The sequence below is a fragment of the Podarcis vaucheri genome, assembly GCF_965113315.1.
Source record: "Podarcis vaucheri genome assembly, chromosome: 15".
NCBI classification, from domain to species: domain Eukaryota; kingdom Metazoa; phylum Chordata; class Lepidosauria; order Squamata; family Lacertidae; genus Podarcis; species Podarcis vaucheri.
The window spans coordinates 18,119,437-18,241,332 of NC_138753.1; the positions used below are offsets into that span (position 1 = coordinate 18,119,437).

A 121,896-nucleotide genomic window follows, 5' to 3' on the forward strand; every position below is an offset into this window, starting at 1 on the left:
AATTGAATAAAATCATATAATATGTTGCTTTGCTTTTACTATGACGATGAACAGGTGAAGACATACAACATGAGTTGGGGCTGAGATTTAGGAGAAACCATGAGGTTTGATGTTTGCAAATACGGTTGAGAAACAGGAATTAAAAAATAATAATTCATCAAGTATGTGTAGGGAGGAAAAGGTGTGGGTAACCTAACAAAGGGGAGGGATTTCAAATGTGTACATCGGGTAACCCCACCCACTTCTGCAGTTGGCAAGATCTATAACCAATCTAGATTGGAAGCAACATGTTAAAGATGACCGTGAATTATTCTGGATTCAGGGGAAACTACATTTTGTCTCCTTTATCCTTGCCCATCCTGGCTAATAAAAACAAGACAGGAAGGGGAAGGGCTGGGCGATGAGCTCTGCAGGGTGGTAAATGCTTCCCTCTGTGAGGGAGCCTTCCCAGACACACTGAAAGAAGCAGTCATTAAACCGCTTCTTTAAAAAACATCTTTAGACCCAGCCAATATGGCCAACTATCGCCCAGTCTCAAATCATCCATTCTTGGGCAAGGTGATTGAGCGGGTGGTTGATAAACAACTCCAAGCACGCCTGGAGGATGCAGACCATTTGGATCCCTTCCAACAGGGATTCAGACTTCATCATGGGACTGAAACTGCCTTGGTCACGTTGGTCAATGATCTCCAGCAGGCTAGGGACAAAGGTAAAAGCTGTTTCCTAGTTCTGCTGGATCTCTCAGTGGCCTTAACGTCCTTCTGGACTGTCTAGGGGAGCTGGGAGCTGGGGAAACTGTTATACTGTATAGTGGTTCCGCTCCTTCCTCCAGGGCCATGTCCAGAAAGTGGTGTTGGGGGATGAGTGTTCAGACCCCTAGGCTCTCACCTGTGGGGTGCCTCAGGGTTCTGTCCTCTCCCCCGTGCTTTTTAACATCTACATGAAGCTGCTGGGAGAGATCATCAGGGGGTTTGGGCTGGGTGTTCATCAGTATGCGGATGATACCCAGCTCTACCTCTCTTTCAAATCAGAACCAGTGAAGGCAGTGAAGGTCCTGTGTGAGTACCTGGAGGCAGTTGGAGGTTGGATAGCGGCTAACGGATTGAGGCTGAATCCTGACAAGACAGAAGTACTGTTTGGGGGAGATAGGGGGCAAGTGGGTGTGCGGGACTCCCTGGTCCTGAATGGGATAACTGTGCCTCTGAAGGATCAGGTGCGCAGCCTGGGAGTCATTTTGGACTCAGCTGTCTATGGAGGCATAGGTCGATTCTGTGTCCAGGGCAGCTGTCTACCAGCTCCATGTGGTATGCAGGCTGAGACCCTACCTGCCCGTGGACTGTCTCGCCAGAGTGGTGCATGCTCTAGTTATCTCCATCTTGGACTACTGCAACATGCTCTACGTGGGGCTACCTTTGAAGGTGACCCAGAAACTACAAATAATCCAGAATGCAGCAGCTAGACTGGTGACTGGGAGTGGCCGCCAAGACCACATAACACTGGTCTTGAAAGACCTACATTGGCTCCCAGTATGTTTCCGAGCACAACTCAAAGTGCTGGGTCCTCGGCCCAGTGTACCTGAAGCAGCGTCTGGACCCCCATCATTCAACCAGGACACTGAGGTACACCGCCAAGAGGCTTCTGGCGGTTCCCTCACTGCAAGAAGCGAAGTTACAGGGAACTAGGCAGAGGGCCGTCACGGTAGTGGTGTCCCGCCCTGTGGAACGCCCTCCCATCAGATGTCAAAGAAATAAACAACTATATGACATTTAGAAGACATCTGAAGGCACCCTGTTTAGGTAAGTTTTTAATGATTGATGTTTTAATGTATTTTTAATCTTTTGTTGGAAGCCACCCAGAGTGGCTGGGGAAACCCAGCCAGATGGGCGGGGTAGAAATATATTATTATTATTATTATTATTATTATTAGGTTGGTGTGCTGACAGCCTTATAAAATTGTTTTGGAAACAGATACGTGCTGCAATGGAGGGGAGGACAGAAGAAAGTTAGAACATTTTTATTGAATTGTACAAGGAGTACAATAATTATTTATTGAGACACCATTTCTTACATCATGGGTGCTGCAAAATGGCGTTGTGCAAAAGGCTGTAATCAGATACTAATCCTATTGATTGCAGAATGGGAATCAAAACAGTGTGATTAGGCCATTACAGAACCTGCAGGAGGGGAGAGTGTTCTTGTTTTCAAATCCTGCTTTCAGGTTTCCCACAGGTACCTGGTTGGCCACTGTGAGAGCAGGATGCTGGACTAGACTGGCCAGCAGCCTGATATAATGTAGCTCAACTTATGTTCTTAAGTCCCACCACCCCTGATCACTAGCTATTCTGGCTGGGGTTTGTGGGAGCTGCATTTGACTATTGTGCCATATTTCCAAATTTTAAAAGGAGCAAGGCCTTCCTCAGTGTTGCCGTCAAAACAACACCACAGAAATGGCATGAGAGGCGAGCACTAAGAGGCGTCCATTTGAAAGCATCTCCTACCGCTACTGTGAGCTACAACCTCAACATGCACCTGGGTTTCGAAGTGCGCTACCAGCAACTGCTGGCACTGAACTGAGGTTAATTCGTTAGTTAATTAATTTATCTAAGTACCTGACAACACTGTGCTTGGAAAGAGTCAACGGGTGGCGTGTCTGAAGTCTTATCTGCCATGTGGAGCCAGCATTTCCCCAAATGCAAACCCTAGATTTGTTGAACCAGTCTCTAAGGATGGCTTTGGTATGAGCTATCTCTGTACAGGGTATCTCCTGAGCAAATTTGTCCCCTGTGATTCCTAATCTGCTACCATCCCTAACAGGCACCTCCCACACTCCCCCCCCCCCCTGCACAGAACAGCCTCAATACCTACACAGTCAAATGGGGAGATGATGGTTTGCTCAGCATGGCAGCAGCCTGAATTTCTTGAGAGCTTCAAGTGAGCCCTGGTGTGTGTGTGTGTGTGTGTGTGTGTGTGTGTGTGTGTGTGTGTGTGTGTAATCACATTCTGCATTGTTTTCAGCATGCAAACATACATATCAAATGATTGGGTGCTTGGAAATTGTAATATAGAATGTCACCCGCTCAGCTTACTGTCATTGGTGCAGATGCAATATGAGGCACCCTCTGCCCACCAAAGCGAAGAAGGTCTTCTGTTTGTAGGTTGTACAGTGTACATATGTGTGGTGACTAGATTCTAGCTGCAAAGAAGAAACCAGGCACTGGTGGAGGAGGATGAGCAAACAGAATGACTGAATGGATGGGGAGCAACAAGAGAAAACTGGAAAAGGCCCTAAACTGATGCAATCAGCAGCTACTACAGTCACCCGGAGGCTCCTTGCTACATGGAGCCTTGTTTGTGGGTTCTTGTGTGAACTGAAACATAAAATTGGAAGGAAACTAATGGGCCTTCGAGTTCAACCCATTGCCTCTAGGCAGGATGATCTAATAGCCCCATAACCCATCCCAGTCTCTCCTGTCCTTGAAACTCTTCTGAGCCTTCTTTTCTATCACTGAACTGATTTTATCTTAATCCCACCCCCTTTTGCTTCTTAATTTACTTCCTTTTTAACATTCATGCCTGTTTTGCTCCTACTGAATTTTTCTTCTCCCTGAAAATGTCAGGGTGGCAAATATTTTGGGGGGAACGGTGAAAGAAAAGAGGATTTTAATTTAATTTATTTATTTGCAATTAAACGAATGGATGCATACTTTAAAAGGAACATGACTATTTTTTTATGCACCATGTTCTTTCGGCGCCTCCTATACTACCAAGAATCCATGTTGCGCATCACAGAGCAGGGCCGTTTAGTGCATGCCTGTAAAACTGCTTCCCAAGTCTTCAAGAAGTTTGTTAAATTTGCTCCTGGCATTGATGTTAAAAAATACATAGTATCCAGGGCATGTGCATCTGATTACTCTCCTGAATGCTCTCCCATGGTCACAAGACTAGAAAAGCACGTGCAAAATGTAAATGTGCATTTATTTATTTATTTATTTATTTATTTAATAAATTTTATACACTGCTTTATTGTAAAAAACAACAACCCCAAAAACCTCAAAACAGCTTAGAAAAAAAGATAAAAAAATAAAATGATCAATAAAAAAATCAATGGCAATAATTTTAAACATCCAAGAAGTTAAAATAACAATAAAGTAAGAGCAGATTAAAACTGACATCAACTTTCTAAACATCTGGGTAGGCTTGTCTAAACAAGAATGATTTTAGCAGGCATTAAAAAGAGGGCACTGAAGGCATCTGCTTGATGTTAATAGGCAGGGACTTCCAATGTGTGGGTGCCACCACACTTTAAGATAAGAGTTATTGGAAATGCGGAACAAGTATTTTAGCATGGCTCATAGGAATGCCTTCACTTTTCCTTTTCTTACTGGATTTTTGTTGTTTTAGCTTATTACCTGCAGTACCTAGTTTGCACAGGAATCCTAAACAGCTCCTCCTCTTATTTTGACCAGAAGCCTCTAGCTGCCTGTAACAGCAGCTGGTTTTAAGAGGCACTATCAGCGGCCGCAGATCCCTGTTCCTCCACCTAGAATGCATCTCCTGCTCATTCATTCACCCTCAGCTTATGGAGGCATTTTTATTGCAGGATCAGAGTGAAACAGGAAAGTCTCACAGCCCTGTTTACTGTATTTGTTTGTTTAGCATGACAGTCTGCAAAGAACAGGTCCGACAGGTTCATTTTTCAAGGGACTGGCAAACTATAATTGGCTTGAGGAGACAATAGAGAAAGGGGCAAGATGGAAGCATGGCTTTCCAGGGGGGACATACGTGATTATTTCAATGTTCAAAGCATCATGAATGCACTCTTCTTAAAACACACACACGCAATTCATTGAGCCACCTTTAGAGCATGAATCCTGGGTCATGTGAATCGACCCTCAGTGTTTCTTATCACTCCACTAGATAACGATTGTTGTTGTTGTTTAGTCATTTAGTCGTGTCTGATTATTCGTGACCCCATGGACCAGAGCACGCCAGGCACTCGTGTCTTCCACTGCCTCCCTCAGTTTGGTCAAACTCATGCTGGTAGCTTCGAGGACACTGTCCAACCATCTCGTCCTCTGTCGTCCCCTTCTCTTTGTGCCCTTCATCTTTTCCAACATCAGGGTCTTTTCCAGGGATTCTTCTCTTCTCATGAGGTGGCCAAAGTATTGGAGCCTCAGCTTCAGGATCTGTCCTTCCAGTGAGCACTCAGGGCTGATTTCCTTAAGAATGGATAGGTTTGATCTTTTTGCAGTCCATGGGACTCTCAAGAGTCTCCTCCAGCACCATGCCTGTTGTCTTTGTCCTTGACCTCTGTCTGGATCATTTCCATCAGGCTTAGGATGGGGGAGCCCTGCCTGACTCCAGCTACAGGTGCTGCTCACAGTACCTAGAAACCATCAAACTGGAGTCTTAAGAACCTCCTCATTTCCAGTTTCTGATGCTGAATTGGCCATTGGAAAGATCCCCTGCTAGATTTCTTTTTTAAAATAGGGCTTTCTATTCCATGGTGGTCTTTGCCTGAAAACAATAGACCCATTTTTGGTCTGTCTGCGTTCATCTGTGACCGCTTGGAGAGTGGTAGTTTGTTCCTTTTCAACTTGTGAATTCCAGAAAAGAGATCACGGTTTTTATATTTTTCTGTCGAGGTATTTTTCCATAGAGAATGACAGGCGTGTGCAAGAAGTCTGTGTGACCGTTACAATCACTACCTTGAACCATCATCATGTTGTTATCTTGCGTGTCTCCTAAATCCGCAGTAATTTGGCTGACTTGTTTGTATAAAATGTTATTTTGTCCAGAGCAACAGTAATTAAAAACATAAAAAAATTAAAAACAAAAAGTGAAGAAGAAGAAGAAGAAGAAGAAGAAGAAGAAGAAGAAGAAGAAGAAGAGCCCTGCTAGATCAGCCCATCTAGTCTACTTACAGTGGATGGACGCGGGTGGCACTGTGGTCTAAACCACTGAGCCTCTTGGGTTTGCCAATCAGAAGGTTGGCAGTTCAAATCCCTACGAAGGGATGAGCTCCTGTTGCTTTGTCCCAGCTCCTGCCAACCTAGCAATTCAAGAGCACACCAGTGCAAGTAGATAAATAGGTACCGCTGCAGCGAGACGGTAAATGGCGTTTCTGTGCGCTCTGGTTTCCGTCACGGTGTTCTGTTGCACCAGAAACGGTTTAGTCATGCTGGCCACATGACCCGGAAAGCTGTCTGTGGACAAACCTTGGCCTGAAAGCGAGATGAGCGCCGCAACCCCATAGTTGCCTTTGACTGGATTTAACTGTCCAGGGGTCCTTTACCTTAACCTACCTTACTTACAGTGGACACTCCAGTGGGAAACCCACAAGCAGAATCTGAGTGCATTAGTGCTTTACCCATGTGTGATTCCCATCAACTGCCATATTGCCTCAAAAGTGGAGGTAGAGCACAGCCAGCGTGGTTTGTGGCCATTGGTTGCCTTCTCTTCCATGACTTTGCCTAATCCTCTTTTTAAGCCTTCTTGCTTCAGGACAGCATTTAATCTGAGAGAGGATGCATTTGCATTGCTTCCTTGTATTTCCATTGTTAGCCCTTAGTATGAATAAGCCACGGATTGACGAAGCTTTGTGCAACATATATGAGGTGTTTTGATTAGCTTATTAATATTTGTATTATTATTTGCAGATGAAAGGTCTCAAAGTGACTTACAACATAATGAAACACAAAAACAGCTAAAATCAGTTTTTAAAAATAACAACAGCAGCAATAATAAATTTGACAAAACTTCCGAAAGTGCTCATCCAGTAATACTATGAAAAAGACAAATCTTAGCACACACCCTATTTAAAGATGACCAGCACCTAAGAGGCCAGATTCATACTAAGGTGTGGCCCAAAATTAGCAACCAAAAAGTCTGGGATAACATGGAGGTCTTTTCCTGGTGCCTAGAAGCTTATAATGATGGCGCCAGATTTGCTACACATTCCACAAATGCAGTACCACCACTAAAGAGGCTCAACTACCCTCTGGTAGACATTGTTAATAGCTGCTACTATTTTAGTTGTTTCTCCAAGTGGATGGTACAGCCCACTGCAAGGTGGTGGAATTACTTGTTGGATAGGTTTGATCTTCTTGCAGTCCATGGGACTCTCAAGAGTCTCCTCCAGCACCATAATTCAAAAGCATCAATTCTTCGGCGATCAGCCTTCTTTATGGTCCAGCTCTCACTTCCATACATCACTACTGGGAAAACCATAGCTTTAACTATACAGACCTTTGTTGGCAAGGTAATGTCTCTGCTTTTTAAGATGCTGTTTTGGTTTGTCATTGCTTTTCTCCCAAGAAGCAGGCGTCTTTTAATTTCTTGAGTGCTGTCACCATCTGCAATGATCAGGGAGCCCAGAAAAGTAAAATCTCTCACTGCCTCCATTTCTTCCCCTTCTATTTGCCAGGAGGTGATGGGACCAGTGGCCGTGATCTTAGTTTTTTTGATGTTGAGCTTCAGACCATATTTTGGGCTCTCCTCTTTCACCCTCATTAAGAGGTTCTTTAATTCATCCTCACTTTCTGTCATCAAGGTTGTGTCATCTGCATATCTGAGGTTTTTGATATTTCTTCCGGCAATCTTAATTCCGGCTTGGGATTCATCCAGCCCAGCCTTTCGCATGATGAATTCTGCATATAAGTTAAATAAGCAGGGAGACAATATACAGCCTTTTCTTATTCCTTTCCCAATTTTGAACCAAACAGTTGTTCCATATCCAGTTCTAACTGTAGCTTCTTGTCCCACATAGAGATTTCTGGGGCTTGAATAACTCAGAGAAGCTATGAGCTATGCTGTGCAGGGCCACCCAAGACGGACAGGTCATAGTGGAGAGTTTTGACTAAACATAATCCACCTGGAGCAGGAACCAGCAAGCCACTCCAGTATCCCTGCCAAGAAAACTCCATGGACAAAAACAACAGGGATTACTTACAGGGGCAGATAGAGGCAAAGGCATGCCAGCGTATGTGTGCGGGAAGTGTAAATGACTATCAGACTTTAAAAAGCTGATATCCCTGGAACAAGTTCATCTTTTTCTTTTTGAATTAATTAAACTAAATATTTCTAATTGGATGTTGAATAAATGTGCAATTAATTGCTGCTGTTTTGAATTCTGTTGCATTATTTTCGTTCTTAGTGGTTCGTGCAAACAACTATTCCAAATAATGCTTTTTGCAGGGCAGGGAGTACTGGGGATGAGTTTATGGAACCAAGGGGACAATGACCTGAAAAAGTTTGGGAACCACTGCTCTATTTTATTATGACAACTTTTCTGATGTTGTGGATCTCTTTGAGTATTGGTTACCATGAGAAAGCAACATTACAGATCAACTGGTGGTGATAAATTTACCTTGGGAACAGGCCAGAAAACAGGAACCGTCCTTGGAAAATAGGACAATTGGAGCACATATATTAGCACTCACTTAATCGCCCTGTATTGTAATCCCTTCGCATGTAAAAATAGATTTGTTATTTTCTCCCATCAGCTGAAAGGGGTGTCTGAGCAGTGCTCCCCTCAGGTCTTGACAGATCATCTCCTTGTATGCAAAGTGCCCAACAATTTATTAACAGTTTCCATCATGATTCCTCCCCCCCTTGCTGTCGTGACTGCTAACGAAGCAACTGATTTCCAGCCAGGGTAATTAATTTAAGTAGCAGAAGTGGATCCAGCCTGACTTCTCCTCCGTTTACATGATGTCAGCAGAAACTAAGCCAAGCCAGACATAACAACGACTTGATAGCCAAATCCAATACAAATCAGATGTACCTAGGGCCATGTTCTCCTCCCATCCACACTGCCCTGGAATAACCTCACCAGCTCTGCCAAAGGAGCTGCTGGTTGTTCTGATGAGACTGAGAGGAGAAGAGGTGCTTGGCAGGTTTTTCCTTCACACGACATTTGCGGGAAGATGCTGATGGACTGCGATTTCAACTAGAACATGAATGCATTGATAACATGTTGAGAAGGAAACTGTGCATCTTTTGTTTGTGTGTAAGAGCACAGTTGGGACATGGGTGGCGCTGTGGGTTAAACCACAGAGCCTACGACTTCCTGATCAGAAGGTCGGCGGTTCGAATCCCCATGACAGGGTGAGCTCCCGTTGCTCGGTCCCTGCTCCTGCCAACCTAGCAGTTCGAAAGCACATCAAAGTGCAAATAGATAAATAGGTACCGCTCTGGCGGGAAGGTAAACGGCGTTTCCATGTGCTGCTCTGGTTCACCAGAAGTGGCTTGGTCATGCGGGCCACATGACCTGGAAGCTGTATGCCGTCTCCCTCGGCCAATAAAGCGAGATGAGCGCAGCAACCCCAGAGTTGTCCACGACTGGACCTAATGTTCAGGGGCCCCTTTACATTTACCTTAAGAGCACAGTTAGAGGAGGAGATACTTGAGAGTCTTAGGGTTGTGTCCAGAGCAACGCCATGGAACTCATTCTGCAGGCAAGGATTTCTGCTTGTGCAATGCAACTTCTCCCTCTCCTCCCACCCGGCTAAATCTGTTCTGGGGGATCCTCCAATCCTCCGGAGAAGATTGGGAGAGGTTGTAGGGCATCAGTGTGTGAGAAGATCCATTGCACAAGCGGAAATCCTTGTGTGGGCAGGATGGATCCTGCCCTTTGGGTTGCATCCACTGCTTATCCTACTCTGAGTATGGAAGTGAGTGAGTGGACATTGGTTTACTTTGAGGAGGTTTTAGGTGGGTACAACCTATTGAATAATGGAATTAGACTTCATTTAGTCCAGCACTAGAGTGTTGGCTGTCCAATCTCTGCAGGAAGACTGCCAGTGTAGAACAGTCTACCCAACCCTCTTGGTTATTGGCTCCATTCCCAAACTGCTCTTAATATCAATCTAGCGCAGACCCACAACATTAATTTAAGGTGCATTCAATGCACATCTCAAGCACATGGCTTCCCTCAAAGAATCCCAGGAACTGTAATTTGACCAGGGTGCTGGGAATTGTAGATCTGGGAGGGAGAAACTTCGGTTCCCAGGACCCTTTGGGCAAGTCACATACTTTAAATGTGTGCTTGATATGCTTTAAGTCTATGTGCTTATTATTGTTGTTATTATTATTCATTATTAAATTTATTTATATCCTGCCTTCTTCCCAAACCAGGGTTCAAGGCAGCTTACACAAATCAAAACAACACTGATAAAACACAGGAGGAGATATATATACTAGGTTCCAGTAACAAGAAGCCGAAAGCACCAGCCTGAAGATGACGAGTGAGACCTCGTCGAAACGTCGCCCAGACACCCCGACTCTTACACGGGAAGACACCCGAAGACACCAAAACCTGCATATATATATATATATATATATATATATATATATATATATATATATATATATAATGTGTGTGTGTGTGTGTTTGTGTGTGTGAACTAAAACAATATATAAACAGATCTGTAAAAATATAGATAGTAGGAACAGCACAGCACCTTTTAAAAACCCTTTTCATTAAATAAAAGTAAGTTCCCAAAGGCTTGTTGGAATAAAACAGCCTTTGCCTGCAGGCAGAAGGACAAGGAGGGAGCCAATCTAGCTTCTCTAGGGAGAGCTAAAGTCTGGGAGCAGCCACCAAGAAGGCCCTGGTGTGTTGTGTGCTTTTAGGAACATAGAAAGCTCCCGTTTACAGAGTCAGACCCTCAGTCCATCTAGCTCACTACTGTCTACACTGACTGGAAGAATCTCTCCACAGTTTGGGACTTGAGCCCAGGACCTTCTGAATGCAAAGCAGATGCTCCATTGTCGAGCTGCATGCCTGGGCTACAGTTTTTAAGCGCAAGGCATATGGTTAATTGTTGAGCAAGTGCGGAGAGTTAAAATTGAGATGTGGAAATATGGAAATACTGGCGAGAGGCAGGACTGAGATTTGGACATGCTTCAAGGTTCAGACTATGGGAAGCCGTAAAATTAATAATTACAATTTGGAAGATAATTTGACCTCTTTTTTATTTTATTTTTTATTTTTATTGGATTATGATTTGATATGTTAATTAGATGTCTTTTATTGGAAAATTAATAAAAACAATTGTAATGGGTATGAGTTACTCGTGCGTAAACTGGTGCCTTTCTTGGTTAATTTGCCTTGTTAAAACTTTCTGACTGCACAGCCTCTCCTCATGGTGGCTGCCTCAGTCACTGGCAGAATCCATCAGTGGGCGTTTCTTGAACCTCTTCCTACAAAAAAGTTGTTTGACACCCAGTCTCCTCCTCCTATCACTGCGCGGGAGTCTTCTGCGCAGGGAAGGCGTGGGTAGCGGAGGACCTGGGCTCTCCTCACTGATGTCCAGTGAAGAGTCCTGGAGCCCTCTCTCCACTTCCCCCGTCTGCCCCCCTTTATCCCCGGTGTTGCGCTGATTGGCTTCCCCCTCTACTGAGCTGTTTCTCCCCCTGCTGCTGGGTCCTTCGCCAGCATAATCTGGGAGCCTCGCTTCGCCTCTCGCTCCGATGTCAGTTCCCTGACAACAATCTAACAAAAATAATAATAATTGCTGAGCAAGTGCAAACCTTCGTTAGAAGCCGTGGCATGCAGTCAGTGGACTAGGGGTACTAGGCTAGTCCCCTAAATGTTCCCGGTAAATTAGAGTATTAAAGTATTTAAGCCTACCACCTCCGTCCCAAAGCCTGGGAAGCCTCTGCCCAGCTTAGGGAGGGAGGCACGATGCTCACATGCATCACACATACACTGTTACACCCCCCCCCAATTGCCCTTGCAAGCTGGTGCCTCTGGCCCTAGCTGTTCTCCTACAAAACATTTCACCACATGCCACTGGTTAGAAGCTGACATTTTCCTTGGAGGTGCAAGCTTTTGCTTATCGCTTTAGCATTTCCCTTCCTTCCTTAACAGAGAGTGAATGCCACAAAGCTAAGCAACAGCTCTTCTCTCTACAAAAGGTAGGAGCCAACAGCCACTGTTTGCCTGCCCTACAAAATTCTTCCCCTCTCCCCATCAATGCCTTTTCTTTTAATTGCTGGAGAAATGCCACAGCACACTTTGAGAAACACTTGAAAATCTTTAAAACATGACATAGCGTTTTTGGAATGCAACCATTGAGCTGGCTGCCCTCTGGGCCCTTCAGATGTTTTCTCTTCTCAATCCTTTGGTGTAAAAATAAAAGGCACAGAAAATAAAGAACAAACTTATTTGTTTCTGCTCTCCTTTCACTGTCCTTTCCCCCCATCTCTCTCCTTGAGATGCCTCTGTAGTCACAAGAACAAGTGATGTCTGTCAAAACAGGTTCATCGTCTTGGAGAAATGGAAAAAGAGGACAAAAGTGTGATGGGGTGATAAAAGCAGAATAATCCACAAGAACCCCAAACAGTGATGGCGACCATCTCAACCTTTAGGAAGTCAGGCCTTTGGTCCAACTAGCTCAATATTGTCTACACTGACCAGCAGCTGAGTGATCTCTCCCAGCCCTGGGAATTCATTCTGCAACCTTCTGCAGGCAAAGCGGATGCTCTCCCACTGAGCCATGACTGTTCCCTTTTAATCATTCCTATCCCCCTCATGGATCACTGCCTTGCCGTGGCGAAGGGGCTTGACTAACTCAGAGAAGCTATGAACTACGCCGAGCAGGGCACCCTAGATGACAGGTCACATCTTGCAGGACTCACAGCTGGCTGGCTTTCAGGTAACCCAAGGAGCAGCTGCAGCACACGGGCCCCACATTGGGGGTAGGAGAAAAGTTCATCCAGTTTGTATCTTAATGTGAAGCTACCTAGCTTCACCTTCTCAATGCAAACACACAAACTGAAGCACAGCTGTCCTTCGGAAATCTACATTTCCCTTTAGAAAAATGGAGTGGTCTGTGACAAAGACATGATTAGAACTTTCCCAGGTGCTCAAGGGAAAATAGAGAGTCATAGAAATGGACATGGTTTTCTGTTCATCCTTGTACATGTCTCAGTGCACACATGCACAAACCGATTAGTCATTGATTAATGTGCATTACTCATGGGAACCCAAGGAAATGAATACACCTTCTCACAGATCTCCTCAGCCCACAAAGTGTCCTTCATTTAAATCTAAATAAAGCAATTATTCCCCGGTGATTTAATACCGCAGAAATACTTAGCCCATTAAACGTCAGTTAGGTAAGACACTTTCCCATCCTGGTTACAAAAGAGTTAGTCATCGATAGGTGTAGAGAAATAATCATTTGTGGTCGGATTTAGAAAGGAGCATCTGCCAAACAAAGGCTTTCCTTCTTCTTAGTCCTATTTGTGCATAAATTGATGGGGAGCCGCAAGCCAGCAGGGTGACAGCCGCTGTCGTAAGTGCAAAGAGAATCTCACGGAACTGGAAGCACACGGGGAGGGAGTGGATTAAAGGTCTCAGCAAAGGCACTCAAGAGTTTCTGCAGATGAGAAGAGCAACGTGGATCCATGCAGGCAAAACAAGAGAAAGCTCACTGTAGCGTGACACTTAGCCTCCAGTGGAGGATGTGCAGATTGCAAGTTAAGTGCAAGAATATTTCTTGGCTGCATGCAGCTGGTAGCTTCACAAGGCACAGCTACATCAGTGGTGGCTGGTGCCCATTGGGGATGGGTATGGTGGGAAGAAGGGAGACCCACAGCAGGGGGCGCCAGAGCCAATGACCAGACGGAGCCAACAAATTCTAGTTTTGCCCAGTGATCCTCCCTGCTGGGTTCTACAAGGGCAACCACAAGACTAAGGAGGAGGAGGTGGAGGAGGGACTGGGTGAGGGCAGGCTGGGATTGGTGGGGCAGTGCCCCTTTGCCCTAATGGACCAATGTCCACTGCTCAGGAATAAGTCCTACTGAATTCAAGGGGACTTACTCCCAGGTAAGCGAGGTTAGGTTTGCAGCCTAGGGGTTGTCTCAATTCCCAGTACTACCCAGAGCAGACACATTGCTATGAATAGACATGGCAAACTTACGTCCATTAATTTGCATGGGTCGACTCTAAGTCAAAGTTAGTTGGCTACAACCCCTGAGATCTGATATTAGTCTAGGAGGTGAAGACCAAGTCTGTTCATCTTAGAATTCACAAAGATTGGACTCAGCCAACACCCTTTGCTGCTGTTTTTAATGTAAGCGGGTCTCCTATGCTCTGTTTTCCTCAATAATGTAATGCATGGCGTGCGGTTACCCTTCAAGATGACTTGGAAGCTTTGATTGGCACACAGTGTCGCTGTCAGAATAGTCACTAGTTCACAAGAGCATAAGAAGAACCTTCAGCTGGATCAGGCGAAAGACCCACCTAGTCCAGTGTTCTGCTCTCACAGTGGCCAACCAGATACCTGTGGGAAGTCAGTGAGTGGAATCTGACCACAAGAGCATCTTGTGGGAATTCAGAGGTGTAATGCCTCTGACAGCGGAGCTAGAGCATAACCCATTATGGTGTAGCCAGATGGGATCATAGAAACCAATTCTGAAAGAGCTACATTGCCTACCCATTTGCTTTCAAGCCCAGTTCAGGGCGCTGGGGCTTCCCTCTTAAGACCTAATGCCTGAAGCAGCTCCTGCTGGGGAGGGGGACATCTCTGGCCCTCCAGAAGCTGTTCAACTACAACTCACAGAATTGTAGAGTTGGAAGGGACCATGAGGGTCATCTAGTCCAACCCCCTGCAATGCACAAATCTTTTTGCCCAATGTGAGACTTGAACTCACAATCCTGAGATTAAGAGTCTCATGCTCTACTAACTGAGCTATCCTTGATCACAGGCCATGCTGGCTGGGACTGATGGGAGTAGGAGTCCTTGGAACTTCTGGAGGGCCCAAGTTTCCAAATCCCTGCTGCTGCAGGGGAGCGTAAACAATGATACTGTAAAAAGTGTTTATTTATTACAGGCATAGGCAAACTCGGCCCTCCAGATGTTTTGGGACTACAACTCCCATCATCCCTAGCTAACAGGACCAGTGGTCAGGGATGATGGGGAATTGTAGTCCCAAAACATCTGGAGGACCGAGTTTGCCTATGCCTGATTTATTACATAGCGCAGAAGTTAAGCCCTAGCAGTGGCGTAGCGTGGGGGGTGCAGGGGGGGCCAGCCGCACCGGGCGCAACATCGGGGGGGGCGCTCGCACTCTCAGCTCTCTGCCCCTACCTGGCTCACTCACTCTCTCTCACTGCAGTGCTGGCTGTGCGAATCCGATCCGAGCCGCCGGGTCGCCACCCACTGTGGAGGGGGGGTGTGCCAGGCGTGCGGTGCGGAGAGAGAGCGAGGGACTATCTGGGGGAGGGACAGTGCAGCGGCCGCCCAGCGCAGCGCTGAACGCGGGAGAGAACCACAGCAGACCAACCCAGGCAGCAGCAAGAAGAAGCTGGCAGCGGCGGCAGGTTAGGGGTTAGGGGGCGCAAATTACTTGCCTTGCCCCGGGTGCTGACAACCCACGCTACGCCACTGAGCCCTAGTGCCTTAACTTGCAATTGCTGTGCTTTCTGATACATAAGTGGATTTTGATGCAGCCTGACTCCTTTCTTAAACTGATTGCTTTTAAGCTTTGGAATACAGAATCAGCCAAAGCAGTTAAATTAATTTGGTCTGGCCGGAATGCACATGGTGCTGCATAAGCACCCAATAGAATCATTTAGAGTCAGTGGTTCCCATTCAGACTAGCACAGAGACAGCCAGAGGTGTTCAGATTGCTTGGAACACATTTCATCCATTTGCTAAACTTTAACATTTGACCCGATGTGGAAAGTGCTCTGACTCTCACTCATGATTGTTGAAAGCTCTGGTTTATTCTTATGATCACAAATCCAAGTTCGGGTTAAAACCCAGAGCACAAACAATGATACAGACAAGGTACCGTTTCTCCAATATAAGTATTGCAACCAATCAATTGAACTCTTACACAAATGACACTTAGGAAAAAGTTGGCCACCTGTTCGGTGATTTATGGGAGTTTGCCTAATAAATAGGGCATTACAAATCTTCTGAATGCCATGGCAAACTAGTCAGAAGAGGGTAAATTGCATGACAACTCAAGTCAAAGTAGAAATTACAGTATAAAAGTTCACGTGTCTGGGTTTCTTTTCTTTTTTTTTTTTGCAAGTAAATTTTTATTCAGAATTTGTAAAAGAAAAAAGAAAAAAGGACAAACAAATACAAAAATAAACATTTTAACATAAATTATTCATCCTATTTTCATGCTATACAAAAAGTAAACGTACAATCATACAAAAAAATAATATAAACATTAGGCTCTACTTAGCCTTTGACTTCCCTTCACCCTTTTGGTAAGTATCAAATAAATCCCGGGTTGCGTAATTAGTTTATTAAAGTTTATAATTATTAGCTGATAAAGTTTTTCTAATACCGCCAGTTCCTCCTATATATCCGTTCCAATATATTTCCAAAATTTACTCCAATTTTTTTGAAATTTCTGGTCGTCTTGGTCTCGTATTCTGCCTGTTAATCTATCTAGCTCGGCATAGTTAATCATTTTGACCTGCCAGTCACTTACGTTAGGTATAGTTTCTGTTTTCCAGTTTTGTGCCAGCATAATTCTTGCGGCCGTGGTGGCATAGAGAAATATTTGTTTATCTTCATTTTTTATTTCCTTACCCATAATTCCCAGCAAAAAGGCCTCAGGTCTTTTGGGAAAAGTATATTTAAAAACTTTTTTAAGTTCATTATAAATTGCTTCCCAAAAAACCTTCACCTTGTTGCATTGCCACCACATATGGTAGAGGTCTCCCTCCACTTCACCACATTTCCAGCATGTCTTATTTTCTGATCTATAGATTTTAGCCAATTTTGCCGGCGTAAGATACCATCTATAGAGCATTTTCCAAACATTTTCTCTTAAACTCGTACAGGCCGTAAATTTAATATCTCTATTCCACAATTTCAACCACTTTTCAAACTCGATGTTATAGCCGAAGTCAATTGCCCATTTAATCATTGCCTCTTTGACTTCCTCGTTTTTTGTATGCCATTCCAGTAATATGTCATATAATTTAGACAATGTTTTGTTTTTACCTTCTATTATTTCTATATTGAATTTTGATTTCTTGTCCTCAAAGCCCATTTTTCTTTTGTCTTGCTTTAACATATCATTCACCTGATGATATTGTAGCCAACCGGTGAATTGATCCTTTATTTCCTCATACGGTTTAAGTTTAAGCCCTTGTTCTGATTTTCTTACCAAATCTTCGTAAGTGGCTGTCTTCCCTTCCATGTTGGTTTTTTTTATTGTTAAGACCTCTACCGGTGAGATCCACCATGGTGTTTTTCTTTCAAGAAGGTTCTTATTTCTTTCCCAGACCTGATATATTGGTCCCCTGAAAATATGATTTAAGAAAGCCCTGTGGACTTTCACCTTCTCATACCAGAGATATGCGTGCCACCCGTACCAATTATTGAAACCTTCTAAATCCAATAGGTCTCTGTTCTCCAGTTTTATCCAATCTTTTAGCCAAAGTAGGCACGCTGCTTCATAATATAGGCTCAAATCTGGGAGAGCAAAACCTCCTCTTTCCTTTTTATCAGTTAATATTTTCATTTTAATCCTTGGTCTTTTCCCCTGCCAGATGAATTTCATCAGGGTTCTCTGCCATTCTTTACATTGTTTTAAACCTTTAATAACTGGAAGAGTTTGAAATAAAAACAACATCCTCGGCAAAACATTCATTTTAACCACTGCTATCCTCCCTAAAAAGGAAAATTTCATCCTCCCCCATATTTCCAGATCTTTCTTTATTTTTTTTCCATGTAACACGTGTCTGGGTTTCAAGGACTCCCACCTTACATTTGGAAATGTATTTTCCTGAAGTCCGGCTATTAGTAAAACATTAAATCTTGGAAGTATGAGTGCTTTAGAAACTTGTATATTTTAAACAGAAACAAGATAGGAAAGTGAAGTGCCATAACAGGGCAGAATGCCACAGATCATGGGGGGCAATATGTAGATTTTTTTTCTATCAAGATCATACAATTGTTAGATCAAAACTTTGACTCAACTTTGTTGTTGCTTAGTGCTTGTGTGGATGTGTTTCTTTTTTCTTCCTTTTCCCTCTTTCTCCTTTTCTTATTATTCTGTTCTCTTTAGATATTAGCTTTGTTTGGCTTTTATTGTATTATATGTTGAAAACATTTAATAAAATTGAGTTTAAAAACAGTAACAACTTTGACCCAACTTTGTTGTTGGGTCAGGCATTAAAGGGGATTCAAACGAAACGCCAAATGAAGGATTTTTATGTACAAATTTCACGGAGCCATTTACTAGAATAGGACTCTGTTAATGTCAGGTGTACAAAGCTAGATACAGACAAAGAAAAACGAAGGTGTAACCGAGATTTTAGTCTGTGCTTTAAATGCCTTTCCATCTGCAACCAACTGGAATGTTCAAAAAGAGAGTCAGTTCCTACTCTTTGATGAGCAAAGAATGCCTGAACTCCCCCTGAACCAAAGCAGGGTCTCAGCCGGCTAATTCGCTGTCAGATACTTGATTTCCTGAGGATTTGCTGGTTTATTTTCTTGTATCACCTCCTGTTCAAGGAGACACTTGCAGGTGTTTTAAGCTTCCCATAGCCGAGGCTCACTGGTTTCCTATTGTCATCAGTCCTCCCTTCGGAGTGAAATTAAAGAACCAGAAAAACAGGAAGCTTTGTGGCAGCTATTAATGAAACTGTATATTTGGAAAAGATTCTGAAAGCTGCTTTTCTTAGATCCATCAGCAAATGGCAGTTTGCAATGCCAACCCTTTACTGTTAAAGAATTCCAGTGGTGAAGAATGTTTTCATTCATGCCAAGAGAGTTTGTGTTGGGAGCTCCTACAGCCCAAGAAAATGCGCCTTTAATCAGATGGGTTGCATTCAATGCTACTCCTACTTAAAGTAGACCCATTAAAATTAGACTTTAAAAAAATCTTTATTTGTGTCAGCCACAAACCACAGCAAAGGAATCAAATACAATAAAGTACAGTCAGATATAACTAAGTGGTTGGCTTTACAAAATACAGTCTAAGAATTTGCGCCTATACAAATGAAAGAGTTAATGACTGCCCTTGACCACAAATAAAGCATATGAGCGAATGAACCAAAGCTGCTCGTGCCCATTAACTTCAATGGGTCTACTCTGAATAAAACTAGCGTTGAATGCCACCCCATGTGTTTGGTACCACCTAGCTTGACATTTGAGGCAGGCATTGCAAATAATGATATTTGTATTTCCAAGGAGAGACAAGAAGGCCTTCTTAAACGAGCAATGCAAAGAAATAGAGGAAAGCAACAGAATGGGAAGAACCAGAGATCTGTTCAAGAAAATCGGAAATATGAAAGGAACATTTCGTACAAAGATTACCATAATAAAGGACAAAAGTGGCAAAGATCTAACTGAAGCAGAAGACATCAAGAAGAGGTGGCAAGAATACACAGAGGAATTATACCAGAAAGATATGGATGTCTCGTACACCCCAGGTAGTGTGGTTGCTGACCTTGAGCCAGACATCCTGGAGAGTGAAGTCAAATGGGCCTTAGAAAGCACTGCAAATAACAAGGCCAGTGGAAGTGATGGTATTCCAGCTGAACTGTTTAAAATTTTAAAAGATGATGCTGTTAAGGTGCTACACTCAATATGCCAGCAAGTTTGGAAAACTCAGCAGTGGCCAGAGGATTGGAGAAGACCAGTCTACATTCCAATCCCAAAGAAAGGCAGTGCCAAAGAATGCTCCAACTACCGCACAATTTCACTCATTTCACATGCTAGCAAGGTTATGCTTAAAATTCTACAAGGAAGGCTCAAGCAGTATGTGGACCGAGAACTCCCAGAAGTGCAAGCTGGATTTAGAAGAGGCAGAGGAACCAGAGACCAAATTGCAAACATGCGCTGGATTATGGAGAAAGCCAGAGAGTTCCAGAAAGACATCTACTTCTGCTTCATTGACTATGCAAAAGCCTTTGACTGTGTTGACCACAGCAAACTATGGCAAGTTCTTAAAGAAATGGGAGTGCCTGATCACCTCATCTGTCTCCTGCGAAATCTCTATGTGGGACAAGAAGCTACAGTTAGAACTGGATATGGAACAACTGATTGGTTCCAAATTGGGAAAGGAGTACGGCAAGGCTGTATATTGTCTCCCTGCTTATTTAACTTATATGCAGAATTCATCATGCGAAAGGCTGGGCTGGATGAATCCCAAGCCGGAATTAAGATTGCCGGAAGAAATATCAACAACCTCAGATATGCAGATGACACAACCTTGATGGCAGAAAGTGAAGAGGAATTAAAGAACCTTTTAATGAGGGTGAAAGAGGAGAGCGCAAAATATGGTCTGAAGCTCAACATAAAAAAACCGAAGATCATGGCCACTGGGCCCATCACCTCCTGGCAAATAGATGGGGAAGAAATGGAGGCAGTGAGAGATTTTACTTTCTTGGGCTCCATGATCACTGCAGATGGTGACAGCAGTCACGAAATTAAAAGACGCCTGCTCCTTGGGAGAAAGGCGATGGCAAACCTAGACAACATCTTAAAAAGCAGAGACATCACCTTGCCAACAAAGGTCCGTATAGTAAAAGCCATGGTTTTCCCAGTAGTGATGTATGGAAGTGAGAGCTGGACCATAAAGAAGGCTGATCGCCGAAGAATTGATGCTTTTGAATTATGGTGCTGGAGGAGACTCTTGAGAGTCCCATGGACTGCAAGAAGATCAAACCTCTCCATTCTGAAGGAAATCAGCCCTGAGTGCTCACTGGAAGGACAGATCGTGAAGCTGAGGCTCCAATACTTTGGCCACCTCATGAGAAGAGAGGACTCCCTGGAAAAGACCCTGATGTTGGGAAAGATGGAGGGCACAAGGAGAAGGGGACGACAGAGAATGAGATGGTTGGATGGTGTTCTTGAAGCTACTAGCATGAGTTTGATCAAACTGCGGGAGGCAGTGGAGGACAGAAGTGCCTGGCGTGCTCTGGTCCATGGGGTCACGAAGAGTCGGACACGACTAAACGACTAAACAACAACAACAACATTTCCAAGCGAGGGGATGCAAATTTTGGTAACAACCCATGTCACTGGAAAGGCATTATGGAGGGGCAGGTGCCCTGGCTGGGGAAGAGGCTTTAGCAAGCAGATGCTTCTTTTAACATGGGAATCGTTTCTCAACCTCAGCCCCCATCTGCAATACTGATCCAACTCACAAGTTTGTTGTAAAGATTAATAAGGTAGTCTCTCTCTCTCTCTCTCTCTCTCTCTCTCTCTCTCTCCTCTGCTGTATTATACCCAGGGTGTGAAATCCCCATTTAGTCTGCAATTCTACACCCACGTAAATGGGAGTGAGCCCCACTGAACTCAGAGAGGCTCCCTTTTCAGTAGACATGTACAGGCTTGGATAGAAAATAAGAAAACATACATGCATTTCTGCAAAAATCAGTCCTAGGTTGGTGAACAAACTCAGGATGAAATCAGATGTGAAGCAGGAGATCTGTTGACAGGATAGATCCCTGTGTAGCAGCTTTTGATGGCAGGCTGATTCAGATTGGAGACATGGCTTGCAGGAGAGGATTTTAACTCTCTCTCTCAATTTTCCCAATCTGGATCAGCCTTCTGTAGCTGTTGTTTACCCTGCAGGGGGGAAACAGACCCATTATCTAATCTTTTAATTTGCTTGTTATCCCATCTTTTAACAAGAGCATTGTTGTTTGATTCTGACTAGACTTCATAGTTTTTCTCTGCCCAGATGTGCAGAGCTGTTAAATGCAAAAAATATTTTTATTTTTTTTACATTTTAACAATGTTCTCTCTCTCTCTCTCTCTCTCTCTCTCTGTCTGACTGACTGTCTGTCTGTCTTTTAAGGAAAATGAGTTGGGTTCCACCTAAGATAGCAGGAACCTAAGGAAGCTTGCGGCTCCTAACATAAACCGTGCAGATTGAGTTATAAATTAAACGGTGACACCTCATGTATAAAAGTAATTTTAAAGCACAGAATATATTAAGTCATTCGCATTCTCCACAGTTAATTCATCTGTCATCGGGTGACTCATAAACTATTTGACTCCATGACAGCTCCGAAGGAGAGCAAGCCAGGAAGTTTTCCTGCAGGTGTGCATCTGGGCGGAAGGGAAAGAAGTTTTGTACGTGCATCAAGGCGGGGTGAAGACGATGGCGGGGAGGGGAGGCTGCATGGAACTGTCAAGAGCCCTGTAAGGGAGGGGGAAACTCGGGGGGGAGAACAATCCAATTTTCTTTGCATTTAATAATTTGCACTTCTCAAGCAGCAAACATACATCTATGCAGAAGGGAGTGAGAGAACACCTTCTCTCCCTGTCCAACGGTCCAACCATTAGGTAGGCTGAAGCAGCTGCTTCAGGCAGCACCGACCTGGATTGGCAGAAGTTTCCCCACCATCCCTCCTAAACTTTGCCTGCTGCTTTCAGGTTAAAGGTAAAGGGACCCCTGACCATTAGATCCAGTCGTGGCCGACTCTGGGGTTGTGGTGCTCATCTCGCTTTATTGGCCGAGGGAGCCGGCGTACAGCTTCCGGATCATGTGGCCAGTATGACTAAGCCACTTCTGGCGAACCAAAGCAGCGCACGGAAACGCCGTTTACCTTCCCACTGGAGCGGTACCTATTTATCTACTTGCACTGGTGCGCTTTTGAACTGCTAGGTTGGCAGGAGCAGGGACCGAGCAACGGGAGCTCACCCCGTTGCGGGGATTCAAACCACCGACCTTCTGATCGGCAAGTCCTAGGCTCTGTGGTTTAGACCACAGCGCCACCTGCGTCCCTCTGCTTTCAGGTACAGTGAGGGAAACTACCTTACCACTGGTACTGAAGGAAGATTTAATGGCACAGCTGGTCAGATTCTTTCCATGGAATATCAGAACATTAGAAGAGCCTGCTGGATCAGTCCAATGACCCATCTACAGGAGTGGACCTTGGGGTCTCAAATGTCAACGGTGCCCTGTGCGACGCCAAAATTTGGTGCCCCTCCGCCTCTCGCGCTCCATTCTAAATCATAGTTGTGGCATCTCCTGCGGTGCTCCCAAGGCTCTGCATTCAGTGTGACCAAATTGGTTGCGCTCTCCTAAATCTGCCTCTACCATCTAGGTCAGCACCCTATTCTCACAGCGGTGGTGTAGCGTGGGAGGCACAAAATTGCTAGGGGCACAAAATTTCAACACCCTCAGTATAGCCCTACCTCACAGGGTTGTTGTGAGGAGCCTCATACAGTATGGATGAAGGGTGGGACATGGATGTAATTTGCGACTCAGCACTTTTTGTCCTCACGCCGAATCGCTGTCGCATGTTGTCACACAGACAAGTCTAATTGGCAAGGCGGCACTCTGGCATCCTTCTTATCACTGGATCTCTGATTGGGCTGGGATCACTCAAGGACGGAGGACAACGCAGCGGTGGAGAGGGGAAAGAATGAGTGCGAGTAATGCTGGGGTTGAGAGGAACAATGAAGAGGTGTAAGGAAACGTTTTAAACCAGCCATCCCCAACCTTTGGCCCTCCAGATGTTTTGGACTACAGTTCCCATCATCCCTGACCACTGGTCCTGTTAGCTAGGGATCATGGGAGTTGTAGGCCAAAACATCTGGAGGGCCGAAGGTTGGGGGTGCCTGTTTTAAACCTTAAAATTATCCTTCCTCCTCCCCGCAAATTTTATTTATTTATTATATTTATATCCCACCGTTTCCTCCAAGGAGCTCAACGTGGCATATGCGGTTCTCTCCCTCCTCATCTAATGTCCACAACAATCCTGTGAGGGAGGCAGCAACTGGCCCAAGGTCACTCAGTGAGCCCCGTGGCTGAATGGGGATTTGAACCCCTGGTTTCTCCCAGATCCTAGTCCTTATTTAATCCCCACAATCCTCTGAGGCAGGTTAGTCTAAGAGAGGCAGTGACTGGGCCTAGTGAGCTTCATGGCTGAGAAGGGATTTGAACCTTGATCTCTCCCAGGTCTTAACAGCCTGATGCTCTAACCACTACAACCAGTGTGGTTCTCAGTTTGTCAAATCTCTTTAACTGTCACAGGCACATCATACCAGGCCAGTCTTCCTCCATTCCTCCTGCAACATTTTCCTCTCTTTTTTCTGCAATGTGTCAACAGCCCACCATGATTTACTGCTCATTCTGCGTGCCCCCCGCATCCCTTCCTCCTGACTTTCCATTTTAAGATACTCAGCTATCATCAGTTCTTGGGGGCCTTTTTTTTCCGACCGCAGAACTCAAGTGCTTTGACCCTTCCAGGGCTCATTAAGCAACAGATGAAACTCTGTACGAGCAAATTGCCCAAGAGGCAGCTCAGGGCCTGGCAGCCCCCATTACCAGGGAAATATTTCAAAGCCGGCCTGGCTCTTGGGTTTAAAAGAGGCATTGCTTTGGCTCAAGTAACCCAGCTGTTCTGTTCCGAGATAAAGACAAAAGACCTCCAGTCGGGAGAGGAGCACACAAGGGATCGCTTGTGTGGCTCATCTCCTGGGCTACAAAGTCGGGCTCATTATCCAGACAACACGCCCCTTCTGAGTCTACTCATTTGTTTACTGCTCATAAAGATGGTGTTGTGGGGGAAAGCACAGCCTTGTTTGCCTTACGTATATTTGAGGTATTTCAGTGGAAGTGATTCGTAAGTGAAAATAACAGCAATCCCAATCATACTTTCTTACTCAGTTGCGTTATCATGTTACAAGCCTGCAGTTTTGCATGTGTTCCCTTCACTCGCCAGCATCCCATCACAGAAGAGCATGACCTGGAAGCAGAACTCAGGACAGAGCCGTGTGGTTCCCGGAGTGGGCAGCACCTGGGAAAGTGCTAAGAGGCAGTGATGTAGCTTGGGGGCACAGGGGCAGTTGCCCCAGGTGGAAAATTGCTGGGGGCAAAAAATTTCAACACCTGGTGCTGCCTCAAGACAGATGTATGCTTCCGTTGCTGGGCTCCTTTGAAAACAGCTTCTCCAAATGTTGAAATATACATTTATTAAGCAACCAGAAGCCTTTCTACTTGGAATAATAGGTTTGGAATTGCCCAAGGAAGATGTCAGATTGTTTTTGTACGCCACAACTGCTGCTAGAATTTTGCTGGCCAAAAATTGGAAATCACAAGAAGTACCAGAAGAAGTGGAGCAATGGCAGATGAAGATGATGGATTTTTCAGAGCTAGCTGACCTGACCGGAAGAGTCCGCGACCAGAAGAAGGAGAAGTATCAAGAGGAATGGAAGAAATTCAAAGATTAGTTAGTTAAATATGTTAAGATAAATTAAATAGAATTACTTGCGAGTATCAGATTGGCCTAGGATTTAATTATGTGATGTTGTAGAATACTATGGATAAAAGTTAAAATAATAAGAAAGAAAGAGGTTAATGGATCAGGTAAATTTTATGAGAAATTAGTTTTGGAAAACTGCTACAATGGTTTATATGGAAACTCAGCCAGGGGGACTCGAGGAAGTCACCCAACAATGATAACAAAAGTGGAATTTTTACAGTTTGGATATATGTTTGTTTGTTTGCTTGTTTTTTGATGTTTTTTATTTATGTTTGTTATAAATTGTGGGGGGGGGGGAGAGAAAAGAAAAGAAAATAGCTTCTCCATGCAAACCAGGAAGCGACCTCTCCGGACAACAGAATGACTCTTCTTTTCTTATCTCTGCAGCTGAGATCTCCTGGGTGACACAGACGCCTTTAGGCAGTTGAGTGGTCTGTCCATTTCCCTCCCCCCACCCACCCCTCTGAGCAGCCCTGGGCACCAGCAACCCACGCTGTGCCACTGCTAAGAGGCAAGGGGGACGCTGACTATGAGACTTTGAAAAGCTGGTATCACTGGATCAAATCCATCCATTTTGCTGAATTAATTAATCTAAACAGTTTAAATTGGACTTGGAATAAATGTGCAATTAATTGTTACTGTTTTGAATTTTGCTGTGTTATCTTCTTTAGTGGGTCGTGCAAACCGAATAATGAATAATGCTTTGTATAGGGTAGGGGCACTGGGGATGAGTTTGTGGAACCAAGGGGCGGTGGCCGGAAAAGGTTTGGGAACCACTGGGATGGAGCAGAAAAGAGCTGATCTTCCCAGGGCCACCCCCAAGGGCACCCCAGCATTTTCTCCCATGTCTTCCTGGTTAGTGACACCCAGTCTTGTTGGTGACACCCAGGTTGGGCATGTTACAGGAGATCCAGATGGCTCCTTCTCTTTGTTAATTCAGGCATCAACTAAAACCAACCTCAACACTCTTCAGATACACTTTTCAGTAAGGGTGTTCTTGGATAATTGAATATCACTTACGTCTGCTTTTACAAGAGATAGACAAATCTGTCCATTTTGGTTTCTGCGTTTCTCATTTTTCCAGCTTTAGAGTTCACCACATTACGGACGTTAGTTTGGGATTTATTTGTTTTTTTTTTAATGTGCTCTTGAAAATTCGTTCAATTTTTTAGTGCAGATTTCCTCAGATACGCATTTTCTCTTAATATGCATATTTTTTTTTTGTTTTGTTTTAGAAAAAGCTTTTTATTGAATTTTCGTTACATACAAAAACATATAGGCAGGGGGGAAACAAGGAGGTGACAAAGAAAAAGGAAAGGCAATACAGAGTTGCAGAATGAAATAACAAGAGCAAACCAGCACACCAAATTACAACCCTGAATATCAGGAAGTATTTAAGTACTCCTACAAGAATGAATAATAAGAAGCCAGAGGGTAACATACACATTGCCGTATTTCCCTAAATAAGATGCGTTTTTGGTGCGTTATTTTTACTACTACATGCATTGATATATGGTACATTCTTTCCCCTAATATAACTTTTTTTGTACATGTCATTTCATTGGAGAACTGCATTGCAAAAGTCAGAGGTGCAACTCTGAAGGAAGTGCGTTTCAGGTATTGTTTCAGGAAGTGTGAATGGGGGAGGGAAGTATTTAAATGCAAACTTAGCTGAATTTCTCCCCTGTCCATAGTTATTTCAGCTGCTGGTTTGATTAGTGTGTGTTGTTCACTGTTTCTTAGGATGGTTGTTAAGCTGCCTTGGGTCTGGATATAAATATTTCCATCAGCCAAGTTAACCCATGTCTAACTATCTACTGCCTAATTAAGTTAAATGCATTTTTTTAATTAGGCAATATATATACATATATATATATCTGTTGCCTAATTAAGATATATACCTTTTTGGAGACATGTGTTCACCATGACTCTGAAAAAGGAGGCTCCTAGAGGTGTTAACCTTGCTATGGTTACAGAGAACATGCATGATGAGTCAAGACAATGTGTGCCTCCTAGAATTCAGAAGAGCTGGAATCATATACTTTATGTAATAGAAGCAATACAATGGAAAGGCAGAGGAAACAGCTAGGATTTTATTGATAGCCAATTCATAGACACAACTCTGAGGTAACTTACAACCTCCTGGCTCAACCCATCTTTCCAAGGATCCAATATGTGTCTTATGCAGTGCTGTTTTTCTATAAAAAAAATAATAATGTGCTGGAACTCACCATGAACACCTCCCTTGTTCTCTTATAATGGCAATGGTGCCCACCTGAGAGGTGCTAGAATGGAGTTCCAATAAGTTCTAGCTGAAAAAAAGCCCTAGTCTTGTGTCAGTAAGATGTCAAAAATTCCTAAGACCAGTCATTATACATACAGTGAATAAGAAATACATCTTCTTACACAAATGTTCCACCTTTCTTCCATCATGGAGCCCAAGGTGACATCTATAAGTGGTTCTCAGGAGAGATTCCATTCAGACACTGATTTCCCACTTAAATTCAGCTGTTGAAAAAAATAAATAATAACCCACCAGCAATGCTGGTGAAAACAAAGTCCTAGGCTCAGAATGTTCTGAGAGGCCCTCTGTTCTTTAATTCTACTTATATGTACTTTGCACATGGCTCTGGTTGGTAGATCCTGGGGTTCTAGCAGAATACAAAAGAGATCCAACAAGCCTAAAATCCGCCTGCTCCTGCTTTAGGTCCAGATGAAAATCCTCCATGGAAGAAGTCTCCCCATAGCCACTTCATGGTGCATTGCCACATTGGACAGAAGTCCCATCTCACCCATAATGTTGTTCAACACAGAGATGATTTCGTCTTGCACATCGGAACTTCAGAAAAATGGCATCAGTATTTATCCTGCCACAAACATACGGTTGATGCAGTGAGTGGCTTTATGACCTCTGTAGTTGCCTCAACACTTTCTGCACACTTCTTCTCAAGAACTGTGCATGGTGGGGCTTTTTCCCTACACAGAGATTCTCACGTGAACAGGAAAATTGGATCCATGTCCTCTTCTTTCCCCAGTCGCTGTGCCCTAAAAGTGTATTCTGTGAGTGTACAGGTACATCTGGTGGCTGAATGATGTACTGCAGATAAAATACCTTGTCCATATAGCACATCATCTCCAAAGTCAACATGGTGCCTTCAATATGTTGTGGGACTCCAACTCTCATCATCCAAGACTGTTGGCTGAGCTGGTTGGTGCTTGGACCCCAACAACAGCTAGGCATTGGCTACTCCTGGTCTAAAGCTCCCAGAAACACAGGAAGTTCCTGAACAGATCCTGGTTGCAAAGAAGGTGGATTTATCTATTTGCTTGGAAACAACATTTATTCCAAGATCTGCAAGGGTCTTCCATATCTCGATTTGGATTTGAGTACATATATGTGCAGAGGTCTATGCTCAGACATTCAACTCATTTGGTTTGGAGCTCTCACCAGCAGAACTAGTCAAAAAACCATAAAGTTCCAATGCTAAACTACAGGTTAGGCCTCTACAGTTCCATTGGTCAGAAATAATCACAAGACATGCCCAAATGTAGTTACCCATGGGGAGAGCACCCCAGATTCCCTTCCAGCCTAGTTGGATAAAATATTGGGGGGAGGCAGGCAATGCCCATCAACTTTGAGGGGGCTGGCCCCTCTCAAATATTTTATTAGGACTTGGCTCCTAAGGCTGGCTTAAGGCATTCTGCAGCCTGAGGTGAAGGACAAGATAGCACCCCCATTTCAGATACAGAAGCTGATTGGATCAGTAGCTGAATTTTATTTTGACACTGTGACAGCATCATCCTGAGAGCAGCAGGCTAGCTTAGGGGGCCATGGGAAGGCTCTCTTATAACACCTTGCCACCGCTCTCATGCCACTTGTCTTGGCCTATCAGTGTCCTGGATTCTACTACAGCTGGGATTGTTTATTTAGTCGAGGGAATAGTACCACACCCTTCAATACAATTCCCAGGGCACCTCACAAAATTTAGAAAGACAATAAAATGAATTTAAAGCAGGCAAATATACTAGAAACAGAACACAAGCTCCTGTTTCCTCTCTGAAGAGGACGACGGAAGCTGCTACGTTCAGAGCTGCAGGAAATGTTTAGCGTGCTTCTACAAGAAGCATGGCAGGTGTACATTGCAGCATGGGAAACCACCTGAGTTGGAGAGTCTTGCTCTGTGCATTCCTGAGCATCATGGTGGCTCCAGCCCAGGGCAGTTCTGTCCTTCAGGATCACAGACAGATGTAGTTGCCCCTAAATCCTACCAACTTGCCCACTCTGCCATTTATACTGGGATGTGCGCATCCATGTTCCAAGGTGACCGCACCCATGTGCACCACTGCCAGGAGACTCTCCAAACATTTCAAAATGCCCCCCCCCAAAAAAACTAATTCACTTCCATTTAAAGCGAAACAAACAAACACAGGATGTATCTAAGGAGTTTCAACTTTGCAAATATGTAGATGTCTCCAAGTTGCCATCAGCGTGTTGCAGCAGACAGGCCAAGCCAAGAGGAAATTCTTTGGCAGTGACATCAATTCAGCACTAACTAATGTAATGAGATTTGATTGAAGGGCTCTTTGATAAGCAGAGCAACTGAACTGTGTTGGGAAAACAAGCAATCAACGCTCTTAATGCGAAAGCGAGGCTTCTTCATCCCTCACAGGATTCTTCTCTTCTTCATTCAGCCAATGGGCAGGTGTCATGTTTGGACCCAAATAGCCAAAATAATGACATCATCATCACTATTATTATTTGTGCATAGCACCATCACTGTATTGTCCTCCAACATTTCTCCGATGAAAATAGGGATATCCTTTCCAATAATTGTTGTTTAGTCGTTTAGTTGTGTCTGACTCTTCGTGACGCCATGGACCAGAGCATGCCAGGCACTTCTGTCTTCCACTGCCTCCCGCAGTTTGGTCAAACTCATGTTGGTAGCTTCAAGAACACTGTTGAACCATCTCGTCCTCTGTCGTCCCCTTCTCCTTGTGCCCTCCATCTTTCTCAGCATCAGGGTCTTTTCCAGGGAGTCTTCTATTCTCATGAGGTGGCCAAAGTATTGGAGCCTCAGCTTCAGGATCTGTCCTTCCAATGAGCACTCAGGGCTGATTTCCTTCAGAATGGATAGGTTTGATCTTCTTGCAGTCCATGGGACTCTCAAGAGTCTCTTCCAGCACCATAATTCAATAATAATAATAATAATAATAATAATAATAATAATACCCTGCCCGTCTGATTGGCTTTCCCCAGCCACTCTGGGTGGCTTCCAACACATATAAAAACATGATGAAACATTAAACATTTTAAAACTTCCCTATACAGGGCTGCCTTCAGATGTCTTCTAAAGGTTGCATAGTGACTTATCTCCTTGGCGTTGGGGGTCACATATCTCCATACCCTCCAACATTTCTCGGATGCAAATAGGAACATCCTAAGGAAAAGCAGGACATTCTGGGATCAACTCAGAAACTGGGACAGCTTCTGTAAATCCAGGACTGTCCCTGGAAAACAGGGAAACTTGGTGGGTCTGGTGTATATGAAGTATCACAAGCAGGAGAGGTGGGGGGAGAGGATAGGTCAAAAGAGCTCAGTTTTGACAGTGGAGACAGAGCAAAGGGAGAGATAGCTAGCCAGGAACCTGGGAAGTGGCTTTATACAAAGTCAGAGCCATTGGGCGATCTAGCTGTGCACAGAGATTGAGACTGGGACCTTCTGGAGGCAAAGCAGGTGTCCTCCCACTCAGCCCTTTCAAGGAACAGATGTGAGCAAACTTCAGCTTGGTTTAAGTTGGGGATGAGAGCTGAGGGATCAGGAGTCAAGCAAACAATCAAATATTTGTTTTCAGAATAAGGACCCTTTGGACCCCGTTGTATGTCTTTTTTGCTACAGGCAGAGCCTCATCAGTTCCATCAGTCTCAATGGTTTCTAGAGAAAGGGCCAAGGTGAGCTCTATCCAACCCTTCCCCATCTTTGCAGATCTGTGGTTGGATTGCACTGTAAATCTCTGCCTCTTGAAATGGAGATAACACGGTGTCAGTTGCCATGATGTCTATTTGTCAAATTAAATTAAAGTCTCCAGAATAAATAGCATTTCCCCTCTCTCTCTCTCTTTCTCATCCCTCCGGTCATGGGCGCTTCATGAATTCATACATGCCAGAACATTATTATTTATGAGTATCCTTCTTTCTGGGGAAGTTATTTGCTTAAAAAGTGCACATCTCATATCCCAGGCTGCCGAGCCCCAGGCCTTGATCAAGTCTGGCTTCATCCTCTCCCATGAACGAAAGCCAGTTGCTCCTGATTCTCCTCCTTCCTGGCCCAACATCCTGTTCCTAGCCTCTTCCTTTCCTCCTCTGGTCTCTGCTAAGTATTTCCTTCGTTTGATTACCCATAGGCATACATTCTTAAAAATGTATGAATGAGTGAATGAGTGAATGAGTGAATGAATGAATCTTTATTTGCATCAGCCACCAGCCATAGCAATAAAACATGGGATAAAGGTAAAATCTTAATTTTATAAAATACATTTTGGGGATCTGGATCAATAGTCAACTAATGGATCTTATTCTAAATGCCCCAGTTAAAAACCTTGCAGCTTCTGCTGTCACCTGTTCATCTTGATCTGCCAAGAGAAAGGACACTGTGACCCTCTTAAAAATGTCATTTTTACAATGCCATTATTTCAATGGGTGTAGGACGTGGAGGTGGGGATTGGTGGGGCAATTTGATTCAGTTTACATTTAAAGGCAAACCCACTTTGAAATTTGCACTTCCCTGAATTTTGCCATGCAAGTCTCCAGCCGAGTGATACCTACAAAACTGTGTGCACTAGGGCAAAGTTTGCACCCACTGGGGGATGTAGCATACCGTACATAAATGCATTACATTAGGAGAAATAGCTTTCCCCAAAAAATGTGTATATTGGACAAAAATGTGCCTGTTAGGAGAAATTTGCACTAAAATGCTGATGAATGAGGATTTTTTTTAAATTCGCAAATTCAACGTCTGGCAAAGGCTGGGGGGGTTCAGTTGTTTAGTCTATTGACGTTGGCTTAATCCTATTTTTAGGTGCTCCAGTTGATTGGAAGGAATTCTAGTGGTCTTGTTGTTGCATATTATGTGAATTTGTGGGTGTGTCTTTGTGTTGCTTTCCACTCTGGTATCTGCTCAGATCAATAAAATGAAGATTTTAGTGAGAGGGCTGTGGCGAGAACCTTCTTCCTCAGTATCTAGATTTCAATGTAAAATGATTTTTTTTAACGGACGAACTTTTAGCTAAATTAGTTCCCCCACCTCCATCGTGGGCTCAGGTTGTATGTATGTGTAAATAAACCCTATATCCTGAAGACACCACAATTTCCTCTGTCTCTCATTCTGAGGAAACCAGAGATTGGTACCACTCAGAGACTGGGATAGCATGCGACAATATAGTAGAAGAGGATGTTTTGTTTTGTTTTCTGTCTGCACTTTTTATTATTATTCAGCAACTTATAATTTTTTTCACAAATGAAAAAATAAACGAAGAAAACAAACCCCAAAATAAGAGAAAAAACCCAAAGCCTTCAACATTTGTTCTTGGCTGACCGAATCCACTTCCCGTGAGAGTCCCCTTTCACAGCTCTTCCCTAATCCTCTAGAAATCGCCTGCTCTCTCTCTCTACAGCTGTCGATTCTCCCTGATAAAACTAGTTGTTCAATTATTCTTGGCAGAGATATCACGGCCAGCCTCAAAGGGCTCCAAGCCCCAGAACTCGGCCAACTTCAATCGCGCCAGACCCATGACAAGGCGGCCTGTTGGGACTCAGGCCTGTTTGAAGCCTGCTCTGTCCATCTCGGGCTGGGCACTCTGCCGTGTGGGATGGGCGGCATTGGCGGGAGGGGGGTGGGTGGGAGAGGAAGAAAGGAAATGCCGTGGTAGCACGGCGAGAATGCTTGTGTGATAAGATAATTACAAATGAAAGAGAGATTAGCAGAGGCTGTCGGGACAAATGCTTCCAAAATGGTTTCTGAGGCGCTGGCGGTTTGTTCTAACAGGGAGAGTCAGCTGCAGCTGCCATCTCCATGGTGACCCCGGGCAACAAAGGCCCCGCCGGGATCCCCGCAGGAAAATGGAAGGCTAGTCGGGGGTGGGGGGGAGAAGAGATGACAGACTGGGCCAGACCTGCGTCACACAAATGGACTGGTAATTAACACATTTTCCCCCCTTCCCCACACTTGTCTCTCTCCAGCCTCTGCCCACCCAACGGGGCTTTTTCGGAAACATTAAAACCCAACTAATAAATGGCTTACAGCTGCTGAAAGACGAGCCCTGTCTGGCTGAGACTCCGGCGGTCACCTGCTTCCCACCCTCCACCCCTCGCCGACACCCTCCATTGATCTTCCAAGGGGTCCTGCCTGAACTTTTTCCTAGACGGAGACCAGCATTTCAACATGGCACAGAAATCCACAAATGGCCCCAGATTCCAGGCAAGCACACCACGGCCCAGAGCCCAGACAGCACAGCCGCTGGGCTTAGCAACAGGGCAACCAAACTCCGGCCACAGCTTCGCTAATAGCTCACCTGCGTTCTATGAGCCATGTTTCACCTGGGCTGTTTGCATGGCACCTGGTACCCTGGATAAGGTCACTCATTTAGCAGCATGTCAAAAGCTGGTCTTCCAAGTGCCCCTATATTCCAGGGACAGTCCGAGATTTACAGAAGCCATCCTGGTTTCTGATTGGATCCTGGAATGTTGTGCTTTTCCTTAGGAGGTCCCTATTTTCATCGGAGAAATGTCAGAAGGTATGGAGGGAGTTATGCGACCCCCGAGCCAAGGAGATAAGTAACTGTACAACCTTTAGAAGATGTCTGAAGGCAGCCCTGCATAGGGAAATTTTTAGATGTTTCATGTTTTGTTATGTTTTTACATATGTCAGAAGCTGCCCAGTTTGGCTGGGGCAACCCAGTCAGATGGGTGGGGTATCAATAAATATATATATATATATATATTATTAATATTGAATAAAGGTAAAGGGACCCCTGACCATTAGGTCCAGTCGTGGCCAACTCTGGGGTTGCAGCACTCATCTCACTTTACTGGCCAAGGGAGCCAGCGTACAGCTTCCGGGTCATGTGGCCAGCATGACTAAGCCGCTTCTGGCGAACCAGAGCAGCGAATGGAAACGCTGTTTACCTTCCCGCTGGAGCGGTACCTATTTATCTATGTGCACTTTGATGTGCTTTCGAACTGCTAGGTGGGCAGGAGCAGGGACCGAGCAACGGGAGCTCACCCCGTCGCGGGGATTCAAACCGCCGACCTTCTGATCAGCAAGTCCTAGGCTCTGTGGTTTAGACTACAGCGCCACCCGCATCCCTTATTATTGAATAGAACGTCCCTATTTTCATCAGAGAAAAGTTGCAGGGTTTGTCGTAGCTCAGTGATGGAGGATGTGCCTTGCAAGGCCCCATGTTCCAACCCTAGTATCCCAGGTAGGGCAGGAGAAGCATCCTGCCTAAGAACCTCAAGAGCCGCAGCTGGCCAATATAGACTATACTGAGCTAGATGAGGGGCTATGTGTTGTGTGAAGAAAGTGAGCAGGGAGCAGTTTTCCTCCCTCCCTCCCAATATGAGAATTCGGGGACAGTCAATAAAGTTGAATGACTAGAAGAATCAAGGCAGACAAAAGGAAGTACTTCACCATGCAGTGCATTAGTTAAGCTATGGGATTTGCTTCCACAAGGTGCAGCCAAGGCCACCAACTCAAATGCTTTTTGAAAAGAGGATTAAAGAAATTCATGGAGAATAAAGCTATCAGTGGCTACTAGCCAGGGGGATGATGCTCTACCTCCACTGCCAGAGACAGTACACCTCTGAAGACCAGCTCCTCCTGGGCATCCCAAGCTGGGAGAGTGCTGTTGAACATAGGAGAAGCATGTTGCATCAGGCTGATGGCCCATCTCCTCCAGCATTCCATTCTCGTATGGCCAACCAGATGCCCTCTCCTCCATGAATTTTCTAATGCTCTTTTGAAGCCATCTAGGTTGTTGGGCGTCACAGTCTCTTGAGGGAGCGAGTTCCATAGTTTAACTATGCGCTGCATGAAGAAGGGCGTTCTTTTATCTGTCCTGGATTTCCCAACACTGAGCTTTGTTAGATGCCCATCAGTTCTAATGTATTGAGAAAGGGAGAAAAGCTTATCTCCATGCCATGCATAATTTCATAAACCTCTACCATGTTGCCTGTCGCTCGCCTTTTCCCTAAACAAAGAGGTCCCAGATGCTGCAATCCTCCTTCATAGAGGAGTTGCTCTGTCCTCTTGACTGGGATAGCTCAGTCAGTAGAGTCTGAGACTCTCACTGTTGTGGGATCGAGAGAGCCCAACGTTGGGCAAAAGATTCCTTCATTGCAGGGGGTTGAACTAGATGGCCCTCAAAGTGCCTTCAAACTCTTCAGTTCTATGGTTTCGATTGCCCTTGGTTGTTGTGCTCAAGTCTTGCTTCCCGTGTAGGCATCTGATGGGCCACTGTGAGTCAGGATGCTGGGCCAGATGCTTCATTAGAGTCCTTCTGATGCAGCTCAGGGTCCTCCTTACATTCTCAATGTGGATTTCAAGGCAACTCTTCTCCATGACTTTATGACCTTGAACCCTTCCTCCATTCATCAACTCAGAAGACGTATGGATGTTAACACATTCCATGTTTGTCTGAGGAAGACCCAGCAGGAGCAAAGCCAGCGATCTGGTTTCCTTCTCCTCTTGCTGAGCTCCGTGCTCAAACGGCCCATTTCTTGTGGGGAGGAGGGGGGGACTCTCTTGATTCAGAGGCTCCTTTTTTCCAACAGGTTCTGCATCTCTCTGTGTGTTTGTAACATCAACAGCCGCCCAGCCAAGCTTGTGGCATTTGCCGATGGGGAAAACAGGCTGAGATCGGGATGTTGTGCCTTGACGCCATGGGGCTGAGCGTTGCAGATTGTTCCACCTGGCGAGGCGAGCGGCTGAATGGGACTTCAACTCTCAGTGACCTCCTGGGAGCACAAGCAGATCCAAAGCCACCCCCTTTCTCCCTTGTTGTAATGCAAAGTGGAGAGTGATATTCCTTCATTTGTCGCAGGCCTGTATAAATTGCCGCTTTCCTCGCCAGATCTACATGCAGGCCTGACCCTCAAGGACCATCGAGGGGGGGGGAATATAGATGCTTTCTAGAGGCTTTTGAACAGCAGAGATGGCATTAAGTGGAGGACTCCCCCCTCCCATGCCCAAGCTGCCTAAGGGATATACAGACCCAGCTCCCATTAAAATTAATAGTCCAGATCTTCCCCTTAATGTTCTAAAAGGTTTTCCTCCTTTCAACTGGTCTTCAGTGAGAACATTATAGCAGATAAATAGAAACTCTTTCCTCTGCATCGGAAGAGGTAAAATTCAGCTCCTATTAAAATCAAAAGAGCAACCCGCAATTTGGGGACTGTGGGTTTAGAACAAAGGCACACGGCAATTTCAACCCTGATTTCGCACACGGCCCAGGCAAACCAAAAAAACACACACAAAAGCAACACAAATGTGCACACCAACCTCTGCCAAGCTGGCTGGGACTGGGACTGGTGGAAATTGTAGTCCATAACTTCTGGAGGGCATTAGGTTGATGAAGGCTGAAACAACCTTTGCTCATATTATTATCTTAGCTCTTTCGCTCCTACATATACACAGATGGGGTGATCAGATATTGGTGGTTGGACTGTAAGCAAAGGCATTAAAACAGTGTGGCTGCCAGATGTCCACAGCTGCTAAATATAACTACTAGGGATGTAAGAAGGCACATTTCCCCACTCCATTTCCTGTACTCTTTGCATGCAGCACTGTTTGCATTCCACTGCAGGCCAACTTCCACCCAAAATGAAATTTTTGCTGGGGCAAAATTATGTAACTTACGTAAGTAACATAAATCACTTTGTTGTTGCATTGTTCCACCCTGTTCATGTCTGTGCAAAGGAAATGCAGTGCAAATGAGGGGTGGGTGTAATAAAGCATGTATGGCTTGCAGGTGAAAGCAGCAACAGTACCGAATGCGGATTGCATTCCCCGGATTGATTTCCAACATCACCCAATTACCGCTCCCCTTTCCAATTCTGTCAGCATTCTCCAACGTCCCTGACAAACACATATTGCAGACTGAAGGAGACTCAAATAATGTCCCTCTTCCTTGTCTTCGAAGATAGATGGTTCCAGGGATGCAGCCACCAACGCCATTCCGATCAGTTTTCTTGATGATAAGATTAACCTTATGGATGATGCCACAGGGTGGGGGTGGGGACCTTTAGAAGAGAGAATTGCACAGAAAGCCCTCCTGCCATTTATTTTCACAGGGCAATCCATCACCAAGAGCCCTTCCCATGCTGCCTCTGCTCTGAGCTCTGGCTAGAACAAAACTTCCTTTCTCTCCATGCCACCTGCACAAACGGGGTCCTGACCCAAACAAGCTGGAACTCTTCCTCGTCATGTCATCGCCGGCCTCTGCATTTTTACAGCGTGCAGTTGGTTGCCTGAAATCTGGCCGCTTTCTTGGCATCGGGGCAAGAAGTCTGCATAGTTCAGCATCACATTCTCCTCATGTGTGGACCCCAAATGCACAAAACGGCTCGTGGGAGTCAAAAGCTGAGAAGGGAGCTCTCTCTACAGTTGATGGACAAACCCCACAGGTCTGGCTATGCCTGCAAAACAAACTCGGTAGGGGCGCATGTCATGGAGAAGGTGGATAGATTTAGGAAAGATTTTCTCCCTCTCTAGAAGTCATGGGCATCCAATGAAGCCGAATGCTGGAATATGCAGGGCAGACAAAAAAGGAAAGGCACTCACTTTCACAAGAGGCAGTGATGGCTATCAACTGGAATGGCTTTTAAAGAGGGTAAGGCAAATTCATGGAGGATAAGGTTATGGATGGCTATGTTTTGCCTCCACAGTTGAAAGTGCAGTGGTACCTCTAATTACGGGCTTGATCCGTTCCGGGGTGCCGTTCGCACCCCGAAAAGTCCACAGCTAGAGTGCTGCTTCTGCGCACATGCACGGTGCAATAGAGCGCTTCTACACATGTGTGAGGTGTGCAGAGCGCTTCTGCGCATGCGTGCATAGTGAAACCTGGAAGAATACACTTCCAGGTTTGCTGCGTTCATATCCTGAAAAAACGCAACCAGAGACTGACGTAACAAGAAGTACAACTGTACTAATACTTCTGAATACCATTAATTTAAGTCAGCAGTGTGGGGAGGGCTCTTGTGCTGGGGGGTCCTGCTTTTGAGGGATCTGAGTGGCCACTGTGAGAAGAGGATGCTGGACTGAATGGGCCACTGACCTGATCCAGAAGGCTTCTTCTTATGCTCTTAATCAGGATGTGTGCTCAGTTCAACTGGAAGCCACACCATATTCCAACATTAAACAGTTTCCTGAGAAAGAGGAGTGCAGTAACAGAAAAGCCCATCTTTGTGGTGGCAAAGTTTGGGGAGTGCATTTCTGGCCTTAAGGACTTTCGGGAAGCCCCTTTGAAATCAGCCTCTTGGCATGATTTGCCTCTCTTCCTCTCAACAGCATCTCATCACCTACTGCCTGAGGATATATAAACCATTCACCCATAGCTTTAAAAACTGACATCTTCCTGTACTGCACATTCAGGGAGCCTGTGAATTTCAAGCTGGGCTGTGGAGGGATGATTTGGCTCAGAAAATGGAATTAAAGATGGATTACGTGAGAAGGAGAAATGAGCAGGCAAGTTACTGCCTTGTTTTTTCCCTGGAGTAGGTTTTGCCTCACCATACTGACATTTAAAGCACTCTTCTACTGCTTCAACAGACATAGCATTCCCCACAGCATCCTAGGAAATGCAGTTCGTTCAGGGTGCTATGCAATATTATGAGACCCCATTCCTCCCCCTCCCCCCACCCCAAGCTATGACGCTTAGAATTCCCTGAGAAGAGGGATGGATGGTTAAACCACTCTGAGAATTGTAGCTCCATGAGGAGAATAGGGGTCTCTGCACAAACTACATTTCCCAGGATGCTTTGGGGAGGAACCATGACTGTTTAAAGTGGTATCATGATACTCTAACATGCTGCACAGGAAAATTGAGATACATGTCTTTCAGGGCCGGGAACCAACATAGGACATCCTGGGATTCACAATGGTTTCTGTAATTCCAGGATGTCCCACTTAAAACAGGACAGTTGAAAGGTATGTGTCATAAAGGTATGTGTTTAAAGGTATGATGTGAATGTCACCTAGTTGTGCAGCCTAGGACTTACGGAGGTGCTGATCCTGATCTGAGTACCTCTTTTAACACTGTGCCCCCCCCCCCGCTTTTGCAGTAGTAGTGTGGAGCAAAAGAGCCTTAAGTTTAAGGTGACTATGTGTGCCCCATCTGTACCATACATCCAACGACTCACCATAGGCATAGACATTCAAAGAATGACCTGCCGTCTCTTATCTCTCATTAGTTTAGCCTGCTGCACCCAATCACAACCGACCCATTGCTTTGAACAGTAAACATTGTTCCCTGTGGGTGAAAATGTGGCAGGGGGGTTGCTGGGGGGCAATGCTGACTGGGAAAATGCCAAGAAGGGAAATCTTGACGTGTCCCTATCCTCAGTGCTGCTTCTATGCTCGTGAACTCACCTGCCGAGACTGCGTATTTGCATCCCAGTGCCGCATCTGCTAACCACAATCCTGCCTCCCACATTTCTAAACCACAGCGCCTAGGCTTGCCAATTGCAATTCGAATCCCTGCAATGGGGTGAGCTCCCGTTGCTCCCTGCTCCTGCCAACCTAGCAGTTTGAAACACTTCAAAGTGCAAGTAGATAAATAGGTACCACTCCGGCGGGAAGGTAAACGGCGTTTCCGTGCGCTACTCTGGTTCGCCAGAAGCAGCTTAGTCATGCTGGCCACATGACCCAGAAGCTGTACGCTGGCTCCCTTGGCTAATAAAGCAAGACGAGCGCCGCAACCCCAGAGTTGTCCATGACTGGACCTAACAGTCAGGTGTCCCTTTACCTTTTTATTCCATATCCTCTAGCGAAAATAGAAACATCCTAAGGAATGAAGACCATCCCAGAATCAAATCAGAAATTGGGATGGCTTCTGCAGATCCAGGACTGTCTACCTGGAAAACACGAGTAGTTGAAGGGTCTGTAATGCTGTATTTTGCATAATTTTGTATCACACACACACACACGAAAAAAGGTTAGACCTCCCATTAATTTCCACCTCCAACCTCCGTCTCACCCTCCTCTCTTCCATCATCCAGCATTGGGTTCTGAGCAGCTGTTTCCGAGCGGCGCAGATTGTGCTTGAAGTGATACGTCAAAACACCATTAGCAAGGCCTGCCTGCTCTTCTCAGCCTCCCTGCTCTCCCAGCCAGGACAGTCTGGCGCTGAGACACCCGGCCTGGTGCTTTGAAGAGCCCAGTTTGTGCTGCACTCAGACAGCTGGGCCTTGCCAGAAACTGCCCTGCCCTCCCTCCCGAACCTTGGGGCTAAACTGGCGTTTTAAAATAGAGCTCTGCTCAATGACAGGGGTGACAACTGCGCAATTATTTCCAACACTTGTTTACCGACTTGCTTGGGAAGTTGAACTATCTGGTGCAAGCAAATGCAGTGGAGCGTTGACACGGCTGGCAAGAAGAAACTATCTGAAGAACGATCTGAAGAAGTGTGCACGCACACCAGCGCTTATACCTAAAACTACTCAGTTGGTCTCTAAGGGGCTACTTTTTCAATTCTTCTGGGAGGATTCTTTTAAAGACTTCCTTAGATTATATAACTTTTTTGAAGACTCGATTTTTTAAAGAGAGTTCTTATGTTTTTAAGAAGAGTCTTTTTAACTATCTTTTTAAAGAATCATTTTAATTTACTTTGACTATGGCAGACCTACTTGAATCAAGTAGAAACTATGTATTCATTGTTTTATTAATTATTATTTTTTAAGTATCTGTATACTGCTGTGTCGGGGACGCGGGTGGCGCTGTGGGTTAAAGCCTCAGCGCCTAGGGCTTGCCGATCGAAAGGTCGGCAGTTCGAATCCCCGCGGCGGGGTGCGCTCCCGTCGTTCGGTCCCAGCGCCTGCCAACCTAGCAGTTCGAAAGCACCCCCAGGTGCAAGTAGATAAATAGGTACCGCTTACCAGCGGGAAGGTAAACGGCGTTCCGTGTGCTGCGCTGGCTCACCAGATGCAGCTTGTCACGCTGGCCATGTGACCCGGAAGTGTCTGCGGACAGCGCTGGCCCCCGGCCAATAGATGTGAGATGGGCGCACAAACCCCAGAATCTGTCAAGACTGGCCCGTTCGGGCAAGGGTACCTTTACCTTTACCTTTATACTGCTGTGTCTCACAATTTACAGCGATTTACAGCCATGAGAACCATACAATAAAAAGCCATGCAAAGTATATATATATATATATATATATAAAGACATCAGTTAACCATGGTGGAAGGGTGTATTCTTAATTGCCTGGAATAGAGGTTTTTCGGCAGGCATTTAAAAGTTTGCCTTGAAGGCACCTGCTGAATCTCAAGTGGCAGAGAGTTCCATAAAGGCTTGGTGTTTTTTGTTTTTCGTTTGTCAAATGAGCCTCGCCGACTTGGGAAATGACTGACGGCATCCCAGAAAATGATCTCAGTGATCAAGCTGGAATAGAAGGGTTTGGGCAATCCCTGACCTCAGTTGTTCAGGGCTTTGTAAATTAATGCAAGGACCTTGAACCTGGCTCGGGAATCAGGGGCTGGCTACTGCAAAGGCCATCTCTTTCTGTTGGATGCCTCTTCCACTTTTTCAGGTTAATCTGCCTTTAGACACAATTAAAACATCTAAAAACAAAAATGCTCCCACTTATGAACACAGCACTCAAACTCTTGGCTCAATCGCTGCCAAAGTTTTCATTCCAAAATTTACCTATGAGATTGAATTACCCTATTCAAGCCCACTGGACCACACTGATCGGCAGACCTGATGCTGCCTAAACCTCTCCCATGTTCATCTTTGGTTGGTTCATGCCAACCCAGATCGGGAATTGGGGGGACCTGTGGCCCTCGTTGCTGGATCCAGCTCCCATCCAGCAGGGAAGGAGCTGCCCCCTTGGCTCAGCAGCATTGCTGCCAAGTACCAGGGAAGAGAATGGGCAGGGATGGGGCAGAGGGAGCACTAGGTTGAATCTGCCAGTGCATTGCCCGAACCTCACAGCTGCAGACCCAAAGTGCCACCCCCCTCCCCCATGGATTAGATAGATAGATAGTCAGGTATGATGAGAGTTGTAGACAAGCAGCTGTCAAGCACAGTTTCCCCATGGATTAGATTGATAGAGAAATAGATATAGATTGATAGATGATAGATAGATAGATAGATAGATAGATAGATAGATAGATAGATGATAGATAGATAGATAGATAGATAGATGATAGATAGATAGATAGATAGATAGATAGATAGATAGATAGATAGATGATAGATAGATAGATGATAGATAGATAGATGATAGATAGATAGATAGATGATAGATAGATAGATAGATAGATAGATAGATAGATAGATAGATAGATAGATAGATAGATAGATAGATGATAGATAGATAGATAATAGAAATAGACAGACAGACAGACAGATAGATAGATGATAGATAGATGACATGTAGATAACCTACATGTTGCTGTTGTTGTTGTTTAGTCGTTTAGTCGTGTCCGACTCTTCCTGACCCCATGGACCAGAGCACGCCAGACACTCCTGTCTTCCACTGCCTCCCTCAGTTTGGTCAAACTCATGCTGGTAGCTTCGAGAGCACTATCCAACCATCTCATCCTCTGTCGTCCCCTTCTCCTTGTGCCCTCCATCTTTCCCAACATCAGGGTCTTTTCCAGGGAGTCTTTTCTTCTCATGAGGTGGCCAAAGTATTGGAGCCTCAGCTTCACGATCTGACCTTCCAGTGAGCTCACTCAGGGCTGATTTCCTTCAGAATGGAGAGGTTTGATCTTCTTGCAGTCCATGGGACTCTCAAGAGTCTCCTCCTGCACCATAATTCAAAAGCATCAATTCTTCGGCGATCAGCCTTCTTGATGGTCCAGCTCTCACTTCCATACATCACTACAATAACCTATATAGGAAGCCTGACATCAAGACTTGAGCACAACAACCAAGGCCAATCAAAACCATAGAATTGTAAAGTTGGAGGGGACCACGAGGGCCATTGGGAATCTTTTGCCCAATCTGGGGCTCGAACCCACAACCCTGAGATTAAGAGTCTCAAGTGAGCTGTCCCAGTTCAACAGACAGGAGTTACATTCTTCCCTCTTTCCCTACTGTTGAGACTTTCCCAAGGCACAGCATTTGACCAGGTTTCATTTTCTTTGGAAAGAAGCCACGGGAGACTGTTGCATTTTATATACAAATATACAGGCTGAGCACAGGTAGAGGACCAATACACTCCAACAGCAATATGTGCATTTCTGTGCACATCGATTAGTTGGAAAACTGCATCGTAACATTCAAAGGTAACTGCAAATTTCGGAAGATTTCGCTTCATCTATTGCTTCGAAGAGTGCTAATTAGGTAACTTTGTCGTCCACCACCCCCCCAGGTTGCTTTCCAGAAGAAAGTCCTTGAATCTCTTCCCTTGCCACATTCAAAAATGGACTGGAGTAGCTCCTTTCAGCTCCTCTGGGGGTTTTCTGAAGGCATTTGTGAATTCAAAGCCCCCTCTAGTGTTAATCTCAATACCAGCAATTGCATATTTGCAAATTTCTTAGGGAAAATGAGCATGAGGGTTTGGTGCTGTTGCTTATATTGTGAGTGGCATCAAAAGAATCGTTTTACGTTTTTTGTATCTGTATGGTTATGATGTTGCTTTTACGGTGAAGGGTTCGTACATAAATAAATAAATACTAGAACTATATCATTGTTTTCTGCCCTTTCAAATATGTCACAATAACTTTCTAGGTTCATATCCTGCCCTCTCTATCTCATCACAACCCTGTTTCATGTGTTCTGTTTCACAGTGTTCTCAGTAAATCACAAGACAGAACCTCATCTGACACTGTACTGCTCCAAAGCATAACAGTAATGGTCCATTACTCAACAAAGCTTTTGTTTCCCAATCTAACTTCAGCGATTGCAATAGTATTTGCAAAGTTTCCACACAAGCAGCAGATCCCAGATTCTCATCAACCATTTCGTCAATGAGATGCCTTTGAATTTCAGTTTGTAACTCATTGCAATTCTAGCACCTGCTAATTAATTGCTGTGGCTTACAATAAATACACAAATGTTTTGTCAAACGCAAGAGTTCTTCCGGAGTTGGTAGCAACAGCGACACTAGTGGAAAGAATTCCAGTGCTCTTTATCAGGCTTGAATACAGACTAAAAAGCAGTGAAACAATCTTTAAGCAGAATAATATAGCATAAGGTGTTGGTGGAATGGAAAAAGTATAAAATGAGAATTCCTGGATGCTAAGATCTAGGTTTGTGGCAACTATTCTTTGGTGAGAGAACCCCAGCAGAGATTTAAAATCACAAAACTTGCAGCAAAGTAAAGCATGGAAATACAGACCGTTAGTCCTTTAAAATTGCTCTTTCAAGTTCCTTCCAAAGCTCCCCTCTTTCCCCCAAAGGCCACATGTTTGGTAAGTTAAAAATTGGTTTACTTACAAGCTCTTCAAAGGTCAGGTTCATGTGTCTCTCCATACATCAGTCAGAAAGCACAGGCTGTAAAACTTGACTTAGTTACAGTGGGACAAAGATCAAATCAAGAGAGTGCCGTGCCTGGTGTGTTGGCCTGATGACCGCCCAAGAGAGACCTATGGAGGCCATGAAGTCTCGAGGTGGCCCAAGAGCAGGCTCTGTGCAGATATTGAAGTCACCCTCTGGGATTTTATTCTTTTTAAAAAATCAGGCTCACATGACCTACTTTGTTTTTCACTAGAACCCTGAGATCCACGAACCAGACCCTGGTGTGAAAGATGTACACTTAGGGTTGAAGAATTCCGAGCCAGGGAAATTTGGTTGGCGTACCAGAGCTGAGCTGAGCTCATCATAGTCCTTCCACACACAAAATCCGCTCCTGGCAACACCTAAGCCATTCACCTGCACCAGCTTCCTTCTTGTTACTAGTACTAATTTGGTATGTGTGTGCAATTTTGTTGTTATTATCATAAAACCCAGAGATCTGTCACATCGACCTTCTGCCTCTCCCATGCTCCAGTTTCTGCTTTTGAAAAGCATTGCTATTTTAATGTGATGAACACGACTCAAAAGGTTCTCTGAGTGCAAAAAATAAATAAATACAAAACCAAAAGAGGGCAGCAGAGCCTCAGTAAAGACATAGATTGCTGTACCACGCAGTACATTGAAAGCGCATGACATCTCCTCCGTGCAGTCCTAGGAACTCTAGTTTCCCCTTTCACAGAGCTACAATTCCGAGCACCATCAAGAAATGACCTGTTCCTGGGATTCTTTGGGGAAAGTCATGGGCTTTGAATGTATGGGTTGAGTGCAGCTGTAGAGAATGTGGCGCAATACAGGATACTTCTTCAGTCTTGGTCTTCATCTTAGCTGAACACACCAGTCCATCTCTCTCTGTGTGTCTTCCTCCTGGTCTGTTCCTCCTCCTTCCACACCATTAATCTTTCTCCTGAAAAAGACTGCAGTGGTTCTCTCCAACACAATCTACAGTTGGAGGGGCCTCATCAGAGAAGGGTTCCCAACCAAGAAAGAAAGAAAGAAAGAAAGAAAGAAAAAGCCCTATCTATTTATGTTTCAGGCCAGCCCCACTGAATATAAGGCAGGGTTGCTCATTTTATAAGCCCAGAACAAGTGGCTGTTTATTGAGAAACAGACTAACACACAAATACACTGGGAAATGGAAGGAACCGCAAAACCAAAGTGTGGGGTTTTAGTTCCAACCCATAATAACCCATGCCACTTTAAACAGGCATGGCTTCCACAAAAGAATCCTGGAAACTAGTTTGTTATGGGCAATGGGAAGCCCTTCCTTCCCACAGAGATACAATTCTCTGTGTTCCCTGGAAAGAGAGGTTGATAAACTACTCTGTAAATTGTAGCTCTATGAGGGGGAACAGGGGTCTCCTAACAACCCTGAACTACACTTCCCAATGTAGATTCTTTGGGGGAAGTCATGACTGTGTAAAGTGGTAAAAAGAGACTGTTTTAAATATACCTTGCAGATGGGGGCCTTGTTTTATTTAAACAACTTGCAGTTTTCCTGGCTAAAACAACCTGCAATTTTTCTTGAAAGGGAAACCGAATCTGATTCTTTCATGATTATAAGCCCAGATACTCTCTATGATTCCAGTTAATAAGGGAGTGTGTGGGAATAAATGGCTGCATCACCATTGTTCACACCCAGCTTTTGAGCTCACCAGAAGCAGCCACCAGGATGCAAAATTATGCACTAGGTCAGGGACAGAGAACCTGTGTCCTCCTCAGGTGCTGTTGGACTCCTATTAGTCCCAGCCAGCAGGCCCAATGGTGAGTGATGATGGGGGTTTATTTATTTACTTACTTCATAACATTTGGACACGGTTTGATCGTTCATTTTTTTAAAAAAGAGAACTCTCAAAGTGGTTTACAAAAGGATAAAATTACAAAGAAACAAATTACAGTCAGACTTTAAAACATACAGAAGTTAAAATGCAAAAATGGATTAAAATTACCACAGCTTTCAAACAGTATTGTTTATTTATTATTATTATTATTATTATTATTATTATTATTATTATTATTAATTACTTATAACCCGCCCATCTGGCCGGGTCTTCCCAGCCACACCGGGCAGCTCCCAACAGAATATTAAAAACATGATAAAACATCAAACATTAAAAACTTCCCTAAACAGGGCTGCCTACCCAAAGCATCTGGGTAGGCTTGTCTAAACAAGAACGCTTTTAGCTAGTGCCAAAAAGAGTACTTTGAAGGCAGCTGCCTGATATCAAGAGGCAATGAGTTCCAAAGTGTAGGTGCCGACACACTGAATGACCAAGTTCTTACCAATGTGGAAAGAGGATTATGTGGCACCTGCAGCTGTGGCCATTCCACTGATCCAAGTAGTCGAGTGGGCACAGGTGGGATGAGGAGATCTCGTAGGTTAACCTAGTTCCCAAATTGCTAAAGGCTTTTTATACTAATGGGAATAACCTTGATGTTGGTCCGGTAGCAAATCGGCACAAACAGCGCAGACCACTGAGCTCTAGTGTCAGCAATTGCGCTGCAGCGTTCTGTACCAACTGCCGCTCAAGTGAGAGGGAAGCCCCCCCCCATACAGCACACAACAGCAATCCAGTCTTGAGATAACCAACGTATGAACTACTGCGGCAAGGTTTTTCGTGGTCCAGGAATGGCTGCAGCTGTAGAATCAGCTGCAGTTGATAAAAGGCACTTTTGGCAACTGAGACTCCAGTGACAGAGCTGCACCAAGAAGCCCCTGCAAATTGCGAACCTGCTCCTTCAGGGGGTGTGAAACCCCATCCGGGGTAGGCAACTGACCAATTTCTTGGACGTGGGAGCTACTGACCCACAGCGGCTCCATCTTAGCAGTATTCAAGCTCAGTGTCCTATACAGTGGTACCTCGGGTTGAGTACTTAATTTGTTCCGGAGGTCTGTTCTTAACCTGAAACTGTTCTTAACCTGAAGCACCACTTTAGCTAATGGGGCCTCCCACTGCTGGAGCATGATTTCTGTTCTCATCCTGAAGCAAAGTTCTTAACCCGAGGTACTATTTCTGGGTTAGCGGAGTCTGTAACCTGAAGCGTATGTAACCTGAAGCGTATGTAACCCAAGTTACCACTGTACTGGCTTGGATGAAGAGGAGGGGTGGGAGGCACCAGGTGGGGAAACTCCCCAAGCAGAAGAAGGCTCAGAGCCAGGGGATTGGTGGTGGGACAGCAATGAGTGGTCAGAGAGAGAAGAGGGAACAGAGTGGGAGGAGAAAGAGAGCAGTTCAGAATTGGAGGCAGAAGTGGGAGCTGGACAAAAGGGGGAGCAAGAGGCAGAAATGAGTCAGGCAGCTGAAGAAGCCAATGGGTCTCCCCCTCTTGCGGCAACCAGCTCCCCTCCCCCTAGTCTCCCAGGAACAAGAGAGGTATGAAGATGGCAGAGCAAAGGAAGGCAAGGTGACACAGCCTTAGGCTGCTATGGAAGGAACCAGGAGATGAACCTTAGACAGTGGTGGGAAGGTAAAGGTACCCCTGACTATTAGGTCCAGTCGTGACCGACTCTGGGGTTGTGGCACTCATCTCGCTTTAGTGGCCGAGGGAGCCGGCATACAGCTTCTGGGTCATGTGTCCAGCAGGACTAAGCCGCTTCTGGCGAACCAGAGCAGCACACGGAAACACCGTTTACCTTCCTGCCAGAGTGGTACCTATTTATCTATTTGCACTTTGATCTGCTTTCAAACTGCTAGGTTGGCAGGAGCAGGGACTGAGCAACGGGAGCTCACCCCATTGCAGGGATTCGAACCGCCAACCTTCTGATCGGCAAGTCCTGGGCTCTGTGGTTTAACCCACAGCACCACCCACATCCTGGTGGGAAGGTGGAGACCTTCAATTCTCACAACTGCCTCATTGGGACAAAACCTACTGGGAAGATTTGCTGTGATCACTAGGCCTGAGCTGTTTGGGTTTCTTTGAATAAAGACTTAACTCTGGCTCTGGACACTTAGCAGGTTTTTCCTCCTCCTAACCTTCCTACCGAACTCTTACCTTCCTACTGGTTCCTCCACTTCAAAGCAAGATGTTTTGCAAGACGGGATAATATGATTCAGAACCAGCCCTGCCCACACACAGGTCCCCTGCCTCCCTCTGGATTATCGTGAAGATTAATAATGGCCATTGCCAACTAACAACAGAATCCCTCAATCTGCTGCTTGACAAAACTTTAATTAAATGCACACGCGCTCACACAACTACCTCTACCGCATCCTTCTCTGCAGGAGGAAAATGCCATTAGCAATGCAGGATCGCTGCCAAAAAAGCAGAAGAATGTTACAACCGGAAGCAGAGATTTCCCTGTGGTTGGGATACCAGGCAGTCGTTTGAATCAGAGCAATTAATTGGGCTCCTGGGTTTATTATCTGCATCATCTGATGGCACTGAAGCGAATGCAGGCAACCATTTGCCAAGTGGGGGCAGGAACTTCCAGCAACGGGGGTTGCTAATTGGGATTGAGGGACCCTATCACAACCACCACTGTGGGGTGGCTAGGGAGGGAATCCCTGTTCTTATTGGTAACTACCAGGAGAGGATGGCGAATACAGCATGATTATTATTATTGCTGCTGCTGCTGCTCTTCCTGTTATTCCACTATTCTGAAAAATCACTCAAAAACACACACAGGGACATATTCTCATCTGGGAGAAGGAAAACAGCAGCTTGATGCAGCTCAGAGAGGGATGGAAATTACAGGAGGAAGGGCAGGTGAGAACCTTATTGGAGCCATTCCTGTTTTCCAGGACTATGACATGTTGCATAGTGTGTAAAATGTTAGAGGAAGCCATCTAAACAACAACAAAAATGTTGGGATGACTGTGCCTGGAATGTGCCTGTAGTCTCCTGGGAAGTTGACCACTTGGTTTCCAGAAGGCATATCCAATTACAAATGTGTGCCGACTGGTTTAAATGATGTACAGGGTGGAGAGCTCAGCAGGGCAGCCTCCTCCCTGCCCTGCTCCTCCCCTTGCCTGCTGTGATTTACTCCTACGCAGACCTGCTTGCCACAGCTCACACTTGAGAGCCTGAATTTGGCAGGATCTGCTGGGGCCTAAGCAAAAGAAGCACCCACCACACCAGTAAGTACCACACTGTGCCCTCCTGAAAGGGACGCTTTTGATTATGCACATATATCCTTATGGAGCAAGTATTTCTGAAACAGAATCCTGTAGAGAAAAGTAGGGGAATGCGTAAGGAGGACTGAGGTGATCGGGTTTTTTCCTGGAAAAAGAAGTGCTGGAACTCACCATGAACACCTCCCTTGTTCAGTGGCGTAGTGTGGGGGGTGCAGGGGGGCCCAGCCGCACCGGGCACAACATCTGGGGGTTAGGGGGCGCACATCCACGGGTTAGGGGGCGCAAATTACCTGCCTTGCCCCGGGTGCTGACAACCCACGCTATGCCACTGCCCTTGTTCTCTTATACAGTAGTACCTTGGGTTAAGATCTTAATTTGTTCCAGAGGTCTGTTCTTAACCTGAAACTGTTCTTAACCTGAGGTACCACTTTAGCTAATGGGGCCTCCTGCTGCCACCACACCGCCGCTGTGTGATTTCTGTTCTCATCCTGAAGCAAAGTTCTTAACCCTAGGTACTATTTCTGGGTTAGCAGTGTCTGCAACCTGAAGTGTCTGCAACCTGAAGCGTCTGTAACCGAAGGTACCACTTTAATGGCAATGGCACCCACCTGAGAAGTGCTGGAACTGGGTTCCGGCAAGTTCCAGCTGAAAAAATGGGGTTCTGTGGGAGACCCAGGTTCAAAACCACCAGCAGTTTTATGCACAAGCTCAGGAAGCTTCAACTTGCAGCCTCTAAATACAAAATGAATGACTAAATTTAAAGTTTTGCATAACTCGATAAAAGAAACAGAAAACAACCGTCAAGGGTTGCCCCAAGCAGAGCGTCCTGCAGTAGTCCAGTTGGAACATAATGTTACAGAGACTAAATCGGACATTATTATTCTGATGTGGAAGAAATAGTTACTTTATTATTTCTATTTTTGTTGTTCTTTCCTTTAGAATAAATGTTTTTCGGTGCTGCTATGGGGGATCTTTAGCTTGGCATAGCTTGGGATCTCAGTGTGTCTTAATCCAGCCCTGTTCAAACCCTACTCAGCCGTGAAGCCCACTAGACCAGTCTATCTCCCTCTCCCTCTCTAGGAGGGAGACCATTGCATGCCACCTTGAGCTCCTGGGAGGAAACTAGTGGGACCTGCAATAGAACGTTGCAGCATGGAATGATAGAAGTTTATAAAATTATGCATGATTTGGAGAAAGTGGCTAGAGAAGTTTTCCTCCCTCTCTCAAACACTGTGTTGTTGTTGTTGTTGTTGTTGTTGTTGTTGTTGTTGTTGTTGTTAGACCCACCAACTTTAAAATGCCATAGATTAACAACCAAACGCCTAGTTGAAAAGGAATGTATTCCTGGCACCTAAAGATATGCAATGAAGGTGCTTGGGCAAGCCTCCCTGGGGAGAGCATTCCACAATCGAGCTGCAATTATTCATGCTCATCAACCTGAATAGGTCTACTCTGATTAGGACTATCATTGGCTGGGCTTTTGACTCTACAGCTCACTGGTGATAAAGACTGAAGACGTTAAATGAGTTTTTCAAAGCTCTGGCAAAGCTACATGCAGCCTGGCTAAGGAATTGGTCCACCAAATTAATTGCCATGTTGGAAAGGAAGTTTGCCGTTCTCCTTGCACAACAGGGTTGTTTTCTTCCTGTTGGGAAATGTGTTGTAGACTCCCTATGCACTTCAAAACCATGGCAATTTTCCTTCAGCACAGCCTTCATACTTTGCCAAATTTTGTTGATGCTATGTGTTAGAGAGCTTTCATGTGTATAAATTGGCTTAGCGTTTTGGGTGTATGAAAGCAGAGGAGGTGACGTTTCAGGGCAGGCAAGCAAATTTATGCAGGGAAGGAACAAGGTTCTTTCAGAAAGGGTTAAAGCCTCCCCAGTCCCTTGAGTGGGGCTGAGCAGATGGAAAACATGCAGACCTTGCTGTGGAAGTAGTTATCCACCTGGCAGGAAGGCAGATATATACAGTTAGGCTTAAATTGCAGAGAGAAGCAGAGTGAAAGATGGTGTTGCAATTATGCTTATAGTAACTGCAGTTCAAACAAAAATGAAATTAAAGCTCAAAGCATAAAATTCAGGGTACGAAATTGCAGGTTTCCAGAGACAAATGGTCTCTGGAAAAACACCAAATGTGCCTTACGTTTGCCTCTGCATCTATATTGTTTTGAGTTTGTGGGTGCAAGACCTCTCTAATCCCTGGATCCAGTAAATGTGGGAATTTAAGCTGGGTGCCAGACTTAGATTCAGCAGGTGTTAAAAGCTAATCAAGCCAGGCTAGCTTCTTGGTGAGGCGAAAGGAGACCAAGGGAAGGGGCTTTGTGGGAGACAAATCTCTCAGCTCGCAGACAGTGAGAATGAATGAAGGCAGTGTTGAGAGTTAGGAGTTCTGTGGCCAAGAAGCAAGGTATCAAGCAGAAAAGCCAGAGAGGTAGAGAAATGGTGCGTCTCTGCTTGAATCCAAAGCTGTGGCTATGGGAGAAACAAGACCCTTTTGGGGTGTTGATACTGCGAATCCCTCCATCATAAGCTTAGCTTGTACATATGTGTCAATAATAATAATAATAATAATAATAATAATTTTTTATTTATACCCCGCCCTCCCCAGCCAAGGCCGGGCTCAGAGCGGCTTACAAGCAATAATAAAAACAAGATGAGTGATTACAACTTAAAAACAAAAATAAAATACAACATTAAAATAATGGAACATTAAAATATTAAAATGAAGCCTCATTGCAGGAGAAGGAAAAGAAAAAAGAAAAAGGGGGGCGGAGGGAATCAAATTGGCTCCAATCCAAAGGCCAGGCGGAACAACTCTGTCTTACAGGCCCTGCGGAAAGAAATCAGATCCTGCAGGGCCCTGGTCTCATGAGACAGAGCGTTCCACCAAGTTGGGGCCAGTGCTGAAAAGGCCCTGGCTCTGGTTGAAGCCAATCTAACTTCCTTAGGGCCCGGGACCACTAGGGTGTTGCTATTTATGGACCTTGAGGCTCTCCGTGGGGCATACCAGGCGAGGCGGTCCCGTAGGTACGAGGGTCCTAGGCCGTGAAGGGCTTTAAAGGTCAAAAGCAGCACCTTAAATCTGACCCTGTACTCCACCGGGAGCCAGTGCAGCTTGAAAAGCACTGGATGAATATGCTCCCATGGCAGAGACCCCGTGAGGAGCCCGCTGCAGCATTCTGTACCCGCTGGAGTTTCTGGGACAGCTTCAAGGGCAGCCCCGCGAAGAGCGAATTACAGTAGTCAAGCCTGGAGATGACTGTCGCGTGGATCACTGTGGCCAGGTCGGGGCGGGAAAGGTAAGGGACCAACTGCTTGATGCGGCGAAGGTGGAGAAATGTCACCTTGGCTGTTGCTGTGACTTGCGCCTCCATGGAAAGGGAGGCGTCAAGGATTACACCTAAACTCTTAACGGAAGGCAATGGCACTAATTGGGCCCCCGCAAGAGAAGGGAGTTGGTCCCTCATCTCCATGCTATCCCGACCTAGCCATAGGACCTCTGTCTTCGAAGGATTTAGTTTCAATCGGCTCCCACGAAACCATCCAGCCACAGCTTCCAAGCATCTGGTCAGTGTGTAAGGGGCCGAGTTGGTGTGGCCATCCATCAGCAGATAGAGCTGAGTGTCATCAGCATATTGATGACAGCCCAGCCCAAAGCTCCGGATAATCTGGGCAAGGGGGCGCATAAAGATGTTAAAAAGCATTGGGGAGAGAATTGCGCCCTGCGGCACTCCACACATCAAGGAGTGGCGTGACGACATTTCCCCCCCTAGTGCCACCCTCTGTCCCCGACCAGAGATAAAAGAGCACAACCAGTTACGGGCTATGCCCTGTATCCCCACGTCTGCAAGGCGATGGTCCAGAAGATCATGATCGACCATGTCAAAGGCTGCTGACAAATCCAAAAGGATCAGCAGTCCTGACCCGCCTCGATAAACCATATATGCTAAAGACACCACAGTCTCCCCTGTGCCTCATTCCCAAAAGGAAACATGAGTGTTGGGGAAGCACCTGGAACTCCTGGAGACTTGTACCACTTGAAGATTGGGGTGGTGTGCAAGTAAGTGTGTGTGTTTATTATAAGGACAATACAAAAAGAAAAGCAGGAACGTATTTCTTTTCCATCATCTCATTATATGTAAGAGGAGTGTACAACAGCATATAAACAATGAAAAGTGAAAAACCATTAAAATGGGACAAATTAATCATTAGAATGCTGGCTAATCAGCATAGGCCTATCGGCATTTTTAAAAGTCTCCCAAAAGTGCCTGAAAATCCAAAGGGAGGATATCTAGTATGTAACATTCTTCAGAGTTCCAAATTTAATGCGCTGGTGTTGGTAACCGACAGCTTCCGTTCTCCCGACATTTCCCTGTTGATTTCTGCATAATATTTGAACCGTCACATGACATAAGAGCCACTTCCATAAATATAGCAGAATATAGCACAAATAAAGCACCCATTTCTGTGTTATTTGCAGACAGACTTTTCCCCCTGGAAACAAATCTTCTTCTTTGGCGATCACTCGTAGCTGAGTAAGATTGTCTTCCATAAACACGGTTTTAACAATGAGTCCATAAGTGACTGTGGAGGCCAATTCTGGATCCACACGTCCTTCCACAGTGGGGACATTGGTTTCCGGGCAGGAGTTGATCACAGTATGGATTTGCCAAGCATGCCTTCCTCTTAGCACATTTCTCCCTTGCATCCTGAGTTCGAGTGTCTTCAAAGCCCATGACACCTTTGGTAAAGGCACTCAAGTTGAGCTATATTCCACTATATTTACAGAAGTGGCTTTTACAGTGTGTGGAAGCTCAAATATGGAAACTGACAGTTAGGGAAATGGAATAAACGGTCGTATGAATGCAGCTGAAGTCAGCATTGTGACCTCATTGTGTCACTGAGTCAGATGTGAGCCAGCCACAGCACTCTTGATGCCGTTCGCTTCCCCCCTTCTGGGTCTCTGCATTCACTGTGGTCCAGAAATAAGGACATAGAACCATAGAACTGTAGAGTTGGAAGGGACCACAAGGGTTATCTAGTCCAAACCCCTGCAATGCAGGAATCTTTTGCCCAACGTGGGAATTGAACCCACAACCCTGAGATTAAGAATCTCATGCTCAACCGACTGTGCTGTTTCATTGGGCAGAGGAATGGTTTCACAACCACATAGCACATGCAGTCACTGACATTCTCTGTGGGTTTCCTCTTCTTGTTTTGAAGGGTCAAGCGCAACGATGCCCAGCTTTATTGGCAGTGCTCTTCGCGGGAACTTCTTCCTGATGCTTGGCCTGTGGTGGTCCATCAAATACCCCATAAAGTACATTCTTCTAAAGCTGGATTCAGGCAACCCACACAGCCATTGGATCCAATCTATGGATATTATCGAAGGAACAATGAAAGCTTTCTTTGCTCTAGGAGGTACTATACTCCACCGTCATCTTCCTTCTGCAAGAGAGATGATGTACCATTATGAATCATCTTTTTTATATCTATGTCTCGGCACTGGCAGACAAACGTGGGGGCGGGGGGGGGGAGCAACACGCACCAGCCCCACCCCCGCCTGTTCACCAATCTGGGTGCCGGAGCATGTCGCTCCACCACTGTGTCTGGGGAAAATTTACAGTCCTACCAGTGTGGTGTAGTGGTTAAGAGCGGTAGACTTGTAATCTGGGGAACCAGGTTCGCGTCTCCACTCCTCCACATGCAGCTGCTGGGTGACCTTGGGCTAATCACACTTCTCTGAAGTCTCTCAGCCTCACTCACCTCACAGAGTGTTTGTTGTGGGGGAGGAAGGGAAAGGAGAATGTTAGCCGCTTTGAGACTCCTTCGGGTAGTGATAAAGCCGGATATCAAATCCATACTACTACTACTACTACTACTACTACTCTCCTTCTTCTTCTTCTTCTTCTTCTTCTTCTTCTTCTTCTTCTTCTTCTATAGAAACGACTGGAAATAAGTTTGAAAACAGTACAAAATGATCCCTTAAGGGCAGAGACCTTTTCATCTTCTTGGAAAGGCTAGTTGCAACAAAAAATGACTTCAGTTGTTTTCGGAGAGTGCAGATATGCACTTTCAATGGGAATGCTGTCCTACAAAGCAGGGGCAGCCACACTGAAAGCCCTGCTTTGCACTGGGGAGCAAAGCTTCTGATACTTTAGGGACTTTGTAGAATTGTAGAGTTGGAAGGGACCCCAAGGATCATCTAGTCTAACCCCCTGCAGTGCAGGAATCACAGCTAAAGAGTCTCTGACAGATGGCCACCCAGACACTGTTTAAAAGCCTCCAGTGAAGAAGAAACTGTCCTATAGAATGCAGCAACCTAATGGGTATATAAGGTCTCTCAAGGAACCTGGTCCTGAGCTGCTCAGGGCCTTATATGTTGACACCAAAACCTTGGGTTTGGGCCCGTGGCAGAATGGTAGGCAGTGCAAATACTGCAAACACGGTGCTACATGCTGGTGGCAATTTGCTTCCAAAGCAACCTGGCCGCTACCTTTTTGTTTGTTTGTTTGGATTTGATATCCTGCTTTATCACTACCTGAAGGAGTCTCAAAGCGGCTAACATTCTCCTTTCCCTTCCTCCCCCACAACAAACACTCTGTGAGGTGAGTGGGGCTGAGAGACTTCAGAGAAGTGTGACTAGCCCAAGGTCACCCAGCAGCTGCATGTGGAGGAGCGGAGATGCGAACCCAGTTCACCAGATTACAAGTCTGCCGCTCTTAACCACTACACCACACTGGCTACCTTCTGTGCCAGCCTTCCGACTGCAAGCCAGAGAGCAGAGCCTCAGAGGCTGATCTTAATGCTGGCGACTTTTTGGACAACCTGACCACACACCGTTTAGGGCATCGGGGGCAAGACCAGCACTTTTAATGGAGGCCAGAACTGAAATGGCAACCAATATAACTGGCACAGAGTAAGTGTAGTGGGTTCTTCTGCCCATGTTTGCAGACTAGCCACAAGTGTCCTGCTGGGCACATTCTGCACCAACTGCCGTTTCCAAACCAAGGGCAGCCCCATACGGTAGCCTGGATGTAACAGAAGCATGTGGTATTTGGTCGGCTTTCTCTAGGCAGGGCCACAAATCTCAAATCAGCCCGAGCTGGAGTTGCCAAAGGCCCATCTAGTCCAGCATCCTGTTGTCACAGCGGCCAACCAGATTCCTGTAGGAATCCTGAAAGCAAGACGTGGGCACAACAGCACCCTCCCCACCTGCAATTCTCAGCGGTGGATATTCAGATTGCCTCCCATGGCGGAGACAGAGCATAGACATTGTGGCCTTGGAAAGACCACTCAGCTGAATAACTGCCTCACATTAAACAGTTGGAAAACAGAGCTGCTGAGTTTGTGTGTAGGTAAAAAAAAGAAGTCATGCCATTGAAATAGCAAGTTTTAGTGTGAAAATCAGCAAACATGTGGCTCATCCTTAGCCTGTGCGTAACTCAGGCATCCCCAAACTCGGCCCTCCAGATGTTTTGGGACTACAATTCCCATCATCCCTGACCACTGGTCCTGTTAGCTAGGGATGATGGGAGTTGTAGTCCCAAAACATCTGGAGGGCTGAGTTTGGGGGTGCCTGTCGTAACTTGTAAAGAACCCCAGTGAGGCACATTATTACTTGCTAAGCCAGTAAGAGTTTTAGGTCAGGAGGCTTCCTAAATACTTGCATTTACTGCTCTTTCTGCTGTGTGCTCTGTTTTCTTCCTTTCCACCCTATCATGTACACCTGCCTTCAAATTTTGCCCAGTCCTTTGCTCTGCTAAGGAAGCAAAATGACTTGTGTCCTGCCTTACAGGAATATTGGCTGAGCAGCTGGTCCCGGGCGGACCCCACCTTTCTCTCTACGACAGCGAGACCCAAGACTGGGTCCAGCTGATGAGCTGGCAGCACATGACCATGTACCTCTTCTATGGCTTTTCTGGAGTGGCGGATGTCCTCGTCCATACGTCGCTCAAGTTGCCGGTGGGGCTGGATCGCCTCCTGTTGGCTCTGGCTTTGTTTGCAGAAGGTGAGCAATGAACAGAGGCTAATGGTCTGAAGCATTAAGATAGACAAGTCAAAAGGGTCGTGATGAGAAATGGCAGCTGCCCCCAACTAAAGACAATCAGGGATTGTTCTCCAAGCTTTGGAGCGTTGGGGCAGGGTAAACACAAGACATTCTGCTAGCTAGGAGGCAGTGATTGCCAACAACCTAGATGGATTTAAAATTCAGGCAGGGGAAGGCTATGAATGGCTATTAGCCAGGATGGCTGTGCTCTGCCTCGGTGGTCAAAGGCAATTATGCTTTGAAATAACAGTTTCTGGAAGCCCAGTGCTCTTCTGAAATAAAAAGTTCTGACTAGGCATCTGAAACTCAGTAAAGATGGTGTCTGCCTAACTTCTTGTGGCAGGGAGTTCCATGGAGTCGGGCCCACGAAACTGAAGGCACGGCTCATGGTTGCTATGAGCTGTGCTTCTGCAAACCACAGTTTCCCCAACGCCTGCTGATACCTCTTCTCCTGCAGGAGGGTGATGCCATTTGGACTACGTAAGAAATGGCACTCCCACCCTGAGCACCAGAGCACAAAAGCCTGTGGGCTATGACCATTGTGATTTATTGACGAGTAACCGTCTTTTGTACACATAATTAGGGACATGGGGGGGAAGGCTTTATTCCTCCTTCTTTTTAGCATGCGCTGAAGTGTGGAGCGGTAATTCTAATGTTTGCTAGCCATTATAAGCGCAGAATCATGGGGCGTTTAAGTACTTGAGGCTTAGCAAGACTGTATTATGTGATCTTGAATACACATGCAGATCACCTAATCGCAGCAAATAGGCAACTGGAGAATTGGCGAGTAGTTTATTTACATAAAATGGCCACTAGGGGGCAATTACGGTTTATGGAAGAGGCTAGTTTATTTTCCATTATAGTTTCCTACCCCAGCTTTAAAAAAAATATTTTGAATGTACCCTGATGTATTAATTTAGCAATAACCAGACACACAAAGCTGCCTTATACTGAGTCACACTGTTGTGTTTATCTAGACCAGTACTGTCTGCTCTTAGCAGCACCTTTCCAACACTTTTCAGGGGGTATTTCTCCCCACTTCCCCCGCAATCAGCCCAGCTGCTCCACATCTTTTTATAATTTAAGGGTCCAGGAACCAGACAAGATCTCTTCTGCATGCAAAGCTGGTGATCCCTCATTGCATAGGGTCCCACCTTCAGGGACTGCTTTTTTCCAAAGGCTGTCGAAACAAAAAGCCTCCTGTGTTGCAGATGAACTCCACCTTAATCAGCTGCTATCGAATGAAAATGTTAGCAGGGTGCTTTTAAGGGACGAAATCTGTTCAGCTCGCAATGTGATGTGAACCTACCTCTTTTGTACTTCCTGAATCCGTATGTGAACCACAACACAGCTATTATTCGTCTTTCACACTTCTGTGAAGCACCAGAACCCTCTCCCTTATTGTGATTTCCAGCAACTGCTTCTGACTGTGGAGACCAAGCACAGCCACCATGAAGAATAGCCACTGATAGTCCTCGCCTCCATTAATTTGTGCAATCCTATTTGAAAGCCAAGTTGGTGGACATCACTGCCTACCAAGCAAATGAGTTGCATGCTTTAACTATGCTCTGTGTGAAGAGATTGCTTTCTTTTATCTGCCCCGAATCTTCCAGCATTCAACTTCGCTAGACATGCCCTAGTCCTACTGTTAAAGGTAAAGGGACCCCTGACCATTTAGGTCCAGTCGTGGCCGACTCTGGGGTTGCGGCGCTCATCTCGCTTTACTGGCTGAGGGAGCCAGTGTACAGCTTCCGGGTCATGTGGCCAGCATGACTAAGCTGCTTCTGGCAAACCAGAGCAGCGCATGGAAATGCTGTTTACCTTTCTGCCAGAGCGGTACCTATTTATCTACTTGCACTTTGACGTGCTTTCGAACTGCTAGGTTGGCAGGAGCAGGGACTGAGCAACAGGAGCTCACCCCGTCGTGGGGATTCAAACCGCCAACCTTCTGATCGGCAAGTCCTCGGCTCTGTGGTTTAACCCATAGCGCCACCTGCGTCCCTCTTAGTTGTACTGTTAGGAGGGAGAAAAAGGTTTCTCTGCCACCTTTCTCCATGCCATGAATAATTTTACAAATTTTTCATCATGTTGCCTCTTCCTTGCCTTTTCTCTAAACTAGTAAGCCCCCAATCGCTTTGAGAATTATGCAAAGCACACATCAACAAGTAAAGTGACCGCCCTACTACAGCTGTTTGGTGCTAGAGACACCATGATTCACAAATGCCCACATTCTGCAGCCAAGATCATCTCAAAGCTCAAAGAGCTGCAGTGCAATGAGCAATGCTCATTGAGTAAAAACGCCACCTCCGTTTAGAGTGCAGCAACCTCAGAATATATGGAATGAGCAGCTTGGGAGGCATGATCAAAATATATTCCACTGCCAGCCAGGGACAAAATGGGCCAAAGCTTGAAATGGCCTTTGACTGCCCACACATAGAAAGCAGAGGGAAACACCTGCTTAACATGCAGGCAGGCTCCCCAAAGCATATTGATTTAAGAATCCTTGAAGGTCCAATTTTGCTAATGCTCTTGAGTAATCGTCCCCTGTGGTTTGGATTCTGGCAGGCTTCCTGTTCTATTTCCATGACTACAAGGACGCCGCGTTGACGGAACATCTCTATCATCTCATGAGCATCGCTGTGTTTGGAGCTGCCCTCTGTGCCTCGCTGGAGGTCTTCCAACGAGATCACATCCTCCTGGAGCTCTTCAGGGCCAGCCTCTTCATCCTCCAAGGATCCTGGTTCTGGCAGGTTAGTAGCAGGGAGAGTGGCTGGGGGGTGGGGTTGCTGTTGCCTGTGCTTCAGATTTAATGTCCAGGTCTGTGAAATGTTTAAATCAATAACCCCCCCCCCCAACATGTGCTGGAGTGCAAGTGTGTGCGAAGAGAAAGGTGTTGCCGTGAGAAATGCACTGGAATAATAAAAGGTGGCTGTAAGCCAGTGGCACCATCAGGGCAGGACCTTAGGGCAGAAGTCCAGGGACCTACTCAGCAAAATGACCAGGAGGGGCCCCAGTTGCAGCAAGGCAGGCTTATCACATTTTGAAGTCAGTGAAGTGGTACACATTGCCATCTAAAAAGAGCAGGGAGGAGACTATTTACCCCATTCTTTTAAAGCCCTATGGGAGAACTTTAAATTAAGAGTCATGGATTCTTCCCCAAAGCATTCTGGAAGCTGTGTTAAGAGTGCTGGGTGTTGTCTCCTATTTCTCTCCTTTAAAAAAAATGGAGGGGAAGTCTTGACTGTTTAAAGTAGTATCATCACAGAGCTTTGGAGGTTTGGTGTGAATGCAACCTAAGATTAGCTAACAGCACCACTTCTGTGAAGCAAAGTACCTTTCTGAGTTTAAGGGTTCATTTGCAAACTGGAGAAACATTCTTGGGCACCACACACAACACCCAATTTAACTGGCTGCAACAAAACGCTTCATTTGAATTTCAGCAAAGATGGGGAAGAAGAGGGGGTTCTGAGGGTACCAGGCCTCTGTTGGGCACCTGTACACCAGTGGGTGCTATCCTGGCAAGTCCTATATTATACTCCTGTAGCTTTGAATGATACGACATCTCTCTTTGCAACCCTCAGATTGGCTTTGTTCTGTATCCACCATGGGGAGTTCCAGGTTGGAAACAAGAGGAGCATGGAAACAAGAACTTCCTGACCATGTGCTTCTTTTGGCACTATGCCATTGGCCTTCTTGTGATGGCAGCCAATGGTTTCATCAGTCAGCGGTAAGTGGTGCTCATTAGGTAGGCAGTGGGTGGACCCAAAATGATCCAGTGGACTGCTTCATGTGGGAACAGGTAGCCATGGTTGGCTAGTGGTAGTCCAAGGATGGACATTACTTATGTCTTGGCCGTGTTCAATCTTTTCTACTTAGGACAGGGATGAGCAATCTGTGGGCCCTCCAGGTGTTGCTGGAATATATTAGTGGCCCATCATCCCTGACCATTAGTCACGCTGGCAGGGGCTGGCAGGAGTTGGGAGTCCCCAACAACATCTAGAGGGCACATATCCTCTAGCCTCAAACAGCAGTGTAAAAAGTTGTGGGAAGAGGCGAGAAACAAGTAACTTCTCTCCTTTTGTCACTCCTTAAACATACTCCCTCCTCACTTCAGGCCTGTGATAGCCAATAGTAAGGTCAAAAAAGGTAAAGGACCCCTGGACGGTTAAGTCCAGTCAAAGGTGACTATGGGGTTGTGGCACTCACCTCGCTTTCAGGCCGAAGGAGCCGGAGTTTGTCCACAGACAGCTTTCCGGTTCACATGGCCAGCATGACTAAATCGCTTCTGGCGCAATGGGACACCATGACAGAAACCAGAGTGCATGGAAACATCGTTTACCTTCCTGCCGCAGTGGTACCTATTTATCTACTTGCACTGGCGTGCTTTCGAACTGCTAAGTTGGCAGGAGCTGGGACAGAGCAATGGGAGCTCACCCTGTCACAGGGATTCAAGTTGCCGACCTTCTAATCAGCAAGCCCAAGAGGCTCAGTGGTTTAGACCACAGCATCACCCATAACTGATCTCATACCAATACTGATGTGTCATGCACATCAAGCCAGTGCATTGCTCCACACTGACAATGTATGTGACACATTGTTCCTGTAGCAGTTTGAAAAGGAGTAACATCCATTCTTTGACACAGTGTGTGGCTCAAAAATACGCCCCCCGCCTGCCATTACTGTATTTTAAAAATCCTTCCTTCTTATCCACCCTTCTTCACACTCTCTGAGAAACTCACGTCAATATAAAACAGTTCAATATTTTTTAAAAAGCTGTTGTAAAAACTTAACGGAATAACTACCAAGAACAATTAAAAAATGGATCAGGTGGTAGGCAGAGAAATGCAGACAAAGGAACCCTGTGGAGTAACAGCAGCCAGACGTCAAGCAATGCTCAACAGCTGGCGTCATGACTGCACAGTGTGCCAGCCTGTGTGGCTTGACCATTGCTTTGCAACCTCCATGGGAACAGGGCGTGAGGTCAACAATTATGCTGCTGTCAATTCCTTAGCACTTGCTGAAATGGGTTTTGTTTCTCCCCGTTGCATATATCAATATATTTGGGGGTTTGCATTTCTGCAGCTGCAGTAACGGACGTGGAGTAAACTATGGAAACGTCGAAGTGGAGCTGGATGTGGAGCTGGACTTGGCATGTTGTCTATGGAGGAAAAACCGAACCCCGGATCCTGTCCTCCTACCAGAGAACATCTCAGATGAAAAATGAAGGGTCTCATTTTCCCCTATTCTTCAAGATTTTTTTTAAAAAAACTGTGAAGTTTCTAGTTCCCATCTGACATAAAGGGTGCTCTTTATATTAAAAACAAACATAGTAGTCAACGGCAAAAGGGGAGAAGCTGTATCCTCTTATATAAGTGTTCAAAGCCTTCAGCTGCAAGCACACTCACCTCAGCAACTTCCCAAAAAATTATATACAAGGGCCAAAGTGTGCACTGGAAAATGTCCTGCTAATGAACTTTGTGGCTTTTTTTTAAAAAAATACATCAAATCTGATGACCTTTTGAGGACTTTGTGTTTACACTGCATGGGACATGCAATTTGTAATTAGATTTGGTTGTAAGCAATGGGTTGGATGTCAAGCTGCCCAGTTAAATGAGTGGCAAAACCCTTTAGGCATGATCATTATAAAAACCACTCTGGGGTCCATTAGAGCTACAGCCACATCTGTAATGCAAGTTGGCCAGATCGTGGTTCTGACTGGTACATTTGGTATTGTATTGAAATTTCTGCATGCAGTTTAATTCATCTATATGCATATGTGTACATATGTGTATTGCCAATAAAGGGTGGTTTTCTGCAGAGACTTTTCAAGGGAGCAATCTATATGGCGTCTATTGAACACTGATACCTCATTCACCTTCCACACAAGTAATGGAAACATAACAGTGTGATATATACAGCTCCCTGGAACATCAACATAACCAAGTATCTTCTAGGCCGCATCGGCACTATTCATTTAAAGCAGTATCATGACATTTTAAACTGTTGTAGCTTCCCCCAAAGGATACAGGAAGTTTAAGGGTGGGTGCAGAGCTATAATTTTCAGAGTGGTTTTGTTGTAGGAATTTATGTATAGGTTTGGGGGGGGGGGTTGCCCCTCCAGCAGATATCATGCACATGCAGCCCACTACCAAAATCAGCACAATCACTTTTGTGACTTTTGTGATTTGTCCCCACAAAACACTTCATCACAGTTTCTTCCTATCTATTCAAAGGGCCTCTGCTTCACAATACCAAATGTAACAATTCACTGATAAATTTATCTATGTACTGGCTCACTGGGGAAACTTCAGAAATTCATATAGACATGCAGCCCCTCTGCCTGAGTGATAATCCTTGGCATCCTGATACCTGAGTGCCAGACAGGTAGCCATTCCAGAAATAACAAACCCAGAAAAAGACAAAAGGGTGTGATTAACTTGGCTGGGAAACAGGGAAATGTAAATGTCTCTTTTGTTTCACTTGATAGATGTTTGGTGGAGGGCTAGGGGAGCATTGGGGCAGGGTCCAGGATGCTCAGCACCAGACCTCCCCTCTCATGATGTAATGATGATGTATTAGTGATGTAGTTTAGGGGGGTGTAACATGGGGATTAACAGCTAATAAAAGTTTGGGTTCTCTTTTGTACGGGCCTTCTATCTTGTTTCACCTTGTGGCAGGTGGGAGTCCTGTCGCAACAGTCTTCAATAAAGACCAACCCTACTGGCTGCTGTTTTGCTCTGGTATTCTTGGCTGGTGTCCTTGTTTTTTGTCCAAGGGAGCCTTCAGATTTCTCCGTTAACAGCTTAAAAATCAAGCCCTTTCCCCAGGGAATTCTAGGAACTGTAGCTCGGGGGGGGGATAGGGGGGGTCTCCCAACACTTCTCAGCACGCTGAACAAGCAAGCGAGGGCAAGGAGCAAAAACGGGAGCTGCATCAATCCTTCCCAGGTCCTGCTGCTAGTGAAAATGTGGGCTGGAATGAGAGAAACCACAAGCACAGGTTCAAGCACAATGGTTAGTCCAAGTATGGCTTCATTCCTGGTGGTGAAGTAGCAGAGGGAGAAGTGACATATGGTCCACAATATTTGCTCCAAGCACTTGCACACTTGCTTGGCCACACCTAGCCACAGTTCAGCTTGCAAACCAGGCCTCTGTGTGTAAGTGCAAGCATAGAATCTCCATAACAACTTTGGCAGAACCACATAGAAATCCACAGACAAATAGCTTCACTATTAATTTCACAGGACTTCCAGAGGTACAACATCCTTCTCTTTGGATAACTGAGTTTATTTGGGGACATTTTAGTCTTGTTATGGTTTTGGGTAAGCTTGTGGTTACATTCTTTGGATCCACATTTGAACACAGTGTTTTCAGGTATGTTTAATCTATCCTAATCCCCTGGATAATAATACAGTTTAGTTGCGCACGCAGCTTTGGCATTCAGTTCAAATTTGTCTCTTGGGCATCTACAGCATTAATCAAACTCCCCCAGAATTGCAGTTAAAGATGCTTAATCTTGGGTGTTTCCAACTGCTCTGTGACATTCCACTGCTCACAGGAAAGAATAACCCAAGATCAAAAATGCCAGGATGACTCAATGGGTCTTGGTGGCCTCTTGTCACTTTTTTATCCCTTACCAAGCATTAAATTTTGTATTTCTGATTGGTCTAGCAAAGTACAGTGCCTTCTGGGAGCAAATCAATTCACAACAGAGCAGCTGCAACTTGGCAACACAGCCATTACAATAAGCCCAACAACTTCGGCACTGCCATTGCTCTGTAAGGTAATGTTAATGAAAAGCTAGTGAAGGCCAAGGCAAAGAGCCTCCTCACTTAGTAGCAAGAGACTCTCAAGAGTCCTTGAGGTTTATAGCAAACCCAATTTAAAGCTATGGGTTACATTTACAACTTCCCAGAGCTCCGGCTAGAAAATATGGGAGACCACCAGGCGCCTTTATGGATAGACACAGGAACCGATCTGGAAGTTAAAGTGTTTATTGATGTGATTCCAACTTTTTACATTCCCCACAGACCACACTAAGGAGTTTGCAGGTTAAGTAAATCTGTGCATAGTGGGAAGAGACATGGCAAGGGATGGAGGGGGAAAGAAAGGTCACAGAAAATAGAAAATAAAATAATACACCACAGGTTACCAGAACCTCCAGAATTTTAAAAAAAGCTGTGAGCATTAACACCAACTATACAAGCATTACAAAGACATGGTGGTGAACGGATCAGTGTCCGTGACGCTTCACAAATTCCCTTCCCTTCTCCATCACTCGGACATTATCCCCTCTACCCTCCCTAACCCCACCCATAATGGAGAGCAAAGTGGCAATAATTCATGGGCTCCCCCAAATGCCTGGGCTATTTGCAACTGTATCAGGTGTCTCCCATTAGGAAGACACCCCAGTGTCGACTCCAGCTTCCTTGGGAAGACACAGCAGCCTCCTTAATCTGTAACGGTCATGATTAACCCTGAAAAGAGTGGGCCTGGGGTACATTAACAAAGAAGGGGTCTCTTACAATAGTGGCTGCTAAGGGAGGCTGGCTTAGGCTGCAGGGAAAGGATTTGAAGTCGAACGTTGCAGGCTTCCAATTCTACAAGGACCAGGTTCAGAAAAGTGGACAAAGTGTGCAGTCCCAATCTGCACAAACCAGGTCCCAATATTTCACTAAGGCAGAAGCATTTCCTCTCCTTACCTCTATAAGATCTAGGATTTTTGAAAACCAAGCCACACAGCAGCAGAAGAAGATGTGCACAGGTCACTGGAATCTGAGAATTTATATAAGGTTTCCATTATTGTGAATTTGCTTCCCTGGTTATTTATTTGTCTCCCAAAGACCCTAAACCCCAATATTTCAATTTTTTGGTGACTTTGGTGAAAACTTTATTTTAAAAAAGGAATACTGCTTTTATATATATATGTGTATATATAAAAGCTAGAATGACCAAAGAGCCACAAATGTCTTGTTTATACAATGCGGTTGGTACATGACCTTGAATATACAAGTGGTGTATCAGAAATAAAACAACATTTCTCATTTATACAGAGAGTTTGTTATCAGACAATACGACAGCACTGGGATTTTCTCTCATTAGATTAAGTTTCTTTAAAAAAGAAAAAAAACTACATCTCAAATATCTGCAATAGATCCATTTTCCCATTTAAGGTTTATATATCATATATTGTTATATTATCATTTCCTCACCCATTTAAAAGAATGGAATTTGCAACTCTACAGTAGTAATTAAGTCTTAAATGATCCAGGAGTTCTGAATGTAATATGAAGTCCTCTTCAAGCAAAAGTTGGTCAACAGCTGATCCAAAATACTGGACCATTTTTGGCCCTTCCTACCCTGATCCTTTGCTGGTCAGGGCTGCGGTGGTTTCAACAACTTTTAAATCTGCATCTGCTCCAAGTATTTGTAAGTAGGATTCTCATATCCATGGTTTTGCATCTTATTCAGATGCCGCTCCTCTGGCGTCAGCATCGGGTCAACCTTCAAAGAAGAGAACCAACAGTTAGCGAGCGAAGAGGAGGCATGAAAGCATCTTGGGCTAAAGGCATTTGTGGGGCCTGCTCCCTGGATAGAATTTAAGGGTATTAATCTCTTAAAACTGAGGTCTTCGTTGCAAGAGATTCAACTTCCATCATCTCCCTAAAAAAAGAAGCCTCAAGTCCCGTCTGAATGCTCTTTCACACATGCCTTATTGCACATGATCAAGCCAATAGCTAAAATGACAGTGATTTCCAGTCACTGCTCTGAACCTGATGATTTGTATGTTCTGTGCATGTGTGAACTGAGAGGATAATAGAAGTTCTCTCTCTCTCTTTTTAAAGCTATACCTTCAGTGAACCGCTTTGAACCACATAAGGCCACTGACTGCCAAACGCTCAAATCAGCAGAGAGCAACTGCTGCCACCCCATTCCCCCAACCAGCAAGCCAATCCAATCCCCCCTCTCTCAGAGGCGATGAATCTCGAGGCCCCTCTCACCTCTACGATCCCATGGCTGATGGTTCCATACTGCCTCTTCCTCAGCATCACCAAGCTGATGACGATGACTGTGGCTATGGCAACAGCAATCACCAGGAGACCAATGAGAGCGCTGCTGCTGAAGCTGAAGTCGTCACGGAGCGCGTTGTCGTTTTCCTGGACAGGAAGAAAGTGATGTGGAGGGGCTGAGAGCTGGAAATGAACATGACTAAACTAGCTTGGGAGGCACCTTCCTTTGACCAACTGCCACAGCAAGCATGAGATGTGCCTGGTCATGGTCTCACCCTGATCCCTCTCACTGTGATCTGGCTGGCGGGGGGCACCTTGCAAAACACCTTCTCAGATATGTGACACACACGGGACCTCTTCTGCTTACGTGTCTCCTATGTGGCCAATAACAAAACGTTTCTTCCGGGAAACTCTGGGCCTACTGCTCTTTGCAACGCTCATGGCATATTCAGAACTAGAAGAGGTATACACAGTGCTACTTAACACCCAGGTCAGGGCATGAAGTCCCCTAACAGCAAGCCTGGGGTGGTGGCTATATACATACCGGCTCATCCACCAGTCCACCGACTCGCTCAGGATTGAAAATCATTTCCTTCACATCAAGGGTTTCATCAATTACCTGAAAACAGTCATGAAGGAATTTTACACAAGGAGCTAATGACAGAAAGGAGGGATACTGGGCAGGGGTGTGCATAAAAAAATCACCTTGGGTTTGCAAAAAGGAGCAGCTTCTAAACTAAACAAATAGCTAGCAAAACTCTGCTAAGTCATTACACCCGTCTCTCTGGCTCAGGTTTCATGTGCTTAGCAAAACCCCAATAGCTTCCAGGGCTAAAAAGGTAGGGCTTTTGGAAAACCAGCAAAAGAAGGCATCAAACACACAAAAGCAAGAGAAAGGGATCTGGCCCACTAACTATGGTGGCTATGCACCACATATTCAGTGTAAAGGCGGTGCACATACATACAATTACATAAACCTCCACTCAAGCAGGAATCCTGGCTAATCAGGCCTCCTGTTCCCAAATAGAAGTCCCTACGTGTGTGCATTTGTGTGCATGCAGGGCTCCTTCACACTAAATATGCATGGCTGCCAGGGAAGCCCAGCAAGATGCTGGTACAGCAGCCAGCAAGATGTAGGAAGGTTCAAGTGACTATCTCTATCTATCTATCTATGATCTATCTATCTATCTATCTCTATCTTGTTAGGTTATATTTGAAACTTTCCCTGGTGGTGAAGAATGCTTGTGACACAACACAGATGTCAGCTGGCTACATTTTAGTAGAATAAGCCTGGTTTGTGTTCCATCAACCAGATAAAGTAATTTGCCTCCGAACAAGCTCCTATTTACAGTTTTCAACAAGGATGCAGACAGGAGGTGCAAACACAGAGTACATCTCAGCATCAGCTCTAAACACTACAGCCTGCTACACTTGACAGAAGATGCTGCCACTCAAAATAGATGACAAATCTGTCGGTGGAGCCTGTGCCAGAGCACCAAAGGGTTCTGTTCCGCCTCCCACATCCATAAAGCTGTCCAGGGCGAGGATGCTAGCTCTGCTTCCCTCACACTCCTACCCTTCTGTCTCTGACACATGCGGGAAGCCTGCGGGAGCTGCAAGTCAGTAATCTGCGCCTCCCCTGCACCATATGGAATGAGTCTAGTGACTATCAAGCAAGCAGCGGGCGACGTGAAAGCAAGCCACATCTCAGGCTCCGTGTTTTCTGCAAAAAATAAAAATAAAAATGCAAAAGGACGTACCACATTCTCGTCCAGCTTGTTCTTGCTGTTGATTACTTTCTCTTCTGCCCCAATCAGTCCATCCAGGTCAGCCATGCCAGATCCTGTGCAGAAGAAACAAAGGAGGGATCAGATAATGGAAAAGGCCATTTTGTCCTGTCTGTATGGCACCCGGTCTGTATGGCACACTATGATTCCTAGCTTCTCGTATATATACATATTATTAGATTTCCTTATTATGCACTTGTTAGGACACCCAAGTGTTATGCTAGCAAGACAAACAATGAGAGGGGGGGAGGGGCTGGCAAATGGGGGAAACATGATGGAAGTTTTTTCAGAAGGTTCAAGCACACACCCATTCTACAGTCAGCTAGTATGATATGGCACAAAGCAATGGGAGTCCAGGGGAGATGTCTCAAGAGGCTGCTATAAATGCCCCATGAAACCAGGATGTGAGCCAGCATGCAAGAGATATTCTTGCCACAGCAAAGTCAGCACTGTCCCTTTGGAAAGCCTGCACATCAGCAACTAACTAGAGAACGAGCCTCAAAGTCATTCCAAACAGCTCACCCACTGAGCAAACTTAATGAGTTCCTGTCCTGTATCTGGCACAAGTCCAGAATCAATTTCAAGGGAGGAGCAAATGAAGTTCCAAATATCAGTCAGCCTGTTCCCAATGAAACACTGCATGTGATAATGGAGGAGGATATCAACAAGCCCGCTCTGCATTCCCATTAAGACCTGAGCTTTCATACATTGATCGGGAGGAATAGCAGAAGAGACTGATGCAACAGTCAAACCACTCAAGTCACAAAGAGCATCTGAAATCTGAATATTGCAAAATGTCGGCAGGCATTATGGATTTGCAGAAGGATCCAAGGTAGCCACTGGATTCCCGAGATGCTCCACATATCCAAATTTTGCTTCGTATGGTGCAAAGGAAATACAACATACAGCAGTTAAACACTTCATAACTGATTGCACGTCTTGCCCTACCATTTGTTGTGCTCAGGGACGAGTTCATGTATTCTGTTAGCAAGGTTCTTTGAGGGCACGTGAATGATTAATTGTGTTTTGGGGCATCTGTCACATTGACTTTCTTTTGTTTTTACTGCCTGAAAATGCCAAATAGTGGTGCAGTCACATTTTGCCTAGAGCATGTGGGCAAGTTAGACATTGTATAGGATGCCGACACCAAAGGAAGTCTAAAAACAGCAAGCAGAAAGAGACGAAGCATTGTGGTGGGGGACTGATCCTGCATCAAGGGTGCCAAGTAAACTGACCCAGCTCCCTTTGTGCCTATGAAATGAAAGCTGATCTATTCCATCTGCTGGTGACACGTTAGCTCATTTTAAAAGGCAAACACCTTCGTGGTTCAAGTACAGTAAGCCTACAAACTTACATGGGGGTTACATTCTGGGAAGCGCACCTAAAGCCAAAGTCACGTATAGTGAAAACACATTGGGTTAAATGGTGGGTGGGGTTGTTTTCCCCCCTTTCCAATTTTTGGTCTTTTTAGCTATGCACATAAAACTGAATGTGCACAAGTTAAGTGTGTGTAAGTTGCAGGGTCACTGTATTCTGCTCACCAGGCAGGCATAGGACAATAGGCACACTGAGGTACGCTCAAACAAGGAAGCCAAAACATCTGGGCTAACTGTTGTGATGTACTTCACAAAGTGAATGTAAGCCATGTTAGCTTCCAAACCAATATATAAATATAGTACACAGCTATATTCGTGTCACATAATACATTGTCAATTTGCAGACGTGATCAAGAAGTTTGCAGGTTTATCTGGGCCTTATGAATGTTTGGCGTTAATGTCACACCACTGATTAATATAAAATTATTTTCCAAAAACAGTATCGTTGTTGACATTTCTATCCCCCCTTTCCTCCAAGGAACTCAAAGTGGCATGCATAATTCTCTGCCCCATTTATGGCTGAGCAAGGATTTACACTGTGTGACCTTTTCAAGTGAACTACTTATGTACATTTATTTAAAGAGATGCTAAAGGACTTCAAATTACATTGTGGACATGCACGTGCCTTGTTCTGTCTCTATTGTCTATATGCATCCATTTTATATTTACATTTGCCATCTATTTCTACTAGGACCTCACCAACACCTTTAGGAACATTTTCTTGAAACTGAGAATATTAGTTTTTAAGGAAACAGTGCAAATATTAAAACCCATTTATTTAAAGCTGGAGTACATGTGAGGGGATATCCATATCAGAATTAATTTTTTTCTTTTTCTTTTGCATAAGCACTGAATTGGTTGTATTTAAACCAAAGTGCTCTATTTGGTCAAAGAACCCAGCTCACCTGTTCCACTAAAAGCAATCCATGACAAGGTGTCTGATTTTACTGCCTCTGCCTAAGTTGCTCAGGAAATGCCATTTCAGATTCCAATCATGCTCTAGGAAGTCCACCTTGCTCACTAAGCCTGGTAGCTTTTTTTGTGTGAAAGTCAATCATTGATATTTTCTAAAGACTTTCAGCCTAACCATTCCAGGTTAGTCAACCACAGGCCTTTATAGGCCTTTCTCTGGCACTTCCAGTTCTCAGGAGCCAGCACAGCAAAGGCTTCGGGCAGGGAATTCAGCAGCTAAGACAGGTACCATTAGATAGTTCTGCACCATTTAACAGCCTTAAGTGGAATAGTTGTTGGAGGAAAAGCTCTTTATATCTCGCGTACATCTCTGGGTAAAAAGCAGCTCTAGCTGGCAGGCACTGTGCTAAAAAAAACCCCAACAAAACAGGAATGGAAGGCAGGAACAAATGCACCACAGTTCACAGCTGCCTCAACTCAGCTGAGAATGGACTGCAAAATGTTCTGTTTCCTCTTGGTTTGGGTCAGCCGTGTTTACCTAGCGAAGTGAAGCTCACTCCAGGGCAGTTATGAAGACAGAACAAATCAGTTTCAATGGACAAGAGCTTCAATTGTATTCCGGGTTTGGAGGTGGCGATGGTCTGGATGTGGGCCAATAAATTGAGGCTGGATTCAGGTAAAACAGAGGTGTTATGTTTGCAAGGAAATGGCTTCCTCCGTACATGGTTGCTGCCCACAAGGAGGAGCAGGTGCATAGCCTGCAAGAACTCCTCAATCCATCATTTGTTGCTGGAGGCTCGGGTGGCCTTGTTGGACAGGAGAGTCTATTTCTAGCTCCAGTTGATACACCAGCTCCAGCTCTTTCTGCACAGGAATGACTTGGCCACTGGATTCCATGCTCTGGTGACCTCCAGATTAGACTATTACAATACATTTTATGTGGGACTGCCCTTGAAGCTGGTCTGCAGCAGAACACCGGTGCTAGCTAAGGCAGCTCTCAGAATTAGCATAACCCTTTTCCTGAAGCAGCTGCACCGGTTGCTTATTCATGTTGAAACTTGATTCAAGAAGCATGAGACTTGCTAAGATTTTTCTAGTAGCTTCAGAGTCAGTAATTATAAAACAAAGCCTGATGCACTATAGAAAAGAGTAAAGAGTGTCAGTCCTTAATACCACCATGAGGTGCTGAAATGGAACACAGCCCACACTGAGAAGAGGACAACCTCTAAATAGTTCTTGCACCTTTTGTTCAAAAAGAAGCTTTTGCTACAAAGCAGGACTTGGAACGTAAGTCAGTAAAAATAAACACACCAGAAGAGAAACTGAGGAAAGGATCCTGCACATGAGTCTCCAACCCCAATGAAAGAAGGCTTATGGAATTTGCAGCTGTGTGCATTTTGGCAAATATGCCTTGTCCATTGGAAACACTGTGGGTCAACACGCCTTGCAAGGTATTTCATACGGAATAGCAGTGTTCTGTCTTTCTGTACAGAGTAGGACATATTTTAACTTGTAGAATTCCAAAAGATCTGCCCAACTCAAGCTTTGTCATTCCATATAATGTTTATGATGAAGAACAGATGGGAAAGGGCAATTAAAATAAAAGTGATATTTCACCCAAGTAGCTCTAAAAACAAACTGATTAGCATTCACAACACTATGCTACTACCAATGCTAGAGAACACCAAACTCTCATATCTAAAGCCAGTATTACAAAGTTACCAACACTGTATGTATGCCATTTACCATGTTTGGAACAATAGCCAACTAATCAGAGGCAGCCAAACTGACTCGTTCTGCAGAGGGGGTGGCTACTTTAATCTCTGAAGCTTTATATCAGCAGGAGGGAGGGAGGTGGAAGTTGATGTTATGAAACTAAAAGCAAAAGCTATCAGAACACACTGGAAAGGCAGGGGGCATGACAGAAGGCGTTTTGAGGGATCAGCTTAGAACCAACCTTTTTTCACTGGATGGTACAAATCCGGCTGAGAATCTATAGCAGGCGGGAAAACACAAGAACAAAAAAAAATAATAGCAGAGAAAGGAGATTAAGAGGAGAGAAAAGAAAAAGGCTTGTGTACGATTTCTAACTCAGATCCTGAGCAACATTTAGATTAGCGATTAATAGCAAGTTCTAGCTTCTTTTGTTTTATTCCAGCTTTTGAACAGCAGAAAGCAAGCAACAGGTGCAATGAAACTGAGCTTGGGCTAAGGGCCCTATGAAAGAAAATGGGAATTAATTCACAGCCAAGCTTCAAAATAAAATAAGCATCCGGGGAAGAAAGCAAAGCTAGATCATTATTGCATTGTCATGTGCTCAAATTAAAATCAGAATACTAAACTTAAAAAGGAATATAGAATTGGAGGCGCCTCAACATGACAACGTCTGACACAATTAGAAACCAGTTGCCTACTTGCTCTTTTGTCAGGAGCTACTTTTAAAGCAGCTCTGGCAAGAAAAATATCCAGAATAAAAGTGAGGACAAGTATCTTAACCTGGGTAGCTGATCTATGGCGTCAGCTCAGGCCAGATACAGCAGCACTTTCACAATTCTACATACCTTCATTTTCCAGTGAGGCTGGGAAAGTTTTCACCTGGAATGGACGGAAGGGCTTGCCATCAAAAAGGGGAGACTCTTCACTCTCTTCAGAGCTCACATGGACGTCCACGGGAGATTCGGAGATGGAAGATGTAAACTGGTCCATGTCAGCCCGCTGCTCTTGAAGGAGCTCATCTGTAAGCAGTAGTTGCTCAGTTAGAAAGTGTTGTCCTATGAAGATGTTTCCAAGAAACTCAACACAACCTCTTGGATTCGAGTCAGGATTATTTTTATTCGTCTATGGAGGAAATAATTTGCTAGATACTCGGGGTGGAACTTTTCACAAGTATATACTTGGTTTGTACTGCTATTTTGTTGTTGTTGTTGTTGTTGATCTCTGGTGCCAAAATGCTTTGGTGCTTTTGGCGAACTAGTTTAGGGATCGTAAAAAGAGGTCAAAGGTACTAACCAATCTCACTTTGGATTTCTTCTGCCACATAAGGTACCTTGTAGAGCAGGGACAGACTTTGGTTCATTCTCTCTTCAATCACATGGAGATGCGTCATCACCTACCAAGAGAGAGGGCAGAGTTCACAAAGAGTATCAATTCTATTTTTACTTAAACAAGTCTGCTCTAGAGATAAAGAGTTTTAGAATCCTCACATTTGCTGCCACTGGCTACTAGCCATGATGGCTATATTCCACCTGCACTGTCAGAGGCAGCTTCTGGGATTCACAAGCGGGGAGAGTGCTCTTGCACTCAAATCCTGCATTTGGGCTCCAGAAGTATCTGGTTTACTGCATTCTGCATGGTAGATGTTTTAGTTTACTGTATTCTGCTGGACTAGGTAGGCCTTTGTCCTGACCCAGGAGGGCTGTTCTATTCTTTACATAGAAAGATACAAAGCTAGTGTTCATCGCCACATACTGTGGCTGAAGAACCCATAAGATAACTATGCGCTGTTAGGTCACCTTAACTGGGCAACTCAGGCATTGGGTTTCACCCTAATACAGGATGTAAGAAAACTGTTGTTGTTGCTGCTAAAGCAATGGTGAGGAAAAGGAAAAGGAGAACAATAGCAGGTTCTCTACAGTGAGAAAAGACCCAGTTTCCCTGCAATTTAAGCCATAATCCTGAGAACCTCAGAAGTTTGTCCAGTTGGGTGCCTGGCAAGGGAAGACTCCTTCCAGACCCATCAATAATTTATATTAAGTAGCAGAAGAAAAATCTGCATGAATCTATGTATAGCTCTATATAGATCAGAAGGGTCATGCTTATGCTTCCAATACAACTAGCATAAAAGAATACTCCCCCATGGTACATTACCCTAAGCAACAGCTTTCTCAGGAGAGGTTACGTAGCTTAACAGCACTTTGTTCAAAGCAGAGGCAGTAACATTCTCTTACAATGCTGGCCTTTGTTCAGGGAGGCTTGCCTGGACAAAATGGCCGGGTGTGGCTTCATATCTACAACCCAGGTTCCTGTTTCTGTACACAGGCACAACCTTTCCCACTGGCTTCTTGAATTTATGGCTACCATGTATTTGACCTGCAGAGGGTGCTGCACATTAATGGCTTCCACGGAGCTGATATGGAATGCATTAATATGGATAACCAAGCTGGAACACTAATGAACTGCTTCTTATGGTCTGAAGTGTATCTGACTTTTAAAGAGAAGAAGGAAAGCAATTTAATTTTCCACGTGGCAGTCTGTCAATCTCCTGGATCGATCGAGGAGCTTGATGTGAATCCAAAATGTAAGGAATCAAAAGGGATCACCCATGTCCCTTGCATGTCAATTGGTCAGCGACACAGCCTGCCCATCGTGGCCTAAGCCTCCAGTTTACAAGCAGGGACACTGCTCAATCAAGTGAGCTGGCTGTGTGAAGACAAGACTCCATCCCCTGGAAAGACAAGTTTGCATGACACAAAAGGTATCCGAGTAGGATGGGCCAAAACTAAAGAACCGGGAAACATTTGTCAGTCAAATGACTAAAGGGAAAACATTCAGAAAACTCCCCAGCACTGGAGACTACAAATGTGAATACACTTAGATCTGCAGCATGGATTTCAGCATTACCAAACTAAGCAATCTAAGCAAATGGGAAAGCATTTTCCACTGCTGCTGGGTGAAATTGGGTTCATGCTCCAGTCCTGCTTCTCAAGCAGACAATGTAAGTTACTGAATTCAACGCAAAATAACCACTTATCACCTTTGGCAGTTCTTTTCTTTGAAAGAACATCACTTGGCAGAGCTCAGAAGCAGCGCTGTCTAGCAGGAAGGCACCCATCTTACAGAAAACTGGCTTCCAGCTCTGCTAGTGACCTTGGCAAGGCCTTCTAATGCCTTCCCTTTTTTCCTTCTCACCCTCTCAGTCACAAAGACGACAATCCTGGCTATGAAACAAAATTTAAAACAGGAATGCAAAATTGCTCAGAGAGGTAGCTTGGTGGAAAATGCATGAGAGAGTTGTTACAATTTCCTTTCCCCATATTGAAAAGAATGAGGAAAATTTGCTCCTCAAAAACAAAGCCTTGGGTAAGTGATCAAATGCTTCTATGCTTTGCCTCAAGACTCATGCTATACTTCTGCTAAGAAGGGGAGAAGGTTTTGGCAAGTAGTAAAAGCAAAAGATGCATGAGAAATCCAAGAAAGTTATTACAGTCAACAAGCCAGCAGGACAAGCGCAGAGTCAGTATGGGCACAACAAAATAAATGATGCATCAGGGATGGGTGCTGTCAGTTCAAGAAGTGGCCATGTTTCATATATGTTCCAGCTGGCACCCAAAAGTAACCCCCGCCCCCAGCTGTGTAACTCTGGTTAATGTAAATAGGCACTATTTTTGTTTAACAGGCACATCCCATGTTAATACCAAAAATGCACAGAAGGACTATGGTTCATTGTGATGTCCAAACCAGCTCAAAGTCTGCACATTTCGGCAGAAGAGATAAACTGCAACACCAAGCTAGGAGTGGGTCTTAAAACGTGGGACAAAATGTTTCCCAGAGATTATTCTGTACCTGCGATTTCATCTGCGCTGCCTTTTCTGGATCAACAGCCAAAACGTGCTGGTAATGGCGGATCGTGTGCAGGCGGTCTTTGTTCTCTGCCCGGACGTAACGCTTCAGGGCTTGCAGGATACGGTGAGGCTGTAGGAAGTTAAACCAAACTGGTGAGCCAATAGAGAATGGAAGACTGTCCAGTGATTTCAACTGTGCCCCTTAAGGTCCAAAAATATTGTGATATAGCAAGCATAAGACACATGAGCTGCTGCAGCAGCACAGGCAAGAAGCTGGAGCTAGGCCAGGCAAAACATATCTGGACAGGATTCAGATTTATAGGAAAATTCAGCAGCCATTATACTAATGCTATACACCCAGAATGCCTACCTTACAGCTGCTCAATCAATTATTGCCTCTTTTCCCACCCACCCACCCTTTTCTTCCACTAGCTGTCAATGTTTGCACTTCTTCCAGACACTCCTGGCCTTCCCTTTAATGCGTGTACTTGAAACATCCCAAGGGGAACGTACCCGCGGAGAATCGGTCTGCAGAGCAACTAGGTAATTTTCCAGGGCAATGCGACGGCGGTCATCCAGCATGGCTTCCACACGAGCGAGATGAGTCTCCACCAGCTGCTGCTTCTCACTGGCTGCTTCCTTCTCTAGAGATTTAGCCATTGCCTGGAATCGCTGCAGAAGGAAAATGGTGCAGTTAACAGGTGGCAAAGAGATTATTTGCTGCTATTCTGATTAGCTACTTTCAGATGCATTTAGTCAGACAGCACCTGAAAGACGCCTGGGAGACAGACCTATATCATGGTAGGTGTATTCTGCAGCTGGAGTAGCAGTCTTTGCAACTTAGTCCAAAACTGGTTTGGAACAGAAAATGCAAAAAAAAAACACCTTGCAGTCAGTGGATAATCTAACACTGCAGTCACTCTCAGGATACAGAGTTGAATAACTATTTTAGCACTGGTGACCATTTGCCTATTCAGTAACAGCAAACAGGTTGAGGGCTTGCCAAAAGCCTGCCAATGGCTCAATTCAAATGTAGTCCAAAGCCAAACCATGGCTTAGTGCAAATGTACAGCCTCTCAGAGAGGAGGTGGTGGTCACAACATTGGAGAAGCAGAACAGCCACTTTCTCCTCTCCAGGAACCCATGCATTTATGCTAAGGCGCTGTTTTCAAGACCCTGTCTCTACCAGCTAGTAAGGAGAAGAAAGATGGGGTAGGCCAGAAAATCCATCCGAGTATCACTACTTGGCAGCCCTGCTGACCTTGAGGTCCATATTTTGTTAAATTGGAAATATTAATTTATGTTGCTGTAAGTTTGTTTGTTTGCCTTATAACTGAATTGCTTAGTTGCTTATTTGTCCTGTTTATATGATTTTGTAATTTTTGTATATTCTTCCTCTCTGTTTATTTTTATTAATGTGTTCTCTGCTCTGGGATTGAAAACATTCAATGAAGAGTGGGCCATAAATACTGTAAATAAATAATGTCTGAACTGAGGGTCCAGCACCTTAACTACTTCCTAAGGTTCCAAACCTCAACATTACAATCCTCCAGGATGAAGTGATTGAGCAGTTTAATTTTAGAAGAATAGGAGGCTGGTGGTTTTTTGCTAGTAGCTTGCATGAAACTTTGCATTTATATAAGGCTAAATTAGAAAAAAAGGCATTTTGTTATTTTCTGCCATGAAGAGAAAAGAAATTTGCTTATGCCACTGCAAATCAATTTAAAGGCAATAAAGGCAAACACAATTTTAAAAACATAATAGAAGAAAATCAATTTGGAATTGCTCATTTGCAAACCATTCTGTTCTCTACATGTTTCTCGGCTGGTATGAACCAACTTCCAGGACACAACTAACGAAAAGCCACAGCAGATTTTATTCTCAAAACTATTTTACCAGGAAGGTGGTTTCCTCATCCTCATGGGTTTTCACCAGTTTTGAACAAATAAGATCTGTGGGTTCTTCAAATGGGCCACATCTGAGCACTCTCAGCTGAAGCAAACATGGCTGGTTTTCTACAGTTCTATTTTCACAAGCCACCAACATGCTCAGTGGTTGATTTCATCTTCTCCTACCAGCCAGAAGAGCAGTGGGTACTAAGGAGCACTGAATCCAAGAATGGAAAAATAACCCCATGAATGAGAAACAAGACATCCCTAGGTCAACAGCTGGATGGCAAAAACAGTTTAAGTTAGTGGTCTTATTCTGACTGTTGAGAAACTGTAAAAGCCATCCATCCATTCATGCTCTGGGAGAGAACAACCCACTTCACTCTAATAGTTTACCTGCATGAGAGTTTGCCTTTCGGCCTTCGGGAGATTCTTAGCCTGGCGCTCTGCTTCTTCCCATTCCTTCTTCACCTAAACAGGTCAGAAAGAGACACAAATTTGGTCCGTAAGGGCAAGCGTGGCTGATCCATATGTAACACACCAAGTTCATTTAGGTTATTTAATACACCACTCAATACAATTTCCACAGCTGTTTCCAATATAAACATATTTTTAAAAACAAAAACAAAAATACCAAAAACTATTTGTTAAAGGTTTAACAGAAAGCTGCAGAGAAAAAATCCTGTTGTGGAAAGACGATTCTAATTTAGGCTCTCAAGGGAGCAATTTGGCTTGGAGGGTTTATTGCTTTTACTATCCAAAAAGATAACTTAAAAAAATAATACTTGGCCCAACTAAAAAGCAAAAGCCTGAAGTCGATGGCTTGGAGACAGCTGGCTAACCACAACGAGGTTGCAGAGTTGAATTTGTAGAACAAGGGCAGCCCTGCTACAGTTTAAGAGGAGGCTCACCCGATCCATGCGGTTGTGATGTCGAACCTCTAGCTGTTCTTTTGCTTTCTGGAAACGGGCATGCTCATTGTCGTCAGCTGGTGTTTCAAAGTAGACATCCACATCATCAGTAGGCACAGGAGTAGGAGGAACTGGGGAGATGACAGAAGACAGGACCCGTTGTGTCAATGGCCCTGGATCAGTCAGCTGTTGCTGTAACTAAGGGTGCCAGGGCAGGGGGAACATGCTGCCAGTGGTTCCCCTCTCAGAAACAGGCTTTAACAATCCCTTCCAGAACTCCTTTCTCGCTTCTATCAATTGCCAATTTTCTACAGCACCTCACATGGTATTACAGGAAGACAAGTAACATATCTCTAAAACCACCCCATTCTCCAACAGTGGGCAAGTATTATGCAGGATCAGTAACCAAACCATTGCTTAGAATGCTGCTTTTAATCTCGCAAGAGGTTTATGCAAGGCTGCATACATTTGTTGCTCAGTGAAACTACCCACAGATCGTTAGTGCAGAAATGTCCAGATTTTTCAGATATTCAGTCCCCAAGGAGAGATTTACACACTTCAAACTTCATTTGCCCCCAATAGCTTTATCAGGTGATATGGCATATCTCTCTCTCTCTCTCTCTCTCTCTCTCACACACACAGAGAGAGAGAGAGAGAGAGAGAGAGAGAGCGCGCGCTATGCAGCACAAAGAGGCACAGTAAAAACATTGACTTGTGCAGCAAATTGGACATCTTTCCAAAGTGGAAAGGATAAGACTAGACCATATTTTTGCCATTAGGACTTTCCTAACTGTTGTTCATCCTACAGTACAGTGGTACCTCGGGATGCGAACGGGATCCGTTCCGGAGCCCCGTTCGCATCCCGAAGTGAACGTAACCCGTGTCCGCGCGGGTCACATTTCGGCGCTTCTGCGCATGACGTCATTTTGACGGTCTGCGAATGCGTGCGTGGCGAAACCTGGAAGTAATGCACTCCATCGCTTCTGTGTCACCGCAGAGCGCAACCCAAATTTGCCTAACCTGAAGCGTATTCATCCCGAGGTATGACTATATTATATTTAAGTGACAGGTTGTTGTTTATGCCTTTTCCAGCTTATCGCTGGGGCATGGTCTGCATCCTGACCCATTCTGAAGCAAAGAGCAATTAGTGTTAGGAATCATCAAACCATCTAGGACCAGGATATCTGAAGGACTGCTGTCTCTCATATAAACCTGCTTCTGTGCAGAGATCAATAGTCCTGCTCCTGGAACCCATGCTATCTGAACCAATACTGTGACCAGGGACAGGGCTTTTTCCTGTTGTCACAACCAATGCTTGCATTCCAGAGTTTGAATTCTGATACCCCCCCCCCCAGATGACAAACAGAATTATATCTACTTGGGCTTCTATCTTCTTCCTCCAGAAGCATTTTAAAAATATTGTTCTTGTTCAATTATTTGGTTAGCTACCTTGCATACATTTGGTAAAAAGATGGGGTACTAATGTTTTAAGGAAATAAAAATATACTTTAAGTAAATGAGAGCCATCACTCAATATCTATGCAAGAATGAGTTCATCACAAATCCTGGTCACCTGGATCAATCCATTTTGAAGTCAATAAATCTCATATCAAATTGAACTGCTTTCAGGCAGGAAGATTTTGTTCACATAACTGCACATTTCATCCAATACCTTGTATAAAGCCCTGAGCGGGAGTCGCAATACAGCACTCAAACCCACAACATTTTTAGTTCAGCATGGTAAGCATTAAGTGAAACAGTGGCAAGACAGCACACATTGCACATGTAAAAAGGCATTCTCTCTCTCTGCAGATGGAAGCCAAGACTGGATGTGTCGCATACTGTTTAGTGTTTCTGAATCAGGCTTTGATATGGAGGCTCCAATTTCCACCCCCAAATCCTTCTCGGATGGGATGAACTTTTGTCCAAAAAGCTCCTGACATCCGCATCTTTTATTCCACCACTTCAATCAGATCAACCTAATCAAAAGCATTTGCATGGAACCCATTTTGTAAACAGGATTACTGCTGTATAGACAGACTGCCAAGCCCTAGAAAGCACAAAAAAGGCCTTTCAAAAGGCCTCTGCAACAGCCAAAAAGGAAAGTGCTGGAATTTAACAATAACTTAATTTTGGGGGGGATATTTTATTGTGAGAGCAGGCAAAAGCCTCAAGCTATCAAATAGAGTCATCAAGCTGTAGCTCATATTTCTAATGGTGCAGAAAATGAAGCAGTATCTTCCATTCAAAAAAAGGGGGAGGGAGGGAGAGTACCAGTGTGTATCTCATACCAATAGCTACATATGGAGGAAGTGTTTGAAAAGATGCAGGATTCCATGGGAAGGGAGTAAGAAAGGAGGTCAGCTGAGGTGAACAAGGGCAGCAGTTTTAACAAACAAAAATGTTCAATTCCAACTGCAAAAAGTAGAAAGGGATCAACTGAGCCTTCATTGACCTTGCAAAGGTGAGATGCGTTTAGAAAAGCAGACCAGTGTGTGAAGGGGAAGCCAGTCTTCCCAAGCTGCAGAAACATAAGCTGGATCTAAAACCTAAAGCAGCACAGACAAGAAAGACTACTGCAGGACAGACAGCGTTTCAGCAGACACCAGGATTCATAGAACAAGGCTACACACAGCTCTTTCCTTGACCTGGTCAAGGATGAGAAGACAGACAGGACAACAGCTTGCTGCAAGAGGGCAGGTGGGAGGCAGGACTTACTCATCTTTTTACACACAGCCATACAATAGTCCTCTGACTCAAAATTGTTCCTGTTTCCTCCGCAGCCTCCATATATAAAGCGAATGCACTTTTTCTTGTACATGTCGAAGTACCAACGAGGCATCACAGACCGGCAGGGACCTGTCATCGCCTCCTGGGAGCAGACAGCTGTGTGGGAGATGGTTAAAGCATCAGCTGGTGACAAGCACAGCTTAGCTAAGCTATTACAACAGCAGCGATGGCTCTAGGTTAGTCTTAGCTGAAGAACTGACATTTGCCTGGGGTGCTACAGATCCATTATCCACAAGCTTCCAGTTTTCCCATCACTGAAAAGAAAAACCTGTTGACTAGGGCCAAAAGTAGGCCCAGTGATGATAACGCTATCCCGCTCAACTTCATCTGTGCCACTTCCACAAAGGGGAAGTAGGAAGAAAAAAATATTTTGCAGCACAGAAACATCTAGGCCACATTGCACCATGCAAACAACTGTCCCAAAGCTTCCATTTGGTTCATGCAAAAGTCGTTCTGTGGTTAGCAGCCAGGTTAGGCAGGTTATGTGGCGAAATGTTTTATTCTTCCTGCTTCCCAGAAAGGACAATATCGGTGGACGAGGGATTTCCTTTCCTGCCTCAGTTCCTTCAGCTCAGCCCTTCCCTTTCTCAACCACAGCTAATGCTTTGTGTCTGCCACCTCTCAGCACCTTTCTTTGGAAACTAGGTAAATTGTGCAACTTGGAAAACTGTCTGTCTGAAGAATCCACAAATACTAATTTGAGCATATGAAATGGTCATCTACTGTGGAAAGTAAGCCCATAACCTCATTCAGGGGTGGGTGTGTGGGTGTGTCCTAAAGAAGCCAGGCCACACTGGTTAAAAGCCTAGAACATTATAAGAAAAAGACCTTCAATATGGTAGCAGATTTGGTAGCTTCAACCACTCCCACCACCAGGGGATCAAGAGTGGAATCATTCATGTCTTATTGGGTTAGAAGTTCCTAAAAGCTAAGGCTCTGCCCTAGTTCTCACTTATGGTGATAAACCTGGAACGCACACGGTAAATTTAAGAGGGGAGTGTGAATTTGAGACCATTTCTTTCAAGCACTGAAATACATCCACATAATATGGATGGCATTCTGTACTCCAACTTATTTGAATGGAAGCTTAGAAACAACTTGACTATTAATGCTACGCACGTGGAAGAAAGTTAACTTTTGGATTTAAAGCCTACTTGCTGATAAGGTTATAAATTTAAGATTGAAAATTTGCTCTTCTACATAGCAAAAGTGTGTTTGTCATAAAGTGTATTTTGTCATCTGAGGAACAATTACCGAAGGCAGAAGCAAGGAGGCTAAAGCATTTCATCATTCCTCAAGAGCATTTCCTGCTGCATGGCTTCCTCTTGGCTATATATTTGCACCATGTTGAGAAGTCCAAAATTTGGAACTGACATACATCAGTCACAAAAACTGGTGACCTTAATCCCATTTGCTTCACATTAGAGAGGCTTTAGGAGACACTGGCTAACTAACAGCTGTTTGAGTCAGAAAAATTACGTGTGTGCGTGTGTGTTTGTCTTCCCCATACCCTGCCCCCCCCCAACCACCCAAAAAAGTCTGACTACTCAATTGTCGTTTTCAGGTTATTGTTCTTTGAGGAAGAGTGCTTACTTGGTGCAATTTGAAATCTTGAAGGTATCATACTGAAGGGGGAAAGCGTAACCAGCTAGGAAAGCATGCAGATCCCAGGTGGCCCTTCCACACATACTAAGCTTTACTTCCAGCAAGTGAAATCATGGTATTCTGAAAGATTACCAAAGAGTTTGTACCTGCAAGGTTACAGGAGTTGCTGGCATCTGTCTGACAATCTGAATTTATCTACATTTTATGCCGATACTGTTAACTGGCCTGCTGTAAATGTCACTATAAGAGCATGTAGCCAAAAGCAGAACTGCTTATACTAAGCTTGCCCCACTTTGGGATAGATGGGCTGACTGATGGATAAACTGTAGCATACATAGAAATGTATAAATGACAAACCATTTGATCATTTTTGATAGTATTCTTCCTAGTTTTTCTATGAAGGAGAAAATCTGAATAACCTTTCACCCAAGTAACCCATATTTTAAAAACAACAATGTTTTGATTTGCAATGTTTTCCAAAATTAGATAGCAGAAAGCTATTTCAAAGAGAGTCCCAAGAGAGAGTGCCAGAGGTAAGAGTTGCCAGTGATACACTTGGCAAGTAGGCACTGTATGTCCCACAGTTTGGGGAAGAGACTAGTCTCTAATGAATGGCATACAAGCTCTTCTCCACTGACCTATTTGGCAATTAAAACATCTAAATAGGAATACTAGACTAGAAGTGGAACATTCAACATATGGATTGGCAAGATCAATTTGACAGCTACTGGAATAAAGAAGAGCTGAGTGAAGCTGTAATGTGGCTGTTTACCTTTCACATCACTCATTATTTCCTTCTCAGCAAGCGATTTCTCATTGCTTGGTTCTGTCGGAGGCTCTTCATTGTAATCTTTATAGCCATCGTAATAGTAATCCCGATCTACCACCACTTCTTCCTCATCTTCTTCCTGTTCCTCCTCTTCGTCATCCATTGTTGCTATTGCTGCTGTGAACTCTTCTGTATTTGCCTCAGTGGGGAACTCACTAAAAAAGATACATACAATTAGAAGGCATGAATGTGCAGCGATTTGGCTTCGAGTCTCCTCCCCTCAACTTTAAAAGAATTGGAAGAAAAGAATGGATGCACAATCAACTTCAGGTCTGGAAACTACCCTATTGCATCTGCACAAGCTATTGTAGCAGTGGCTCCAAGATGGGCTCTTAAGTTTTATTATATGGATCTATTTCCAAAGACTCACAGGAGCCAGCACCTCATTAGTCCATGACCCTCAACCTGCCCACCCACACTTAAGAGACCCAGGAAGAGGCAGGGGGAGAAGCAAAGAGGAGCACAGAATTTCAAAACATTAAGATCAACAAAAATAAAACCCATTTCTTGAACCAGGCAGACACCCCATGCAACAATGCTAATGATCTATGGATCGTAACAAGCTAGCATGATTCCATCCCATGTTTATGCTCTTAAGGTGGCCCTAATGTCTCCCAATGATCCTCAACTTTTCTCTGCACAACCAATGGGAAGAAAACATTGCAATAAAATGTGAAATGAGCTTGTAACGATTACCTTTTGTAACTGTCATAGTCTTCATCCTCCTCCTCTTCTTCCTCCTCCTCCTCTTCTTCCTCTTCCTTGGAAAGAGCTTCATCAACAATTTTGGCCTGAGGGCAGCACACATACTCTGTGCCATGGAACTGGTCTACTCCGCAAGGAAGCAGCATGCCATAGCTGTGCAGGATCATCCCCTCAGTCAAACAGGCCTGGAGTAGGTATTAAAAGCAATGGGTCAGAACAGAATCTCTTGACTGTTTTAATGCGTGGACCTCTTACATCATCCCCCCACACACAATTAAAGGATGACATACAGATTTTGTATAGCATTGCACCTCATCTGCCATAAAATTGCTGATTGTTTAGAAATGGTACTCAGGATAGGGCAGTGAATGTCAACAGACGAGGAAGGTCCATGCCTGGAAGCTGAAACTGCACATAACATCTAAGAAGTAAGATACCAACTTGTTGCTGACTCAATAAGACCTTCCAGCAGGGGTTGGGGCTTTATAGCTTCAACAGCCTTGGTGCAAAGTTACATATCAATGCAATGCACAATTTAGCTTGAAACCAAAGTTGTGCAATTCAAAGTAATTTTATGAAGAGCATATACTACTTCTGCATTTTAAACCAAAGAAGTGAAAGGGTGAATATTCCTTATCATTCTAGGAATCACACTTTAGAAGCATGTTAAGATGATGCTCAAATAAAAATCTGAAAATAGATCTGCCTTCCAAAAACTTGGACCAAAATCTCCAGTGTTCCAAAATAAGAACCCTGAAGCCCCAATTAGGCTACAATGTCCTAATAGCAAGGGAGTCAAATGTCAACAGAACTCCAGAGTTATAACAAACAAAGCCTGCATGGAACTGGCACAAACTGGAGTTCTCAAACTGCTAACTTAGTGAAATCATGACTCTGTGGAAAACAGGTTGTTGTTTTGCTTAGTAAATCAGGCTGAACAATGATTTACACCCAGGATCTCAATTGCTTCATTTTGGTGGCTCAGTATTAGTCAAAAACTTTGTTACTTGAAGATATTCTTCAAATTCGTTGCAAGCTGACCTCCCCTCTATTACTCCTTGAAAGAAAAAGAGGCATTTCTAATTCTGTATTTCAAGCTTTCTCTCAAATACCACTTTATGGCATCTTATGGGAGAAGGCCAGGGCATTCCTTCTCTTGCAGCCAAGTTACCTCTTTTGATATAGTGTGCCAGTACTGGTGACTCTTACACACATCCATCCGCTCCCTGTGGAAGAACCGGCACTTTTCTGGAACCAAGAGGACATCACTGACAAACTCCCCCACTGTGAAGAAGGAAAGAGCACAAGTCAACTGCAAAATCATATCTCACACACAAGTCCCAAGCTTTACTTTCTAGTTAGAGACATTTACTTGCATCTGATGAAGCAGACCATCAACCTTAAAAACTTATGCTACATTAAATTTGTTAGCTTATAAGGTACCACAGGATGCCTTGTTGATGCTACTAAAGTTTCATGTCTCAGAAAAAGATGCAACTGGATCCATAGGAATGGTAAAATATCTCTATATTTAGAAGGCCTCTCAACTGCAAGCATTTTCATTTTTATCTAGGCGCTCAGGATATTAAATTAATTCAAACAGGGAGAAGACATGACAAAGGCTTTTAAAACATGCATTTGAAGATAATTGGAAACTTGAGATTGACATCAAAATCCAATATGTCTCCTCAGAAGTAAGTCTCACAAATAGGACTTACCTGTGAGTAAGCCCAGTATGAATAGGTCTGCACCCTAAGCTATTTCAACTTTTTCTCTGAACACCCAATACTATAAGAAAGTTAACCAGAAAGGAACAACCAATACTCTGTTCTCCAATAAAGGCTACAGCCATTGGCCATGTTCACATGCCTAACTAAGCCACAGTCCATCTTAAACAATGAACATTCTTCTGCTCCCATCCCCATCTCACAAGTGCTGCATGGGCAGTACAACCAAGCCATATTATAGCCCGTCATGTTGTACAAACACACATTGCTTTAAGTCAGAAATAAACCACAGTTTGTTCTTGATTGGGTCACATTCACAATTAAGCCAGGTGTCAGTAACCTTTTGGGGCAAGCAGGTATATGTACAAACTGGAGAAACTGTTGCCAGGACCACACACACATTGCATACATACACAATGACTCTTCCCTCCCCTCCCCACTCAGTAATTAATTTGAAAATGATATTTTTGCTTTTATTCCCAAGCCTAGGTTGGGGACAGGGACCTTCCTGGAGTGTGCAGCTGGTGAGGAAAGAGTTAACTTTCCTTTGCCAGCTTGCACACTCCAGCAAGCTTGTACTACGCCCAATAATTAGGCTTGGAAAACTCTTGTTGGAGCCATTATGACTTAGCCTGACATGTGAACCACTTCACTGTCCAGTATCCAAGATGGACATGGCTATTATTATTATTATTACTAATGCTATTTTTTAACACTTGTTTAGTGCTAACAGCATGCCAAGTCCTACATGGAACATTATGTCCACTGGACACTACAAGACTACGCAAATAGTATTATGCCAACTTTGCAAATGCAGGGAGATTCTGAGTTAAGGCCCATTCAAGTGTGCTGCTCAACCTCATGCATTTGGGAGTCCCAATGTTGCATGGGGCCTATATCCTATGTGTCCCACTTATCTTCTAAGCTGGGTTTTAGATGAATCAAGAGAAAGGGAAAGGGAAGAGTGACAAAAGTTAGAAGAAGCTGAGACTAAATAAAGAAGCTGCAGAACAGATGAGGCAATAAGCAGTTGAATAAATGTTTGAATAAAAAGCAAATATAGCAGTTTATTTATATATGACATTTTTCACAAATTCACTGGGTTGCATCCAACAAAGTTCTATTTAGAGCAGGCCAATTAAAACTAAAAGGTCTAAGCTAGTCAAATTTATTGATTTCAGCGGGCCTACTCTGAGTAGGTCTAACATTGGACACATCTCAATGTTTTTTGTGGGTCACAGAAAACAGACAATTAAAACACAGTAGCATAAACACCATAATAAAAAGCATAATAGGTTGTAATTTAGCATTGACAAATGAATTAACAATTTATTCAAATCATATAAAAAGTTCAAATAAGCATAAAGCATACTAACATGTCAATTAAGAGCATCTAATACTAATAATATCAACAGCATTATAACCATATCAAGCAATCTGTTCAGGAGTTCATTTAACTGCTCAAATCAAGTAACAAGATGAAAAGATACAGCAGTCTCCAACCAAGGCAGCTGAAGCATTATTTATTTATAAAGTTTTTATACCACTTAATAAAAATCTAAGTAGTTCAAATAAAAAATACAGGTTTCAATAAAGTGTAATAAAAGCTGGAGAAATTAGATAGATGCAAAATACAACTGTGTATCACAAATAAAACTGAGCAGGGTGCAAAGCAAAAGCAAAATGAAAAACCAGCTTGGTCCAGGAGAGGCAATCCTGCTTAGGGAACCTGGTCCCTATCTGCTTTAAGGAAAACATTGAATTTGGCTCAGTAGCTAATAGGAAGCCAGTTGTTGAAGTACAGGTGTTTGCTGGGCTACAGCTCCCATCATCCCTGGCTGAGTCCAGCAACATCTGGAGGGCCACCAGGTGAGCCACACCTGCTGTACATAAACAGCGATGAAGTGACAGCTATTCCATCAGCGGGAGAACTGGGAAGCAGAGCTCACTCCTCTCCCTCAAACTGTCACCTGGGGGCAGCCATTCCATCAGACCACCTCAGTGGGAGAGACAGGAAACAGAAGGCTCAGTCCATCAGCTTTTCTGGAGGCCAAGCTCCACCAGGCTCCTGCCCTCCTGCCCCTGAACTTTGCCAACTGGTCCATATAGGAACAAATGTTTAGAAACTGGTGCCTGGGTTTTGGTTTTCCCTTGTGTGTTGTGGATTTTTGTTTTGGTTTGTTTTTTTAAGTGTAAGCCTATGAGTAGGTATTGTCTTGTTTTGATGGTACGTAAGATGTTCTTAGAGCCTTTTTGGCTGAAGAGTAGGATATAAAAATGTTCTAAAGAAATAAAAAGTAAAATAATTAAAAGTCCTGCTTTCGTTTGAGGTAAGACTTCCACCCACACTGGGATTCCAGCTATACCCCCAAATCGCAAGGTGAATTCACAAGGCTCTTTAAGCATGCTACCTAAGGGATGGCAAGGTTGCCAAGGGCCCAGGCTCAGGGGGGCACACAAAAATTGCACCTCTCCACTCTGGCTCTTCTAGGAGCCTTGGCAGAGCTCCTTGCCAAGAGCATGAGGGGCACCAATACAGCTCCTTGCCAAGGGTGCAAAGGAGCCTAGGTATGCCTCTGCATGCTACCCTCCAGTGACAGAATGAGATCCTCCTCTCACTGTGATCGCCAGCCAAGAAACGGTGTCCTCACTACAACCTCTCCTCCCTCCCATGCCCATCTCTAGGCAGCAAAGCTCTGTGAGAGGCAAGATGGGCAAGGCCTCTGCCTGGGGTGATGCCCCCATTGCTAGTTCTGTTCTCATTAAAGCATACAGTGCTCAAGGTAGCACAACACGCCTCATGCCCCAGAAGCAGACCTGAGGCTAACGAAATGAGCCCCCTGTGATCCCCCACAAGCTTCTGTAGCTGCTGAAAAAGTTACAGTTCCTGTGCAGTTTCATCTCACAGCACTTCACTTCGGGTGGGGCAAGGGAAGTGGAATCAGGAGTCCCCTGATAACAAATACTACAGTGGTACCTCAGGTTAAGTACTTAATTCGTTCCAGAGGTCCGTTCTTAACCTGAAACTGTTCTTAACCTGAAGCACCACTTTAGCTAATGGGGCCTCCTGCTGCTGCTGCACCACCGGAGAACTATTTCTGTTCTCATCCTGAAGCAAAGTTCTTAACCTGAGGTATTATTTCTGGGTTAGCGGAGTCTGTAACCTGAAGCGTATGTAACCTGAAGCGTATGTGACCTGAGGTACCACTGTATCTCCATCACCACCCTGTATCAGAAGTGACATGATAAGGGCCAGAGAAGCTATGCCACATGTAGACGTGTGGCAGAAAGCACAGCAGTGAGGGGTGGGACTAAGGAGCAAGGGTGTGGGGATCAATGGGTATTTCCTGCCATAAGCAGAAGCAATTCTGAAACCAACAGTATTAGGCAAGTGTTCCTATACTATTCCACAGCACCAGAATGACGCAGCCTGCTTGGATGAGCTAGTGTGGTGATAGAATGGAATTCACCCTTGGCTTCCTTGAAATGGAGAAGTGCAACAACAGAGCCCAGAGAAGGAAACACGCCACCACCAAGTAGCCAAAAGGCAACCAGGGCCTAAGAAATATTTATTTTTTATTGCATTTATTGTATTTATAGCCCAACTTTTTTTCCTCAGGAGCTCAAGGTAGGGTGCATGGCATCTTCATTTAATCACCACAACAACCCTGTGAAGGAGGCTAGGCTGAGAAGCAGTGACTGGTCCAAGGTCACCAAGCTTCATGGTCACGTGGGGATTCAAACCCTGGTCTCTCAGGTCCTAGCCCAGCAGACTAACCACTACACCACACTGGCTCTGTAGCAGCTGCTTGTGGCTCTCAGCCTCCTGGGTCTTGAATCATGACACAGAAGTTCACAGTGCAACATGCAACACTGATTTCTTATTTATAATGTTCTTCTGAAGAAGAAAAAACCTGCAAGGAGGAGTCCTTTTAAAAGGAAAGGTGGGATAGAAACGCAATAAAAAGAAACTTATAGATTCCAGTGCAGTGTTTCTCAAACTTGGATCGCCAGTTGTTGTTGGACTACAACTCCCATCATCCCTGACAACTGGTTCTGCTAGGTAAGGATCATGGGAGTTGTAGTACAAGAGCTGGGGATCCAAGCTTGAGAAACACTGCACTAGCGTTTCTCACCTGCTTTAATGTACGTAAAGGCATCCATGCCAAAAAGCCCAACATTATTTGCCACTACAGTTTCATTTAACTTGCTGCCAACTCTAAACTGTTCCAAAGTCTGCTTTGACTTGGTATCAGAGCCAAGAACAAGGGCTTGCACATCTACTCTGTGAGGACAATGAACCTGGAAAGAAATATGTCTCCAGTATATCATCTTATGGAAGCCAGAATACAATGTGAATGAAGTTAATTTTAGAAAAGGGCACACGTGAATTCCAACTCAGCTGTGCAACTAAAGAGGTTTCTCATTCCTGTTAAAATTATCTCCTATATTGAAGGATCAGTAGTTTTTAAGGAAGTAACCCAAGCTGCGGTATGCATGTCTTTCCTTCAAGAACACTGCTAATAGAGCTAACACTTCACATTTAAGCCAGACAGATGAGGCATTTCTAGTCCACGCAGCAGCTTAACCAAACAGTCTACGTATAGTCTGCTTTTTCTTCTTCACCAAGCCTAGCTCTGCTCCCACTCCCATCAACCTATTGTCTCGCATATTTACAGTTCAGCAAGAGTGCCAACTGCGCCTCATTGTCCACTGCCATAGGAAAAGGGAAACCAGAGGAAAAGCAAAGCAAATTATCTACAAGGAGTATGAGGTTAAGTTTCCACCTGCAGCTGAAATTCTGTAAAAAAACAAAACAAAACTGAGGCTGCACAGAAAATAGAGAAGGAGCACAATCACGGTAGTGGCCTATTTTCATTGAAAACTAAATCTTTCGCAGGCCAAGTTCATCTGTTTAGCACTCTAGAAGCACATCTTATGCTTACTGACTCTGCAGAGAATTTCAGAAATCTCCCACAATCTGAGCTCACTTTAATTTTTTTTTTTTAAAGGATATTGATACATGTGACTGACTTAGGAAACTGGAGAAAGCCTCTCACAATATGGCCATGCGGAGACAGACTCTGTTTGCATGACATGCTCCAGTGGCAAACCATTGAGTTGCTTGTCAGGGGTCACCACGTAAAGAGTCCCCACTCTGCCAGTCTTGCTTTTAACAGCAGAAAAACTCTTTCCCCCTCGGACGCCATAGAAATGATGGCCACTACCTGCCTGCAATGGCACAGGGGAAAGCTCAAGCTAGTTTATACAATGTGTTGCCCCATTTTGTTCATTTTCACCTTTAAACCACATTTCACAACCTAGGGAATCGATCTGAATAAACTATGATCAGGGATGAGACATAAAAGATCAGCAAAACAAATACCGCACTAAAGGGACCAGTCTTAACACAGCCATTCACCAACTTGGAGAAGGTGCCACAGAGGCAACTTCAGCTGGCAATTGTGAGAGGTGCGTCTCATGAGACTCCAGAGCAGGGGTAGGCAACCTAAGGCCTGTGGGCTGAATGTGGCCCAATCGCCTTCTCAATCCAGCTCGAGGGCAGTCCAGGAATCAGCGCATTTTAACATGAGTAGAATGTGTGCTTTTATTTAAAATGCATCTCTGAGTTATTTGTGGGGCATACGAATTTGTTCATTTTTATTTTACCCCCCAAAATATAGTCCAGCCCACCACATGGTCTGAGGGACGGTGGACCGGCCCACGGCTGAAAAAGGTTGCTGACCCCCTGCTCCAGAACAACTGAGACAGGACTTTTCATGCTTATAAGGCAAAGGACATTCTACTGGCAAGACTTGAGCTACCCAGCTTAAGGAACATATGAAGTGGCCTTATACTAACTCAGACTGGTGGGCTCTTCAGCATTATATACAGTGGTGCCCCGCAAGACGAATGCCTCGCAAGACGGAAAACTCGCTAGACGAAAGAGTTTTCCGTTTTGGAGGTGCTTCACAAAACGAATTTCCTATGGGCTTGCTTCGCAAGCCGACAATGTATTGCGAGTTCCTGCTGGTCCCCCCCCCTTTTTCTAAGCCACTAAGCCGCTTATCAGCTGATCCGATCAGCAGATAAGCCGCTAAAAGCCACTAATAGCGCTAATCCGCTAATCCGTCAATGGGCTTGCTTCGCAAGACGAAAAAACCGCTAGACGAAGAGAATCACAGAACGGATTCTTTTCGTCTTGCGGGGCACCACTGTACTGACTGGAAGTGGCTCTCTGGGATTTCAGGCTATGGTTCACAGCAAGCTGGTACACTATTCCTTAATTCTAACAATATGCCCACCCCACCATCTCTCTCTAAGCCCCTATTCTGTACTTGGCTCCAAACTAGTGGACCTCAGAGTTCAAGGAAAAAGTGAAGGAGAATTCCTAAGCTTGAAATATCCCCACCCTGACAAATGAGAACAACCAAAACTCCTTTCTTGGGTAGCTCTTGCGTTTATGAAAGATCCACTGCATTTTCTTAAAATTTCAAGTTTCATTTTATGCCCAAAGACTCCATGCAAGTAACAATCAACTAAACAAATCATAGTTAAATCAACAACAGATATGAGCCATACCATATTAATACCATTAATTAAAACCAGCCACAATAAAAAATAGAAAAGGTGTTCTATGCACTCTCTGCATAAATATTTTTAATATTTGCTACTGAAAGAAACACCATTGGCATGATCAATATGCACAGTCAATGTTGATATGAAGTTTCTACATGCAAATAAGGGGTGGGGCGGTAATAACTAAAGGAAATAGACTAACAAAAGTCAGGCATGTCAATGGAAGTACTTACCAAGACACTTGAAGGGAACAACAATGTGGGTGTGGCCTTTGCACTGCTTCTTGCCTGTTTTACACCAGTTTTCAATGCTGACTGCCTCATTGGCTTCCACCACATTTGTAATCTGAAGCTCTGGATAAATCTATTTTAAAAGTGAAAAGAAATACTATACACATGGAGAATTGATAGACTCTTGGCAGGAGACAGGAAAAAAACAACATTTTAAGAAGGAAAGATAACTCCTTAAGGGACACAAAATGTGCAAAAAGCCTGTTATGTTTATCGAAATAAGAAACTAGGTCAACAACAGGCCAGTTCACATGTAATGCCAAATCCCCATTTGGCATTACATGAACGACCCTTTTTCTTGCACATTCCCTTTTGCTTCCTCCTTCCCCCTTCACTTCACATATTCTGCTTTCCTAAGTAATTGTTTATTTAACAGAAACCATAGCTTACCTCTACACTTGAATAAGCAAACTATAGTTTGCATGAGTGAATTCTGGTTGTGCCTTGTGGTGTTATATTAAGCACATAGATATTTAAATTGAACGCCACTCAGACCTGACCATCTCCTATACAGATGAGGAAATTCCTGAAGGTAGTTATTCTGGGCTTGAAAATACTCCAGCCTTGGAAGTTGCAGAAAAATCAAATTTTATCAAGGGTAAAATGGACCTTTCAAGAAAAAATAATCTCCCAAAATTCACAACTGCCAACACAATGATGCTGGTTCTTTGCTTCCTAAACACAAGAACATATGCATGACTTACACATATGCTGAAAGCTTCCTCCTCTATTTGCTTGGGTAGGCACTATCAGATTGTTGCTACCAATGCAGCACCTTAAAAAAGCCGAAACATGCTGCTGTTGTAACACCAATCACCTAGCACAACCGTGATGGTGGCTTTGGGGTTAGTATCCTGGTAGACATGGCCAGGTCAAACACAGGAAATGTGATTGTATCAGGTGCACCTGCAACCTTAAGGCCAGAACCTGCAGCTTACAGTCATTCTTTGTCACTTCTGCCCATTGATGCACTATCACTGAAGTTAACAGTCATCAGGATCTAAATGATGGTTGAACTATCACTACTTACCTCAGGTAACAAGGCAACTAGTGATATACTGTGTGTGTGTGTGTGTGTGCGCGCGCGCGCGCATGCCCCCCCCCACACAGAGAATATATGTCATTGCAAATACTTCTTAATAGCTAGAGAGAGAAAGGAATGCAATCCCCAAACCTTTTACAATGGAAGCTTTTGCAAAATGCTGAACAGACAAGGGTAACACAAATCCAGTGCATATGAGTTTTCATGCACAGGGGAACTACGTCACAAGTGGGACTTCCTCATGATCTCTATGTTGTGGCAAAGTGCTTTGCAGAAGGGACTGCACTGCAGTTGGGAAATTTAGCTGAAGTTATGAGTCATCAGGATCTGAACAAAGGTTGCACCAGCTACAAAGAATGATTGTTTACCTCCTGGCAGTACTGCAGAATCTCTTCTTTCCTTTCAAAACAGCTATTTGTCCCAAAAGTATCAGGTTCCCATTTTCCAGTCTGGATATTGACATGCATATTAAGCTTTCCACAGAACATGGCAATCTGAGGCTCAGCCACAGCAAATCCTGTGCCGGCATTGGCAGCAAGTGCCTATGGAGAAAAAGAAGTTAATGTTACACACAAGTAGCTTTTTCATATTTTTATTTAAGAAATTTATATCCCACCTTTCAGGGCAAAGATCTCCCAAGGGAGGTTATAAACATAACGGAAGTATAAAACATGTGTTAAAATACATATAAAACAATCCAATTGCAAAACTAAAAACAGCAGCAGTTAAAAGCCCATCACACTTTCACCATGAGTCTAGGAAAAGAACTTTGGAAAGAACTGTGTACTTCATAAAAACAACCCTCTCTTGCACCATGAATATGGTGAGCCTTCAGAACTTGAGAACTTCCTCTCACTGCAATGAAGCTTGACAGACCAATGCAAACCACTACTGGTCCTGAGAAGCTAAGCTGCATGACCACACTTCCAGGGGGCTGTTGCTCCTTCTGCCCACTGGAAGGAGAATACAGGGCAAATTGGTCCTTAAAGCCACCTATTAATTCCTTCCATTGGTGTGTGTGTCATGCATGTCTTTCTTTACTGATAAAAGTGACCCTTCTACAGCATTTCAAGACAAAGGAATTCAAACACATTTCCTTAATTAGGAAGGTGGTATGTAAATACATCCAAGTATGTGTATATAACAGCCACATTTGGACCATCATATCTCAGATTGGTGGCACTGTGGTCTAAACCACTGAGCCTCTTGGCTTGCCGATCGGAAGGTCAGCAGTTCGAATCCCCACAATGGGGTGAGCTCCCATTGCTAGCTCCCTGCTCCTGCCAACCTAGCAGTTTGAAAGCACGTCAAAGTGCAAGTAGATAAATAGGTACCGCTCCGGAGGGAAGGTAAACAGCATTTCCGTGCACTGCTCTGGTTTCATCAGAAGCGGCTTAGTCATGCTGGCCACATGACCCAGAAAAACTGCGGATAAATGCCGGCTCCCTCAGCCTGTAAAGCGAGATGAGCGCTGCAATCCCAGAGTCGTCAGGGGTCCTTTACCTTTTTATCTCAGATTATTAAACTAACATATGTGCAAGTCTTTGTTCATGCACAGATCTCCTTTGCTCTTCCCTTCAGCTGATAGTTGCCATTAAACCTCTTTAACTATAACTATTTAACTATTTCTGAAAAAGAAGGTTACAGCTTCAGAACAAGTGAATATACTAAAACGTGGTTTGAATCTGGTTTAACATCTTCGCTTGTACTGAAGCTAGCAGTCTTGTTTTCCCACTTTGGATGAAATGCGAAACTACAGTTAAAAGGCTCCCTGGTTTAACTGCAGCTGACAAAAAAGCAAGGAACCAAGGGGCTCCATGCACAAGCAAGACTTGCTGCATATCTCAGCTTAACAAGGCAAGACATGATTGCCTGAACCAGTTCAAAAAGACAAGATAATTTCAGGCTAAACTAAGCTGCCCCTGGAGAAAGAGGACTCGATCAGTAAAGATGCAACAGCATTCACTGTCAATGCCAGAAGTTATGAATTAGCAGAGCTGAAGAGCTTCACTATAGCAGCTTCGCTCTGCTGCTGTTCCCCAAATAGGATCAACTTGAGGGGTACAATTTTAGACAGTGAAACAGAATCTTCATCATTACTGTTTGCTATTTTCAACCTTTATTACAATTTTCTGTTCCCTCTGAGAATCTAATATGAGGGGGCAGAAAGAAAATAAGCAGGGTTTTATCAGGCAAGACTAGTTCATCTCCAAGATCCGTCATAGCGATGGTTCGCAATTTGTGAGTAGGAAATATGCCTATTAATTTGACTTAAATATTTTGTATGTGTATATATACATACATACACACCAACACTAGCACCTATACCAATAAACCTAGTATACTTGCTGACTAATCATTTAATAATGTATCCCATGATGGTTTCAGTGTTATCCGTAACGCATTATAAAGTAGATGACAAATATTTAGTAAGACCAACAAATTATTCTCTGCCTGATGCAAGGAAAGCCAAAAGTTTTGGCATATACGGCACACTACAGGTACAAAAGTTTGGAAACTCAGCCTAAACCAGACATCAATACAACAACTGGACCAGTGACCCAAATGGGGAATTTGTGATTTACTACTTTGTTCTCTCAGAGGAGGATTCCTTCCAATACTTTGCCTAAATTAGGAAGAAAGTTGTTTGGCCCCTACACCAGGAATATTCTTAACACTTCTAGAAAACAGCCTCACATCCTCTTTGGGAAGGGAGGGACAGCATTAGCACAGGAAGGAAAGAAGAAAACACAATGGCATAGAGAGATTCGTTTATAAAGGCTCAATATTTGGGATAAGAGACTTCCCTGAAAAGGGGCAGCTTGACAAATTTATTGAGAGGAATGACTTCTGTCTTAAACAATCTTGCACATTAACTGATAAATGGTTGGCTTTAGCCTCAATAACCAGCCTGTTATGAGTGTGCTCTGTCCTCTGAACACATTGTTAAGTCACTGTAGAATCAAGTCAAGGGAGCCTGATCCCTTGAATTGAACTCTTGCAGGCAAGTCTGAGAATCCATACTATAAACCTCTTGTTCTCCACACTTGTGCAGCTTCTCATTCGTGCTAACAAACAATGCCAAGCACCAACTCCCTATGCCCATGTCCTCTAGAGATCCTTCCACCTTTCTCCTCCTTATCACTTTGGGCTCAAAGGCAGTCTTCCATCTACTGTATTGGGAAGCCAAATATTTTTTCTACCCCTGAGCTATGGTATCCCACTTTCAAAGTACCTGCTATAGACCTGGAACGTTCAGTCTTAATTGCCTTCCTGGACTACCGAATCCATTTACTACAGAAAAGTAAAGGGAGTCTGAAATGAATATAAAATAAAGGCTGTACTCCCTTCTTTGCCTTCATGTAGCTTCTCCATTAAGCAAAATCTGTTTACAACTGACAAAAGTTGCATGCAGGGCACACTGATTTCTAGTCTGTAGGCTGATTAAAACGAGCCTTTCTACCACACACTATGGTATTCACATACAGGTCTTGAACAACCTGGAATTACTCAAATATCATGGGAGGACAAATGCAAATGTCTGTCGTTTGAAGACCATATTAGCAAGCAAATGAAACTGTTTCAGAAAGAGAGGGTGGAACAGTGTTCAGTGCCAGGAGAAACAGGAGACAGGGCGTGTCTGGAATGTTAACCTTGGGTGTTCACATGCTGCATTGTGCAAAAATAGTCCTGGACTTTGACTTATAACATGCAAAGGATTTATAAGGTCTATCCTACTGTGAGCCACTGTAATTTTCTTTCTTAGAATGGTACTAACAAATGTATGGGACGCGGGTGGCGCTGTGGGCTAAAGCCTCAGAGCCTAGGGCTTGCCGATCGAAAGGTCGGCAGTTCGAATCCCCGCGGCGGGGTGCGCTCCCGCTGCTCGGTCCCAGCGCCTGCCAACCTAGCAGTTCGAAAGCACCCCCGGGTGCAAGTAGATAAATAGGTACCGCTTACCAGCGGGAAGGTAAACGGCGTTCCGTGTGCTGCGCTGGCTCGCCAGATGCAGCTTTGTCACGCTGGCCACGTGACCCGGAAGTGTCTTCGGACAGCGCTGGCCCCCGGCCTATAGATGTGAGATGGGCGCACAAACCCCAGAGTCTGCCAAGACTGGCCCGTTCGGGCAGGGGTACCTTTACCTTTACCTTTAACAAATGTATACAGCAAAACCAAGTGCAAGAAGCTGCAAGGTCAGCTATGCCTATTAGAAATTCATCCAAAATTTGTTCTGCACCAGCATGAACCTTGTTCAAACAGAGATCTTTAAGTCAAGAGGATGCTGTGTTTAAACATTAATGCTGAAGTGTTTATTTTAGCCATCTTTTCAGCTTATCGCCACATTACTAAGGGAAGCTTATCCCATTACTAAGGGAAAGGTATCGCTCCTCCTTGGATTGTTCAAATAGTTTGCATATCACTGGAGACAGGTTGCCATAGAGACATTTAAAATACTTATTCGCAAGTGAATAAGCTAAATGAGTCACTCACCCTCAAGATGTTCCTGTTACCTAAAGCAAGTTCAGGTAGATATATGAACCACAGAGAAGAACATTTCATGTCCAGCAGTACAGGTCAGTGCTTAGCCAATATCATGTACAAAACATTTTTTTTTATTTATTTTTTTTTATTCAGGATTTTCTTGTTTTCTCGTATTTTTTTTTTCCCATGTAACATTTTTACAAATCCATTTCATTTGTTGAGGCATTAGGGGGAGAAGAAAAGAAAAAAGAAAAAAGAGAGGGGATGGAGGGAGGGAGGATGGATAGGGGTGGGGTCGGGTGGCGGTGTTTCTATTATGTTTAATGTATGTAGAGTTTGGTGTCAGCGTTGCTTGTGTTGTTCACTTGTGTTCCTTTGGTGGTGAGAGAGGTTGGGGTTGGCCTAGGGTGTGATTGTTTGCTTGCGATTGGCTGTGGTGATCTTTGTTTTTGTGTGTGGGTGAGGTGGGTGGGAGCATCAGAATCCAATCAGGCTGCTTAAAGCATTCAATTATCTTATGCTAATCATCCAAGCATATGGACAATACGCATGGGGCAGCACACAAATGTCCTAAATAAAAAACTACATAAATAAATAAGTCACCAAAATCAGCTAAGGGTTGTACATCCTTTCATAAGCATAGCCTAAGTGTTCAAATCAAGACCAACCCACATCACACACATCAGTTGTATGAAACAAAATTACAGTTGTTCATAAACCCAGACACACACACGTTCCAACTGAATGTGAGACACGTTAGACCTTCTAATTAAACAGAAGTTACAAAAAAGGATTTAAAGATCACGTACATTACACAAAACAAAAAGTGGCAATCCCAAGATTGTGGGAGTGAGTAGAGGCTGAACTTCCTTCCTTTCTGCTAGAAGTTTTGATCTGAGGACAAAAAAGTCCTCTCTTAACCCAATAGCAGGTTTCACTCTCATATGTGGCTGAAAAACCTCCTACTAGGTTCATCTGTGATGTCCCACTAGTATGCGCTCTCCTACCACCACTGCAAAAAGCCTTCAAGGCATTTCTTTAGATGTTCTGGACATTTTCTGCCAAATTCCGCTGCAAGTTTCCTTTCCACAAAGACATATTCTGCTCTGTAGTAACTTCATTGAAATGGACAGTTTGTGCATTTTCCCAATCCAGGGCAAACCTGGTGAAGCTTGCTTTTTTTTTTCCTGAACAAAGTCAATTTCAAAAATTTCCACTGAGCTGCAAAATAAATGATCAAGAATCAACATTAATCTGAAGGCTGGAAGGGAGCACAGATAAGAGGAAAATTCCAGGATGGGGGTTGTTTTTTTCCAATGTCTTCACATCCAACCACAATATTGATTTATTTTTCATTTTTAATGTCTAGCTTCTTTAATTGCTCCGCTTTACAACTGTTTCTATGCCACTAGCAGCCAGTGGAGATGAAAAGACTTTTAATCATGTTGCCTGGAATGGAGAGAATTGCAATCCAGCCAACAGGCTGCTAAACTATGTGTTTCCTTCAAAACAGCAGGAGGTTCTACAATGGCATTTGCACAGCTGAGGCAGGTCTCTGAAATTTTCGTTGGCCTGGGTGGTGGCCTAACTGCTCTTTGTTTTACTTTATGCAGGATGCAAAATTTGTCGTGAGTGCTTGCTTAAGTATTTATGGTGATTAGTGGTGCAATCTAAGTACATATGGAAAGAATGTTTACTTAAAAGCACATTAATCCTTATCATTTAGCCTCAAAATCAACCAATACTGAGACCAGAGTTTTTACATCAGCAATGACAGATTTTAACCAGGCCCACCCCTGCGTGGTGGTTCATATGAGGCAAGTGATGTGAAATCTCAATATTTTTTTAATTGGAAAAGGTTCTGATGCCCTGAGTGGATCCTATTTAGTATGTTTGCTTGACTTATTTAGTACAGTGGTACCTCTGGATGCGAACAGGATCCGTTCCAGAGCCCCGTTCGCATCCTGAAGCGAACGCAACCCGCGTCTGCGTGTGCGCAGGTCGCAATTCGCCACATCTGCAGCAAAACCTGGAAGTAACGCATTCCGTTACTTTCGGGTCGCCACGGAGCGTAACCTGAAAACGCTCAACCTGAAGCATATTTAACCTGAGGTATGACTGTACAGTGGTACCTCGGGTTACATATGCTTCAGGTTACATATGCTTCAGGTTACAGACTCCGCTAACCTAGAAATAGTACCTTGGGTTAAGAACTTTGCTTCAGGGTGAGAACAGAAATTGTGCTCTGGCAGCGTGGCAACAGCAGAGGCCCCATTAGCTAAAGTGGTGCTTCAGGTTAAGAACAGTTTCAGGTTAAGTACGGACCTCAGGAACGAATTAAGTACTTAACCCAGGGTACCACTGTACTGTAAACCGAACAGAAAAAATTGCATAATTTACATACTGTGCATGGCAACCCATGCCGGTAGTGTAGATTTTGGCTCAACTCTGTCACCCTCCCACCCCCCCAAAGCTCAACAACTTTTGAAATATGGTAACCCTAGAGTTAGAAACTAAGTCTTTGGAAGGGGGCTTAATGGAGGAACAAGAGAACAGCAGTTTGAATTCTCCCCAACAATCATGATTCCCATCTGCATTTGACTTTATTAGTCAGCAGGCCCCAGACTCTACTACAACAAAAACTAAGTTGAAAGACTAATGGAAGACCTCTGAATGCAGGATGCTGTGTGAACAAGTTTTTATGTTAGACAATAGCAATAAACTCCTGAGATTAGTATGCATTGTCACTCTGCAGAGCACTTCTAACAAAACTTAGATTCAAGTTCACCCATGAGACACCAAAGAGGATTTGTCAAAGCAAACACTTGGTGTCACATCTTGTAATTGCAGCATGAACAAACTGGAAGAGTGAGACTATTGGTTCTAATATTTAAGAAGGCACACAGCAGCATCACAGCCTTGTGCACATTAACTTGGGTTGGAATCAACTGAAATAGATTAACCCAAGCCACTAAAACTGGGACAATTTATATAAGGTTATTCAGAACAGAAAGACTTTGGTACAAACAAAAGCAATCTTGGAGGCAGGGGGAGATTTGTTTACTTGCAATTCTACCAACATATTTACATTATTTATAGGCTACCCTAAAACAAGAAATTATCTGGATGGCTCACATAATAAAAGCCACAGACTTCTAAAAAGATTTAAATCAGATCTAAAAACTGGAGAGCGAAGAATAATCAATAAGGTCACACTCCCGCCTCCCCCACCTCTCCCACAAAGCCTATCCAACAGAGTGATCAAGGCAATTTCATTATTAAAAGCAGAACTAAACCTCAATTTAAATGGATCTACTTCATCCAAGAGTGCTTAGATTTGGCTAGCAGCCACCCACTCCAGCACTTTGCCCAAGGAAGGGATGTTACCCAGCACCCTGTTGCTGCTCAGATCTTCTGGGTTTCACGGAGTGACAATCTGAACAGCCTAATCCTGTTCCCATTTCAGCCTTATGGCATTCAATCATAGGTCCCATTCTGTCCCATTTTGTGGAAAGACAAGTTCACATTTAAACTGTACACATTGTGAACATACTTGCATAAAATTTACCCTTTTCAGTGTATTCATCCATACAATACATATTAAATAATACATGTGTACATACTTTTTGTTCACCAAATGCTACAACACAAATTTCATGAAATGTGCAATGTGACTTGGAGTTTCACTCTGATCCATAAGCAATTTTTGGTTATGAGATTACTCCTTTGTAAAATGTGGACCAAACAAATTCCTCTTCTATCGCTAGTTCAAGGTAAGCTTTTCCAGCAGCTGTATCAATTTTCTATAATGAAGCTGGGATCACTTCCCAGACCCAGCCAGTCAGCCATCTAATCTTTGCTAGAGATAATAACCCAAGCCAGAAACTGATTTTACCAGGCTGGGGAGACAGTAGATATGTATAAATAAAATAAGACGTGTTCCACAAAGCACATGTCACTGAATGTAAACTTCTAGCATCAAAGGCACACCGAATGCGCCCACCTTGAAGCTTCAGTTTGTTTGCATTTAGACAAACCAGAAAGGCTCGATGTGGACACAGGAGTTGTCGTAACTACTACTAATAATTCAGCTGTGGCTCCTTGTATTGAATTGTATTTAAACCTCATGTCTGGCAAGAACGCAAACAAAAGGGCTCCTGTCCTGCGGTTCTCAGTCAAGTATGAGCTGTCAGAGCGAGAGAGGCTGGCCAGTAAGATGTCAACTGAGCATGTCAATGTGCTGGTTGCAAAGGAGAGAGTGACCACTGGTTAGTTGCAATTGTTATCTCCTAAAATAACACTAGGTGCTGGGACTTAAGAATTGAACTATTTCATGGGAAGAGTTTAGTCCTTAAAGGAAGTGGGGGGAAATCATTCACTGAGTTTGTAGGTATCCTATCAATTTCCTCCAATGATGTCATGAAAGGAGCACATGAGGTTGCCATGTTTGTCCATCCAGTTCAGCATTGCCTTCACTGTTAGTGACTCTAGTGGGTCACTACGCCTTTTCTTCAAAGCATTGTAACAGCCCACAGGCATAATTTCAGCACTTCTTCTTTAATGTTGTGCCTAATTTTTTCCTGGATATTTAGTGTATTTTGCTGTTATGTATCGAACGATTCACTACTTGTGGTTTCAACTGTAATTTGTGTAACCACTTAGATTTTTTAATACTAAACAAAACAAAAACAAATGAACGAAATGAAACAACAATGACTTCTGCCTTAATTAGGACTGAGAATCGTCATAGATGCAAACTCCTACATCTGAAGAACTTTGATGGACTCCAAATTCAACCAGCATGGCCAATGGTCAGGGATGTTCTGAGTTTAAGCCCAGCAACAACTGAAGAGTCACAGGTTCTCTGCCCTGTTTTAAAGTCACAACCACTTCGTTACATCAAGAGCTTTGACCAATCAGCTTTTATGATCCATCTTCATTTAAGCTAGATGTAACAAGAATTAATCACTACCATTACTTTTGATTTAGCCATGAAAAGCTTAGTTACATGAAGCAATGCTGCAAATAAACCAGCCAAGTGTAGTTTGAGCCAATCTGTAGTATAAAGTACGCTGACATTTTTCTTTAGATCTTATGCAAAATTAGCCATAAATTTCAGTGTACTCAGCCCATGGGAATGTCTGTTCTAGAACCATTCAGAGGTTGAATAACCTTTCAGTAATGCATTAGCTCTCACTTTACTTCAGTGTACTGGAAATTCCAGCAGTTTCTTTGGAGCACTGATGAAATTCACTCTCTTCAGCAAGGACAAAGAATTTGTTCCTAGGAAATTGATCCTTAGAGATCGTATGTGTTCAGGAGCTAGCCTCAAGTATTCCCTTCCGCACCAGCTCCCCAGCACTTGAAAAAACACTGGGAGGCAGAAAGAACATACAAGACTATAAACCTTTCCTGGCTGTAGACTTTAATCTCTGAGGTCACAGTCACACATTCACTGGATATTGATTTATTATTATTATTATTTACACAAATACAGTAGATCACGTTCACATTATGCTTCAGGTTCATATATGGTTCACCTGTGATGTGCATGCCTTTTAGGATGAGACTAAGGAGGTAGATGTAGAAGGTTTTTAATCCATCAGTCTTCTGAAATTATTGTTGGCGTGGAAAGAATTTTGCATTGTGCTTCAAACTGTTTTTTCCTAGTTGCTCTTCCTGCCTTTATTCAGCAGCTAGATAGCTGGAGCTCAGGAAGACTAATTAATGCCTAACATAGCAAGCCATAGATCTAAAGATGAGCAACTCTTTTAAGCTTTAGTATTTTTTTATTTTTTTAAAAAGCTAGTATATGCAACAACAAACTCAGGCAAGAGGGGAATAATTATTGTTTGTAGTCAGATTTGCTCAGCTAGATAATACCAGCCACTGTCTGACTTTGAATTTAAATAGTGCATAACAACATACTTCTCTGGTTTTCTGGAATTTGTTTCACCCGATTTCTATAGGAAGCCCTAGTGCACAGATCCACTCTATGGCCAACATCAAGGGTCAAGGGAATATGCTACCATCACCCAATCTTAATGCCTTTTAGGAGGCAGCACAGTCATGTGTAAGCAACTCACCTGTACTCCATTTTATTTTGTAGTCTTAGACAGAAAAATACATTGGAAGAATGCATCAGCCTTTTGGATTTTTACATTTCAGAAGTGGATGTTGGGAACATTATGGCTGCATTTTTCTTCAATATAGTTTATCAATATGGAAATCTACTAGTACTTCTAATTATAATTGTTATAATAAAGTTGTTGTGGATATATACTGCACTGTTAAAATAAGTTTTGCTTCCTCAGCAAGGACACCGTACATAATTAGGGCACATTGAATTTTTCAAATTTCAAATTCCCAAAATGAGGGGTGCTAAAAAGTTGCAATCTGACTTGGGAATTCAAAATATATTGTGTTTACATTAATATAGTTTAGTTTTGCTTGATAAATAACTACATATTTACTTTTGAATGTTTTTGTGACATTTCCAATAATTTTAAACTTGACTTGACTTAAACTTGACTAAAAAAACCTGATGAAACTTGTTTATATTTCTTATTAACTGATGTAATTACTTCCTAATGTTGTTTTATGATTACATGGTAATGTTGTATACTTATCAGGACATGTTTTATGCAAAAAAAAAAATTTTAAGACATTTTTAGAAGGTAAAGTAAAAATTCTTTGGTTTTTCTATAGCAGTTTATGCGCTTTTAAATCAAACATAGATTTACCAAGCTAAATGTTGTCCAACCACAAAAGTAATAGCAGTTTTGAATTCCTCACATCCAAAAACGTATTTTGAAGACCTGTCACTGAATAAATTTGCAAAAATTAAGTTTGACCCATAAAATGACATTCTAATCATGTATATCATTGACATGTTTATATTTTGTTTCTCTTGCCTGTGTGCATGAGTGTAAATTGTGTGCACCAAAACATCTGATGAGGTGGGCTCTTGTTCACAACAACTTATGCCACCATAAAACAGTAATTTGTAGGTATGCAAAAACAGTCTGGTACATTACTTACTTAAATGTAAGCAAAAAGATATTTTTCTTTGAATTCCTCAATCTTCTTGGATATCCAAGGAATATGACAGTACCAGGACATCAGATACAAGATTTGTCCCAACACGAATAATCAAATAAATTAACTGTCAAGCCATGGTATTTTTTATGTAGTATCAAAGTTAGTGATACTCCTTTAAATGTGCATGTTGCTACTGGAGTTTATTTTCTTTTTGCATGCATTTAGATGACTCCTGTTTGACTGAAGCAATGTCAAATCTTGATACATATGTGCATTAGATAAACAGATCAGTTTTACTGGTAGAATTTAGTGCAAAGCCAAAGGACTCATTCAAGGTCATGGTAATTACTCTGACTGGATTAGTACCTATCCCTCCTCCTCCCACTAACCTCTGTAATTAGTCTTATAGGATGATAAATTACCGCTTTCCCACAGGAATTATGAAAGTTTAATCCACAAAGAAAGCTAAAGAAGTTGCCTTTGTTTTAGAGTTATGCACTTTTTGGAAGGAGTCTGCTCCCTGCTCCCCCCTGCAATGTAATAAAACATTTAACAATCGTTCAGCATCCCCAGAAACATTTTTTTACAAGGAGTTCATAACTTCCTTTAAAAAGGTGAGTACCAGGAACAGTCTTTAGACTCCTGGGTATTCCTTGCTTCTGACCTAGATTATTTCAACTGTGGGCATCCTGCTTCAAAAGTAGGACTTCTCTTTTGCAATGAGAACTTTTAAAAGAACGTGACTAAGATATGCTGCAGTTCTGCTTGATCTATGTGGATAATATGAGTCTGTCTGTTGCTGACACAGTAGGCACTGCAAATCTAACCATACAAATTAATAACAACAACCATTATTGTTATTGCTACTATTATTATTATTATTATTATTATTACTACAGTGGTACCTCGGGTTAAGAACTTAATTCATTCCGGAGGTCCGTTCTTAACCTGAAACTCTTCTTAACCTGAAGTACCACTTTAGCTAATGAGGCCTCCTGCTGCCACCATGCCACCGGAGCACAATTTCTGTTATCATCCTGAAGCAAACCTCTTAACCCAAGGTACTATTTCTGGGTTAGCGGAGTCTGTAACCTGAAGCGTCTGTAACCCGAGGTACCACTGTGTGTATCACTACTACCATCACATTACGCAACAACAACAATTATTGTTATTGTTATTATTACTATTGCTACTAGCATCACATTATGCACATAAACATTCATCAATTGGGAAAGATCTTGGGATTATCTTTCTCCCAACAGCCAGGGCCAAACCATGATTTTCAACATCTTCGCCCTCACCAAGTACTCAGAAATATTTGTTCATCCATTGGTTCTCTCATTCTCACACACCTGTCATCCTACCAGTGACTATGCCCCCTCAACTCAACCCAACTTTTAAAAGGAAAACTCTACTCTTGAATACTTTAGGGTTCCCCGTCCGCACTTACCTCTGAACTGCAGAAATTTGGAGGAATAGTGCAATGAAATATAAAGGCAGCAGAAAAATACACATAATGCTGCACCATCATAGAAACAATAGAATGTCAGCATCTAGAACTAATGCCTGCGGGCCGGATCCGGCCCAATCGCCTTCTAAATCAAGCCCGCATATGATCCAGGAATCAATGTGTTTTTAATGAGTAGAATGTGTCCTTTTATGTAAAATGCATCTCTGGGTTATTTGTGGGGCATAGGAATTTGTTCATCCCCCCCAAAAAAAATATAGTCCAGCCCCCACAAGGTCTGAGGGACAGTGGACTGGGCCCCCTGCTGAAAATGTTTGCTCCCACCCCCCCACCCCGGTTTTAGAAGCTTGCTTTAAAGGCTAGGGGAAAGCAAGCAGGACAAGGCCGGCTCCCTCAGGAAGCAATTCCAAAAACACAATGCTACAACTGAAAAGAACCTGTCTCACGTCCCCCCAGTTCACTTCTAAAGGTGGGAGAATAAATAAAAGGCAACCTTTTTTAATTAAAATGCCCAGCACCCCAGGATTTCAGCAAACTCTTAGCCTTAACAGGAAGTTAAAGGCAAACACTATAACTGTGCAGTCACATCACCTCCAAACTAACAAATTCAGTGGTCACAAAGTGGTGAGATCAAGCTATGATGAAAGAGTAAAAAAGCTATCCAGCACTTATAAACACACACACACACCCCGCTCAAAACCAATGAAAAACTACGGGTGGCCAACTCTATTCAACAATTATACATATTCAGTGCTGGAATTAACATCTCTGAATATTTACATGTTTAGTTACTGATTAGAGGTCATATCCTCTATGAAACTATGTCCAGGTACATGAGGCAGTTAATGTGGAAACACAAAATGAGATATCGGATCTGCAAAATGGTGCTGAATTCGCATTTCAGTCTTTCAAAGATAATTGTAACTGGCACAGGCCTCTAGAAACTCATCACCCAGTATACCATAGCAAGGGATTCTCTTTTATTGTGGTAAGCATTGTTTGCATTTCAGAGATAACACATTAAAACCATGAGCTAGAGAACCATGAGGTTTTTTTTCCTAGCCAAAGGTGTGTTTGCCAACCACTGCTCCAGACTATAGATGTCTCTTTTTTACCAGATGAAAAAGTACTAGAAACAGTAACTCAAAGTCATGGAGCAGATATTGTTTAGGACTGTATAGCATGGACTGATAAACCCTAGACTGAATGGCATACTTGCCATTGCATCAACAAGGTGATTCTTTGTTCATTTCACTTTGATAATGCTTTTGATAGCTTGGCAACTTCAATTGAAATGTTTTTTGTTACAAAATGAGACTTAGAGTCAATATATTCATATGTTTGCTGGCATCACCACCTACATTACACAGGAACAAGTTACCTTGGTGTCATATAAGGCTTAACTCTTGCTTTGAATGGATTAATAGAATGATGAGCCTGTGACTCAGTATTTACTTGCTAGCACAAAGCACTGTCCCTACGTTCAGTGAAAATGCAACGAAGGTGAGGGAAACAGCCATTCATTTATACTTAAACTGAGGAAGGGAGGGCAGGAACACCTTATGAAGTGTGTTGTGCTTATTTTGCCTTGAGTGCAGGGGTCATGAATCAACAGCTGCTTGCTGACCCATGCATTCCTGGCAAAATGAAGGCAACACATTTCAAAAATGAAAAGGAACTTATTATTTCCTATACCGCAACTCCATGGACAACATTTATAAAGTATGAAGCAGCCCATACAGCTGATTTTAGTGTACAGTCTCCAGGTGCCAGAGTTTTCGGAATATATCCAGAGGCAAATCAGTGTACTTTCACACAGACAAAATCTGGAAAACCCTTGTGCATGTGTTACACTGGGAGTATCTGCTCTGTTCTTCTGAGGAATATATTTCATTTTTAAAAAACAGGGCTTCCCAAAATTGGGTCAGCTGTTTTTTGAATTGCAGTTCCCATCATCCCTGACCACTGGTCCTGAAAGTTAGGGATGATGGGAGTTGTAGTCCAAAAACAGCTGGAAACCCAAGTTTGGGAAACACCATTTTGAAATCTTGCCCACAATGTCAGAGGAAGAAGTTGTGAAAAGGGGAAGCTCTAAAGAGCAGTGATTCACTACAGTACTTCCCAATTCCTGGGGAACCACTTTCTGGTTCTTCCCCACAACCCTCACTATGAAATTTCTCTCAGCAATTATAAAGGGCTTCTAGATAAAAATATATATTTAAATTTAACACAGATTATATGAAAGTTATGGATGAAACTTTAAATATCATGCTAACAACCACAAAGACAAGAGGAACAAATACAGCCCTGATTGCAACTTTGTATTTAAAGAAATAATGCAAGTATGTAGAGGAGAAAAGGAAGACAGTGACAGGTTTACTTCCACAAAGAGAACATCTCGGAAAGAACAGCAACTTTATTAAAATATATCAGATTTGCAGTTACAGTGGTGCCTCGTAAGACAAAATTAATTCGTTCCGCGAGTTTTGTCGTCTTGCGATTTTTTTCGTCTTGCGAAGCACGGTGTCGGGAAAGTTTTGGAAAAGCTTCAAAAATCACCAAAGTCTTTAAAAACCTCAAAAAAGGCTACCACACTGCATTCTATGAGTTGCTCCTCGAAGTCAAGTCGCAACTGTATTAACGGTGTTAAGAAAAAGGAAAACAAACTTGCAAGACGTTTCCATCTTGCGAAGCAAGCCCATAGGGAAAATCATCTTGCGAAGCAGCTCAAAAAACAAAAAACCCTTTCGTCTAGTGAGTTTTTTGTCTTGCGAGGCATTTGTCTTGCGAGGTACCACTGTATTTGAATAGCTTGGCTGTAAAATTGCATTGCCACCTAAACAGGAAGACTGCAGTCAAGAGAGCCTTCAATTAGTGGTTTTATAGGCTCCAAGGTCAAGATACGACCTTAATATCAATTGAAATGCAGAGTCCTATAACCTCTGCATCTCCTTCCGCCACTAATAAATCTGCTGATAACAAGAATGAACCTCTCATTTACACCTGTATGACCAAAGTAAAAAGTGAAGAGGATTTGTTTCTTCCCCCAGACCCACTTCTGTTGATGTTCAGGGGAAGTAGCTGAGCGAAAGAGAAGTCTCAATAGCTTGATGGTATTAACATCATCACTAAGCAAGCCAACCCTTTAACAGGTTTCTGAATCACATATTGGTATCCATACTTAGCCATGAAAAGTGTGTACTAGGGCAACAATGTAACAAAACTTAAAAGATGATTCAGCCAAAGGGCGACACAAATCTATGCTTAGAAAAAAGCTTAACGGCAATATAAAATTAAGAAGTAAATTACAGTGCTTGGCAAAGAGAATCTGCCAGTTTAACTGGTTTCGTTTGATCCTGAAAAACAGTCTATACATCTTCAGCAGGCACTCTTGTAATCATTACAAGAAACTGCCAAGTGCATGTGCTGTGAGCAAATTTGTTAAACTTTTAAAATCTAGATGTGCATCCCTTCTTTGATGTCTCTTAATTCTTTCCACCATGGCAGATTATGGTTTGTTGTTAAAGAAACTCTAAAATGTGAGGTTTACATTCTGCAAGAAGAGTTCAAGAATGCTGTACACTCTGCCCTACTGCTTCCTGGTTCAAGTGGAAAAACATGACATTTTCTTTGAAGAATTTTGCCTCTGGATTGCTGCTCTATTCTGACTGGAGTAGGCCTACTGCAGTCTGTATGGTTAACCACAGAAGCTGTTAGCTCCCTTACAAATTGTTAGATTTAAGTCACTAAATTAAGAGACTGGTTATTTACATGGCAGAAGTCAGACTAGGGCTCAAGTTCACCAGAAAGAGGCAAAAGCAGGACAATGGCTTTCCAAGATCACCCCACCCGTCCAACTAGCCACTGCTGTGCCTACATGTGGACATGAACTTATTTCCAGCTGAACATGCAGGAAGTGATGCCATGGTAGGAAAGAATACTGTGCATGCTAGCCCTTAGTCCCTAAATAGTCAGGTATTTATAAATTAGCAATTAGAAAACAAAAACTGCTACAAGCTTACAAGCAGACTTTCCTGGACATCTTGCCAAAAATACACAGAATTAATTGTAAACAGATTTTTTTTAAATGAAAAAGCATACCACCAGTCTTAGCTTCCTTCCACAATGAAAGAGACTCAGACATCAGCCAGTGTGCTGTCACCATGCATTTTTATCCCATCAATGATGAGCTGGTCTGAAGGGCAAATTGATTATAGCACTGATGATCTTGAGGCCTTGTAGCCCATGGCTAGGAAAATGATGAATAATTTTAAAGATTTTCCCCCTGAGCAAAAGCATGAAGACACTGTACTAAACTGGACTGTTTTCCAGTTTAAGATCAGGGATGGGGGATATTCATGTCAGATTTGATTAGTTTAGACATGGACCACTGAGGAACTCAAATGTATACATGCCAACCACAAAAATAAACTGTCTCCAATGAATTAGACATGAATTATGCCCAATAGTTACACTTGCCAGTTATCAAACGTAGTAAATTAGCCTTGTTGACAACTGAAGATACTAAATGCTAACGGATTATAGTTTTGGATAACAAAACTAAGACATGGGAGTGGGGTGGGAGCTTTGCAAATGAAAAGTAAAATTGCTAAATATAGATCCTGGTGGCCATGTGTCAACCTCTGCTATCAAATCCAACATACTGTCTCCAATAATACCATAATTGATCAAAATAAATCAAATGTGTAAATACCAAGAACAGGGACATGGACAATACTGGATTAAATACGTACCTTTTCAAAGGAGAAATATAAAATATTTGGTAGCTAAGTATTACCTGTAAACTGATAGTCTTTTGAAGCACATCTAAAATTGATGTTCAGTGCATTCTGTCTGTGATTGAACTTAATTGGGAACCAGATCTCCAATTGCAATTTCTAGTACCTTTTTGTCTGCCAGGCATTTAGGGGTTTGTGTTATATAAACCATACAGTGATTTGCAATACCCTGGACTATATCTTGAAGCAGGGTTAAGAAAAATTAACACACTTCCATTCCCACATAGAAAAAACATCTTATAGCATTTTACATAACAGTTTGGGGAAAAACAGGTGATTGTGTCTAAACAGATTTTACACTCATTTTTATTGTGTTTTGCTGTTCGCAAGCTATGCTGTATCAATATAAGAACAGACAAGGTGTACTTTGCTGTAGACTAAAGATAATAGCAAGCAGCATAAAATGTAAAAAATCAGTGAAACAATGCCAACAGACCAAAAACAAAATCATCATCCAGAAAATATACAACCTGAACAGGATAAAACAGCATAAATCATCCATACCAGGTTACAGAAGCAAGCACCCAGCCTGGAGGCTACAGTTCTGTCTCCACTAGAGGTAGGTATGTGACTTTTGGCTTTTTAAAAAAAAAAATCAGAGCTTTACCAGTCTACCAAACATAGATCTCAACTTCCCATTTCCCCTCTACAGGCCACATTTTAGAAGATAGCAGGGTTATTCTTTCACCACTTGACCTCCACAGACAGTATCTTAAGCTGTCATCACCCATGCCAAAACCACAGCTGTTAGCAAGCATTACATGCTGGCCTACAATTTGCACTACTGCAATCATGGTGGAAAATGTGGTGGACCTACTACTGATAACCCATCACCATATGTCAAGTCTGACTTCAGCTTTTAGCTTGCAACTCTGGTCAGCAATTACAGTGGTTTTCCCAAAAAAAACCTGCAATTCGGTGAAGGGTTGTGGGCAGCACCTAAAAAATGTTCTAAAGCAGCATGTCAGTAAGCTCTGCTACAATAAGAGTCATTGAGAACAGCTAGCTACTAGATCTGCTTGCTATTCTGTGTACAATCCATTTCACAGGCACATACACAGTTTTAAACAGATGACTTTAATCCAGCCAACCAGCCAAAGTTAGCAATGACTATACATGCTAGAATATAACTCAGTCATACAACAAACATGGGCTAGACTGTGCCCATAGTCTTCAACTGTGCATTTAAGCAAATAGAGAAGATCCATTAGTTTTGCCTTCTAATTCCTACAGAGAAAAATAAATCAAGACATAATTTCAACCTCATCAATGAGCATTCTTGTATCTGCTAAGATTTAAACAGTTACAGATAGCTGTGATAAGGACTGTAGCTTTTGCAGACCTGCAGTACTAGTAATAAGAGTTTTGCCATAACGCTGCACCAAAGCAGAATGAAGTATATGAGAAGAGGTAAGCAAGCAAAAACATTTAGAGCAGATCGCCTGTTCAAGACCTCTTCTGTTTCATGACCTGAGAAAGCTGTGCAGAGAACAAAAGATGTGAAAGGGAATATTTTAAGAACAGGGGCTAAAGTTAATGCAATTTGAAAATGGAACTAATGAAGCAGTACATAGAAGCTATATATGCTGCTTATAAGACTTCAAGGGTAAAGTTACTAGCTCAAAACGTATTGAGCAATTGAGCACAATGAGCTGTGTACTATAAAAAGGTTGAATGCATAGAGTGTATAGCTGAAGGCTATAAACAAATTGCAAGTTCTGATTTAGAAGACACTATTAAAGCTGGAAGTTGCCATTTCCAGAGGATACCATAGTTCCTCAAAACTAGATTTTTGTGTGACATCCATCTTCTGTCCTTATATGTACAATACCTTTCAGAAGGCAACTCATCCATAACAACAAAAATTCCAACTGTAAGAATTTTATTGGAATGAGTAACAACTAGAAATGTAAATGTGCAAAAGCAATTCCAAAATGAAACACCAACAGGGTTAGAATATTAATTCAAATTGCTCCAACTACTACTCAGAGTTCTATTTCTTTCATGTAGCTTGATCTGCAGTAAAGTCAAGCAATGGACAAAGCTGTATTATAATCTTTAATTCTGTTTAAAGTTTATTGTTATGACTTGTTTTAAAAACCAATTTTTTAAAGTTATGTGCCTGCTGCAGCAAAGAATGTCAAGGTAAGCTATATGAAGCATAGCTTCTATGTTCTCTCTCTCTATATATACTGTATTTTTTGCACCATAACACTCACTTTTTTCCTCCTAGAAAGTAAGGGGAAATGTCTGTGCGTGTTATGGAGCGAATGCCTGCGGGTGGCGGGGGGGGATCTGCTGCAGTCGTGAGCAGAGGATCCATGGTTCCCCTTCCTTCCCTCCTCCGTGGTTACAAAGCATGGATCCACATGTATCCTCAGGATTTTTGCATTGGGCTACTCCAAACTCACTGTCAGATCACATGTCTGTGGCCACAGCATGAACCACAAAAATCATATATCCACTATTTCATTTAGAATATTTTTTCTTGTTTTCCTCCTCTAAAACCTACGTGCGTGTTATGGTCTGGTGCGTGTTATAGAGCGAAAAATACGGTATATATATATTTGATTCATGAGCTGCTATATGCAATTTGGAACCTGACATAATTTTGCTCTTTAATGTGTAGGTGAATTTACAGATCAGAAACCATGTGCTAAATTAAATGAAACAGATAGTTTCAAAAAGCGTGTATACAGAATGCATTCACAGACAGAGCCGCAGCTCATAGTCAACAATCTTAATTTGACCCCTTCAAAGGCACACTAATAGAGTGATTTGTTTCGGTGCAGCCAGTTTCCATTTCAGGACAGCTCTAAATATATTAGTAGTCCAGCAGGTAAACATCCAGTTTTAGTTCATTTCATCTCTTCCTGCTTGCCAGTGTGCAAAAATACCATTTCGTGCTAATAAGATCATTTAAAAGAGGAAAACAGATTGTCTCTTGCCATATGAAAGTTGGTGGTTCCTGACCCTGAGTCCAGGTGATTTGAAGAACCATTTTCTCCCTTAAGCACCTGCCCACCCACTCTGTTCAGAGACCTTGCTCCATACCTGTTTACCTTCACAGGTTGAGCTAACTGGGACATGGACAGGGCCTTCATCATAGTGGCACCAAGACAGTCCAACTGTCTACCTCAGGAAGCATGCCTAGTTTTCTCTCTTTTGACCCTTAGATAAATTGTCAAGAAGTTTATTCCGCCAAGCCCTTAGAAAATTTTCCTCCTTGCTATAGATATTTTTTATAGATTGAATCTCTGATAATGGCTTTTTTTATTCATTGTAAACTACCTTAGGAACCTTTGCGGCCAAAATGTAGGGCAGAAGTGTCTTAGTAAGTAGAACCCAGCAAATCAACCTTGTCTGGGAAGAGGCAATTAAGAAGTAGTGGTTAATTTTCTTTTGCCATTCCATTTAACAACCTATGAAGAATGCCTTACTCAACACTGAGCTTCACATACATGCACTTCCAAACATGAGGCACAAACTGAAAACAGACATGTCGTAGATGTTAAACAGATTAATGGGTGTCCTGGGGACAGGGACTGGTTATCTGAGATAATTGAGTGAAAGAAAATCCACCTGACAGATGCCAAATCTACTGTTGCATTGTTTTTTTCTGTGATAGAACTAAACTTCATTAAGCACTATTAAGGCCACCTTTAACCTCTTATGGAAGTCAAATGGGCATAAACCATCTTTCTAGTCAATACGTTTTCAGACCCAAAGTACCCCAATTTCTCTCTTTATTCTCATGATTAAAATAGCAATACGGAAGTCCAGAACTTAGACAGCATAGTCCGTTGCTAACCTACCACACAAAGCTGTAAGCTTAGATGGCAGCCTTCTGTCTAGCTACAGCCTCCACTTCAATGGCTGCTACATAATCAATACATAGTTGGGATTTTGCTTTGCATACATAGCTCTATACTGGAAGGAAATAGGGCAGGCCTTTGCCACTAATTCCTGCACATGATACAGCTTCCAGACAGGATACAAACAAGCAGCTGAAGTTGTCTCGGATATGAGAGAGGAAGTGCCACACAGTTGGAAGAGATTTTAACAGGTGTAGGGGATTAATTCCATAATCAGGAAGCCCCCCCTCCATGCCAAGTAATCCGAGAGGGGCTTTAGTTGGAATCCCACATCCCAGCCTCATTGAGTCTTGTTATCAACCTGGCAGAAAAACTTCAGGCAGGTTTTTCAAGATCAGTTATTGTCACTAAACTGCCATCACATTGCAAACAATTGTTGAGGAATCTGAAAAATTTTCATATAAGCAAAACTTGTGAAGACAATGAATTTGGGTAGCCTCATAGTGAATTCTGAAGGGCAAAATATATGAGTCAACCTTTTTTGCTCAAGATCATATTCTGTAGAATTTAGCAATGTAAAGAAGGCAATTCCCATGCAAACAGTATGCTCTTATAAAAATAATCCATGTATTACATGAAAAATTATCCCTACAGGGCTGCTTTGAAGGCTGAGTTAATGTCTGAAATATGTTTTTGAACACTTTTGAATAACTATGTTATTGATGGGTATATACATCTCTATTTGTGTAAGGTAGACTTAGTTCTATTGAACTACCTATGTGCTATATCCTGCTTCTCTAGCTAACTTCTGCCAAAAACCATCCTACAGTGCGGAAATTTCATAGAATCATAGAATCATAGAATCATAGAGTTGGAAGAGACCACAAGGGCCATCGAGTCCAACCCCCTGCCAAGCAGGAAACGTATTTCTGTATTATGTTTTAATGTGGACCTTGAGAATTAAAATAATGTTGATGGGAAGGCAGGTCTTCCATGTCATCTAAGAAGAGCAAGTATTTAAATGTTTCATAAATACCCATTATCCTCTGATAAAGCTTTAATCTGAAAGACAATGAAATAGGCAGTTGAAACCAGAAGATTTAGCAAGGATCTATTGAGCGGATAACACAAAACAAATGATTTCCCCCCCTACAAAGTTGTCCTCTAAGCTTCTAGAACAATCTGACACTCACATTTCTTGTTACTGTGCCAAGAATGCAGAGGTCAGTTCTCATGCATTTGCAAGCACACATCCAGGGTAAAACAAAGACTCAGAAGATAGGTTTCAGACTCAATCTTAAGAAAGCAATCCAAATTCTTAGCATACCACTGCAGCATCCCTTCTTGAACTCCTACAGAAAGCCATTTGTTTTTATCCCAGAAAGGTTTGGCAAAAACACATATTCATTTAAGCCCCCAATGCCAACCCTTTACCAGATAAGTAGAAAGAAGCCTTACATATCAAGAGCCCTGAAATGCTTTCACAAACACAGGCAAAATCCTGTTATGAAATGGCACCAGAAGAGGTAAGAGCTTGCTAGATTTAGAATATAAAATACGGGCAACATCATAAATTACTTTTGCAGCACTGCTTTCTACCAAGTCGTTATCTTTGGATAAGAATACTTAAAATGCTGGAGGAAACTGGGCACACTGATCAGCTTCATATCCAACAGAGCAAGACTGTCAAAGCAAGCAGGTAAGGAACACCTCAGCTTGCAGAACAACAGACTGGAGATCACTAGGCTTCAAGGAAAGTGGAAAACTACAGTATCCAAGGAGGCTCAGGAAGGGGCTGAGTATGACACACCCTCTAGCACAGCAGTGTTCCCCCCCAGGTTGAGAAAGAACTGAGAACACCACAAATACTGCAGAAGCAAGGTACTTTCCACACACAAAATATACAATGCAAATCCGAAACCAATGCTGGAAATGGTTAAGTGAGACATTTTGACATCACACTGCAGAAATCTCAGCAAGGGTTCTTTCTAGGCCTTTCCCTCCTTATCTCATCATGAGAGGCAGGTATGCCAGGAGAAGGGATAGATTAAGGACAGGGGACAATGAGGCACAATCTTCTCCCCCTGCAGCTCTTTTCTCTTCCTTTGGGAGGGGTGGGGAAGAGAGAGAAAAACCTCCAGAACACTAAAATCTCTGATGGAAGGGGGTGTTGCTTAAGGCAGATTGTACAGAAAGAGACAGGATTGCTCAGTGTGGGAGTGTTGAAGTGGCGGGGTGGGGGAAGAGAGAAAGGAAATGGCTGTAAGCAAATGGAGGACACAGAGGTGGAAGTAGGAAGTAGGAAGACGGGGGGGGGGGGGGGAGAGAGAGAGAGAGAGAAAGCCATAGGCACTGGAGGACAAGGTAAGTTACAGAATCTGAAGGAGGAAGAAGCAGTCACAGAATTGTAGAGTTGGGAGGGACCCTGAGGGTCATCAAGTCCAACTCCCTGAAAGGGAGGGGGAAAGCAGGGGGATATTATTATTATTATTGAAATGTTTAATTCAAGCATCCTAACTGGAAACAACGCAGTCCTTTGAAGTATTCAGATTTAAAGGGCATGAATGCTACACTGGAGGAACTGTCCGAATGAAGCCTTGATGAACCTGTACACAGCAGCACCAACAGGCACCGCTGCCTTGTTTTTACCCGTCAACATATTATACAAGGTGAAATCCCGTATTAAAGACAAGCCCTGTTGGATCAAAGTGGAGCAGCGCCCTACTTTGCAAGGGTGTTGTAAGGCGAGTCCTGGAGAGCTCTGGCGACACACAGAAGCACTCCGTATACACTGAATACTATGTTGTAGCACCGATCCCCTATTTACCCTGGCTTCTAACGCTGGAGGTGTGTATCTTTCGGACTCACCTAACTGTTGGGGGCTGTAAGTCGTTTTACTAATGCCTGTTTCAATGTTGCAACCCTGGGACCTTATAGTGAAGGGCAGATAAATAATAATTACAACGACAATGATAATCACTCGCTCTCATGACTACTGTGAGGAACATCACTGATGATGATGATGATAAAACAGCAATTATGCTACGATACTGGGGGGGGGGGGCAGTGGTCAACAGCTTAGACTCGGGGAAAAACAGGGGGTCCAAATCCCCGAACCCATGAAGCTCACTGGATGCGACCTTTGCTGCTGGTGGTGATGTGTGTGTGGAGGAGGAGAGCCAGTCACTGCCCCTCTCAGCCTGACCTACCTCGTAGGGTTGTTGTTGCGGGCATAGGAGCAACAAGGAAAAGGTGCAATAAATAAAATAAAAGCCAATAAACCTAGTTTAATCACTCATCCTAGGATCACACAATGAATCAATAGATAATAAGGAGGGTTTCTGGAAGGTGGGGGAATTAAGGCTAAAAATAAGAGAGATCTGAGGGGAGGGGAGGACGAGGCTGGCCGGCCGGCGAAGGACCCTCCCTGGTCCCCCGGCTGAGGCGAGCGTGGCCGGTGCGGAGGCGGCGCGTGGTGAGGGGAGCCATGGAAGAGCTCTCGGCTCCCTCAGCGGGTGCTCTACTTCTCCTCCTCCTCCTCTTCCTTACCTCGATGTAGCCGGCCAGCGTCGCCGCGGGGCCGGTGAGCCCCAAGAGCAGCAGCAGGGACCATCCCAGCCGCTCGGTGGTGCCCGTCGCGGTGCCCGTCCTGCCCCCCGCCGTCACCGTTGCCATCCTATACTTCTGAGGCGACCCTTCTCCGCCGCCGCTTGGAAGCAACTGCCGCCGCGCCAGCCTCAGCGCCGCCTTCGTCACCCGCGTGGGAGGAGCAACAGCTCCTGCGTGGGCGGGGCTTGGAGAAAGGAAAGAGCTTCTCCAAGCCCCGCCCAGCTCTGGCGTAGCTTGCCAAGCAATTCCCCCTCCCCCCGCCCCGCTTTGAATAGACTGATCTCTTAGCCAATAAGAGGGATCAAGGCGCTCGCGTTTTTTGTTTGTTTTTTTCATTTTCCTCCGCTCCAGTTCCGCCCCGCCAGTGTCGGCCAATCGAGGGCAAGAGCCAGCACAATGCGGTGTTCGGAGGAGGCGGGGCTGGCGCAACCTGGCGCCGCCCTCCCGGGCGGCTCGTTAAACTACGATTCCCAGCAGCCTAAGTGGGCGTTGGGCCGCTCTCGAAGGCTGATGGGAGTTGTAGTTCCAACTGTACCTGGAGGGTGTCTTGGCGTTGAGAAAAATGAGAGGCATAAATTCATCGCCGTCAGGGCGGGTG

At 43.8% G+C, this 121,896-nt stretch overlaps 2 protein-coding genes and 1 long non-coding RNA gene across 8 annotated transcripts; 2 read left to right on the forward strand and 1 right to left on the reverse strand.

Annotated features, from left to right (window-relative positions):
• Positions 1-33,239: 33,239 nt before the first annotated feature.
• Positions 33,240-40,951, forward strand: LOC309520170. Its single transcript, XR_014214165.1, has 3 exons — positions 33,240-33,402; positions 37,559-38,097; positions 40,484-40,951. It is a non-coding gene; the product is annotated as an uncharacterized lncRNA (long non-coding RNA).
• An 8,967-nt stretch (positions 40,952-49,918) lies between these two features.
• Positions 49,919-63,889, forward strand: TMEM45B (transmembrane protein 45B). Its single transcript, XM_082201570.1, has 6 exons — positions 49,919-50,023; positions 55,246-55,443; positions 57,821-58,033; positions 60,638-60,822; positions 61,654-61,799; positions 63,155-63,889. The coding sequence occupies exons 2-6, from the start codon at positions 55,260-55,262 to the stop codon at positions 63,294-63,296; spliced, it is 870 nt and encodes a 289-aa protein (XP_082057696.1). The 5' UTR covers positions 49,919-50,023; positions 55,246-55,259; the 3' UTR covers positions 63,297-63,889.
• Positions 63,890-66,049: 2,160 nt separating this feature from the next.
• Positions 66,050-121,414, reverse strand: APLP2 (amyloid beta precursor like protein 2). 6 transcript variants are annotated; one of them, XM_082201400.1, is made up of 18 exons: positions 121,239-121,414; positions 96,453-96,626; positions 94,986-95,115; positions 87,618-87,730; positions 86,438-86,631; positions 85,685-85,896; positions 83,236-83,403; positions 80,518-80,648; positions 80,003-80,077; positions 78,231-78,389; positions 77,719-77,847; positions 75,166-75,265; positions 74,718-74,891; positions 74,114-74,149; positions 69,842-69,924; positions 68,626-68,700; positions 68,073-68,228; positions 66,050-67,575 (listed from the first exon to the last, which is right to left on the reverse strand). In XM_082201400.1, exons 1-18 carry the CDS (start codon positions 121,362-121,364, stop codon positions 67,474-67,476), a joined length of 2,337 nt encoding a protein of 778 aa, XP_082057526.1. In that variant the 5' UTR covers positions 121,365-121,414; the 3' UTR covers positions 66,050-67,473. The 6 variants fall into 6 exon arrangements, with proteins under 6 accessions (XP_082057526.1, XP_082057530.1, XP_082057528.1 ...); XM_082201404.1 differs by lacking the exon at positions 83,236-83,403; XM_082201402.1 differs by lacking the exon at positions 68,626-68,700.
• Between the last annotated feature and the right edge of the window lie 482 nt (positions 121,415-121,896).

Bases quoted from the DNA above. Each gene is read 5' to 3' on its own strand.
- TMEM45B (XM_082201570.1), top strand. From the start codon at position 55,260: ATGCCCAGCTTTATTGGCAGTGCTCTTCGCGGGAACTTCTTCCTGATG. The intron at 55,444-57,820 runs GTACTATACTCC...CCTGCCTTACAG, and splicing joins AGCTTTCTTTGCTCTAGGAG to GAATATTGGCTGAGCAGCTG. The intron at 60,823-61,653 runs GTTAGTAGCAGG...TGCAACCCTCAG, and splicing joins AAGGATCCTGGTTCTGGCAG to ATTGGCTTTGTTCTGTATCC.
- APLP2 (XM_082201400.1), bottom strand. From the start codon at position 121,364: ATGGCAACGGTGACGGCGGGGGGCAGGACGGGCACCGCGACGGGCACC. The intron at 78,390-80,002 runs GTAAACTATTAG...TTCCTTCTGCAG, and splicing joins AAAGGCAAACTCTCATGCAG to CGATTCCAGGCAATGGCTAA. The intron at 77,848-78,230 runs GTACGTTCCCCT...AACTTCCTACAG, and splicing joins TGCAGACCGATTCTCCGCGG to CCTCACCGTATCCTGCAAGC.